Below are 144,179 nucleotides of genomic sequence, written 5' to 3'. Positions count from 1 at the left end.
TTTTACTCCATGTATAAGCATTAATTAATTAACCCTCACCATGTGCTGCAAGGGCAGCTTTAAAATGCTTATTTCCCCACAAAGGCACAGAGAGATTAACTGGCTGCTATCCTAAACTGGTCAGTCTATAAAATAATGGGTCAGGAAATGGGATGATGGGTTATGAGCCTGCTTACTCTCCTTTTAGTGTTATTTGTTTAGAAATGTTGCCTATTGTATCTGTTAGGCGAGTAAGATAGAATTTTTATCCTCTGGACTGCTTGATGTGATTGTTCTTTTAGAGATGCAAAACAGATAGTCAAGGGACTTTATCCATCCATGAATTAAGATTTAGATCACATTTTATTTATACTCATCTAATTCATCCATTCCCATCATAAGGACCTTTATAAACATTGGATTACAACTTTCACTATCTTCAACTAAGGATGGTTAGAAAGATGCCAATTCTAGTGAAGGTGAGCATAAGGAGGGGCCTCTGAACATTCCAGCAAGGATGTGACTGATAAAGATTGATCTGTTAAGAGCCTCTGAAATTATTACTTATCCCATTGCAGGACCAGTGGAAACAATGTGAGAACTTCAGTGCTCATTGTGTGTGTGTGTGCGTGCGTGCGTGCCTTTGAGTCATTGTTGACTCCTGGTGACTGCCTGGACAAGTCCCTGCACTTTTCTTGGCAAGATTTCAGAAGTGGTTTGCCATTGCCTGCTTCCTAGGGCTGAGAGAGAGTGACTGGCTCAAGGCCACTTGGCTGGCTTTGGACCTAAGGCAGGACTAAAACTCAGAGTCTCCCAGTTTCTAAGCTGATGCCTTAACCACTACACCAAATTGGCTCTTCTCAGTGCTCAATTAGGAAATGCTTATTTGTTACCAGACTATCTGGGAAATCCAAAGTAAAACTTCAATTGATGTCATTTAATGCTAGTCAGTGACTATAACAAACATACTTAATATTTAAATTGTTGCTGTTAAAAAATAGTTCATCTTTTGTTATAACTTGTTTGCTGTGTCCTTGAAATGGGGAAATGGTAATGTGTGTTTATGTGCAGATTAAACCATAATGCTGCAAATCTCTGAATTAACTGCATGAACTTAGTTCTGCCATAAAGCATTCCACACCTGGAGGGGGAATTTAAAAAGCTTTCTTTCTCCGAGATATCTTTTGGGACTTCAGATTGAAAGGGGCATTTGAAAAGAGATTTCCACTGATCATCTTATAGCATGGGTAGATTGACAAGAGTAGAGACATACCTTTAGATACCAAGCAGAGTTGGCCTGGCTGTTAGGCAGAATGAAGCCTATTGTGCATCATGGGAAAGCAGCAAAATCTAAGTTATATTCTTATTGCCACTAAGGGGGAAAAAGCGATTCTGGAATTTTTTGCCTGATATATGCAAATAATATGCCTGACTTTGGGAATTAGGTATCTTGATCAGTGGATGGAATGGGGGACCCATTTGCTGCTTTGCTTCAAATAGCAAAATGCCTTGTGCTGACATAGGATGACAGCTCAGAAGCTGGGAAGGGAAAGAAACATAAGCCAAGAATATCTATTGTTCTGAATGCTTTCAGTGAGAGCAAGAGATAAAAGTGGGAATGTTAACCTGACAAGGTGTCCCTCTTCTTCTATAATCTTTGCAAAATTGTGCTTTATCTCTTTTGCAACAGAGTCCTGGAATGACATCAGTTAGATGATCAACTTCTGTACAGTATCTAAAGAGATTATACCATGACGATGTCTGTAGATGCTGCAGTTACCATGAATACAAAATATGTTCATGGGGCACTGACTTGGTGTTCTGAAGATGATTAATTGTAAATGTGCTTTTAACCATACCTGAAAATGAACACTTTCTTGTCACTCTTCTTTTTAAGGACCCTTGTCTTTCAGTGTGTTATTGTGAACATGCTTTTTGGGCTAACCTGAGTGTGCACTGTTTTTATATAAAAAGAGACATATCTTCAAATATGGGCACTTTTGACAAAAGTTGTCCTCAGCTGGTGCCCTGCAGATGCAGTGAGGCTGCAACTGGTAGAATCCTCACCCAGCATTCTCGGAGTAGTAGCTTCAATTGATTTCAAGAGTGCCAAATGCAAGATCACTGGCTTTGAACATTTCTTTGCATATACATGTACACAAACAAGGTGATCAGGAATGTACATTACACTGGATCCAAATGGAAATCATGATGCTAAATGTAACACTAAGTAATTCAATTTTGGATTTTCTGATTTGGTGAGGGATTAGACTAAATGAACTTTGAGGTATCATCTAACTCTATGATTCTAAATATGATGAAATTAATAGAGGAGCAAAAAAGGTACTCAGTGGCAGAAAAACAGTAGTGCCTGGTTAACAAGAAGTATTGATCAGCCTGATTTTTAATTGATTTATATTAAACGAGATGTGTAGTAACATTTATCTTATCTTAAAATGCCATACAAAAGGCTACAGTTCACTAAGAAACTAGCTCCATAAAAATGAATGGAAGTTGCTGCATTCTTGCACGGCACCCATTCATTTCAAAAAGATTGGCTCAACAAAAACTCCCAGTAGATTGTGCCCAAGGTTACCTAAGCACCGAAGCAGAACAAAAACATGCACTTGGAAAAAAAGGAAAGAGATGCTGTGACATGGGCAATGGAATTCACTGTGGCAAATGACAAATACAATAATTTTGATAATACTGTTGGATTCTACTGTTTGTGGTGCTACCTCCTCCCCTTACTCAGCTAGCTGTGTACATATATTTTTGTTGTAGTAGCAAGGGTAGCCTTAGGGCTATCATATCTGGCTGCAAAAATCCAGATGACCACTATTAGAATAGGCTACCCCACAATTTTGGGGGAGGGCATCTTGCTACATTCAATAAAAAGTTTTCTTCAGCATGAAATCTTTTAGATGAGTTGACCTTACACAGTACATGTAATACTGTTTCTAGCTTGTTTAACAACTTTTTAAAACAGTAATGCGCCACTCTTGTGGAAAAAACTGGCAGTTCAGTGTCATGTCCATCATGTCTACAGCACCCTCTCAGAATGAGGTGTAGACTGTGGCAGAGAGATCTTTGAAGGAGTGGCATCAATTCCTTTCCTACACTAAAAGTGATGGTGGATCTCCATGGCAGGCGAGTGGAGATAATAGCAAATCAACAGTTGGGCACATATCTGGAGAGTAAGCAAAGAAGTAATGGCAGAGTGAAGTCTAGGTGTAGTTGATTGGAAGTGTAACCTCTTGCCTAACAGATCTGCAATGGCTCATTATTATTCATGAAGAGTCGGCTCTGCAAATTCTAAATTACCAATGATTACTTTGGAAAACTAGTGAAATTATTGTTATTGAAAATGATCACCTACCTCTCTGCTGTGCAGTAGCTTAAAAATGTTAGGAATCAACTAAGGCAGGGACATAAATCTAGCCATCCAGTAAAGAAACAAAGTCCTGGAAGATCTGTGTCCAAGTTCCAGCTTTGTCAGAGAGAGGCCTTAGGTGGACCTTGAATGTCATGCAGTTTCAGTTCTCTATCCATTAAACAGCAGTATTTGTCACTTTTGTAAAAGTTAGTGTAAAAACAAGTCTATTAAGATTCTGTATAAAAAATATCTCTGAATAAATCTTAACTCCTGGTGATTTCATGGATACATCTATGGGTCCCCCCCCCGCCCCCCCCCGCCCCCCCCCCGCTTTTGGCAACAATATGGAAGTGGTTTGCCATTACTTTTTTCTGCAATTTTTCTTTTTACTTCTCAGTCCAGCCTACAATCCTGGAATTTTCTAGTGATCCTCCATCAGACATACTAACCAGCTCTGCTTTGGCTTTCTGATATCAACTGAAGTTGGCTAGCCCTCTTTGAGAGATAATGAAGGATATACATCTGTACAAGGAAAGACTGAAGGAATTGGGCCTGTTTAACCTTGAGACAAGATGACTGAAGGGTGATATGATAGCACTTTTCAGGTAGCTGAAGTGGTCTTAGACAGAAGAATACCAAGACCTGTTCTCAATTATCTCAGGTAGAATGGTGTTAAGTTACAGGAAGGCAGATTCCCCTAAAATGTAAGGAAAAACTTCCTAGCTGTAGCAGCAGTTTAGCATCAGAACCAAATACCAAGTGAGATGGTGCATTCCCCTTCATTAGTTGTGTATAAGTAGAGGCTGGACAGCCATCCGTAAGGCTTTAGTTTGGATTTCTGCACCGTTTAACTGTACGTTTCTAACATATATGATATAAAAAATATGGAATCTTTGCCCTCATTTGTGTTACTTTTTGGTGATGTCCACATGGACTTTTGTTAAAGTTTCAAATTCTTCTACACTATATTTTATAATATACACAGAATAGCTTTGAGTTTAGTTCCTTTCTTGGCTGTAATAGTATTTTTTATATATAGTTAATTTTTCCTTAAACCTTCTTTTTTCCAGTCCCATAACTGTTTGTCCATTTTATCTGATGGAAAATACCGATGATTATCTACTAGACAAAGCCATTTTCCATGTGGCTTGCATTGTATTTGTTTTTAACTTGTTCTGCAGAATTGTGCCATGTTTCCATTGTGGTTTTTCCTTTCCTCTGAGAATTTTCAGTAGAACAGCTTTCCCCATCATTGTGTCCTTCAGATGTGTTAGGTCTACAACTCTAGAATTCTGAACCAGCAGAGTCAATAGCCACTACCAAAAATTGACTGGCTACGAAGTTTGAAAGTTGCAGGCCCAACATATCTAGAGGGCACCTTGCTGGGCATGGCTGCCTGAAGATATTAGTAGAAGGCTAAGGAAAGGAAGGAACATTTAATCCTTTCTAATCCACTTTACTCTTTTGCTACATTTTGTTATCAAGCAGTACCATCAGACTTGCTTGGCGTGGATTCCAGCTCCTTGTGTGTATTATAACAAATGCAATTTCTGCCAGTCATCCTGTCAGCTCATTGAGAAGTTGGCCATTGTTACAAGATAAAAGTTAAAAAGTAAGAAATTAATCCATTACAAAAGTGCTTAGTCATTAAAACACTGGGCAGGAGAGGTATATAAAGTCAATTTCATGAACTGATACCTGAAAGTACATGACGTACGTGTGTGCGTGTGAAAGAAAGAGAGAGAGAAAGAGAAGGAATGATAAAGATAAAGAATAAAGATTGGATGAAGAAACCCAGTGAGGGTTAGGATTAGCAATATCTGTATAACCGATGCAGATGGATAGCTACTTCTTATCATTGTGATGCAACAGTCTCACAACAGACACTTGTACTGAACTGCCCAAACAAGGAAGAGATACATAAGCTACAGAGCTCCCTCTGCTCCATAATTTTAAGGCTCCTTCAGATCTATTTCCTCTGCCAAAGTTGGCTCATTTCCCTCCTTGCTAAGGCTGGTTTTCATTTTGTTGCTTAGATTCTCCTCTTCAGACTGTTGGCACTGTCTCCTCTGGCCACAGCTCTCTAGTCACAGGCAATAAGCAGCCCTCTCCATCACCCACTTCCTACTTTGCTGAGCTGGAGATGCCAGGGATTCAGCTGGGACCTTATGTTATAAAACATATACTCTGCCATTCAGTTATGCTTTGTCTCCTCCCTCTGCCTTCTTTTGCCAAGGTCAGACCTAGAAGCAGCTAAGGCTGGAGAGCAGCTGCCTAGCCATTATATTAAACTGTTATCTTACCTATGCATCAGCTGGAAATTAGAGCCTTGTGATGACAGGTAATTCAGTCTGGTTGCATATCATGGCACAAGATTGGGGTTTTATGTATTTGGGGGCTTCGTCCCCATTTAGAGAAAGTAGAGAATTTGGTTTGGGGTTTAGAGTTTCACTTTATTTGTCTGGTGAGGTTTTTACTGCAGCTTTGCAAATTTTCTATTATAGGCTGCTGCCTTTTGGGTCCTGTTCAAGTGGTAGGAGCACCTAGCTGACTTTGGCAGATCTCAAAAAAAAGCTAAGCAGGGTTGGACTTGGTGCTCTTGAATGGGAAACCACCAGGAAAGTATAGACTGAACTGGGAAGTTGGGGAAGACAACGGCAAATCACATCCATATTGACCCCCTCTGCTTGCATATTTATTTAGTCATCAGGAGTCAAGCTCAGCTTGAAGGGGTCTTTATATTTTTATGGAGTTTCTGGCACTTTACCAAGACCAGATTCAGGTACTCATCTTGAGATTTGAAAATAGAATTCTTTATTTCACTCACATTATATTCAGTGTCATCCTTCTTGGTGCATTTGTGAGGGCTGCAATTAAGATTGGGAGAATGGGAATCTGTATATGATCCAAGGTTTCCAGTGTCTCCATAGAAATAAATGAAGTATGAGGAACTATCAGGAAGAACAAGGCAGAATGAAATTCATGAGCAGAATGCAACTTATTCAAAAGGAATAGGGCAGACAAAAGTGGAGGAGGAGTGATTTTTATATGATACAAATCCACACATGTATACAGATCCAGATGTATGAGCATGAGGGTCCAATCAAGAGTGTTTGAGTAAAAATACAAGGAAGGGGAAACACTAAGATTTTTTGTGGGGTTGTGCTATAGACCACTGCCTTCCTGGACCAGAGTATACAACTTTCTGGGAGGAGAGATGTAGTTATAATGAGATGTAGTCAACTATCTGGACATCTGTTGGAAATGCAACTCAGCCAACACTTGCAATCTTAAAAAATCCTCAGTGTTCTTGCTGACTACTTCATTTTCCAGAAGGTCAAAGAAGCAAGGGGACAAACTCTCTTAGGGCTGATCCTAATGAATAGGGAAGAGCTGGTTGAAAAGGTAAAAGCAGTGGGAACCTTATGAGAAGGTGACTGTGTCATTTTAGGTTTCAAGGTATTACAAAATGGGAAATTGGAGCATATTTGTACATACACACTAGGTTTCAAGGGAGTCAATTTCAGCTAGCTTATAGAAGTACCAAGCAGGCTGCCATGGATAGAAATCCTGAAGTCAAAAGAAGAGCAGGAAGATTGGAAACTTCTGAAAAGTAAGTTACTGAAAGTATAGTCACACATCAATCCAGTGAAGAACAAAAAAAGAGGGCAACTTAGGAGAACATTGTGGATGCACAGGGAACTTCAACTGAGCTAAGAGTTAAAAGAGACATGGATAGGAAATGGAAGATAAGTGTAACCACAAATGAGCAGTTCATATCTGCAAAATGAAAGTCAGAAAAGCTAAAGTACAAATGGAATTTAGGCTTGTGAGGGAAGTGAAAAGCAACAAAATTAGCTTTTTTGGTCTATGTTGGTAGTAAGTCCCTTTCCTACAAAGGGACAGGCTTGCTGCTTGAAAGTGAGAGTACAAAGTGATGGGCAAAGGCAGAGCTCCTCCACTACTTTGCTTCACTCTTCTCCCCAAAGGGAACTTTGCTCAAGTGGACCTAAGCTGAATGCTTGACACATCTGACCCAGGAGGACTTGTTTTATGAAGATTTCCTACAAGGGAAGAAAGCACAGTGCAGTCTTGGTAGAAAAAGTGAAGCTTCTCTGCTTTTCCTTTCTGTCACTTCATTTATCCTTGTGAGTCTTAGCTGAAACCACCTTCCTCCTTTTCTTCTACTGGTAAGCAATGCAGAAAAAAAGGGATAGGAATTGCTTGCTGGTTTAGATGGGAATCTGATATGTCCATATTTAACATTTTCATAGTCCATTCTGCCTTCTGCTTTCTTGATTCTGGATAGTCAACATCAACTCAGATGAATTCTAGTTATGTGTGTATTAACGAGACAAATCTCAGTTCACTGTTCATGTGCTTTAGAAAGAAAAAGTTGCCCAATCTCCAAAAAGAGCAGAATTTGGTGATAGACAAGAAAATATTGGAGGAGTATCTTTCTTTTATGACAATGAGAAGAAGCGGAAGAATTCTGTATACCTGAAAGCTGTAGCAGATCTTCAGAGCAATCCTATGTAATCATTTTTCCTTTGCGGAGTATAGCATACCAAAAACATTATTGTCATCAACAACAAGATCCTGACAGCATCCAGCATTTGCCAGAAACAGGCTTGAATTTATTTTATTACTGACAGAAGTCTTTTTCTCTAGTTAAGTTAGAAGTGCTATATTTCAGAAATGAAAGTATATCTTTGATCATAATGTACTGCTAGATTCTTTTCTGACAAATGCAATCCACTTCCCACCATCATTCATCTTTCAAGCGAAGTTTGACTCTTGATGACATCATGGACATATCCATCTAGTTTTCTTGGCAACAATACAAGTGGTTTGCCCTTGCCTTCTAGGATGACTTTTGACTTTCCCAGCCACCCTACAGCTGTGGGATTTCTGGTGGTCTCCCATCCAAGTATTAACCATGTTTGACCCTCCTTAGCTTTTCAAGATCATCCAAAGTCAAAGTTAAGAGGATAAGAGAACTAGAGGAAAGCAAGTAAACATTGGTTCAAATTTCATTTTTTTTTCCTTTTATTTTGCTGCTATGGACATGTTTTAATCTTAACAAGTATCACTGCAACTCAGTCCTGGGCCAGCTATATTTTCTTTTGTTCTTCATGATGTTTGAATTTGCATTGTAGAATGAACACATGTGAACCTGCTAAGTTGCATCTGAATCAAAGCAATAAACCATCTCACTTTGTACTTCTTACATTGCTGTATCTCTTAAAATTTGTACCCTTTTCATATTTGGAGATTCTGTGGATAGACCTGGGGAACTGCAGCAACCCTTTCCTTACAGTCTTAAGCAATGACTCATTGCCTGTTGCAAACTGTTAGCAATAACATCTTCTTTTGGTGATTATCTTTACACAAAATCCTTCCTGTTTATATTTATTCAAAACCAAACTGGATTGTTTTAATTCATGCTACAGTTTGCTAGGAAGAAGACCTAAAATAAGTCCTGAGGAAAGTTAGGATTTAACTTAGCATGATCTTCTCGACTTCCTTCTCTCCCTCTCTATGCAACTCACTTTTGATAATTTAATCTGCTAAACCTGATATAAATGTAATGAATAAATTAAACAAACAAACTGGATGAGACAGGAGTTCCTACTAACAGGAAGCCAGTAGCCCTCAAGCTCCTGTGGACAATCAGCAAACTGCATTTGTAGCACTTTCATTTCAGACCCAGCAGGACCAACTATTAATTGGCTGTGCTGCCCAATGAGGACAACAACCTGAACATGTAGATACAGAGCTGATGTTGGATTGGCCCAAATGCTACACATGAATGGGTCATTTCTTAGGAAGGAAGAGATTTCTGTAGCTTCCCTTTGGCACAGCTTGAACTCCTGAAACGCATTACACACCATACACATGATTAAACACTCATTTATAGATACCTCTATAATTAATATTTACTAGGGTTCCATCAAACTACACAAGTCTTATTTTTAGACTTGGGTTGGGAACTTGTGGCCTTCCAGATCTCGTACATCATAACTTTGGCATCCTGTACTGATAGCCATTTTGGTTCAGGTTGCTAGGAATTGTATTTCAGCAACTTCTAGATGGTCAGAGTTTCCCCATCTCCGTGGGGAAATGTCTTAAGGCAGCAAAAAATGTAAATCAAAAGCTGAACAAAACTATGAGTTTGGAGTTTCTGAGCTGATCTTTGGGAAAGGTATCTTGTGATGAGAAGAAAGACTAACTGTTGCAGTGCTACCACAGCTCCAGGCACTATAAGGTGTAAGCACTTTCTGCAAATGGGGCAATATATACCCACAACATTAGATCTGTTGGAGAAAGACCAGGAAATAAAAACAGAAGGGTGTTGGGATGTGCATGAATAGGAATTGGGAACGGCAGTTAGGAGAAAACTCTCTTGAGAACCAAAATAATAGCTGTATGCTATAAGGAAGTGCTTCTTAACTTTGGCAACTTTAAGATGTGTGGACTTCAATTCATGCTGGCTGGGAAATTTTGGGAGTTGAAGTCCAAACATCTTAAAATTGCCAAGGTTGAGAAACACTGCTTTAAGGTAGCTCATCAAGGTACAGCTGATATCTCAGTCTGCCTTTGGTCCCAGAAACATCTCCATGGGATGTATTTCTGCATGTCAAAAAATCAAGATGGTGGCAATCAAAGTTCTGCTGTATTTTAAAGTCAGGAAGGGAATGCAGGGATCCTCAGGTATTGTTGTATGACAAATCTGATCAAGTCCAGCCAGATTAGCCAACTTGCACATAGTCCAACGACTTCAGAAGGGCTACAGATTTTTCATTCCTTAAGAATTCAGATAATTTAAATGACTTCTAACCTGTCTTTCATTATAAATTTAAATAGAATATAATAAAATATAAATATAAATTTTCTAAAATGGGGCCCACTTTGGAAGAGGCTGACTGAATTGGACCTTCAATAAAGATCAGAGAGGAATGATCAAATTGCAGAAATAAGAACTTAGTGTGTAGGCCTTACAATGTACAAATCTGTCACATACAGTTGCTTGTCTTCAGTGTGGGGTTTATACATCTCACCAGGGGCAGAAGAGTGCAACAGCCTCTTGAACACAGCAAGGTGCTGCACGCCTTAATGCAAACGTGATTGCACACTTGACTGGCAGAGCTTCTTCATAAGAGTCTAGAGCTGCTTGGAAAATCTCCCTAAGAGGGGAGAGACAATTCTTGTGAGAGTGGAAAGCTTTTAGCATCCCAGTTTGGGAGGGGGTTAGAGAGCGCCAGGAAGTGTTGGGTGTATTCCCCCCCCCCCGTTTTTTCTTGTGTTGATGCTTGATTGAAATAGGAGCCAGTGGGAGACCTGCCCCTTTATGTGACCTTTCTGCTTCCTTGGGTCTTACTCCCAGGGATCTTGCACTTTGCTGTAGTCCATTCTTGCTGATTGCAAAGTCTGCCTGCCTGACAACCGATACAGGATGAGAGGAAGTGCTATTGGCTGAACTGTTCAACTTTGCTGTGATTTCAAACAGTTCAACTAGCGTGTGTCTTTGACTCATGCTGGGATTTGCTAGAATGAAGTCCAAAAAATCTGTGCTTTCGTTTGTTGGATTTTGACAGTACATATGGCTGAAAACACTGATCAGTTAACTAAGACAGAGATCAAATCAACTTTCTGGACTTCTTCAGCATCTATATTAACACTTGACTTTCTGTGTTTATTTCCTTCACTTGCGGTACTTCCACTTTTTTTTTCTTTTTTAAAGCTGATTTTGTTTAGGAGGCTTGAACTGACAAAAAAGAACCAACCAGCAAGTATGAACTGAGATCTATAGGACTAAATGAAATTACTATGGGTAATTTAATCTGCTAAACTGGAAGAGACAGGAGTTCCTATTAACAGGAAGCAACTTACATTTTAGTTACATTACACTTACATTTCTGCATAATAGGACAGAAATGTGGATGGAAGTTATTGCTGGAAGATGTTTTCTGGAGACAAAGACAGTAGGATGTTATAAAAATATTTAAGAAGTAGGGATGGAGAACCAGCAGTCCTCCAGATATCATTGGACTTCCACCATCAGTCAGGATGGCCAAAATCTTCCTCACCCCTGCTTTAGAGTATTTCCTAATGTGAGAAATTATTAGATGGATCTACTGTACATCTTATGTACTTCGATATCCATGATTTAGCAATGTTCAACTGAAGATGTGAGCTGTGTCCATTTAGTTTTGGGGATGTGATATATAACTCTGTCCCAATGTTTTTGACCTGAAATAGTCATTTCACATATATAAATTGTTTGATAATACAATAATTTGATATTACAACCTGTAATAATCAGGCTGTAAACTTCTAGGTGTGAAGTATATGTAGGCTACTATTTTGTGCCAACTTACCTGAGAACTATATGAAGGAGAAACACTTCTATTTACCTGGAATTGACTTCTGAACAAATGTGTATAGGAGTGTATTAATACAGGTGGACTGACAGTTATTTTTGTCATGATGAAGTTAAAATGTATATATTTTTTCATAAATTAGATAACACTCATTTAGATGATCTTGAGCCAACAGATCTCTATAACTTAGCATGAGCTTACTTTTCACAGAGTCTTTTCCAGCGCCTTCATCATATATGATAATAAAAAGCTAAATCAGGAATATGAGAAATATTCAAGCCCTTGTACTCTAACATGAGTCATTCTTCTCACATATGATTCTTGGGAAATTCATGATGAGAAATGGAGAAGGTTCAGGCTAGTGGCCTCTTTACTTACTCAGAGACTTAAGAAACTACTCCAGAAAAAGGAAAAGTTCCATTTCTCCTTTTACACTTACTATAAAGCAAAATTAATTTTTCTACCAATAATTGTTCTGTCGAGCCCTTTTCTGAAATCCTCTTCTCTTTTTTGCATAGGCATTTCTCTGTCAGCAGGAGTCTATTATCTGAGCACAAACCTTCATTGTATTTCCGTTATCAGTTAATTAGAGCACACGAAATCAGTGCCAGCCAATCAGGTGGTTCACTCTACCAGGCCCTGATAAATTAAAAACTTCTGCTATTGGAAACCAGCACCTGCCTTAAAATTCAGTATTTGCTCTTGGAGGTTCAGCAAAGCACTTAAAGAGCATGTGAACAGTGACACACGTTCACACATGTTCACTTTTCTCCCTACCCATGCAGTTGTTCAAGGGTGATTCTGTTAACAGACTGCCATTCAGATATATTATGGGATCTAAGAGAACTGCAAGGCAACAGTCTTGAAATGGATCATGACAGGAAACATTCCACTGTGGGAGACAAAGAAGAGTTCTTGGGAGTGTATAGCTTTGAGGCTTCTCTGTCTGCCAAGAACCTCTCCATTTAGAGAGGGAAATTGTGTGTGCCTCTTTTGCGTATCCTTAATGGTAATGTTTCACGAACAAATTTCCACACTTGTCAGTTTCAGGTTGTCTCTAGTGTTTCTCATTCTCAGCAACTTTAAGATGTGTGGACTTCACTTCCAGAATTCCCCAGCCAGCATTTGCTGCTGTCATCAGAATAATGAAAGTAGTGTCATGATCCAAGCTCCACCTCTTTCTGATGTTCATGTGACATCATGATACACTTATAAAAGGGAGGGGCTTGCACTGTGACACTGCTGCTTTCATTATTCTGCAGATCTCAGGAACAGGAAGCAGGCCTGCACCTGGTTAGCACTTGGAGGGCAGGACACTGGGAAATCTCAAGGCTGCAGACCAGATTGAAAAGTTAAAATACAGCAGAAAATAAGAAAGTTGCAAACTATTTCTGTATTTTTGCCAAGAAAACCACACAGATAAGTGTGGTTACAGGATTTGCACTTGGCACAAGAGAGAATATACCTTAATAAAAGCTGCCAAGAGTCATGATAGATTGGGGCAGCCTATAAATTTCATATATAAACAAATAACATAGCTTTAGGTTTTATGGAGTTTCTAGTTCACACTGACAATTCAAATGCAACTTTTTAAAAAAAATAAAAGCTAAAAAGTGCATTTTAACTGGCGGAAGACTTTTTTTAAATGCTCAGTGAGATTTTCAAGCTGAACCTATGCAGTAAAAAATAAGCATCACTGAGTTCTATCAAAATTCTCCCAGATAATTATATATAGAATTAGACATTGCATTGGTCGTAACAAATTGGCTATAATGCTGTGTACTATAGCAGTATTTGTTAAAAACTAAAAAACAGATAACAAAACAAAGCAAATATAAAAATCAGTATTGTTTGTGTGTGTATGTGTGTGTGTATAACAATAACAAGACACAAAAACCAATAGGAACATTTTAAAGGCTAAGTTTAAAAAATGTATTTTAACATACTTACAAAAATAAAATTTGAACACAAATTAATTTTGGGGGGCTGTGACTTTGAGTAGAACTGTAGGTTTAGCCCTTTCTCTAATAGCTGTTTTCCACTCAAAATCACTGCACACGGTTTTACCCTCTGCAGAGTTCTGGATGATCTTCAGTCTGATAATGTGTTGCATGTAAGACAATGCTGTCTGAATGATACGATCACACCAGTAATATGAAATATGTTTTCTTCTATATGTGACTATTGTAAGTAAATTGCTCACCATCAGTTTTGCTATTTTTGTACTGTTCATGATTCAAAATGTATCTAATAATTCATGAACACCTAGATATCATAAAATGGAGCCAATGTGGGCACAGTTCTTTTCTCTGTTCATACATTGCATGTATATGTGCTGTGTATCATATCTCTTTCAAATAACAGCCTAATTTCATCTGATCCCAAACCAAAAGTATAAATAATTAAGAGAGAAAGATGCAGTATTTGTTGCAATGTGGCATAAATGGCTATTGAATGGGTCTCATATCCCTTTACAAAATACAGTATCTATTCTCTTTGAAATTATTATTTCCTGTAGCAGTATGTTCCACTGATGAACAGTGTATTGCCATGTACATAATGTCTTTGTTCACACATTCTTATATTTTAACTGAATGACTTCACATGATTTCCATCATGTGAAGTCAACAATAATTGCATTATATGGAACATCAATTAATAAAATTGTGCTTCTTTAAAAGCTCATTACAGTATATAAAGCATCATAACCTTGTATTTTAAAAGTGACTTTATTAATCTGAGCACTGCAGTTTTTAGGTATATCAGTCTTCATTAGCTAAAGTGAAATCTATATGGAATAAACTACTCCTGGATATTTTTGCCTCTCAGTAGTAATCTGGCTATTTTCTGAGTTTGACATCATAGACTATGTTTACATAGTCAAGAATATGCCATGCTCTTAAATCCTTATTTCTGCACTTTTGTTACATGCAAGTTCTACTATAGGTTTGCTGACCCATCTAGTCTTTCAGTGTGAGCTGCAATCTTTATTTTGTGGTTTTTATATTACTGTAAGCTATCTTCAGATTTGTTTTAAGATGGGTCTTACTTAGTTTAATGGAGTATATTCCTAAATAGACATGTTAGAAAGTGTATTTCAGTTTTCAGACCCAGCTTTCACTATGGTGCAACCTTTTTTAAAAAAACCACTCTCCTTTTCCTCCCCCGCAAAGCTTTTTTCCCCCTCAGCTTCCCTCTCTGTGCAGCTTTTCAGCCTGGTCTTTAAGTATATAAAGTTTAAGAAACAATATTTTAGAGTTTCTTCTTGCATTGCATTTGCCTTTTTATTCCTTCTTTTTAATTGACAAAAATAACAGAGAAAGAAATGGTGGCAACTGTATTCACATGATGCGTTTTGCATAATATCATGTGTAATTTATGGTAAGATACCTCACAGCTATACAATCTTATTGACTTCAACCAAGTTGCCTTGAAGGTTTATGATTTTGTCCATTTGCACCTGTTCCTCTCTGTAAAAAGTTGCAGAATGCTTATCCTCTCCTTAATTTGAAGTGAATTTAGCGAACTCAGTAGAACAGCATGGATAAAATTGCACTTGCTCCTCATCCTATACAGTATTAGTTTGCTTGATGTTTTGCAGGAAAATGACATTCCTTTTAAATGCACACATTTGTATGCATTCTTTCTACTTAACACTCATTTCTGTAAGTCTGGTCTTCTATGACTCTGGGCACTGGGCTAGGTACATTTATGAGTAATTCATACTTGTGGGTTTCATAAATATTTTAGATGCATGAGGAAAAGTATATGCTTATCTTGCTTAAGATCACCTCATGAGCCAAAGCTGGATCGACAAACCACTGTTTGTTGCTAGTTCCTAGGATGCTAACAAGCAACTTATTAGACTGACACCTGCTAATGTTGTTCTTATATATGTGATCTGCTTCAGGGGTAATGCCAAAAGGCAAATGTAGTCATTAAACTATAATAAAATTAACTCCACTGCAGCTGTATTCTTATAAGTACTGCATTTGATATCACAGTTCTATGCATTAATTTTTAACAAGAAGGGGCAGAGCACCATCAGAGTACATGCTTTACAAGAAGGTCCAAGGCTCAGTCCCAAGCATTTGCAGCAAAGGTCAGAAAAAGCTTCTACTTAGAGAGCAATGCTATGCACTGCCATTTGGTGCACTAAATGATACCAATGGTCTGATATAGTGCGCAGCAATTTCCCATCTTCCTTTTATGTTCAAACTAAGTGTTCTTGGGAACATGACCCATGTTTATGATCCAGCTAACATTTAGCATGTTTAAAATGCCTGCTGGATCCAGAGTCCTGGCAGATCCAATTTCATGGTCTCTTTATTTCCTCAGAAATATATATGCTTTTGAAACCAAAGCATATCAAAACTATCCACCTAGATATAAGACAGCTGAATAGTAGTGCATCTCTTATTTTTGCATGCTGATATTGAATGAGGGCAACAGTTTCTCCTTAGGTGTTAATCCCCATCCCGCTGGCCTTTCTGGCTTTTGAAAGCTGGAGTTCAACAGCTGGCGGGGGAGCTCAGATGGGGATTTGCATTTTCAGGATGATATACATACCCATAGGAAGTGCTGGACTGGAAGCTGGGAGGCCAAGGTATTCCCTTAAGGAGAGAAGTCAGCTGGGTGAATTTGGGCCACTCACTTTTTCCCAACCCACAATGGACCAATGTGGTAAATTATGTTCCTGCATCCTTCATCCTTCAGGCCTTCATCCTGCAGGCTGATAAAAATAATAATACATGCCAATACAATATGGCACTTCTTTAAGACACACTGCTTTCCACCTTGGAGTGAAAAAGAAAACTTTGCCCTAGTCCTTGCAGAACCCAGCATTTGTATATAATGGAACAAAAGAAAGACTTTTTGTTTTTGTTTTTTAATTAGTGCGTTAAATAAATACTAGATGTTTACACTTGCCGTTCCCGAAAGATAAATAGGTATTTCTAAGACGTCCATTACCGTGACCTGCGACTACGGAAAGAGCATCCTGAGACGCGCTTTTATAAACCCGGGAGGGCTGGTAACGAACCGTCAGCTTTTGAGAGACGCGCACTCCCGCCAGTTCAGATTTACGTGAGGACGGAAACGAATTATTTCTAAAAGTTGCAAATAAGCTGACCTCTTACTTCCTTGCAAGCAACAGCGACCTCCCCCCCACCCCCGCCAACCACTACAGCGTGAGTTTAGAGATCAACGCCTCACTTTTCATCCGTCTGTAACCGCAGGCGGGTCGCTGCCCGTAGCGTAACATCCCCCGCTGCCTAGGCGAGGACGGGCTCCGACGCAGCTCCTCCAGGTTTAAGCCTCCACTTCCCTCTCTCTGCTCCGATCACTTTCTCGCTCGCTGCGGCCAGCTCCCTCCTCCGCTTTCCCAACAGATGCTTCGAAATCGGCGGGATCGCGCTCGGCCCGCCACCCGCAGCCACGAGGATCCGGGCCGGCTCTCGCTCCCCTCGAGCCGCGTCTCCAGCGCAAGGCTCCTCGGGGGCGGGGGGGGGCGGCTGGAGAAGCGGCCGCTGCGCGCGCTTGAAGGCGCTCCGCGTGGCCCCCGTCCAGGCGGCCGGGCCCGGGACTGCCGGGAGCCGGCCTGCGAGCTGCAGTGGCGGCGGCGCCGGCCGCCCGGCCACGTGCAGAAAGGTTAGCAAGTCCCCGCGCCTTGCCCCCTGCAACCTTCCTCCCCCCGCGCGGCCGCCGCTCTGTCACTTCAAGTCCAACCCCCGAGAGGTAGCCAATAGCGGCGGTGCCATATTCATCAATCTCCCCGTCTTAAAGCTACAGTAGGGGTTAGTGGCGTCTAAATCTCTGCTGCCGATGTTTCCGCGCTTGCTGGCTCCCTTCTCCCGGCTTGTCTCAGTGTGATTGGACGAAGAGCGGCGTGTGGATGAGCTTGAATGCTTCTGCCTTTCTCCCTCTCCTGCTCCGTCTTTCCTGCGCTCTCCCCGCTCCCTCTAGTCCGCCTCCCCGACGCCTCCCCGTTCGCTTTCGTTTTTTTCTGCCCCGCTTCTAGTATTTATTTCAATTGCCTCGTCGCACCCTATCTCCCTTCCCCTTTGCTCTCTTTCTCTTCAGTGCGACCTAGTCGTTTTTCTCTGCCAACTGGGAATGCTAAAACAGAACTGATGGACATTTCCGAACTTTGCATCTCAGATCCTCTCAGCTATCACAACCAGTAGGTGCCCTCATTGCTTTCTTCTTTCGCCGGAATGCGTTGCTTTTTGCCTCTGACGGAAATGACAGGAAGGCTTCGTGCTCAGAGGCGTCCTGTGTGGAGTTGGACTTGGAAAGGGGACGAGGGGATGCGTGTGTGTTTGTGCGCGCGTGTGTGTATGTAGGCATGTGTGTGTATGTGTATACACACACACACACACACACACATACGGACACAGGCGCGCGCCCAAACTTTTCCTCTCTTCGGTAACGCGGAGAGGTGGCTCCCCCATCTCCTGAACACGTAGGCGAAACCGCGTGTGTCTGACTTGCTCCGTCCTGAAAAGCCAGAAGGATGCAATTCCCCCATAGAATAGGGGGGACTATAAGTAAGGAGTAGCGCCTACAGGGAGAAATGAAGAAAATAAAGAAAACGAGAGAAAAGGCTTGCAGAGCAGTTGGCTCAGCGTGCGCCACTTTATTTCTGAAGCATGCAAATTGATTAAAACGGGCGCTCCGCGTACTCTGCTTTCAAAAAGCTGAGCTTTTTGCTTTCTCGTAACACTTAGTATAGTTTTAGTTGTTGTTTTTAAGAAAAGGTGTATGTTATTTGCAGTTCTCCAGGAAGGGCGGATCTTCTGTGCTCACGGCACGCTGGGCAAGGGTGCTTTGAGCGAAGCAGGTATTCCAAGCTGGAGCTGATGTCAGGTGGACACATGCTGGTGGCTTTTTCCTTGGTGTGGTGTGCTGAGGAGCGGCAGGGTCCTGCAGGAGATTGTTTAGTCGAGTCTTGAGTCTGATGCTGAACTTTGGAAAGCGGGTTGAATTCACTTGTTATCCCGGTCTGCTCTTGTTGCTGTGGTTCTTTCTCATGTCTGCTTCTTCTCTTTAAACAAATCACTTCCTAAGCCATCCCCCTTTGTGCCTTCATCTGAGAAAACCTGAACGGCAAACAATTTCAAAACACCAGATGTACCAACTAGATGGAATTATATGGCATCATTTCAACAACTACACCTTAATAGAAGTTAAGACAAACCACACTCTTACTAAAAGCAATGAGCATTATTTTCTGTTTCCTTTTGACGCCTCTCTTTTCCTGGAAAAGCCTGAACCCTCCTGGTTCTTTTCCTCTGTTCATTGTATTTTAGTTTCCATTCCATTTGTTTGCCAATAAAAGATGTTGTTTTTGTTTTCATGAATGCTTTGGGTAGTGCCAGGGTAATGCCTTCCTGATTAAAAGTATCTTTTAAAATATTTACATTTTATAGACATTGGATTAATTTAAGAATGTATTTGATACTTTTAATATTTTGTTAAAACTAGGATAAAAAAGTGAAGCATGCCTGCCTTTAAAAAATTTTTTGTTACAGCTACTGACATTATGTTTTCCCTTTAAACATTTTGTCTGTACCCACCTTGTAGAATGAGAGTAGATGCCAGTTCAAGAAAATAATCAAAAGAAGCACTTACCTGATTCTTCTTAATGACTTTCTACACTGATAGGATTACAGTAATATAAAGTAGCCAACAGTGTTGTGTTTTACTATAAGCTTGGTTTGCAGTTAAAAAGGAAAGGAAACAAAAATGGATCTGATACAGAATGGGGAATGCATTATTTCAGTTACTAAATGGACTTTGCATTTTTAAAAGAGAAATAAGTGCTATTAAGTAAGATTCAGAGGTGTTAATCTTTAAGATGGTTTTGAAATGCAAAGTGGTAGCAGAGAGTATAGAATTCTAAAATTCCCTTTCTGGGTCTTATTTCAACTTTAATTTACATGCTTGAATAGCAGACCACAGCTATAACTATAGTTATGTGAATAATAATTCCTCTAGTAAATGTGTAATTTTTTAAATAAATAATTTTGGTACAAGATCATTTTTCTCTCTGCACATATGTATCATCTATCATGAGAAACCCCTGTAATGAATGTGGGCCACTTACATCAGTTACAAAATTATTTTAAAGTTGCTCCTTTAATTTTCTGTAATGGTTGTTATTTTTATACATGAATGCTATATGTTTAATTATAATCTTAACTTGTAAGGTTAAAAAGGAGCTGTATTTTTCTTTTGCTTTATTGTTAAAATGAATGTGGGATAGCTAAAGACTGTCTTTTTGGTTTGTTTAGTATTCCTCTGGTGTTTGTGAGTGTGTGTATGAAAAAATATCAGTCAGAACTCAGTCCATTAAGGTTCTGGAACTGAAAGACAAAATTCTATACACTGCTGAGTTCTGATTCTGTTCTGTCCCTAATCAGGAGCTGGCTTAGTTGAGAAAATCAGGCTTTTGTTTAGACTTAGGTTACTGACCCCTACATTTTACTCTTTTGGGTTAAGGAAGACTTTTTCCCACCTGTTCAAATGTATTGTGATATAGGAACGTTTTAAGAAACTAAAGAAGAATATGCACCTTTACCATTCCAATATAGGTTCACAAAGTGTAGGATCTTACCCCTAAGGAATGTGACATTAAACACATCTATATTCTTTTATTAATTTGATCTTTATAGACACATAGTGGAATATTTTCTGTAATTTTTAAGACAGTATAGAAAAGTTTTCCTGACTTGAGTAAGGAGAATAAGATACAAACTGAAATCTTTGGTTAAAGTAGGATTAATAAGTAAGCATACAAAATAAATGAACCTCCAATTTGTCTTACAGGTCAAGAAAGATGTAGTGCATGAAATTACTTAAATTGTACTGATAGTGCTTGCCTGCAGTAGAGTAATTGTGTAATATATGCATTTCTGCATAGGTGTGTATGTCTGTGTGGGTATGTGTGTGTTATTCAGATGCATCATGAATATGTGATTGAATATTATGCTGTATATAGACATGCACATAATATCCCTTAAAGTGAAATTTCCCAGTTTTTGTTTCCTTTGTCATTAATTCCAGTCCCAGCTGAGATGTAGTTTCTGTAGTTCTAGGATAATTTCTGCAGTCAAACAGAATAGATAAAAATGACTACTTTGGGGTATAAAGATATTACCAAATATGCCAGTTAAAGATGTGATTGATCTGGTTAAAAGAAGTCACATTAATGTTGGCCTCATCAGTGTGTTGTCAGTATGAAAATCAAAACTGGGTTCAGATGTGAAAAATAATAACTGCAACTGTGAACACAGAGATGTATATTCAGAGGGAACTATTTGATCCTGCTTGGTAGAGAAAGGAGATGCATAATTAATTTTTGTTGCTTTTTTTTTTTTTTAATCCTTTGGGGTTTCTGAAGGATTATGGTAGCACCATGCTTCTGTGATAAGAAGAAATCTGAGTCAGAAAGGCTGGATGAAGCTCTTGCTCGTGTTCTAGGCCTTTCTGGAAATCTAGAAGGAGAACTGAAACGTATTTTTTCAGTTCTGTGAGTGGGGAAGAAAATCTAAACAGAGACACTGAATGAAGCTGTAAGTGCTCTGGGCATGCTTGGACCACTGTAGTAGGCAATTGCTGCTCTCTCTCTGTGTTTTCTCAATAAAGCCTGGTTAGCCTAGAACATTCAAAGAAAATGTGAAGCTGAACATGTGAACCTGTTTTTGGTTTCCCTTTTTTCCCATATCAATTACTGAAAATAATAGCTACATCAATGTATTATTAACATTTTAGGCAAAACAATGACCTGACAGGGATTTCTTCATTATATTGATTGAAAAGAATCACTAGTTATCACATTTAGCCTGAGAGGGGGAAGGTTTACATCAAAGAAAGTTGCTGGGACAGAAATTTTACAGCAGATTGGGTTTTTTCCCCTAAGATAATATTTGTTGTTTGAAATTATTTGACTTGAATTTTCTGATCCCTTTTCTTTTCTTTTCTTTTCTCTTTTCTTTTTTCTTTTCTTTTCTTTTCCTTACAAAATAAAAATTCCCCATTCTTAAATACTACAGTGCTAAAGCTTTGGAATATCTCTGTTTTGGAGAGAGTTACTTTTAATGCATGCTGAAAGAGAAATATAGCTTAGATTTGCTTACTGTGTAATCTTCTGTTTTACTTAAAAAGAAGTCCCATTGTTTTAAGGCATTTATTCCCTAAGAGAGTCTTTAGAATTGGAGTCTGAATTCAAGAGTGCAACAATAACTGATCTCTTGTAAATATATCTCCATCTTGCAAAGTTTTTACATAGAGAAAGAAATAGCTGAATCTGAATAAGCCAGATACATTTATGATTCTGCCACTCTGTATTACATCTAATACTCTAGAGGGAAAATAAGTGCATAGGGCAACAGTATTATAAGCGGAGTATTAGGATACTCTAGGGATACTTGGATGCTCCATCAGCTTACTGTAAAGGAGCTGCAGTCCTTTACAAAGGTGCAATCACATAGATTTCATTGGATCATACTGGGTTTCAGATGACACTGAGATTATTTTTCTATGTCAACTGTAAAATAAGTGATTTTTTTTAAACTTTTAAAAATATTCCTATTCTTTATCTTTAGAAAAATAGTCCAGCATTTCTAAAGTAGCAGTTGTATGGTAGTCATTCCTGGTTCTTAAAGTATATAATAGTCATGAATTTCCTGGGTGTTGATTTAGGAGTATCTCAACACAGCAGATGTTGATGATAATTAACTCTCGCAAGTCATCAGCAAAGAAATCCAGATGTATTTCCATTTCTTGGGCAGGTGTATTTGTAAGAGAGAAAAGCACTTCAGCTTTCAGGTTGAAGTAGTAAATACTCCAGCTGACTGATCTGGCATCTTATAAACATTATTAATACAGGATTTGAGGAAAACCTGGTTTCTGGAGAATTGTTGTTGTTGTTGTTATTATGGTTAGTTGCACAGACAGCCAGATGTTTAGACTGGATTTGGCATTTTTATCCACCTATTGAGTCCTTCCCAAGGATCTGGGATAGCCAGATGTCATAGTTTGATGGTGTTAAAGGTATTGTCACAGGATATAAGCTGTTCCAAGTAAAGCTCCCTTTTGCAATTGACTGATGGTGATTTTGTCAATGCCGATGGTCTTCAAGTGGTGCTCAAGTGTTTTGGGATTGCACCTAAGGTGCCTATAACCATTGGAACTATCTTTGTTTTCTTTTGCCATGGTTGTTCTACTTCTGTTTGCAGTTCTTTATATTTTGTGATATGATGATGATGATGATGATGATGATGATGGTTGGTCACACAGTCAGCCAGATGTTTAGACTGGATTTGGCATTTTATCGAGTCTAGTATTAGTATTAGCATTAGTATTTTGGTGCCTTCAAGTCAGTATTGGCTACGGGTGACTGCCTGGACTGGTCTTGCCTTATTTATCCTACCCTGTCCTTTGGTTCTTTAAGCACTTGGGTTGCCCATAAAGTGGCCCTTCTATTTAAGTGCCCATTACTTTGTCAGTGAAGAAGCACTTGGGAGCTCTGTTTCTTGAGGCCACTTTCTGTTAGGAAAGTATGCCTGCTTGAAGTGGAACACATTGTAGAATTGGTATCTTTGCCATGTTTGTAATTGCAAATGTAATTATCAAACAAGCTCTTGTGGATTAAGGGAACTTTCACTGCACATGACTTGGCCTTATGTTAGCCAGAGAAGAGTCGTGTGCGCTCTTTAATCCATGCCAGATACGCATTTTTTCTTGGCTTGCATGCTGCTTGTGGATGTCATTTGAATGGAACTGGTGGTGCTCTTTTTCTCAGCATTCTCTGAGCTTTGGACACTCTTCAGAAAAATATGAAGGAAGGCTGCACTACTGTACATTGGTTTGCTGGTACACATGAGCACTTCAGACAATCAGTCTTGTCATTCATTGTCTTGATTTGTTTCCCAGGGACAGGGTGCAAAAAAACAGTTTCTGTTATCATATAACTTGTGCCAGTTTTGTGCTTCATTTTTCCTCTTACATTCTTCATGCCTACTGTGTTCACTTGGTTTCCTTTTCTCCTGTCCCCTAAAAAGGAGAAATCTCCATGTTTAGGTTTTGAAGTCATCTCCTCCACTATCTCAAGCTTTTGCTAATTTTATTAGTCTGTCCAGAATATTCTTGGATATTTTATTAAGAGTAGACATGTAATTCATAATTGGCAAACTTTGAGTGTATGTACAGGGGGTGTTTGCCTTCTCATGCAAATTTTAGCATGCTAGAGATTCTGTTTTACCCCTTTTGTGTGCAGTAACATGCCATGACCAAGCTGTTCTTGTTTTGTTTTTTAGTGTGGAAGGGAATGGATTGAGAATAGACAGAGGCGGCGTATCTTGTCCGATTCTGCACTGCTGGTGAGGTGCTGATTTTTAGGGTATCTCCATACTATTATATCCTGTTTCTGGGGGAGGAAAGGGAAATATTGTAGGCAGACTACTGAAATTTGGAATGAAGTATGACTTCCATTCCATGTGCTTTTTTGTTTATATTAAATAATAGTTGGAATGATCATTAGATTATCTGGCTAAAAGTGTCTTTTCTAGCCTCTTTCCTGTTTATTACGTGAACAAATTGTTTTATATTGTAACCTATGTGTGATCATTTCACCCCCTGCAAACATGTTTGTGTGTTGTGCATTCCTTCTTATGAAGGCAGGCAGGCAGATGGACAGACAGACAGACACACATATAAACTAGTCCTCCAATATTATATTTTAAAGATCAGTTCTGTGTAACAGCCTTTGTGAACAGCTCCACAGAGCATATTGTTCTACCTACTTGGGAACAGAATTATAAGAATGGTTTTACAAAAAGCTTTAGTTTTCCCATTTGATTTTGAATACTTATCTTTTGAAAAGTTGTAGCTTTCCCCTTTAAAATACAGAGAGAAGAGAATATTATTGTTCTCACTTATGTTGATCTGTAAAATAAATATCTTTAAATTCATGGAGTGTGTCCCATGTACATATCACAGTCATATACAAAACATCCTTCCACTGATATTTGTACCATTTTTTAGATCTGGAAAATTTAAATATTTATGAAAATATCTTGCTGAGAGGATCTTTAGATAAAGTTTTATTTTGTCCGAAATCTTAAAAAGTTAATTTGTGTTTCTGTTTATCATAAAGCTGTGTATAAGACTGTTAAGTACTTGAATTTTTATTGCTGGGCAAAAAGTTCATTCTGAGAAGATCCTTCACATTTTTCTATGATAGGTATTAAATTATTTGGGAGACATAGTCTTGAGAAAATTTGCAAATTTGCCTCCTCTTTTGCCATCTCTTTTTAGAACATCTTTGATTTTGATTTCCATATCTTTGCTATATGTTTGATAGTAGCTCAGATATAGCTTATTTCAAAAGCATCCTATTTCTGCATGTTCTGCTTTTCTAGGCATTTGTATTAGTTCTTCTCCCTTACTATTTCATTCAACATCTCAAGTGCTCCTATTTTTATGCAGTTTGATTTTTTCATTTTAATAAACTTGGTGATACGTGGGAACAATCCAGATTATACAGGTACATGCAGCAATATGTTTTGGAGCATCAATTTCAGCAAAAGTTAAAACCTTAATGTACCTGCCTACCACACATTAGTGGTCAACTGGGCATGTAGGTGTCTGAAGGGAAGAACATGTAATTCCTTGGTTTAGAAAGTGGTGACAATTAAAGCCATATTGCCTGCAATGCAGTCTAGCTTGAGAGCAATAGCCAGACACTATTGGAGATGTTAAAAATTACTTTCAAGCAAAAAAATTTTTTTGATAAGCATTTGTGTGGATGCCCTAATATTTTTTGGAAGATATAGCTGCCCTTTGATCTAATGTATTTATCATCAGGAGAATGTAGAAATAAATGTTTTTGAGAATATTAACAATGGAGTCAGATGTAGTCACATATTCATATATTTCTATAAACAAAAGACTTTTGTAGGTTGGTTTAAAAAATGTTGTAAAAAATAAAATAAATACTTTAGCTTTAGAGTAAATGCATATATGATAGTACCTGCATTCTCATATAAGTATTACATGAATAAAAGCAAAAAATCATTTTGAAGAATCATGATTCTGTTATTTATACTTTATGAGTTTCTGTGCTATGCTTTCATACAAAAGCATATGGGAATCACTGCCTGTTCCCATTATTGGGACCTGTATATATTTTTAATTAATATAAATATCATATCTAGGTATATACCTACATTATGTATTTCTGTACATCTATCATGAACGTACCAATAAATATTTATCTGTGCTGGGTACATGAATTGGTATCTCTAAGTAAATTGAGCTGTGAGGAATAAAACTTTATCTCTCTTTCTGAACCGGTTTTGATACAGTATAAAGCCCCTTGGGTAAAAAATAAATTACAGGAAGTTTAAATATGTAAAGAGAGGACATATTTTTGGGTGGAATTGATTTATTAAAAATAAATATAGCAAGCAAGCAGGTACTATATTATAGAAGAATACAAGAGATTGTTCCTTAGTTAAAAAGTAAGAAAAGGTGAGCAGGCTGTTGTCTATTTAGTAAGCATTAAGAAGTATGATTGGGGATTATAAAGCCAGGAATTTTGTTGCAATATTTTAAGGAGTTGCAATATTTTAATCCCCTTCAAGGGGATTGTTGTGGAGGATGGGTTGTTTATACTGCTCTTCAGTGTGTCAGATAACGTTTATCTTTTTAACTTTTAAAAATACAGTTATAATTTAACAGTGGTTTCTTGCTGAATTCTTGACATCATTCTCAGGCTAGTATTGCAGGAAGAATTATACTGAATAAAGTATACCCGTGACTCTTCTTTTAATGGAAGCTTTCCAAGAGAGACAATATATTGTTTAAGGAAAACACTCTATTGTAGTCCTAACAGTGTTTTGTTCTCAGAATTTTGGTTGAAGAATGAAAACAAAATCAGGTTTTAGCTGTCAGGTTCTTTTCTTAAATTTGTACAAAATGTTACAGTGTCAGTTTCCCTGTTGTTAGCTGAGTTAAAAATTAATTCATCAATAATAAAAACTAATCAGTCTTGCTGATCTTAAAAGGGATTAGAAGGTAGGTTTTTGCACAGAATAAATTATACTGTATATCTCAGTGCTAGTGTTGTTGGACTATTGGATAGTGTATTGGGTCTCACTGGTTTATCTTATAAAAGATTTATAAATACAGTTGTTATTGTCATGATTTAACATGCCTAATATTGGATGGATTGACACATCATACAGCTAATGCTTAATAAGGTCGTCAAGCTAAGATAATTCACTTCATTTGAATACAATTTGAATGGTAAGCATCTTTATACAAGGGATAGGGTTTGTTGCCCTACTTAAAGAATTTCATTGTGGTTTTTATTATTGCTTACCACTGAAATCCAACAGTGTTTTCTGATCCATACTTAACTACACACGTTTATTCACAATGGCTCCCACTTTGGAGGAGTTGTACTTCAGGACATATTGTAAGTACTTAAAAACCAATGTTCTGGAAAGACTTCAGCAGCAATAGTTTTTAAGTTACACTTTTATTTAATCCTATATAAATTGTTGTTGTTGTTATTGCTGAGCCACCTCTTGTACCAATTCAGATCTCTGGAGGGATTCTCTGCAGGGACTGATCACATCACCGTGTGATATGTGTCTGTTCAGCTTTCTTGTATATCAAATATTATTGTAGATTATATTCATTTGCTTGCACTATTACATGGTGCAGGCACTGCAGTTTTCTGCAATCTTCATCCATGTTCAGAGAAAGAGAAAGAGAGAGGGAGCTCAGAAGTGTTTGTGTGCACATGCGTGGGCACACATGTACCCAAAATACTGAAACAGTATCTCCTGAGTTTTGTGTCTTGTTTAACCAAAGTTTAGCAGCATGTGGTTGGATCCTAGAAGGATGTTGTAAGTGTGCAAATGTCGCAAGTGTTTTGTTGATTCTTTTGCTCTGTCTCGGGAAAAAAGTGATGAACTTGTTGCTTTGATTACTTCCTAATGGGAAGGACATAGAACACATTAGAATCAAAGCACGAACACTGAATTTTTACAGAGGTTCTAAAATTGATTTGGAACCTTTGTAGATTTTTGTGAGAGGCCAAGAATAGTAATTTTCTTCTGAAAGATCTAGTGTGAAAGGGCAGGGAAGCAGTCACAGTATTTCTTTGTAAGTAATATTGATATCGGTAGAAGCCACAATATATTACAAGTGAAAATAATGTAAGAATTCTTTTATTTTTTGCTATTGATTTAAGACTGCCACCTCATTAAAGGTGAATCACCTAATTCAGTGATTCACCAATCAACTGATAATGCTTAAACTGCAAAGAATAAAACTGTTTTTCTGACTTTAGGGCATTGTTTTTAGATGGTACATGCATATCATAAAAGAAGAATCTCAGACTTCTTCTGCATGTACATGTCGTAGAGAAGTGCTAGAAAAGAATGTTTTGTTGGTATTTTCCACTCTAATTTTTATAACTACATCCACTAAAAATTATCAAGAAAGAAATTTTTCCATTTGGTGCGGCTATATTAATCAAGTAAAAAGGTTTTGGGTTACTTTGGTTGGTTAGATCATCAGACATTGCAATCCTAATTATTCTGTGGTTATTATATAGCATGCTTTACTGAAAATGGCACGTTTCCACCTGTTCATCTCCTTCATTGCTGTCCTTTTCTTTGTTGTTTAACCTGTGCTGAATTTGACTTTCAGAGGTATTTATGCCAGAGCCTGTCCTCTTTGTTCGGCCTCAGTATGGCACCATACTGTATTTATATAATTTATTGTTTACACTTATGTTATATTTACATTATATTGCCCTATTTATTATGCTTTATCTATCTCTGGAAAAGAACAACCTGGTTTTCTATAGATGCTTTTAAACTTCAGCCATTTTCATAAGTGGCACCCATATTATAAGAATATCTGTTCCTGTGGAACATTATTTGCTTATGTTGCTAGTGTAAAACAGAAGGTGAAGAGAAATCCCATTCAATGGGTAATGCAAAAGAGGGAACCAACAATCATTTCATTCCTGTATATGTCTACATCTTCTGAGATAAGTTCTAGTCCTGCCTTAGGCATGAAAGCCAGCTGGGTGACTTTAGGCCAGCCACTCTCATTCAGCCCAACTCACCTCACAGGGTTGTTATTGTGGGGAAAATAGGAGGAGGAAGGAACATTAGATATGTTCGCTACCTTGAGTTATTTATAAAAATAATAAAGGTGAGATTAAAAAAAATCTCAAAAAAAATAAGGCTGGATGCAAATCCACTGAACATGGACAGATTTCTGGATATACTGTGTGTGTACACACACACACATACACACACACCCCTATTTTGTTCTGCAAATCATATATTCATATGGTCATATAGTCATATGTTTCATAGTGGAAACATTTTGAATAAATCATTTAAGAAGAATGAAAATTCTAAATTCATTCTGAAAGTACAGTAATGTTAAGTTGTTCTCCCCAAAAGCCTAGTTAGAAAGGGTATATCCAAGGATCTGTTTAGTGCAAACTTGTTTCTCCTCTTTTATTAGAGGAGTTGTGACAAAGGCTTTTGTTTTGGCAGATACAAAGTAGTTCAGCTTAACATCTTTACAAACCTCCTCTGAATTGCTCTGATTGCTTTTGGGGTCCCTATACTGTAACAGCCATAGGACGTGAATACAGAAGAACACGGCAGCCCCCTGCAGGATTTAGCTAACACTGTGCAGCACAGTTTTCAGCAGAGCAAAGAGACACCGTTGCTATGAATTGCCCTGGAGGGTCAGTCATGGCATTTTTGTGCAGATGTAATCCTGAGTGGTAATGAAATTACACTGTGGTTTGAAAGGTAAAATACCGCATTCCTCTGACGTATTTCAATTATTGTTTAATTCTTTTCTCTGGCACAGATCTCTGATGTTTGAGAGAAGCTTACCAGGTAGATTCTCGACGTGGCTTTCTTTTAGTCAGGTGGCGATTCTGCCCTGCAGGATATTGGTGCAATCTTGTTTTGCCTGCCATTAACAGACGTTTTAAGCCACAGAACTAATTGTTGCCATCTTTATTGGTGGTGGTCCAAGATAGGCTGTTGTCCTTGGTACGTGGGTCAGGCAGGATAAGTAGAATGCTTCTAAGCTATCTAACTCATTTTAACAGTACTGGTGATTGAATGCACTTCCCCTTTTTGCATTCAAACAGAATGTATTTCTGAGCTGAATATTCTACAAGTAATAACCTGTCTATTTTACTTTCTCAATTTTTTTTTACAATGCTAAATTTTGCTTTCAAAATGTTGTTTATAATTCAATCTTAATGTAATTGATTCAGACTTAATCTTGATGTATGGTCAAGGAAAACAATTCAATAACTTTTAGCAGGCTCAAAGTTTCAAGGGTTTTAGGTTGTTTTCAAGTATGCATTAAACCCTAGTTTCATATGACAACTTTTCTGTATTTACTGCATGATAAAATCCTTCTGGCAGACATTAGATCCAACAATTCAGGATTCCTTTCCTCCCATTGCCTATAAAGTGCGTAAGAGGAGACAGACAGCTGGCTAGGTAAAATGGTTAGAGTTATATCAGAAAAAAAATTAATAATTAGTTTTTTTGCATTGGACATAAGAATACATTTTTGCTCTATGAATGATCCTTACATTTTCAAAAATGATCAGTGATATTCTATTGTAGAATCTGTGGCCTGTACTATTTTTAAACATATTTTTTAAATTCCTAACAACACTAATGAATTCAACAAGGATCAACTCTGATTTTTAAAGCTGTCCTGTTATGTTCTTATTTTTTGGGGGGGGGAAGCTACCAGTAATTTTACTTCTGTATTGTTGCTTATTAAATTAGAATTGGTGGTTATTTTTTAAAGTTACTATTGCTGAAAATTGTGTTTTCTTTGGGAAAAAAATCTTTTAAAACAGGCAGCTGAGATGAAAATACAGAATGCTGATGTTTTAAAAAACACTTTCTGGATATTAAATGCAGACCTGTTTAATGTAGATTATTCTTAAATTTCATTAATGAGTTCTTAGGAGTATCTTCGTTTTCAGATAAAGAGTGGGAACCTTTAAATCTAAATATCTTTTAATTTTTTTATATTTATAATTACTTTTTTTAGAGTCACAAGTAAGGAAAACAGTATAACTGGGCTGGATTTTCTTAAATATGTTTATATTAGGACAAGTCTGAATGATTTTCCACCAATTCACCTATGTATCATAAAGCTACTTCAATGACTACGGGTGATTAAATTATTTGATATATAAAAGAAGGAAAATTAAAGGCCACTGTTTTTATTGGTGCATATAATTTTGCTACTTTTGTTCTTGAAGGTAATATTCCTTTGAGATTATTTGTTTGGCATGGGGGCCAATATCAAAACAGGGTGGGGACACTCATTCTCTTTCTCGCAGCTCCTTTTCATCTTTGTAATACTCTCTTCTCATTCTTCCAAGTAGCAACACGGGAACAAAAAGCTTTTAGCAGACTTTGACTGTTTTCTGGGGCTATGTATTTGTGGGTGTGTGTGTGTGAAATGATGCTAAGGGACACATGAAATAAAGCTGAAGGCTATTTGTGGATTTAGGGCTGAAGATTGTTGCCCTCTCCTGCTCAGTAAAAATACTTGCAATTATAATAGGTTTTCTTGGGAAAACATTCTGAGAAAAAAAGTGATGCCAGGAACTCAAAGACTCAACCACAAATTGGGGTTTGTTACCATTTTCTTTCTCTGGTTCTGTTTCATACCTAAGAATTCAGTGATGGTTGAGGCAATACCGCCAGATTGCAGCTCTGGGTGCCCAACACTGAGTCAAAAAATACTGGTTGCTGTTAATAAGAAACTCAAGAAAAATCTCTTTTGCAAAACTCTTTTGCTGGGTGCATTTATTGACTTAGATCGCCAGCTGCTTTTTAAAAAATTTTTTTTGTCAAGTTCAGTTTTCGTGCTTCCAATGCGTGAAGTAATTCCTTTAGCATTATGGGAGTAATTTGGAATGTGTTAGAGAAAACTCCAGAATAGCAACCAGGGACTTGTTTTTATTGGTAAACTGCTCAGAGGACAGAAGAAACAAATGAGGTATGAGAGGAGATGATGCATGAACTCACTGAAGTTGCAAAAAACATTATAATTGAAATTTAAAACACAAATATGCCTACAACTAAGGGCTCGGATGTAAAATTATGCAACAGGCATAGAGCAAGAGGAAATCCAAATACAAGGTAATTCATTAAAGACTCAGGAGCACATGACACAAAAATGGGAAGCATAGCTAAGATTTCAGAAAATAGGAATCAAGCTCAGAATGATCTTTATATATATATAAGTTTTATTAAAAGTTTTAAAGGCTTAGAACTAATACAAACTAAATTAGAACAAGAAAATGAAAAAGAAGAAATAACAGAAAAAGCTAAAAGTGCAATAAGAAAAGAAAACAGAAGAAAATAAAGAAGATAGATATAAAGAAAGATATAAAGATATAAAGAAGTAGCTTCTGATATTCTTCACAGCAGTTATAGGTACAATTATATTTTAACCCCTCTCTCTAAAGTTACATTATGACTCTCTTCTTTCTATAATCTATCCTGTCTAATCATCAAAACCATAAATCACAAATTCATTTTTTTCATTTTTACGCAAAAAGTCCATAAGGGGTTTCCAGTCACCAATAAATATAGATATTGTCCTTCCTCTAATCAAAGAAGTCAGTTTGTCGATCTCGGCAAGTTCTGCCAATTTCACCAACCATTCTTCCTTGGTGGGTAGTGCTGAATCTTTCCATCTTTAAGCTCAGAATGATCTTGGTAGAATTACTGATAGAAGCTAAAAAAATTTTTTTTTAAAAGAGCAGACACAGAAAGCCAAGATCCTTGTTTTTGCTATTGAGCATATTTGCAATTCTGGGGAAGTGTAAGCATTTCACAAAACTATGGACATGGGGGTGGGGGAAGCATTCCTTTTCCTGAAATGAGCTAAGGAGAATCTGAATTCAAAGCATAACATCAGTCTTTTAAATGCTAATTTTTTGTTTCACCATCAATTTCACAGGATTAAATTGGTGTGATTCAGAGGTAAGTAACTTGGCAATTAAACAAACAATATGTCATGGGTAGAATCTGAGCCCCAATGGCAACAAATATATTTGTCCCCATAAAGTACAATAAGATATCCTTTTTGAGGATTGTGTAAAACATTTTGATTTGTAAAACTTCATGGAACTTTTTATTTTCAGCACAAAATGGGCTGTTTCCAGCATTTGAGAAGCCTTTTGAGCTCAAAACAGGGTTTCATAATGGAAACTGAGCTTTTCTGCACTTAAAATGTTTTTTAAATACTTGAAAGAATTTGTTTCAAGCTTGAAATAGGAAGCTTAGAGAAGTTTCATGAAATTTTGTGCTCAAAATGGTTCAGAGCAAAATATTTTGCACACCCTATTGATTCACCAAATGCAAACTGTTGATGCTGAGAGAAATAAATAGACAAGCCTCGGGCAAAATGCTCATCTATAACACTCTACAACAACTAGTCCCCCCAGTCAAAAAATAGGTACACCATACCGAAAATTCAGATAAAACAGAATGAGGAACAAAACAAAGAAAATCTGATGCCTGTTAAAAGGTCAAATTGGCTGATACATTTAGAAAGGCATCAACTATTTTGGACTAGAGTCTGCATCATAAGATGAATGACATGTTACCGCAAGTTGGCAGGAGTATATATTAGGGCTGTGCAGAGATGCAGATTCAAAGAGCAGAATGTGATTTGGGGCACAAGTTGGCACACATGTAGCACCTGTTGGGAACGCTATAAACAAAGCACATCTTTTCCCTGAATCACACATCAGCTGCAAAGGACAGGTGTGCAAGGTCAGGAAGTGACACTTCTTGTGTATGCCACACTACCTTATACCCTTTGAATCTGGATTTCTGCACAGACCTAAGACTGCACATATCAGAGCAGAGGGAACAAAAAAATAAATTATGAATTCAGAAGGGAAGAAAAGGCAAAAATTATATCATTTAATAAATTACACCAGCTATTTACAAACAGTGTTGAACTTAACTTCAGGTCTACCTACTCCCATCAGTATCAGACCGACCAACTGGATGTACCAGAGAAAAACTGTTGCAAATTCTGTGCTTTCAGGAGAGTCCACCTGGGGGCTGAGGTGAGGCAATTCTCTGTAGCAGTACCAATGTTGTGGAGCAGCCTCCCTGTGGAGGTCAGACCGGCTCCCTCTTGGTTGGTCCAAGACAGAATTGTTTCAGAGAACTTCTCCCCGATGTGAATGTTGCCTTCTTTAATGTAATGTTGTATGTTTCTTTGAATTGTCTTTGTAGTCATTTTAATGCTCCTGTGGGTGTTTTAATCTTATTTGTTCTATGTAGGCCGCCAAGAGTCTCTTTTGATTGTAGTGGCATAAAAATATGTTTAATAAATAAACAATGCAAACATTCTGCATTATTAATTGATTTGCATCAGAGGATGACCATTTTACTTAATATATAGATCTTTGTATGCAACTTTCCTTAACATCTATTTTAGATTTGATAATAAATTTTTAAAGCTCAACTGTCCCTAAATATGCTCTATGTTACCCTATGTAACTTCAAAATGCATATAATACTCTTTTTATTAGCTTCAGCTTTCATAAATGTATTAGTTTTATTTGCATTTTGAGTGGAGGCTGACAGATATTAGCATACTCCATTACCTGCAGCCTGATTGTGCTATGAATGGACTCTATCTTGATGAATCATGCCAAGTTTCTGTCACTGCCACACGTGGCAGGTCTCCTTTATCTTTACTGTTATTTAGGAACTGTAAGTCAATGACTTAGGGCAGGGGTTGGTAAACTTTATACTTTATATATACACACACAACTGAAATAGAAAAGTACAATGCATTGATTGTGCTGTTTATCAAGACTTGAAGGACTAGCCTACCCAAATATTTGGGCAGCCTTCTCTTTCTTTTTACATTTATAAATGCTTAGATTTGCTTGATTTAACACGTAGTAGTAAAACATTGGTGTCCGGCAGTACAGCTAATATCTTTGTGGGACCAAAAAGGGGTGTTGTTTTTTTTCCAAGAACCACCAAATGGCAGCACTCAGTAAAATTAATAACAATGGAAGTACATTATAGAATTCATCAATCTTTTATTTCAGCATAGGAATAAAACAGTGTGGTACGCTCAGCTTCTGTAATAAATAGCATTTTCATTGTTAAGTCCCTTCCTATTCCACTTATTTCTTAGAAACGGCATTTCAACATCAGGATTGAGGTGGCTTCCACTTTGTGAGGTCTATTTTTTTTTTTTTATTAGAACCCCAAGACCCACCAATCTGAGCCTGATAAAAAAGCATTCAAGTAAAATTAAAATATGCTAGCTCCAAGAATTTTTCTTGAGTCTCAAAACTGAAGAGAGCTATGGTTCTTACACACAAACATTAATTCTTGATGACCTAAAGCTTTCCTCCTTTCATCAGTATAATTTGGGGAAATTATTTGTTTTGCTGCTATGATTCAATGTATTTATTGATTTAAAAGATTTATATCACCACCCAACGTAATCATGACTCTGTGCAGCATCCATCAACCCCCAAACAATATTGCAAATAAAAACCATACAATGTCAATAAAAAGCAAATCCATAAACCAACTTATCAACAACATACATACAGCTGGGGGCTAACGGTTACGCACTCAATCTCCTAGAAGATGGAGTTGTCTACCATCTTGGACCATGCCTGGGGGAAAAGTCAAGTTTTAAAGGTTTCCCAAAGGGTAACAGGATTGGGGCCATCCAACATGGGGAGGGGGGCGGGGGGCGGGAGGAGGGAAATTGTTCCAAAGGGCAGGCACCACCACAAAAAAGGCATGCCTCCTAGGTCCCATCAGATGGCATTGTTTCAATCTGGGTCCAGTAAGATGTAGAAGACCTCACTCTTTTTTTAATGTATGGATAGTTGGTGAGTTAGATGCATAGGAATAAATGTATTGCCAATAGTTAAAGTTTAATGCGCAGTGACTTCCAGAAGCTTCTTATAATATTTTTCATTTTAAGAATACATAGAGAAAGGTATTTATGTCATTCACATATTATCTGTGAAAGTTTATTGAAACAAATGGCAATGTAGTCTCCATGGTGAAAATTCGGGTTTTGAAGCTCAGCTCCTACCAGCATTTTAAGAAAAAATAGATTTTGGAAGGAAAGGCAAGAAACAGACCAGTCTGCATGCTGTGCTGGAAATTCAAAGATATTCTGTAAAAGCTACTTTGAAAAAGTCCTGGGCTGTAGAAGACCTTGGCTTTACTCCCTATTAGGCTACTCATTTGTGAAAAATGAGAGCTTTCCTCAGCATTTAGCTGATTTCAGAATGTTTTAGGGCTGATTCAAATACTATACTTCTTGTCCGTAGAAGCTCTTTTACCATCTCTAGATACGCTGTTGCTTAGGCCAATATGCTGGCTACTGGCCAGTGTAATAGCTTTAAGTGCACTTAACTTGGTACTGGATTATGGCCATGGAGTGTGTCATGACAATTGGCCAGCAGTAACTTCCATGATTGCATGGCAGTATTTCTATATACCATGTCACAATTGCCTGTTTTACACGCATCACATTTATATTAAAAGTAAACTTGTAATCTCCCATTACAATGTCTTTTGGGATTCATTTTTTCTCCCTGATGGATGGTTCTTTTTCATTTGACACTAGATAACCCGTGACCCATTGGATCATTGTTTCAGAGATTTTTTGTTATCTAAAGAGAGAAAAATGACCAAGGGCAAAAAAACAATAGGAGTGTGAGTGACTTATGTCTTGCTGCCGGCTTCCCCATCGACTTCGCTTGTGGGAAGCTGGCAGGGAGCATCAGAAATCTTCCTCCCTCCCTCCCTCCCTCCCTCCTATAATATAGGCTTGCACTGTTTGCCCTCCCCTCACAGCCCTCAGGAGAGCCCTGGTAAAACCGCCTCCTCCATGGCTGACCTGTGGAACTGCTTGGCATTTTGCTGGGGGAAGGTGGAACAAAGGGAGCCTCGGACTGCGAGGAAAACTGCACCCCTGCTTCCCATTCTGGCATGTTTCCAAGGGTCCCCTCCCTCAAGGGAGGAAGAGGGCTTACCCGCTGACTGCTGGCACCCCCCAGCCAGCCCTACCTTGCCAGCAGGCATCCAAGCTGCTCCCTTGTCCTTCCCTCAACACTCACCACTGTTAAGAGATTTAAAATTTCAGCCTCGATTCCAAAGCAGCCAATTGCTGCTCACCCATCAGGCCTTGCTGCCAGCTGATTGGGCACAGGGGACAGAGGGAGGCAGGAAAGAGGTTGGGGGCCTCTTGCCTTGCCTTGCCTTGCCTTGCCTTGCCTTGCCTTTCCTCATATAATATAGGCTTGTGCCATTTGCCCTCCCCTCACAGCCCTCAGGGGAGCCCCGGTGAAGCCTCCTCCTCCTTGGCTGACCCACAGAACGGCCTGCCACTTTGCTGGAGAGAGGTGGAACAAAGGGAGTTGCGGACTGTGAAGAAAACTGCACCCCCGCTTCTCATTCTGGCATGTTTCCAAGGGCCCCCTTTCTTGAGGGAGGAAGAAGACTCACCCGTTGACAACCTGTGCCCCCCAGGCAGCTGTACCTTGCTCCCGCATCCTTCTTTTAACACCCACCACTGTTAAGAGATTTCAAATTTCTGCCTTGTTTCCCAAGCAGCCAATTGCTGCTCAAGCATTGGGCCTTGTCACCAGCCAATTGGGCACAGGGGACAGAGGGAGGCAGGAAAGAGGTCAGGGATATGCCCATGACGATCACGTGACCTGGGCTGTCTGTGGTGGCATGGCAGCGCAGCAGTGCCGAAGTGGCCACAAATTTCCCAAATTTCAATCCCATGAGAGTAATGGGCCCCAGATTTTGGACGCGTTCTGTAAGTTAGCCTATTTGAGGTACTTTGGTTCAAACATTGTTGTCCTATGGCACACCATTTTGCCCAGTTGAAAGTTACAGACATGAGAATTTTAGTAGTATATAGATATGATCTCACTCAAAGGAATCCAGAAAACAGGTAATAAATACTGCTAACAGGGTTTCTAATAGAAAAGGGCAAAACTATTATTGAAATATTGTTTCAATAATTTCTATTAATTTTAAAACATTCATAGAATCCCAAACCTAAAGTTACTGGAGAATGTATTCCAGCCTGCATTTTAAATCAAACACACCTGATTCTCACTTCCCGGAATATTACACTAGTTGGAATGCAGTTATACTTCAGATTGTGTACTTTGAATTTTATTGAATTTAATATAAGGTTCTTATATTAAAAATGCACAACAAAATCACATTTTTTTAAAAAAAGCATACAATTATTAGTATGTTAGGAGAAAACACATATACCTTAAAAGTAGATGTTTATGCCCTTTGTTTTGTAAATTGACATCGACTAGAGTCACTTGTATAGTGAAATGGGCAGCATATATAAATTTGAAAAATAAACAAATACATAAATCAGAGATGACAGAACAAAGTGGATTTAGATTGAACACATGCATAATTGCAGCGTCCATCTCCAGTGCAAAGGAGGCAAAATCCAGGGGTGCTGTGATATCATTTGAAAGAATTGTGTGATGCTAAACAGCTATAGTTGAGGAGGGAGCCATGTTGTCTGGAAAGATGCACAATTGGAGTGAGACAATAGAAACTTGGTGACTAAATTTTCCCCATGATTTTAAAGGATTTATGCAGCAATTGCCATTATCCCACTCATTTTGCTGTATGCTGTAGAACTGAGGGAAGGAGAGTTGAATTATGTTAAAGCCCAGAAGTTTCATGTAAGGAAAGGACGTAAATGTAAACATGACCCTCTACCCTGGAAAAAAAGCTATTGGGGAGTAATCTTAAAAAGAATGCAGGTATCTCATGGCCTACACTTACATTGTGCTAATGATCCAAATCTTTTAGTTATAGTAGCCCTGTTTCTCTATACAGAACATGGTGCTTTCCAAAGCCGTGATATAACTACCAAGTTCTGAAGTAGTTAACACTGCACTTTAGACATTGTTGGATCTATAAACAAGAGGCAGGGATTATATCATTTTAGCTTCACATTTTCTTCTCCTATGTAATTTCCCTAAAATTTATAAACAATATACTCTTTCTTCCTTCCACTGGGGGTGCATTCTTGAAAGCCTTTTGTCTGTGACACAACAAGCCAATGAACTTTGACTCAAGTTTTCCCTCTGTCCTTGGATTATTCTAAGCACGAGGATGGGATTGACGGTGTCTACTCCTTTCATACTGATTAGGAGCTGCCCACAAATAAGATGATGTGATTCCTTCTCAGGAACCTGCTGAGCTCAAAGGTCTTACTATCATTGTGGGCAATGAAACCATTATGTTAAACTGAAAAAATTAAATGCATTTAAAGTTAGCATTCTCTTCACTGTATACTTATTGTAAAACTGCACCATAGCAGGAGGTCCGAAAGGATTTTGATTACTCTGAATAGAAGCAAAAGTAAACACCAATAAATAGGTGTTTAAAAATACCTGAAAGAAACAATGTCCTAGCCATCTTTGTTTTCATATATCCTTTCTACTGGGCTTTCTAGCTTTCTAGCCTTATTTTTATTTTATTTCTTAATATTTCATTTATTAAGTATTCCATCCATTTTACTCTTTTTGAAGATATTTTATCAATGGTTGGAAACTAATGCCAACACAAGTGGCTTGGCAAAGAGGCAAACTATATGAGTAATTGCCAGCAACAAATTTCCATCATAGATTAGAAAGAAAATGAAAAAAAAAACCCTACAACTAAAATATCCTTTGGACATCTACAGATGTTAAAATCACTTTGAGGTCTGTAGGGAATTTTCAGGACTGAGAGTTCTACAGTCAGGTAGAAGTCTACAGTATAATTGTAAGTTCTCAGCACTTCAGAAAACTTCTGCACTATGATTTTTTTTTTAAAAAAGACAATATTGACAGATCAACCAGTTTCAGATCAGTTGGAACTGCTGAGTTTTAAACTTGATTGACAAATCCAAGTAATTGCCACAATTCCTCTGAAGGGTCTTTGGGAATTGCATATTTCCAAGAATGTATGGATTTCTGTAGTTTAAGGAAGTTCCAGTTTGCAAGCTCAACCTGCTCACCAGCCAAACCATTTGTCATATAGGACTTTGAGTAAAGGTCTTCTCTCTCTCCCAAAGCCTATGCTATGCTGGTTTGCTCATGTTTCATTTTTCCCCTTGAGGGAGAGTAATAGGATACTGTATATGGGCAAAGCAAAGAAACGCTTTTCTCCATCAAAGAAGAATGTCAGGCTGCACAAAGCTGGTAGGGCCCTTGTCGTGCAGAATCATCACAAGGTTTGGCCCCATTGTACAAATGTCCTGCATTTCCTCACTGCAGTAAGAATGGCAGGATCTGTACAAAGTAGCAAGAGCTGATCCTTCTGGAGAACACTGGAGAGGCTATTAACTTGCTAAAAATCAAAGCTACTTTGATTTTTGCCCTGAAAATTGCAGTGTTTCCAGTTTGTTTATTAGAAAATTGTTTTTTAGGTCAAGTATCAATGCTTCCTTTCTATGATTTCTTTCCACCAAAGCAGAGGTCTTCCTTTTTATGGAAGACATAAATAAACCTATAGCTCAGGCACACTCCTGGTGCATAATTATATTTTTTTTCCTTCAGAAAGTCTTGAACTTTTGCTTCTGTCCATATAATTTTTGAAATTATTTGACAAAAGAGAATAGAAGTACTGTGAGGAGGGCCTGGAATGAGAAGGAGGAGCTAGAACTTCTTTAATTTCTTCACTTAACTGGACGGTATTCATGTTTTTCTGCATTAACTGGCTTGTGACCCCTTGCCTATCTCCTCAGATGTGTGCATGAAAAAACCTTTCCAGATAAACTCCCAAACCAAACATTTCAGATAAGAGCTTTAGGTAATGTGGATTGGTGAAAACTTTTCAGGCGAACATTTTGATAAATGCTCAGGACATTTATCAGTTTGGTGCATATCTTTATTTTGTACATTTTAAGGCACATACATAATATTCTCTCCTCCTGTTTTCCCCACAACAAATCTGTGAGGGGGATTGCGCTAAGAGAGTGACTGGTCCAAAATCACTTAACCAGCTTCAAAGCCTAAAGAAGGATTACAACTCATGGTCTCCCAGTTTCTAATTTTACACCTTACCTTTCAAATTCATATACAAAGCAGGTATGGAGTTTTACTTAACTATAAAACAGGAACATCTGAGAGATGTGAACTTCCCTGCAATTCCCTGCTTCAGCCCTTGCTCTGGATGGTGATGATGCACAAGAACTTTCTGCTGAAGTTTGGAATAGGATATGGTTGGAAAGGTATGATATAATGGTTCCCATCTGGTCTCAGAATTCTCAGGGATCTAAGCCATGATCACAATGACTCTTGACTGTATGACATAGCTATTGGTATGGGTAGATTTGAACATTATCTCTTGAAGAAGAAAACCCAAAGTCAGCTGATATAGCAGAATTAAGCTAGAACTAGGCGGGGTTTTGGATCACTGACTGAAGGTTTTTCACTTACAATAAAGGAAACTGGTTTCAGCAAAGTGCATGTTCTTCTGAGACTTTATAAAGGTTGGATTGACTGGAAATGCTGATGTTGCACCCATGTTGAGAAGCTTTTCAGACTACCATATAAATCATTAGTTCTTGGTTCTCCCATAAGGGATGATGGGAATTGGACCAGGAATGAAATGGTAAGAAGGACCCATTATGAGGAATAAAGACTTCACATCTAGATTATTCTCTGAACTGGGGGAAGGAGTTTGAGATTACTGAACATGACTGATGAGAGTGTGACAGGCTGTTACAATGAGGGGAACTGGGAGAAAGGTTTGTAATTTTCAGTCAGAATCCTTAGATATTTAAATCAACAGTGCAAGTAACTCCTTCCTTGCTATGTCAGTCAAGGACTTAATACACCAGTTTCCTTAAGTATTTATTGTTTGTTTCAGAAGAAAAATCTTGAACATCCATCTTAAATAAACATTGTAGTTTAAATGTAAGGAATTCTGTTTTACTGAACTTGCTGATATTGAAATAATAGTATAAAATGATTTAAAGTCTTTTAAATGAGGGGAAATGTTCTGGAGATGTGGTCGAAGAAGAAAACCCTGTGTTTGTAGCTACATAATGCAGGGAAGTGAGGAGGCTTTGGATGGCATGCTTTGATGTCAGGGGAGGGGTTTGGTGTTTTAAAATGATTTTCCTATGTGTAACGTGAATGGCAATCTCCCTGAAGAAAGGAACAGCAAAGGGCTCTTTCTTTATTACAGTGCCTGTTTTATCTCTGTAGTCTTTCTGAAGACCTAGTTTAAAGATCTCAGCTCAATACCATTAGTGTATCTCTGCTGATGGCCCTTTATAAAATAGATTAGAAACTGGACTTTTGCATGTGTGTGTGTGGGCTCTAATGTGATTTAAGTCCAAGATGGTATCTTTAATTCAGTACATTGTGGCAACTAACTCATGAACTTTACTGAGACTCAGGGCCCCTAATTTGGTTTGAGAATACATTAGCAAAACAACCTCAGAAGGCTCCTTTTAGAGTGAGGCATTCCAGAGAGGTGGGGGTGAGAAAAGAGCTGCTTGGTAGACTAGTGGAGATTTCAGCCCTGGCTATACAAGACATTCCTGCACTGTTGATTATTTGTCACCTTTGCATAAATAACAAATAAAACTTTCAAGTAGTTTTAACCCTCAGCACCTCAGGCCAAATACAGACCCAGCAGTGGGTTCTGAATATAGCATTTTCTTTATTTGTTCTACAGTCTTCCTTTCTCTTCTCCAGACTCCCCTGCAAACCATTACTGAATATCTGTAGTCCCGCAGTTTTAGTAGCTGTGTGGGTTGCTTTGATTTTAGTCATCTTAATGACAGACCTGTCAGTGATGGATAAGCAAAAGGGAACTCCAGCCGTATTACTCATACAGAACACTCATAGGATCATCTGTTTTAGTTGATTGCTGTCATATATTGTTAAATAAAGATATACTTTGTTGGAACTTTGTTTTCCTTTTTAAAATGGATGGAGAGTAAAATCCGCTGATAGAATGGGATTCAGATACTGAACATCAGTGAACCTTCTATGCAGAAAAAGCAACATTATGCAGCCAGTGAACTATTTGCTGCTCTTGGATGGAGGCACAGAGCCAGAAGTTTGGTGTTTCAGCAAAGCTGTGGGTTTGTCGCTCATTTGTGTAAGAGTCCCTGGATGGGAGATTAGGAGAGACAATATTGCTACAGGGGATCGGTCACCTTTAAAAATTATTGGGAAAAGAGGAGCAACATATGTTAAAGACCATTCCCGAGCAGTGTTTTGCAAAAGTGCTAATCTTCGTCATCAAAATTCTTGTCTTGAAATCTATTTCTACTTGTCTTTTCTCAACAGTATATTGTAATAAACTTGCAAAAGTTAGGAGAAGTTGGAAGGAGGGTGGAAGAAAAAAAAAAGTCCTATTCCATGTCCAGCATGGACAGACTATAAGCTACTTAAGCTAATTATTTTTGTTAAAAAATACTTCTGACCTCTGTCCCCTTCTTGCCAGCCCATTACATTTCTGCACTAGTGAGGGAGGGAGGGAGGAAGGGGGAGAAAGAGAGAGAGAGAGACTAGGACAAGAATTATGAGAGCTAATGGAAGAAGAGTAGAACAATTTATTTCTCCTCCATCAACCCATTCATTTTCCTGCATAGAATTCTTAGTTGCCTTTGGCTACCAGATAGCTTCTTTTTAAAAGCTGTATCTTAAACAATAATTTAGAAAAATGTCTAAAACAAACCCAAACATTTAAAGCAATATCTAAGGCTTTGGTATGATTTAGAAAGTTTTATTTGCTTGAGATGTATGTGGTAGCCACTGTGGAATATGTAAGAGAAATCCTGTATGCAGGATTTTTCCCGTACGCACAAATCTTTCAAGTGCAAGGATTATATAAACTCACTTTAGGGTTGAAGCTTTAGTACAGGGTTTCTCAACCTCAGCCCCTTGAAGGGGTGTGGACTTCAACAACCAGAATTCCCCAGCCAGCCATGTGGAGTTGAAGTCCACACCCCTTCAAGGGGCTGAGGTTGAGAAACACTGCTTTAGTATTATAGATTTCTAAAAGCCCTATTTTCCAATCTTTTGATAGCCAATTCCTGGTGGTGATTCGTGTTCCTATACCTAAACCAAGAACTAAGCATTTTCTTTTGTTTGCATTTTTGAAATACAGACAATATTCTTTTTTAGGTAAAGGCAGCCATTTAGACTGGTTGAAGTCTCCAGAGAGGCTTCACCTGCCAGAGCAAATGGACTGTTTGTCTTGTTTTGGGCTGGACCGTAGGTTAGTGGTAGGAGGTATACTTTCCGTGCAAAGGACTAACAACTAGGAATACTGCATGCTTCCTGAGAATCCAAAAACCCTGTCAATAGAGGAAATGCCATAGAATAGTGACACCATTGGTCTGGCTGGTATTCAAGCTGTATAAAGGTATTTTGTGCTTCGCAATGCTGATGGGTCTGCAAAATAGCAGTGAGCACGCATTACAGTGTCTGGCAGATGCTATCACTCTGTGCTTAGTGTGTTTTCTTCTTTCCACCTTCCTCATCAAATTGCAGCAGTCAGCATTTTAACTTCTGTAGATTGCATCAATGAACTTTAGTTCTGCACCTACATCTCTATCCAGTCAGCACTGCATTGCAGAGAAATAATCAAATTTTCTTTGATTATTAATAATTAGTCCCTACTGTTATTTTTGAGTCGATTGATTAAAATAAACAGTGATCTGACAGGTTATTGCACACCTTATAACCTAATACATTCATTATTTCAATCTCTTGAATTTTCAAGGAGCAACTCTGCAGTCCATTAAAAGAGAAATGGAATAGACGCAATGATGAGTAACATTTTGAAGGACATGTATTACTATAGAAAAGGTGGGCAAATCTGAGTAATTTGCAATAGATTAGTAAGATTTTTTGATTCATAGTTGTATAACAATACTAGCGATAAAATACCTTTCTCCACTTTAAATTATTCTGGTTAAACAAAGAGATTGTTGAGTAATCAAGATACAGTACAATTTATCTTCAGGATTTATGTAGAGAATGTTGGGGTCTAGCATTTGTATCAGAACTGAACAGATACAAATGTTGGACTTCAAAATTCTGTTTTGTCTTTTATAAATTACTGAAAATGATAGGTCTCAAGATTCTATTGGAAAGGTTGATCGCAAAAGCCTGATGCCAATAGCAACCAATATCATACAAATCCTGTAACCTCTGGAACAAATTTGTTATGACATGAATTTGTTTGGGCTTTTATGAGACTTGTTTCTATTACAATAGGCTAACATAGTCAACTACTTGGATGTGTGTGTACAGTGTATGGATCTGAATTCTTGCAGAATATATTGTTAAGAAACTAATGAGGAAATAAAGAAGCATCCAATAATGTGTGCTGCTATAAGCTGCTGTGATGACAATCCCTTAACTAGAGTTGAGGTATCTGGGCAGTTTTGAATTTTGGTAAGTGCTGAATTTTAATATATATATTTTTCCTGTTATAGGCCTGAAAACAAGCATTCTGTCTCCAGAACACTGAGCACGGACAAGTACTATTCATTTCCATGACATATGTTTCTGCAGATCACTTTGTGACCTATTCTTACATGGCTCTCCTCATTCTTCCCAGTGGTATAGTCCTTGCAATTTTTTATAGTTCATGGCATTTTTTTTAGTCTTGTAGTTTGAGAGTTTGCTATAGTAATTAGGTTCAGATTTTGTTCAGCATATTTACACACAGGATTGCCCTGAAATCTGGTGTCCTATTCTGTGGTATTATAAGAACAGGGGTTTACAGATTTCTTAGAAGTGTAAACAACTGTGCAAAATTGTAACACAAGTAAAATTGGCATTGACAGAACTAATGGTTCATGTTGAATATAGAAAGCTTAAAGCCAGAGCATTAATCTTGTTGATTCAGTATTGTTACCTGGACTGACAATGGCTTTCCTGGGTATTGGGCAGAGTGTTTTCCCTTAGTCCTCCATGAAGATTTTAGAAGCCTCTGTGTGCAATGGTCTTTCTCTTGTGTTAGTGCTGGGTCAGGAGTATGAAAATCTAAGACTAGATAATCTTCCTTTAAAGATTTTTTATATCATTTCAGCCCTATTTATGCCTTCATAATCTTGAACTAGCTTACTGTGACCTTGATAGGCCTTTGTAAGCTTCAACTGCTTAGAATTCAGTGATTTAAGTTCCAGTGCTCCATTGGCTTCACCAGCAACCTTTTTTGTCTAGTCAAAATTAAAGGGGGTAATTTTGACCTATAAATCCCTAAATGTCTTGGGATTACTCCTGTATATGGCAAATTTGTAAGTAAATGGGCTTATTATGGTAACCATGTCATAACAATGGATCATAGCATAAAATCTGTATATGCCTGTATAATCCTTCTCCCCTGTGTTTGATCATGATCTTTAAGGGAACCCTTTGATTAAACCATTCATAGGCATGTTGTACCACCAGGGCAGCTGATAGTGTAGAATTCTTTTCTCTGAGGCTTATGAAACAGGAGTTTGCCCATCTTCTGGAAGTGCATAAAATATTTTAATTTGGAATATTTTACAATGGCTGCCGAATAGATATTGATGAATTTTAAACTGAATGTTAGTGGCTCTATAAGTCTTTTGTGTATGATTTTTTTTTAAAAAAATGAGTTTGATGTTGGCATATGTGTGTCTGCCCCCTATAAGGCTGGAAATCTAGTTAATTAACAGCTTTCTGTTTTCTCACAGTTACCATTGGTGTCAAACATGGGTGCCTCTTTTAACATTTTCTTTGAAGGGTTTTTAATGAATCAAATGACATTGTAAATCAAATAACTGAAAGTGCTAAATACACTTTCAAGTAAATAAAATAATTTTTACAGTCCCAAATAGTGTGTCCTTAGCATCTGCTTTTCTTTTGTGATTTCTGCAGGAGCTAACAACATGGTTCCTGTCTGTCGTTTCACAGCAAATGGTTTGTTTAAATCAAGCACAGATATTGGCAATGTTGGCAAGTTAGGCTGCAGAACACGAGTGTGTATAAAGTTTCAGTGACATCAGATAATGCACTTGACTTCTCTTCATATGCCCTACTTAAAAATAGGGTAGGCTTCTTTTTGTGATGATATTGTTCCCATTTGGCATACAGACTACAGTAGTGCAAATCATTCAATGAGGCAAGTGCCCTGCTGGTTCTGTTCCTTGAAGCTGCAAAGCAGCCCACATTGCTTGAAAGGTTGGCACGGCTGCTTCGCGGCCCTCCGGAGGTCTTCCACTGAGATTGGTGATTTGCATCCTGTCAATGAAGCAAGGCTATTCAGGTTCAGGAGTGGTGGGTAAATGTAGCTTTGTTACTGTTCCCAGTATGAGTAAACGGCAGGTGAGCCACCTTTTCCCCACATATGGTGACTTTAGTCTTGAAGCATCTTATTTGCATAACCCCATCCCTTAGTTTGCATGCTGAAACTCTTGATTCTTTCTTTGACTTGTTAAAGTATACTAGAATTTTGGAAACTGATATCTAGCAAATACATGTGTGAACCATGATAGAAACAACAAACTTATATTTAATATGCAGGAAAATGTTTTTTGAATGAAAATGAAAATAACATCAGCTCTGTGCTGGGTGGCCAGTGAAGCTGGGTGTCTAATAATCATCAGGATCACATCTGCTATTTCCTGTCTTCCATGCTTGCATGCATGATCATTGCCAGCCTCTCTCCTCTTCCTTTGTTGCTATCATATCTGGGCTGCAAAAGTCCAGACAGCCACTAGATGTCAGCAAAGGGTTAGATTTGTCTATATTTCTTTGCTGCTGTCAAGTGGTCATCCCAAGTTTTGCTGTCCAGATCTGGTAGTCCTACTGGTGATGCAGAATATTTTGCTACACACCCCATTTTGAGAATCATTTAATACTTTTCTCCTTCCTTATTATTTTTGTCTTGATTTAACTTGCAGATTGGGTATCCAATTCCAAAGCAATATCAGAATTTCTTGAAAGGTGTCCAGTCCATTGTAAACACATATTTGAGCTGACAGCCAGCAGAAGAATGGTGCTTCAATGACTTAGAAGTAAGGCTACCATACTAGTCCAAAAAATCTTATTGTGGGGGTAGAATCTAAAGATGGAAGAACTGCATAAACTTCTTCTATGCTTTGGGAATTTCCTCCCCATATCAACTTTCCCCTAATTGATGATAATTAAATGGAAGTGGCCTGAGGAAGCTCCAAGATTTGAGTAATTCTCTTTGCATTTCAAAGTTTTATGAGGCTAGTGATGGTGGTGATGGTGGTGGTATGGCAGAGTTGGGATCCACAGTGTTTCCTGAAATGTGTCCTTTTTGTGCTGTCCACATATTGGAGTGTTACAAGCACTAGCTGGACCTTTCTCTGGACCTTTAAAGGGGTGGAAGGTTGAAAGGATGAATTTTCTCCTCTGAAAGCAGAGCTCTCTTTTCTATCCTTGAAAGTAGTGATCTGAAAAATCCTATGGCTGTTGCAACACCTCCCAGAGATCATTTGGTTACAGCCTAAGTTGATTAATCATAAGAGCTTTAATCAATAAATCACTCAAGGAAATTTGCATCTGGGTATGTACATGATTTTGAAACAAGAAGCAGGATTCCTTTATTTTCAACTGATGAATGCAGATATTCTAACTGGGATCCTTTTGGAAGAAATTCACTTTTATATGAGAGAAGGTAGAATATATCTTCTGGGCTGGTGCTCATTTTATATATGTGTTTATGAAAAAAAATTAAAATTGGTGCACAATTCATCAAAAGCACCTTTTAATTAAATAAGAAGACTTGAAATAAATTAATATAATTGATGAAATCTTGCAGCTCTATTTAAATGTAGGGATGGATGAATTACTCTATTTTTGGTTCATTTCATTTTTGCATGTATAAGTCCTTTCTTTCCCAATTCTGCATGGATTTCCAATGTTTAACAACTGGACAAAATTTGCATTACTTTTTCAAAAAACATACATCACATATGCATTTAATGCTACAATATGCATTTAATACAGTTTAGCCTAACACAAACAGGTCTCTCTCTCTCTGTGTACATGTGCAAGTATATAGCCAAGCCCCCTCTCCCCAATTACTATGAAAATCAAACAATAATGGTGTTTGATCTGTATATTAATTCAAGCAATCAAATCAGGCTGGTTAACTTTAGAAAATGGATCAAATCCTCAAACTTTTCTGTGAATGAGCAATATACTGTATCAATGGAAGGTTTTCTCCCGAAAAATTCCTGATTCCATGTCCCCTTGTCTCTTACTGCTTCTGAAAGCCCAGTTGGTTCTTTTCATCACTCCCAGGCTAGCTTGTCAGGAGAGCTATTTTGCTTCCCCATCCAGTTTATAGTCCGTAGAAGCTGCTTTGACTAAAGACTCCAGCAATGAATTGATTACGTGCCTTGTTCCTACCTTTCTTTCCAACTTTTGATGTTCCAGCATTTAATAGAGAAAAGTACATCAGTTCCTGACTTAATTTTCATTTTTACTCAGCTGATCAGATGCATTTAATATGTTTTATATCACCATTCTTAACATCTGACTATTGCAGTTTACAACATACCTGTAACAGGATCGTAATAAGGTATATAATGTCTGATTAAATCAAGAGCATAAATATCAGGGAAAATAGCTGAATAAAAAACCCAACCCATTGATTAAAATAACAGACTATTAAATAACTAAAAGTATGACATATCACTAAGGAGAGTACAGGCAAATAGCCCAGAACTTTGCAGCCTTGTCACCCACTTCTGCAAAATTTCTCCTGAGACTAGAAGCATTTGGGTGCTTATAAGCAATGAAGACGAGAGACAGGTGAAGTGCTGTTATACATACCAAGGTCTGTTTGTGTGAAGCCACCAACTGACATTAAAGAAGTGATATTTTTCCTCTAATTTTTGCCTCCCCTTCCCCTTGGTGTGTTTTCATTTTTCAATATTTTTCAATATTTGTTAGCAGGAGTGCTGTGAGATAGTTTGGGAGACCATTTCTGAAAAGTATCATCACACAATTGTTATACATGACAGTCAATACAGAAAGCAAATATGGGTCATTATTACCTAAATACATTAGGATACAAAAGAGTAGCCTTCTTGGGCCTAGGGCAGGGATAGGCAGCCTAGACCCCATGCACCGAATTAGGAGGATCATCTTTTGCCTTCCTTTAAGGTAGATTCATCTAGTTCTATACATGCTGATCTTGTAATAGCTGGCTTGTCAGTTATGATGTGTAACTGATATATTAATCATTTGTATTAAGAAAAAAAGGAATGAAGATTGGCAGAGTGGGTGCTTTTCAGATCCCCTGAAATAAATATGTCATCTAGTGGGACCCTGAAAGTGTGCCTTCTTTGTCATGGCACCTGCCTTCTAGAATAGTATACCCCTAGATATCCATATGGCTCCCACCTTAATGACATCCTGAAAGGTGATGAAAACTTGGTTATTCTCCCAGGCCTTGAAGTAGGATGGTGGTGAGCCTCTGTAAGATTTGGTTTTGTTTGGCATGGTTTTTCTTTCTCTGGACGTACTGTACATCTCTTCTTTTATTTTATTAACCTACCTTATAGTGTCAAGTGCCCAGAGTTTCTGGGAGTTGGATTTTTTAAAAAATCTATGTTTAAATAAATAAAAGGTATAAGCCCCATCACTTGTGATATTGAGCTGTTTTTTCAAGAATCTTTATATTCCTGCTTCTATATGATCCACAAGAGACATAGTATATCAGTGTTGTCCTGTGATGTGTGGGCATCAACTCCCAGAATTCCCCAGTCAGCATGGCTGGCTGGGGAATTCTGGGAGTTGAAGTCCACTCATCTTAAAGTGGCCAAGTTTGGACAACACTGTAGTATATGGTGTACCTTGAAACCATCATTCTCAAAACACTCTCTAATTGCAGTACTCTCAGAACTGTCCTTGAGAAAGTACCAATATTCTTCCCTGTAATTTCAAAGTTGTTATTTAGCCAACTTTTCTCCTAAACTCCAGCAACACTTCTTTTTCATGTTTCAGGGAGTGTGAACCCTGTTTGAGGGGATGGCAAAAAGAATAGGATGTATAGGGTTGGGACATGTGCTGTGGGTTGGAAAAATTAACACATTCCAAGACCCGAGCAACCTTAAATACTAGAGCACTTCCACACAGGACTATTTCCATTCCAGTACTCCTCCAAAGGAGTTTTTTAATGGACCTTCTCTTCCCATTTGATGCAAAATAAAATAAAATAAATTTCTAGCACTCTTCCCCATCCATGATTTCAGTACATGTTGTGTATATTTGGTGGTTTGCAAGTAATTTGATGTTTATAATATGTAGGGTGGAACTGCCTGGCTACCAAGAAATCATTTCTCCTTTTTCACTGAGAGCTATGAATGTGACATAATATCATCCCATCAATTTTGCAGCCAGACACTTTTCCTAATGCCTACCTATCTATCATCATCGATCAGATTTCTATCTTGCCTTTCCTTTGGGGGCTTGAAGTGGCATACATAGTGTTCCCTCCTCTTATTTCCCCCCATAACAAAAGCCTTGTGGTATAGATGGTGTTGAGACAAGGTGACTGATGAAGAGCCACCAGTGAGCTTCCCACTTGAGGGAGACTAGAGTCTGAGTTCCCCCACTCTTGGTTCAATACCTTAACCCAGGGTTTCTCAACCTCAGCAACTTTAAGATGTGTGGCCTTCAACTCCCAGAATTCCCTAGCCAGCATGCTGGCTGGGGAATTCTGGGAGTTGAAGGCCACACATCTTAAAGTTGATAAGGTTGAGAAATCCTGCTTAACCACTACATCACACTAGTTCTCTGTATTACACGGTTGTAGAGTGCTGTGGTGGCTAAGTGAGGGTGACTAGTTCTAAAGAAACCTTTTAGATTGCAGAAACTGGAACTCAATATGAGTGAGATAATTTCTCTTAAAAGGTCAGCTGCTTCTCAGGAGCCAGGAGAGGGATTAAACTAAAGTTGTAGTTTGGGTTATAAAGCAGCTGAATCAGAAATAAATTGGCTCAGCTACCAAACCCGGCCAACATTGTGGGATCACAGAGATCCAGAACTGCTTCCAAAGTGGTAGAGTGATTTTGTCCCTAACAAGGGCAAAAGAACAGAACTAAAGCACATTCCTGCTTCCCGAAGCAGTTTCCCTCCCCTGCTGATTGTAAAGAAGCTGTCCCAGGCTTTTAACTTTGTTTAGTCTTCCAGAGGTTTTCAGGTACTTTATTATTGACCTTCTCTTGGTTTGGCTGTTTTTCATAGTGTTTTCTGTTATCGCATTGATTTTTATGATGTGACCTTTAATTGTTTTAAGCCATGTTTACTGTTATAATAATAGATCTTTTTAAAGTGACGAAATCAATAAAACCTAGAGAGGGGAGACAGAGGACATTTGTAGATTGTAGGTGATCCTGCTGGTTTGTAATTCTGGGGGGGGTCTCACTTCCAACAGGTTGGGAAAAGCAAAGTCAAATCATCTAATTGGATAATTGTTTGTGGTTGTTAAAATACTGGACCTTGATGAAGTCTATAGAATATGTCCTTTTTTGGTGCAATATGGCTTTGCTGCCTCATTTTGTTTTCTACTGTATGGCTGATTTTATTGGTTTGTAAATCTTTCTTTAGAGGCTTGTCATTGGAAACCTTCCTTTATATCCTTTCCAGCGATCCTGTCTTGTATTCCCTATCAGATGTACTAAACTAATGTCTCTTTTCAAGCATGGTCCTTCAAAGTCACTCAGATCACAGTGCAAGTAGAGAGCACAGCATCTGCTTACCAGTTCACCTTGCAGCCACTCTCAAGAAGCTGTAGCACTGGCAGTCAACCAAGCCGTAACACAGCCAGTTCCATGGTTCTGGCATTGACAGTGATGGGAGTGGCAAATAAAAGTAGTTAACATTTAAAAGTTGGGTGGAATTCTGTTGCTAAAATGGCAAGATAAAAAAGAAATAGCAGCAACAACTACAACACCCCCTACCCTTTCTGTTTCAATGTTTACACTGCTGGCCCATCACTGTGAATTGATTTCCAGTCCTTGTATCATTGAATTCTTGGATGTTGTAACTAACTGGACTCAATCCAGCTTCAGAACAACCCATCAGAGATCTAATGAACTCTCCAATTAAGTAAAAGCCAGGAATAACTCTGCTTCAGATATGGGTGATCTTTCTCTTGATCCTAACAAGCTCAAGCAGGCTCTGCTTTCTGTCCATTCTGTCCCCTTTCCTTGCAGGACACTCTCTTCTTTCTTTATATTTAATTGGGGAGGAGGTGAGTCCTGTTAGGTGCTTGGAGCAGTCACTGTTGCTGAGTTTCCTCACAGTGCCTATGCCAGGTCGAGTGTCATTGCCAGCAGCGCTCTTGGCAAGATGAAGGTTGCATTAGTGAACAGTAATTGAAATGCAAAATAACATTTTGATCGAGCGAGCAGGCTGTTTATTTATCAGATCAATAGCCCAAATGCCCCATCTGGAGAAGTCAGTGTGATAATAAGTGATAGTATTCCAAGGGCAAGTGGAACACACACAGTAGGGAAGACCAGGGAGGAGGGTAGGATGTGCAATGTAATCATTGTCTCAAAAGCATGCTCCCCTATCGCTTTTTCTTCTCAAAGGTTGCTGTCTTCCTAGCAGCTCACCATGGACAGCAGCATCTCTTTCCACATGTACTGTAGTTACAGGAAAGCCAACACCCCTTAAATAGTCCATCAAATCCAATTCTAGATCCCATGAAGGAGAAGTTTCCTTTCTGGTATGCACAAGAGAGGCAGAGCTCAAGTCTAGGGTCCCATTCAGCTAGGATATCTATAAGGATTTTCTTTGCTATGTATAAAATTGAGCTGGTATAATGGTTTATTTATTATTTATTACACAATTTTATTGACTGTCCTCTTCCCTGGACTCCAAGCAGGTACACTAACCAAGAATACCTCCTTAAAACCTCAAACAAACAAAAGTAAAGAACTATCCATTAGGCAGGCTGCACCCCATTAGCCCCCTAAGGCTCTGAGGAGCAGCCAGGTCTTAGAAGCTTGCAGAAGGCTAGAATGGTTGTGGGGAAGGTCTGTACCTTGGGAGGCAAGATGATACTTTGTCACAATCAATTTATCTGATTACTGCATTTTCCAGATAACGTAGTCATCATGGATAGTCTTAACCCGCTAGTTCTATGGTATGTACATTCTTTTCCTTGTTTTTAATCTCAAAATATTTAAACAACTGGCTGACTTGGATTCCAGGCATACTTAGACTTTGCCAAAAGTAGAAGAACCGATAAAGAATCTGTCTCACTAAATGAAGTGAAGTGGCTGTCCACACACACACAATGACAGCATAGAACAGTATCTGGAACAGCTACACGAGCCTGAAATAAGATGCAGTTGCTTTAATGATTAAAAAAGAGATGCTCTGTGTGTACTTTCTTTGCACAGCCTAATTAGTAAGGCTTTGGAATGCTTTTGTTTTGAAGGGAAGAAGGTGCTTCAGAGGATGGATGGGTATGAACTATTTAAAGCAAATATGTCTTTTCTTGGGATTGTGTAGCAGTGGCTGCATGACAGCCACATGATTCTGGGAAAAGATGTATCTGCTTTAAGGTGTTGCTAATAGTTGAATACACGGCAGAGAGTTATTTTATCTCTAATTTTAATCCTTTGTTTTCTGTGTATTTTGTTACTCCTTATGTGTCAGAGCCATCTCTTCATATTTTTCTTATCCCATTTAAGGTCTCTAACTCACTTTTAGAAATCAAATTTAAAAGGTTATATTGTCACCTGAAAGTCAATGCATCAACCCCAAATTTCTGTTTATTAAGTCCCTTAAGACTTTTTAATTTGGCATTTAATAACCTCTTCTGTTGCCAGGCAAGCAGTTCTGATGTTGTGCCTGTGGGGAGGCATTACATGCATTATGTAATTAATATGCAGGACAGATGCTTTGCTGTCATTGAAATTATCCCTCAGAACTGCTCTTACCTGCCCCCCCCCCATGGCAGGAGATGCAGTCATGTTTCTCTGATGTCATGTCTATGTTTGGCCCTCAGTGACTATAAGTACGTAAGAGGACCTAACAAGTTATAATGGAATTTATCCTTATTGCTTCCACTGACAATATACTGATACTGATTGGATCACAAACTAGCAAATGTTAAGCAGGAGAAGTAATTTTTATGGGTTCAGTAAGACTAACAAAATCCCTCCAGTGCTTTAATTACAAGATAAATCATCTTTGAAGGTCCCTTAACTTTCAAAGCATCTTGCTTGTTGCCTTTGGGAGAAAGGGGGAAAATATGTTGAAAAAGTTTCAGTTTGCCCAGAGCTAGCCACACACTACTCTGGAGCAAAGTCTTGATCTTCTCTCATCTTGATTATCGTGATCATCTTTTCATTCACCTTCCCTCTCTACCTTGACCCTCTTATCCATTTAAAATGTGTATTTTAGAATAAGGTATGCTTGTGGTTTTTTTTAATCATATTCATTGTACATCCAGCATAAACTTCTTGGAATTAGCATGAAGATCTTACCTTCACTTATTTTTCTTCTATTTACTTCCTCTAATTTACTCTGAATGCATTTCTTCTCTGGAGCTGAAAAATGATCTGGTGATTTGATGGACAGCTCAGAAATGAACATTGACCTCAGCATGCATTTAAAAAAAGAGATACTTTTCAGCAGTGTTGACTATAATTTAATTTTTATAAACTAAATTTACTCTTCTTTTGCAGAAGATGAAATAAATGGTAATGTGAATTTGTATCCTTACATTGTAGATCACATCTAGAATGTTGTGTCCAAACAAGGGAGAACAAAGACTGTTAAGATAGCAACAAGGACAAAATGTTTTGAGCACAAGAATGCTAATTTAATTTGGAATAAAGGTGTGCTCAAAAGACCTGACAGTTTTTTATCAATATATCAACATCATACCACAAAAGGTCAAGTTAAAGAAGTAGTAAATAGAAGAAATAGTATCTAAACACTGAATTGATTTAAAGTTAGAAGAAAATGTTAAATTGCTTCTTTAGAATGGTTTGGAATAGTTACTCTTGAAATGGGCTGGAATAAAGGCGCTTTCTTGGCACATGATTCAAAATATACAGTAGATGAATTTATGAAAAATGTAATGTGTTTATATTCCCAACTGTGACCCTTTGAGCAGAGAATGGTTTGTTAGTTTTTTCCTTTTCCCTTCCACCATTATGGGCTGCCACAACTAGAGTATAGATGTTGGAATATAATTTTGCATTGAGATACCTCAGTGCATGTGCTTTGCTCATGTTTAACATTGCACTGATTGTCATTGCATGTTAAAAAAAAAAAGTCCAGTTTCTTTTGCCCTGGGAACTCTTGGCCTTGTGCTTTTCTTGCATGAAGTGAAAGTTTGGCTTCCGTTGCCTGACTTACTGCAATTTCCTGAACTTTCCTGATGTGCACTTATTCTCAGTTTATAGTATGCTATTTTCAACTGCAATTTTACAGGTTAATTTGAAAAAAAAAGTAGTAAGTAGAAGATCATGCTACTTTTTAGGCATGCTTCTGTGTTGTCTTTTTTTCGGGGGGGAGGTTTTGATTAAATACGTAGGTGCTAAAATAGTTATCTGAATGTACCAACGTAATCCTATATATTATCCTAGTACACCTATATAAATAATGAATATAATCCATTAGGAAACTGTCTTTTGCAAGAGTGTGATAATATGTTGAATGAAGTTTGTATTGAATTCTTTGGCAAAAGTTTTCAAACATTTATATAAGCTGTTGCTGTGGTGTACTAAGTTAGCTTCCTTCGTACACTGAAGTACAAATATCTGTATTTCACCATTTCCTCATTACATTCAGGGTGATCAAAGATTTTTTTTTTTAATGAAAAATAAATTCTCCATACCAGAAGTGTCTTGTAGCTAGAATTCAAAACATGCTTTGTTTGTATGTGTTTCAAGCTTCTTTTCAGACACAGCAATAAGTCTCAGTTCTTCAGATACTTCTCCCCATATTCAGGAACTTGCTTACAGCAGAATCTCACAGACACAATTTTGCCTTCATTGCAGGCAACTCAAAACTTAGGTTTATATGTCTGTGCTGCAGGGTTTCAGTTCTTAGCCTTTTGTCTCATCTTTTTGAATCAGCAGAGAGTTGGCCCCTCTCTTTGCAGCCATGACATTGGAAGCACCCATTCATTGTTAACATAAAGCTTCTGTCTGGCCTGAGAACTGCTGGTTTCTGCCTTGCCAATTGCTTCACTTCTTACAGTGGCTGTATTCAATATAGATTGCAAATTCTTTTTCATATTTAGATTTTACAATGAGGGAAAATACGCCAAAATTATGACTTACAGTGAACATTTAAAATTTGCTCCAGAGTAGTTTATAGCATATAGTTAAATGTTTTGAATAAGTAAGTCACAGGGTATGTATATGGACATTATGTATGTGGTGCCCTCATAAATGTCAACAGTGGTTCTTTTTTTGATAATAATTTTTATTGAAGTTTAAAAATACAAAGATAAAAAACTAATACAAACTAAGAAAAATATAAAAAAATATATAAAAAGTGCTGAGAGAGGGAAAAAAGGAAGGGGAAAAATATAAAGAAAAAAGAAATGACTTCCCCTTTCATCAAGACAAGTACAAACAATTTAAGTAACTTACAGCCTTCTCTAACATTTCAACCAAAAATCTCTTAATCCCGTATCTTATCTTTTATCTATTAGCAAATAATAAAGCCGCATCATTCAATCTTAATCAGCAAAAGTCCATTAAGAGTTACCAGAAATAACAATATGTATATTTTAACTTTAAACAAGTAAATCAATTTCATATTCTTTTCCTTTCCTTTACACAGTAACTTATCATTTTCCTAAAAATACAACAAAAAGAATCTGTTCTTCCCATATCTTATCTCATATCTATAAACAAATATTTAAAGCCTCATCATTCAGACTTAATCAAGAAAAAATTCCATTGAGCTACCAAAAACCATATATTTTAACTTTGATCGAATAAACCAACTTTACAACCCTTCTTTTGCTTTCAAAAGTCTTGATATTTATTCCTTTTAAATAGTGTCCCAAAAGCTCATTTCTTTTCATTCTCTCTTTATCTTTTCTTAGGAACTCCTTCATAAGTATAACACATCTCTTTTGTAGATCCAAAATAAGAAAGTTGTCCAAGTCACTCTTCTGAGTTGAAATCTACACATCTAGGTCACTCTTCTGATTTACTCTGTTATTTGTGTGTCCTTTTAAGCTATTAAAACATCAGCCAGTTTCATTTGTAAGTCCTGCATAACATCACAGACAATATCATTCTTGTAGCCTGTCATTTTTAAATCCATATCCAAAACAGATTGATTCTTGGTTGTATCCTCTTCTATCTCTTCTTTTAAACCCATTTTTATAGCAGCAGACAAACTTAAGAGAAAGTTCGGAGTACATTGTTGCCAAATATCCTTGAGTTCTTCCAGAGTTAAAATACTTTTCTCCATTTTGTATTAGTGGGTCTCTTCTCCTTTAATTATAATCTTTAGTTATTTCTGGTTGCCTCTAGTAATTTGCTTAATTCATATATTTGTACAAAATGATGTCATTTTCCATTTGTAGCCCTTCTACTGTTTCTCACACTTTAATAATTTTTCTATCCAGAAAAATAGTCCAGTAAAGTAGAGAGGATGGAATAGTTGCATGTTTCCTTTGATTGGTAATGCTGCAGGCGCCTGTCTTGAACCACTGTAGTTGAAATGAAATTATATCAAGGTAATTTCACTTCTAGAATCCCAGATTCTAACAGTTGGAAGGGGGCCTTTTAGATATCCAAATTAAAGTATCCCTGACAGATGGCTGTTCAATCTCTGCCTTAGCAGAGCCAATGAAAAATACCCCACCATGTCTCTAGGAATTTGTTCCACTGTCAAATTATGCTTGCTGTTATAAATATTTCCCAACATCCATCTAGAATACCTTCTTGTATTTTAAATCCATTATTTGGTGACATACACTCTGGAACAACAGAGGACAAAGCTTGATTTTCTTCAGAGTAATGTCCCTTCAGCTTTTCAAGAGCCCTGTTTCTACTCAGTCTGTTCAAACTTAACCATATCCAGTTCCGTCAGTGTCTTATGACAGGATCTAGTTTCCAGTTTATTGATCATCATTGTTGCTCTTTTCTGAACCTATTCTGGTTACCTGTATCTCCTTTAAAATGAATGATCCCAGAATGGATGCAGTACTTGAGATAATGGAACTATTACTTCCTATGATTTAGAAATCAAGATTTTAAATTTTACATAGCCAGTTTTCTGCAATATTCCTGTTACTTCTATTTCCCCCATTAAAACTTCTTTGTTGGTTAGTTTCTGTCAGTTCCCAGACGGATAAGGATTCTGGAGATAGTTTTATAAATAACCACATGCAAGTTCCTTTGTTATCAGTGAAGACACCCACTGTTTCACAGAACGACAGTAAAAAAGAAAAAGAGGAATTCTAATCTACTTTGGTATACTGTATATAGGATATGCCAAATATATATTTGGTATATATAGTACATATATTGGGAAATAGTTATGTGTATTTATTCTTCTCCTATAACCTCTGCTGTAATGATGTCCAGGAATTTGTTCTGAGTCTGGCTCAGATATAAATGATCTATGTGAATTTTTCTACATTTTCACATCAAGTCATAGATCAGACTCCTAATTGAAAATCCTATTTGCCTATCACTTACAGACCATATCAATGTTATAACAGTTTTTATCTAGGTTTTAGATTACATTGATTGACAGTAGAAGGAATTTGTAGTATGTACAGGAAAGTACTCCATGAGCAGAATCAGCCTACCAATTTATCTTAAAGTAAAGACTTGGCCTACTTAGTTTTCAAAGTTCTAGCAATCAATCATTTCAGGTATCAGAAAACAATAAAATATTAGGAAATTAGTAGCACAAACTTAATGTGTTTACTAAAAGTACATCCCACTGAATTAAATGGGATTTATTCCTAGCTGTGAATAAAAATTTAGCCTTAATGTCATTAATATAATTTATCTGTAAAATCAGCCTAGACATAGTAGAAAATATTCATTTTGCATCTGATTTAATTACTTGATAATGAGATAAATGTATTCATGTTATTTATTTTGTGATTTGATAAGTAGTACATGGATGGAATTAGGCCCTTGAATTATTAGCTCTGTACAGTACATATTTTTAGCTTTCTGTTTTATGTTTATGGCAACTTGATGGTAGATAGTGGCCATCTGCAGGACCTGCCTGGATTAAAAGAATACAGTTTCTCTCTAAAGCAGTTTCTCTGCTGATACTGAATCCAGGTCTCAGTCTCACGTAGAAAGATATGGAAACAAGTCACCCTATCTCCACTATGAGAAACCCCCCAATATGTTCAATTCCTTTGGAATAACTGGGTGTCCACCAGCTTCTCATCAGTAGACTAAATATTACCCAGTTCTTCTCAGGTTGCTAGAAAGACTTGTCCTTGGAGCCGTGTCTTGAGGCTAGGTTCACAGGGTGGGAAGTAGTTAGGCTGACTGGGGAGTTGTTTACAACTGAATTTCTCCTTCTCTTTCAACCATCAGTTTTCAATTTTCCAAAAGTAAAAACCTCATAGTGTAGAAAAAGAACAAACACAAATAGGTGGGATAAGAGATGGATACAGAATAACACTAAATAAGAAAACAAGTTGGGTTCCAAATCTGATGTGTTACATATATCAAATATAGTCTTCTCCAACCAACTTCAGGGGGATTACAGTGGTTGAAATCCAACAGATCTGTAGCTCAATCTGAATAATTCTTTATGCCTTTTACAAGGCTTTCTCATTTTTACCTGCATGCTGGGTTCTACAGCTTTGCCAGCTGCTTTGTGTCTTTTAAACTCAGTTTGAAGTGAATATTGGAAACTGCTTTATGCTACTGAACCTTTTAGCTCTGTTCTGTCCAGCAGAGGTCTTTTCCAATTCTGCCACCAAAGATCCTTTTTGCTGCATTAACCAGCAATTAAAGCTGGAACTTTCTTAATGTGAAGCATATGTCTAATTCTGCACTACTGTTTCTCCTGTTCCTTATACATTTGTTCAGTTGCTGAAATTGTTGCTGGAGAACCTTTAGATATGGACTTGATGGGTGGCAACTGAGCATCAATCCAAGTTGTGGAATATTCTCTCTAGAGAGAATAACCAGACACATATTTTATTACAATTTCTGTACCAAGTGCACTTTTTTAAAAAAAAAAGACACATCCCAGAATCGTATATATGAGTTAAACTTCCATTGTCAACGTGTATGGGTTTACACTGAAGTTCTAAAAATCAAGCATTAACATTATCATTGGTTCTGTTGTGCCCTGTGGAAGCAACCTTGGATTAGTCTCTAAAACATATATTTTTTCATATAATACACAAAATGTATATAGTTATGCATTTTAGTTGAATTAGAATTGGAAAAGTTGTGAAAGTAGAGGAGACGCCTATAGTCAGAATACATAAAGATGGATGAACATTACTGTTTTGAAGATTACTGAAGACAGATTCTGAGTGACATGGGTGGTGACTAAATTTGAAACAAATAAACAAACAAACAAATAAATAAATAAATCCAATCTCAGAGAGATTTTTGTTAATTTTCAAGCAAGCCCAATTAGTAGAACTGGGACTGAAATATACAGAAGGAACCTAATGTGGGACAATATACATGGCCCTATCCGTTAAACACATGACTTCCTAATATTTTCTCTTGAATGTATGAAAAGATGAGTGAGAAGTATTTAAACATTCAAAATGTATAATGTAAATGTTTCTGTCTTCATTTACTTATGAATATAGATAAGTATATTATTCTTTACTAAGAAATTTTCTCAAGGAATTATTGCACTGAAGGTGGCAATTTAAGGAACAGTTTAAGTAGATAAAGGAGCTTCTTCACTCCTAATGACACTAATTAAGCATATATAATTTACCCTATCCATGTCTACTCAATAGTGAGTCCTACACAATTCAATAGCACTTGTTCCCAGTTAAATTTGGGAGGATTGCAACCTAATTTAGTATACTGTATATTTAGATTTATCATCCTTAATTTTTTAAATAGAGGGAAGCTATTTTACAGAATAAAAGGGCATTCTCAAAGCAGTGTAGTTTATCCCTTTTTGCATTCTAGAAATATCACCAATAGGACATTTTTAAGCAAATACTATTACTAAAAACTTTAACAACTATCCCTAACTTACCTGCAGTGAAACAAATTTGATGCAAAGCAATTAAACAATTGCCCATTTTGTCAATTAATGTGTAATCAACTGATTTTTAAGCAAAGATAGGTAACCTCTAAAAGTAGAACGAAAATAATTCACACTTATTTGTTTCATGGAATTTATTTGATACAGCCTTTCCTAATCTATTCCCCCCTTCAATTTATATAAAATTAAATTTTGGGAGAAGTTACAACTCCCAAAATTCACAAGCTATCTCAAGATTTGAGCAGACTGTATAACAGATCGCAATGATCGCACATTTAGAACTGTCCATGGTGCTGTACTCTAAGAACTTTCAGCTTCTTCATATTTTACTTGATTTGGTTGCTGTGGCAAGCATGTGCTGTCCTAACATGTGAGCGGAATACATAGTAGACTTTTTTCTCTTTGGAACGAGAATAATATCTGAAGAATATACAATGTGTAATTGTCAGTTCATTTCTGGTTGAGATTTAAATTAACAGTGACAGTCTCCATGTGGGGGAACTATTAGGATAGCCTGCCACTGGAAGTAAATGGATTGCAAGGGCTTCTTTAAATAACTTATGGAGCAAAATGCTCAGTAGTAAGTAAGGACCACCTGTCATGGCTATTTACTTCTGGCATGCATAGAACAGGTGCCTGGTCCAGATGGAAGTCAATCTGAATAGGACCTGGTGCTGCAATCCTGTTATGCAAATCTGTCACCTATGCTGCTTCCAATTCTTTTCAATTCCAATTCAAGTTACCTTTTAAAACTGTATTACATTGCAAGGCTCTGGATCTCTGATAAAACACTTTCCAATTGCATCTATCCTGATACCAAGTTCATCTACTACAGTATAGCCCCCCTCGCCCAAGTATTTTCTCATTCTGAGATCCAGGGGATGACAAGAGAGGTTCCTGGTGGTTCCTGGTTATGGTAGTTCCTGGCTTTGAAATGTTCCATCTTGTTTGCTTTTGAAAAAAAGGCTTAAAATATTTTTGTATTTAAACATATTTTACACCAGTTGTATCTCTGATCTGGTATTTTAGATCTAAATTTATCTCTCTGTTTTAGGTTTATATTTATATAATGCTATTAATTGTATACTGCGGATTTGTGTTTACTGTAGATTCTATTATCTTTTATCATGTAAATTCTATAGCACCACTATAAACATTTTATAAAATGTTCAGTAGATTAAATTGTCCTTCTTCATCTCTTTAGAAATTGTGCTTATATTGGCATATTTTTCCTGCATGAAATTATGATGGGGAAATACCACACAAGAAATAGCTGCATGTTCCTAAATGAACTCTGTCCCTTCTGTACATGCTTTTGTACTGACACAACATACTTTACATATTTATTTCTAATACACTTAGTGCACAATTTCTTTGTGCCACGTATATTATTTAATGATGTGTTATGTGTTTTAAGTCATATTTCGTTGACACTGGGATTTGATTCTATCTTTGAATGTAGAAACTGCTGATGTTATTGAAATGGATGCCATATAAATTCCCCAAGGGGATTTTCAATCTGATCACACTCTGTATATTTCCTTCTGAGAAATTGTTCTCTGATTTTAAATCTCACATCATTGTTTTAGGTTTTAATATTTTTGGTTTAATCAGTTTATTTTCGGTTTTCTTTCTTTGTACTACAGCAGTTGCTATTATCAGCTTGTATACCATGACATTTATTAACATTCTATACAATTTGTATTTTACATTTTCTGGACTGAAAATGCTAAAATGCATGGTTAAATTTTATTCTTAGTTATGTGATAGAAGTATTATTTTCAGTCTCCCTATTTCCAGTTCTTTTCTCCCATACAGTGTGCTATTGGGCTTAATGGTGAGGAAATATTTTTGTGGCTAAAGGATATACTTAACATTCCTTAACAGACCAAGAACAGCAAAATGTGTGTGGAAGGCACACCGCACATGTACAGAGAGTTTTTTAAAGCAGGATATTCCCATTTGAGGACTTGCACTACAATTTTACGATCTTAGAATGATGAGAAACTGCAGAAATCAAAATAGCTCTTGAGAACCATGTTAAAAGGGCCTAAAGGAATGCCAAAGGGATTTCAAGAGCTCCACATAATGCTGAGGCCACAGGTTTCCCTCCTCAGTTACATGCATGCTCTTCAGGATATGAATTTTCTTTATTTTTTAAAAAAATTAAATACCTGTATTTACCCTGTATTTTCCTTGCTTTTACCAATGCATCTCTGAAGAATACAGGTAGTCCCCATGTTAAGAATGCCCAGTTTAAGGATGATCCATAGTTAAGAACAGAGCCTACTGTAGCAAAATTCAAGTTAAATACACTATGATTCGAGTTAATTACACAATACTAGTTATACAGTATTATACAATAATGCTGTTCTGGTTTACATACAAATTCAACTTAAGGACAGATGTTGGGAACAGAATTCATTCTTAAACTGGAGACTACCTGTACCTGAATGCATATGTTTTATGGTGCAAATACATAATGGAGATTGTATATTAATTTTTTTGATCAACAGTGGAAAGGAGTGTATTTTCATTCATTGCTCAGAATCAAAGGCAGCTTTTAAAAGCAAGAGTGGCCAACCCTTGGTCCATAGATGGCAGGCAGCTGAGATGCTCATGAGCAGCTTGTTATATGGCAACACCTTGAAAATTCCACAGTTGTTTTAAAAAAGGGTTCTAGTCTCAGAAGAGGGAGATTTTTCTAATAAATTGCATTTCTAGTTATGCTACTGGATGGAGATATCCAGTCCAGTACAGCTTTATAAAAACCTGTTGACTTTTAGGACAATCTTAATTTTGGAGCTTTATTAAAAACCTGTTGATTTTTAGGACAATCTTAATTTTGGACCTCCAGAGAGCTTTGCCCTCTGGAAATTATTTTGATGAACATGGCAGATAATCAAAACACAATTAGTAGAAAAGTTTTATATTTTATATAGGATTTTTTTTCAACATCCAATATGTGCTATTAGGTTTTATTCTTGATGAGACCTAAACATAAAACCTGGAAATCAAAATACCTCAAACCAACCAATCTGAGTACCCTTGAACTTACTTTTCTGCTTTAATTCATTAACACTGTCAGCTGCAGCATCAAAAAAGCTACAGCAACTATATTTAGACCAAGAAACTATCAATGTGCATGGCTCAGTTGAGTATACTGCTAATTAATTTGGGATGCAAATTCATTTTTGTTCTCCCTTTGGATTCTAAAACCATAAAACTCATCCCATGAATGAACCTGAGACAGAAAATCCTAATTTATTGATTCCACAATATCACATGCCCAACTATCCAAGACTAAGATTATCCCAGAGATTCAAAATCACTTCATCATCTTCTATGTAGCTCATCCCCAGAGGGAACTAAAATGAGAAGATCTAAAATCACCAGTTTCCCAGTGTTTCATTAGTGAACTCTCCAAGCAAATCCAATTTGCCAATTAATATCATATCCCTTCCCTCTAAACTACTGTATGCATCTCATGATATTTTTGTAAGTACAGAGAGATGCAAATGCTGTCCTCCTGTGAAAGTCTTCTTTCAGTTAATCCTGCCTATTGCTTTTCAGTTACTTTCTCAAAGGAATTCACATATGTCCATTGTTATTCTTGATCTATTTAGGACAAGTCTTTTTAAAACAGAAATCAGATATGGGACTATGTCAAAACATAAACTTAATAATTATAGCACCATTTTCATTTTTTCCATATCTTTTTTTTTTTTTTGGTTAGACCTCTGCCTCTTGTGCATTGAGCTGCTCAGATATTGTCTCAACATTGTCCCATTCAACTCACTACTTTCTGTAGCATCAGAGCAGAGCTGCCTTTTGCATGGAAAGAGTTTAATGCCAAGCTCCAGGAACTTCTTCGTTGAAACTGAAAGCTTTCCTTATAATTTATTCAGGGAGTTATATTTTATTGAAAAAAGAGATCTTTTGTGTGTTTTTTGGGGGGGGGATGGCGGGGGGGTGGTACCTTCAAGTCAGTGTTGACTCTTGGAAACTGCCTTGGACAAGTCCCTGCAGTTTTCTTCGCAAGATTTTCAGAAGTGGTTTGCCATTGCCTTGTTCCTAGGGCTGAGTGAGTGACTGGCCCAAGGTCACCCAGCTGGCTTCAGGCCTAAAACTCAGTCTCCCAGTCTCAGTTTCTAGCCTGGTGCTTTAACCATTATGCCAAATGAGTTCTCTTAAAAAGTTTACTGAAACTTTTTGTTCTTAATAGTGCAATACAATATTACCCTTGTTAGGTATCTCTCTTTGTTCTTATCCCTTGACCCAAACTGAGCAAATACAAAGACAAGGGAAGAGAAAGGCAGCAAGAGAGAGCAAGACTTAAAGAAAAATGAAGTAGGCTACAAAAAATATCCCAAAACGAAGTAGGATAAAATAAAATAAATACAGGATTCAAAGAATTCTAAAAATTGGGATAGGGTACAATTGAATTTGGTAGTAGGATTAGGCTTATCAAAGGTATTTCATTTCTTGACTGCTAGGACCAGTACAAAATGTGTCATTTATGCTGAGATTGAAAGATTTGAAGACTGAATTGGAAACAAATACTTGATAAAAGTTAGTTAAGCAGTTCTACAGCATTTTAATATTTTAAAAATCCAATATTTATTCATTTTAAAAAAAATTCCAGGCTCCATTTGAGTGCAGAACCTTTTTAAAGGGAAAGTCCTTCCTTTTGCTGTCTTTATGTAAGCAAAATCCTACAGGTAGCATTTGCTGCTTTCAAGGGGGGAAAGGTTAGTGACAGAAATATGCAGCTGGGGATGGGGAAGAGAAATTCCTGATTGAGGCAGAATTTTAAAGAGATGCATTTAGAACCCCAAATTTCCCACACACAACTGCTTCTGCATTGGAGTTACATGATTTCTCATTCCGCTAGCAATTCTCTGGGTGTCTCAGGAGCACCTTGTGTTTGTCACACTAGGAAAGGAGAAGTTTATGTCTAAGAAAATCTTAGGAGCGCACAGAAGTTCTGCCAGTAGCCATAAGTCTGAAAGTAGCAGAAAGGATTGCAACAGCTAACAGATTGCAAAGTGGCTAATATGCTGTGCTAGAGAATCTGAGGGGATAGAAATGATATCAGTCTGCAACCTGATATATGGCTTAGTGAACCAGTGGTGGGATAGTTCAGACTTCATATTTAGGAAGCAGACTCTCTGCTCCCCTGAGTAATCCATCTGTATTTCAGGTTCAGTATGCTTGTCTGGGTACGTTGCTATGCCTAAGACAATTTGGAGAGGATCCAGAAAACGGCAATGAAGATATTTAAAGGATTATAAGAAAGAGGATGAAAATAGTGTCATGTTTAGATTCTGTAAGCCTTATTCCATTAGACCAGAAATAGCAATGGAGATGCCTTCATCAGTTCCTAGCAGAGCTGGATCAAATCTCTCTCATATAACATCCTTGCTTAAGTCACCAGACATAAGCAAAATGCCTTTTCTTTGTGGATGTATCCTAGGATAAAAAGACCTGTCATCTTACTGAGTAGTATTGCATTTTATGTGCCTTTCTTATACTTGCATTCATTTTACATTGGTCCAGCAGAAGAGCAAATATGGGATGGTGTTTTACTTTAAAAAAAAAAAAAACTGGCAGGTTTTTTCTAGATTTTTTTTTAATCCCACTTTTATTATTTTTATAAATAACTCAAAGTGATGAACATACCTAATACTCCCTCCTCCTCCAATTTCCCCCACAACAACAACCCTGTGAGGTGCGTTGGGCTGAGAGAGAGTGGCTGGCCCAAAGTCGCCCAGCCAGCTTCCATGCCTAAGGCAGGGTTAAAACTCACCTCTTGCTTTCTAGTCTGGTGCCTTAAACCCTAGACCAAACTGGCTCTTTTTATTTTCATTTTATTAGAATTTTAACAGAATGATGGGTGTATTGAATATGAACTTTGTGGGATGGACGTAGAAGTATAAGAAGAGCCTTACAAGGATTATTTGTCAAGCATCAGGATGCACAGGAAGAAGACAAAGGCTCACCATTGTTGTTGGTCCCTTGCATCCATTTTTACAGTAATACTGCTTCTGAATGTGGAGGTTTTATTTAGCTGTTAAGTATAATAATTCCTGATATATCCTAATTACATAATTTGTCTAAAAAGTTTTTAAAATTCTCTCATCCAGGGACCACCACATTGAAGACAATGAATTCAATAGGTTCATTTTGCATCGGGTACTCCATTTTATTCCTTTATTTCCTTACTTAATGGAGGTTTTATTCCACTCTTCAATGAAAAAGGTTCCTACAGGGGTTTACTGAGCAGTTATTTTTAAAAAGGGGGGGGGGAAGAAAGAAAGAAGTCTCTTTGCACCAGGTTACAGTCTGAAAGACATCATACAAAAGAAAAAATGGATGGGGAAGGAAGAGAGAAAAAAATGAGCAACAGATAAATTACATTCTTATAAAACCAACAGGGTGACAGATGAGGGAGAAGAAGATCTGGTCTGTCAGCAAAGTCGAGGAAATCATCTTCTTTTCCTTCTCTTCTTCTGTATCGATCTCATGGAATTTTGTCTACCTTGAATGTACTGCGATTCTGTGTCACATAGTGAACCAGCTGCATGGATTGTAGTGTTCAACAGAGGGTTACATTTTCCCCTATTAATTCTCTCCACAATAGTTTTTATTTTATAATCTTCTATCATTTCCCCCTTTTTAAAATAAGCCCTAAACACTGTGCTTCCATTGTGGACAAGACCCGTGTGTTTGTTTTGTTTTAATTCTTACTATAATCAGAAGAACTTTAAAAAGTTGGAAAGAGGCTTCTACATTGCCTTTCCAATATGATTTCATGAAAGTTATCTGCATGCAGGACTGATCATGATTCATCACTCTGGCTTTTAAAAATTGCATGAAGCTCTTAAAGCACTAATCATGCCAATTAGCCAGATAATGACTCATATGGAAAAATATTATATGAGAACTTGCAAAGATGGATGCGGCTAGCAGAAATTCTCAAATCTTGTGGCAGTGTGTACCAGTGATTTCAGGGTTGTTGGCTGAGCATGGGCAAAAGTTGTATTCATCCCTATCTAAGTCCCACACATATAGTGGAGCTGGGTAAAGCCATTCCCTAAAGCTACTCATCTGTTACCATTTTTACTCTGCTCTTAGAGATTTAGCAGCTGTTTTTTTCTGACTATATATTATATGTCTTTCTAAAAAGATAGAAGAGAAGAATAGATATCTGAGATCATGGGGTAGTATTATAAGAATATAGAAAATGATTCATTGAGAAGATGTCCTGGTTAGAAACTCATTTGTTTGGTGGTATAGTTAGGAGTGCATAATTTTTTTTTTCCTGGAACTATCTTACATCATTCAGAAAGCCAGGGACAAATGAATCTGGTAATTTCCATTTCTTTTAGTTTTTCCAATATTCTTCTGTCACATTTCCACATCAGTTTGTGATTATTATTATTATTATTATTATTATTATTATTATTATTTTGGTAAAGTCCATATGAATGTTCATGCACATTTTTAGCATGTTTTTATTATTTTGCCCAATTTATTATTTTTTTCAAGCCATTTTTTCCCAGTTCAGTTTTGCATATTGTTTTCTTTAACAAATATAGTTTTTAGAGGAAAACTCTATTTCAAAAGTTGCAATATTGTAAATCTTGAGGGATAACTATATTTTGCTTATATATTGGTTGGGGAACTTTAGGGATGACAAATCCGTCAATTTCAGTGCCTCAGTTTTATTATGTTTAAAATTTATTTATTTATAGATCCAATATATATGGCCGTCCAACTTACAAATGCAACTGAATCAATTTTTCTCCCCCATTCCATAGATTTCAGACAAGTTTTCTGGGCTGGATCACAAAGGTATGGTGAAAGTGATTATATTAATCAGTAGTCACAATGGGATCTACCTGGACTAGGTATGATGTTTCTATCAGCTAATGTTTTTTCTATCCTTGCGACCCACAGGTTACTAGGCAGAATGTCCACAGATGAGCGGCACCTGACCTCCAGTTGTGGATCTTTCATCAAGACTGAGCCATCCAGTCCATCCTCTGGGATTGACGCCATTAGCCACCACAGTCCTAGTGGCTCATCTGATGCCAGTGGTGGTTATGGCATCACTATCGGTGGCCATCCTAATGGCCTGGACTCACCACCCATGTTCAGCAGTGCAGGGATTGGTGGTGGGCCTTGCCGCAAGCGATATGACGACTGTGCCAGTGCTATTATGGAAGACTCACCCACTAAATGCGAGTATATGCTCAACGCCATCCCCAAAAGGCTATGTCTAGTGTGTGGGGACATTGCATCTGGATACCACTATGGAGTGGCCTCTTGTGAAGCATGCAAAGCCTTCTTCAAACGAACAATTCAAGGTAGGGTGTCTGGGAGAGAGAATGCAAGTGAAATAGTTATCTGAAACACTGTTTTTGTTAGCTGACACCCAGAATCCATTGTAGGGTTTTATCCTGGAACTGAAAAGGGCTATGTATGTTGAATATTCAGAGGAGATTAGGGCTGAAGAGCAAGCAACTTGATAATGTGAATTTAGACAGCACAGGGTCACAATAAAGCCTGAACCATCAGTACCATTTTGCTAACATTAGCAACATTTTTCTTGTCTTCTTATAATTTGGCACAAAACCCTGACTGAATTTTCTGAATCCTGGCAGTAAATAACTTGGCTTATTTCAATGTTTTGGAACTCTGTGTAAGTCAGATTATATGATTCCTATACTTGTTAGCTTATTCACATAGTCTAATATGTTTTAGAAATAAAAGTTCTCTTCAGTGATAAAAATAACATAAACCATATTTATAGTTGGAAAAACAATACTGTCAGTTATAAAAGACCAGGTCAAAGAGATCTATTTTACTTCCTTTTCAAAATGTTAAGGGTGAGAATCAGTTATTGAAGAAAAGCACTCCAAAATTCGGAAGTAATACAAGAGTAGCTCTGTTCTGTCAGGCCAGAAGAACTATAGGTTTTTGTGGCTGGAAGATGTATTCAGAGAATGAGATGGTACAGCATTTTACAGAATGGGATCTAGAGACCTCCCTGGCTTTGAGGTATTCTCATTTAAGTAGAAATGGGTTTTCAACCTATTAAGCTCTCAACTGCAAATTTTGAGAATTTAGACATTTGGGGACTTTAATTTCTATAAATCTACTGAATGCCAAAGATGTCACTAAATGTTTCTCCTTCAGAAGCAGATGTTTAATTCCCTTGTTACCAATGTAAAAGTTGAATTAAGATTTCATCCTGCAGATTCAAGCAGGGTTTCATTGAGTTACTGTTGCTTCTTTAAGAAAGAGAGAAACACCCCTAGACTACAAGGGAAAATTTCTGTCCTTGAAAATAAATACATTTTCTGTGGTATTAAGCTACCAACAAGTTTTTTGTGCTATAAAGCTCATGACAAACCAAGAAACTGGTAATATTTTTACAGAGTGATTCAAATTAATAGTTGACATTACAAGAGTAAAATGTAACTTATGGGGCATCCAGGGGGAGGTCTGTGTGTCAAAAAGGTTAAGATGGCAGCCACAAAAGCTGTATCCTCTTTTACATGTGTTGCAGTTCATGCAAAAAAGATCAGGGTTTTGCTCACATGATTGTGGCTGCCAACTTGACTGCTTTTAACTATTCCTGAAAACACCCTAATAAGTTAACTACTGGTCCACTGCCTATGTATTATTGTATACAGTCATTCTTAGATCCAAATAAATAATTAACATTCAAATTCCGCTTCTTTTTCTTAACAGAACATGATGGTGATCATTTTCTAATTATATCACATAACTATTGTACTAAATCTCTTATATGGAAGAATTTACAGTATTTCCTTCATATCCTATTGATGTTAATGAAACTGTCAGCAGTAACTAACCACTAGTGAAAACCATATGTTGAAGAAATATGACATTTTGCTTTACTTTCTAGCTGCTTTTAGTTCTTATGCATGCATCAAACAAGTAAAATATGATCCCACAGATAGAAACTGGATTTGCACCAGTTGAGTTGACTTGGACAGGTCACACTCTGTTTCCCTTCTATAACATAGGAAGAATATTGATCTTATGTCAAAAGAAAAAAATTATAAAAGATTATAAGGGTATGTACCTGAAAAGTGCTAGAAGGTTTAAATCTTCATTTCAGAGAATGGTCATGCTGCAAAAATCACTGCGTTTTACTGACCTTATTATGGTAATATAACGTGGTAAACTGTAATCATTAATCCGCTATTCTGTCAGTTTACCAATCAATACATTTCAAGCTACAAAGCTATTTCTGCTTCATTTTTCAACATGTGTGCATATCAATACTGTAATATAGACTCTTTTTTTTTTTTTTTTTGTTCCTTCGAGTCAGTGTTGATTCCTGATGACTGCTTGGACAAGTCCCTGAAGTTTACTTGGCAAGATTTCAGAAGTGGTTTGCCATTGCCTGCTTCCTAGGGCTGAAAGAGAGTGATTGGCCCAAGGTCACCTGGCTGGCTTTGGGCCTAAGGCAGGACTAGAACTCACAGGCTCCCGGTTTCTAGCCTGGTGCCATCACCACTACACCAAACTGACTCTTATGTAGACTCAATGTATTACAATATACATCCCCTAATCTACAGTTTTGCAAACCGTTAGAGTCTGAAATGGAGAATATTTTGTATTCACCCCGAAAACAATCTTGACTCCTGTAAAGTGAAATGAAATAGACATGTGAAAAGGAAACTGGACTTTGTTTTCACTTAGTTTAGTTCACCTTTTGCTGCTAAAGGTGTTTAAATCTGAACAAACATTGCAGAGGGTAATTCTGTATGGGCTTGAGTAGGGTAGATTGTGATGCTCCTTCATTCAATTGGTTCTTTAGTTACCTTCCTTTATGACATGCAAATCAGCATTTTCTATATTCTGTGTAGAGGAAGCTAGGCAGTGTGGGTACATCTCTGCTCTTTCAGTATATTCTGTTGAAAACATAGAAATAAATATACTTGTGTTGTATAGCTTTCTGAGGGCAGAGCTACATGTCAGATACAATTACCAGGTTAAACAGCGGCATGCAGCTTCAGAATGAATGGAGGATAGGAGAAGATAAAGGCTTTAGCCTGGATTTTCATAATTTACCCAGTCAAATCTGGCTGTTCATTGCTTTTCTTTCTAAAAGCAATTTAGGGAAAGTTCTTCAGTGGCTTCTTGTTCCATACACGATTGAAAGAACACTTGCTATGTGGCTTCCAAAACTTCTCTGTCGCACATTTTGATTGGATCCTGCAAAGGCCTGAGTTTTTTGAACATTCATGCAGACTCAGAAGAATAAGCAATAGCACTGAGTTAAAAAAAAAAAAAAGCAACATGTGATGTTTTTACCATTTCAATCAGTGTTTTTTTTTACATATTTCATTTTCTATGGAGTGATGCTTTATGAGTGTTCAAATACTAATACATTTTGCATTTGAAAGCGTATTCTGATCTCTGTTTTGGAGAGGCCTTACTTGCAAAGAGACAACTTGGGTAGTGTTTCTTCTCTGGAGCAACAGTGGTGATTGCAGTGGATTAATGGAACCCACATCACAGAAAAAGGAAATAAAATAAATTACTAGAATCCCCCCCTCCCCGTACCCTTCCTGTTCATGCTGTGTGTATTTGTCTAGTTATCTGCAAACAAATCTGAACAATTGATCTGAGGAAAAGCTTTCTAGCTGCAGAGCTGCCTTTCCTTCTTCGTTTAAAATCCTTGGAATTCATGAAGGTGAAAAGAGTAGCGTGCCGGCCTTTTTGCAGTCAGTTGCTTTCTCCAGGATTCCATGCAGTTTCAGTGGTTGGAGGAGGGGAAAAGAAGAAGATACATTCTGAGCAATATCTACAAACAAGCCTCAGAAGAATATGCTGGAACTCAAACATGAGGTCTGGTGGGCCAAGAGTTTTCACTCATGGGAAAATAAATTAAAAAGTTCTGCAGAAATGCACTGCTGCAGAAGAAAAGACCAGCTTTGCTTCAGTTTCAGATAAACCAGTACTAGGAAAAAAAAATCACCCTCAGCTCTCAAACAAATATGGAACCCTGAGCAAATATGGAACCCTGAGCAAGCTGGGCCCAAGAAAATATGGCACCCACAGTTCAAGAAAGGCCACGGAAGAACTTGCAGAGGTTAGTGCTGATGGTACGCTGAAGGTTGCCAGATGGTAAAAATCTGCCCTAGAACATTATATTTTAAGAGGAAGATTTCCTCAAAAAGTATGTATCAAGCAGCTGAATCAATTTGATGCTCCCTTTTTAGGTGCTTAGCCAATAAGGCATTAGACCATGAATAAGCCCACCCCATTGCCATTTGGGTGCCTTGCCCCCAACCACATAGTTTTTAGACTTGTTTTTTAGGTCATGCTGACCATCAGAGAGATGATGGGGAAGAGGAAGAGGGAAGAGTCATTGGTGGTCAAGCTGCAATGACAGCAGAGGGAGAGGAAACAGAAGCAGCACTGGCAGCATTGCTGACACTCATCTAAAAGCAGATGTGGGGAAGAGCCTCCCAGAATGTTTTCGCCCAGGCTTCCCTTACACCTCGTGATACCCTTGCTTTTGGCCAACTCTGTATGGTATCTTCAGAAAAATAAAGGCAGAGACAGCAGGTGAATTTCCATACCAGCATAAGGATCCACAGTTAGCCACGATGAGCCAAAATGGCAAAACGTGTATCATGACATGACAATGCAAGCTCTGCCCCTTCATACCTGTGTTGTGAAATTGCACACAAGCCCCTAAGGGTGAAGTTTGCATAGCCATGCAGTGTTTCATCACTTGCCTCCCTACCTTTCTCTTGCACCCCAATGGATGCCTCTCCACATCACTATACAGTGGTACCTCAGGTTACAAACGCCTCTACTAATGAACATTTCGGGTTACGACCAGCTTCGGCAGGAAAAATTTACCTCGGGTTATGAACTCGCCTTGGGTTACGAGCCGGATATGCAGCCATTTTCCCTGCTGCCACGCGGTCGCAGCTTCCTGTGGGCGAGGTCACGATAGCAAGGAGATATTCGGTGAGGGTTGTGGTGTGGAAATTGCCTCAGGTTGCGACCAAATTTGGGCGGAGGGCGGAATGGATTAACCGTATTTACATTGAACCTTATGGGGAAATTTGCCTTGGGTTGCAACCAAATTCGGAGGGCGGAACGGATTAACCGGATTTACATTGAACCCTATGGGAAAATTTGCTTCGGGTTACGACCAACTCGGGATACGCCCAGAGTCACGGAACGGATTAAGTTCGTATCCCGAGGTACCACTGTATCTCCCAACCTTTTGGGTCTGCAAGCCATCCATGCTTGTGGTCATAAAAGTCAAAGACGTGGAAGAGACAATGTAGGCACTAAATCCAAACCCCTGTTCAGTGTAGAAATCATAATAAAGCATCCCTGACAGGAGGATGTCCTGTAAACACATCCGGTGAGGGCACGTCCAGCACCTCTTTTAGTAATTAGTTTTACTCTTGAACTGCTCTTATTGTTAGAAAACTTTTCTTAATATTCAGTCAAAATTTGCCTCTCTGTAGCGAAATCTATTATTCCATGTCCTTCACTATGGAGTAATACTTTTTTCTCTGTGGCATTCTTTCTGGCATTTAGAAAGTGCTATTAGCACTAAAGTCTACTCAGGAGTCTTTTCTCATGGGCAAACATAGCAGTCTCCTTAATCCTCGTAGGATTTGGTTTGTAATCCTCTGATTATCCACATGGCTGTACTTTGTTGTTGTTCCAGTTTGCGTGAATTCTAAAGTGTGGTGCCCAGAACTGAGTACAGTGCTTTGAGGTGAGACTCATCAACGCTCAGTAAAGTAGAACTATTACTTTCTGCAAATAAATAAATAAATAAATAAATAAATAAATAAATAAATAAATTTACATGGAACATATACTTCTGTTGATACAATGTAAAATTGCATTTGCCCTTCTGGCAATCATGTCACATCTACTTGCATATATTAACTTTCAGATCAAGTTCAATCCAAAGATCCCTTTCATGCATACCTTATATTCATGCCTTGTATTCTTAATCCTATACATGTAACATTTGGTTTTTTTCCCTAAGTGAGGAACTTTGCATTTGTCTCTATTAAATTTCACTGTGATATTTTTAGCTCACTTCTGTAATCTAAGAATAGCAGGTTGAATTTTATTTTTGTCTTCAAGGATATAAGGTATCCCACCCAGTTTTGTTCCATCTGAAAATCTGATCAGCATTCTCTCCATCTTTTTTTTCCAATTTATTAATAAAAATGTTGAACGGTGCCAGGCCTAGGACTAATCTTTATGGTTCCCCACTAGCTGCCTATGAAGCACCTGGGGCTTCAAAAATAATCAGTTATAGATGTGACATATTGGAAGGGTGGTGATCGTCCAGATTTTCTCAACTCAAGTCCTTTTCTTTGATAGCTGTTACCCATATTGGAGCAAATCTCATAACTGACCCTCCCATCCTTGGGTGACAGGAATAGGAACATTAATGGGGAAGTTTTAATTGTGCCCTATTACCTAATTTGTAGGGGGCCAAAGCAGACAGTCTTTGGCTTTTCTGACTATTTACTTGATGTGCAGGTGCTTTTGATGCCTTCTTGCTCCATTTCCATGATCTAAATCCTTCCTCTTGAATTTGCTGTTAACCCCCAGGAAAGCAATTACAGCTGCAAAAATGTACTTTTTCCCTGTCTTTCCTGTTGCATAGTGGTGTTTGGAGGGTAGAGGTTTAAACCAGGTTAGTAGTGCAGAAAAGCTTAACTCTTCCCAGTGCAGCGGCTCCAATAACAAATTTTAACCTATGCAGTTTCTTAAAAGTGATGGAAAAGTTCTACTCAAGAATTTTTATTAACCCACCCACTTTTTTCCCATTTAAAATAAGGATGTAATCATGTTTTGTTAAACGCAATTGCGCACAGATGTTTAGAGCCTGTGACACATTTACAATTTAGTCTTGAGTGCTATTGTGCATTGAAGGTTAGCATTTTGTTTGTGAAAGTGATTTTAGACAAAGCAACTTCATTGAAGTTCACTGTGCTTTCCTATGCTTTCAGTTATTACCCTGACAAACCTATAAGATAAGATCACCAGATAATCTGAAGGCTTACACTGAATCTTAGTACCCATTACTTTTTCAAAATTAGATAGGAATGAAATGATAGAAAATGTATTAATCTAGAATTGAAGTAGTAATACCCATCAAATGATGTACACAGCCAGGAAATGCCTCCTGAACTTAGTGGATATTCCCTTCAGAGTAATAGTTTCTGAATTACATTAGCAGTACCTGTACATTTCTGTAACTGCAGCCAAGTACTATTCAGTCCCAACAGAGGAAGGACTTTTGAATCAGAGTCTAGGAAATGGAACAAAATGTTCTTAATTTGTCACTAACCTATTGTGACTGTAGTAAGGACTTCACTGCTGGTGCAGGTGTAGCTTCTAACGTGAGAAGCCCTTTTGCTGATGAATCCCTCCAGGGTTGATACATTTCCTGGCAGATGTATCTATTGGCTACAATATTTTGATCTGTGCTAGGTGGTTGTGAACTATCTGTAATGCCTCCACTGTGCTTTTGCTTCAAGGAATGGAAAGTACTAAAAATAAAAAGGATCCAGATACCTATTATGATGCAGTCCTTATAAATGGCCCCTGGGGTATTTGAGAAGGAATTCTTGGAGTTATTTGGAAGGACATTTCTTCAAGATTCATGGTTATATGGAGTTTGTTTCAGTATAATTTTGAGCAATAATGGAGAGCATACTGTTTCTCATGGAAAACATGGGACTGCTTGTCTCAATCCTATGATTCCTGTGGGCCATCTGGAAGAATAGGATATTACTACAGAGGAATAGAATACCTTGGGAATGAATTTGGGAAATCTGGGAATCCCCCAGGAGTGTAATCCATTTGGAGATTATGCATAAATAAATAGTCAGTAGTCAGCTTCTGAAAACTGATTTGATGAAATTTCCTTGTTTGATGCATTCCAGTTAGTTAAACCATTTGGAAACAGTCTATAAAATAAAGAAGCATGTGGAAGCTGCTCTTTAAACAACCTGTTGGGGTTGTCTCTAAGGATTTCCATGAAGTATTTTGAATTGGAGGTGGTCCTTAAGAACATCTAATGATTTTCTATAATCATTCAGAAGGACCCAATACATTACGATGGCCATTTAGGAGTCTTCTTATAGGTCATCCTTGAGAAATGGTGGGAAATAAAAATGGCGGTCTCCAGTCATGTGTATAAACATTTTGTTTATTTTCAACATTTATATCAAACCTTTTCTAACAAAACAAAATCAATGCCACATAATAAAAGCAACCATTTTCATTATATCTCAGAACAATGTGACAATCCAAAGACATTGTAGCATAAAAATAGTAGAGAGTAGCTTCTAGTCTCAGCTGCCTGACCTGGAGGTGAGATGGGGACAGGAAAAGCAGAAAAGGGTCTGTGGTGAGTCTGGAAGGTACCTGTGGTTATCATATGAGACAGCCTGCCTTATTTACCAAATTTCTGGAGGCTGCAGTGTATCAGGAAACAGTTTTGGCTTTGTTTATCCAACAGGAAAGAAACCTGGGCTTTGGGCACATCTTTTGCAATTCAAGAGCAATGTGTCATTGTACCAACCTAGAAAGGCTGATGTCACACATCCCTATTTCTTCCTGTGTCTGAAAAAGTGTGCAAAGTTCACAGCTGCTTCCTAGACTAGGTTCCACTTTCATTCTGTGGATCTTCAAGCATTGTTGGGAAATGTTCATTTGATTCAGTTAGGTGTGGTGCAGTACAATGGAATAGCTCACTTTCAGAGAGCATATTCTGGTGGACAGGTGTAAGCCTGCAAATATCCATGCATCTTTTCTTGCTGCTCATTGGCATGCATCGCTTCCTCCTCTAGCTGCTGAGGATACCTTGGAGCTCTTTCCATCATTGTCTGCCAGATTGCCCCAAGTCCACAGTGACTGAAGTGACAGCATGACTGCCAGGTAGAGGAAGGCTGCTGGAATCCTGATGAGTTAATCTCATCACTTTATCACAAGGCACTTACAGAAATTGCAAGGTGGTGTGAGTAGCTCTTTTCTCCTGGCAGCCAGCCCAGGACTCATAAAAGAAATTGACAGACTTTGTGATTGGGGGGGGGGGGATAAAATAACAACAGAGCAGAGAACTTTGTTAAATATTTGAAGACAGTAGTTTATCTTGTCCTGGAATTGCTTGCTTGTGGGGGATACATATTCGCTTTTGTGTGCTTTTCCTCAAATAAGAGTAAGGATTGGAGAGAAATTTGTTTTCTTTTAATACAGACTTAATATACAATTTCCAAATACAAATCAGAATGCAATTTGCTTTGACTCACAATTTTTGCATTGTAGTTCTCCATTCATAAAATGCACACATGATTAAATTAGCCTGTAACAAGGCATATATGCAGAACATTTGCTTGCAACAATGCATGTATTGGGGCAATGGGGATATACAAAAATGTGCATACCTTTTGTGCAGACTTAAAATTTATAAAGCAGTAGGAAAAATAAAATTTATAAAGCAGTAGGAAAAAAATGCATTTTTGCCTTGAAACTATGCTAATGCTGTGTATGGGGAGCCTGACAAACAGGTTCATCCACTTTCATTCATAAATGAAATGTCCTTGCCAACCTTGACGTATTACAGCATGTTGCCTTTATAAATACATACAGGGTCACCTAGTGGCATTACAATATTTTGAGAGTGTTTATCTAGATTCTTCCTTTTGAATGAGGTGTATTATAAACGTTACGATCTTCAGACACAATCTGTTTAATTAATATAACTTAAAGCAGTATTTAAACAAAAGAGTTCTAACTCACTAAGTAATGTTACTGGCTGATGAGATCTGGTGTACGTATGTGTGCATGCACACGTGTGTGTGTGTGTGTGTGTAGTCTCCAGTTTAAAAGTGAGTTCCGTTCCCAAGGTCTGCCCATAATTTGTATGTAAGCTGCAACAGTATTATTGTATAATACTATATAACTAGTATTATGTAATTAACTTGAACCATTGTGTATTTATGAACCATTTTGTATTTAACTCAAATTTTGTTACAATAGGCTCTGTTCTTAACTATGGGTCGTCCTTAAACTGGAAGTTCTTAACCTAGGGACTACCTTAATGTGTGTGTGTGTGTGTGTGTGTGTGTACACACACACACACACACATTGTATTTTGGAGTGTATCTAACATACATGAGCAGATTTTAGTTCAGGCCACAGTGTTGTCAGTTTCCTGCCTCCTATCTGCCCAAATCTGCTCCAGAGGATCTCCGAGCTCTGTGAAGCAGATTTCCGATTAGGCAGAGTCTGGAGAAGGCCCATTCCACTAGTGCACTGGTGGAGAAGCTGTAGTACTGTAGAATAGCTTAACTTCAATTTCCAGCAGCCCCAGGCACATGGACCGTGGCAAGATGGGCTGGGAATTGTAGTTCAGCAATATTAGGAGATCCACAGATTTTTTAACCCCTGTAAGTAGTCTAACAATGTCCAGATGTATAATAACCCTACAGGACATAGCTTTTCCTATATGAAATTGATTATGCATTAATTATACTTTGCAGGAATTGCATTCTCAGATTTGTTAAAAAAAAAAAAAAGGAATGAAAGATAAAATGCAGGAATATGGAAGGGGAAAATTTAGTGTTTTTTTAAAAGTTTACCTTCTTTATGTATATGAAAAGATAAAGATTCCTATTTTTTTAAGTTTGCAATTGGGTAGGCGGGTATGCCTTGCCATTGCAGTTCAATTCTTGACTGGAGATCAAGCTTGCATTTCAGTTTCCAGGTTTTAGAGATATTTGATACTGCCCTGACTATTGAAAATACTGTGCAGTGCCTGGTTGTAGACTGAATGGAAGCAGATGCATGTAGCTTACTGAACTTCTGAACAATCTCTATATCCTGAATGTAAATCTGTAGTAGCAGCAAGGCTGTCAGCATAGAGCTCAGCAATGGAGAAAACAGCTGCTCCTGTTGACTCTTAAGTGGGTCCTAACTGGTCATCTTCTTCTCATGTCAATTAACTAAATCATATTTCTTTCAATTGTTGCACTTTTCAGTTCATCTGAGTCTGTCCCTAAAAAAGACAGAGATGTTACATGGTATGCCTTTCCTTTCAACAGAGTTCTCTGCTGCAGTGGAGGACCCTCATTTGATCATTTTGACTCTTGACCTGAATGTGAAGGTGATTTAGGGCAATCCAAATGACCCATTTCTCCCCTCCTCCAACAAAGCTGTTCTTTCATATTAATGCCCATATCATCATCTCTGAGATTTCATCTATCACAATTGTTCTCTAGCAGAATTCAGTCTTGTATGCTTCATTGCTGAAAAAGTAAGAATTATATGCCCTGCAAAATGCTAACTTTCAGATTTGTAAAAAGTAAACATTTTATAGAGTATATAGAAGATGCACCTATCTGTACAGGTATGTGAAAAGGTAATATCAGACCAAGCCTGTATCAAAGCGTTTGCAGAATCTTCATGGCTCTTCCTCTCCAATATAATCTTCCAATTCATCCCCTCTCCTTAGAAATTCATGATCCCCCCTCCCAACAATCACATATTTGTCTTATTCTAGACAGCAGACCTCTGGGCAGGGATTGTGCCATTTCTAGACTTAATTATTTCACCATAAGGATTAATTTATGCTGATGCATCATTTAGTGTGATGCTGTAGTTGTCTTATTATGCCTTTGAATTGTTTTAATGACATTTTATATGGTCTTATTGGCTTGTTTTATTGCATCCTCTTTGGGACTAATTTTAATGAAAAGTAGGCTAAATTTGTTATAAATAAATACAAAAATAAAATGTATCTCAGGCCATTTTATACCACCTGAGGCTTACATTTCCTCTGAGCCTCTTAAGCTATTTCTATGAATGCATGAAAATTACTATTTGCTAATGTGTCAGAGAGGTATTTGTATCTGTGGGCACATATAATTCCCTTCCTCCAATGCCTGTTTTGGAAAGGAAGGCTGAGAGGAGCAGTTTTGATTGCAGAGACAATATTTATGGAGTCAGCTACTCATTGTCTCAGTACCAATCTAAGATCAAATTCATAGTCTAAGTGAGATTCCATTTTTCTAAGCACCCCCACCCCCACCCCAAGATCTCCTGGTACAGCATGTAGTTTGATTTTGGGAGAAGAACTAGAGTCATCTCTGAATCTTGAACGACCTCATATTAATGCTGACTGATTCTTCTTTCCAAATAGACTATTTTTTTCCTTTAGGTCAGAGTGATCTTAATGGGAAAAACCATGTTTGTTCGTTCAATGTCAACACTATTTGCATCTACTAGATATGATAAGTCTAATCCATGTGAGCTAGAAGCCACTATAAACTGTTCTGTTTCCACTACTTTATTCATTTTAGATCCATTGTGTGGCATACTCAGAAAGATACCAAAAATCTAATGACCAAGAAGAGTCTGTTTCTAACGCTTGTCTTGTGCCTCCCTTTAATTATTTTCCAGTGCTCTGTAACAGTGTCAAGTGGTTAGGAGTCATCAGTAAAATGTCCCACAATGCTCTCAGCATATTGATTCTTTAGAAATTGTGGAATTAAAATGTCAGTGATTAAAAAAGGGCACACAGGAGAGCCTTTTGTTGAAGACTCCCTCAAACTTCGAGCTGGCCTTCTACACTTTTGAAGCACTTTTTTCCCTACCAATCCCTCCTCCCTCCCTTCAATGAGAGGTCACACAATTCCATGATAATTCTGGGTGGCTTACAACAATAAAAACAATACGGAATCATAACAAAAAAGAAATGCAGGGCAGGAACATATATGATTTGGAGTGCAGGCACAACAGCAGAGAAGACCTGTTTCCTGGGTCACATCAGATTATACTGTTTGATCAATGGGACCAGGAATATGCCAACTTTGTCCAATCAAACAGAGGGGCAGAAACTACCAGAGACAGATAGTCCCTCAGATAGCCAGGCCCTATGCCATGAAGGGATTTATAAGTGGTAACCAGCACCTTGAATTGCACCTGGAAGCTAATTGGCAACCAGTGCAGCTCACACAGGAGAGGTATGCACATTACTGGCTGTGCCACTGCATTCTGAACCAGCTGAAGTTTCTGAATCGTCTTCAAGGGCAGCCCCTTGGGGGTGATTAGGGCATGAGTGATTGGAGGGCTTCCCAGTCCAGGAACAGGTGCAACTAGCACACAAAATTAACCTGTGTGAAGGCCTTTCTAGCCATAGCTGCCAACTGTTCTCAAGCAGTAGCTGCAACTCCAGGGAAACCCCTGAGACTACGCACCAATCCCAAATGAAGAAGGACCAAAGATGGACATTCTCCAAGATCAGGTTAGCTTTGTTGAGTTGGAAGACAAGTGCCTGTAGTGATGAAATTTGAGGAAAGTAAAGTAGCACTATTTAAAAAGCAAAGCTTTAACTAGTTTCTATGATTAAAGAGGTGAGTGATGGATGAGGAAGAGTAGCATTCCCCTTGCAACAGATCTGTTCCAGTTCAAGAGGTGAAACAGAGTTTCTGCATTTCATTTTCTCAGCGGTAAATGTAATTGTATTTGAGAAAAAGGTCTTAGAACAGTAGATGATTATAAAATGGAATGTGAACAGTGTGATATGGCTTCAAAAACAAAAAAGACAGTTTTGAGACTGAAGGGAATAGGAATGTGTAGCCTTGAAAAGACAAGACAGAGAGGATATGATCACAGTCTTTACATATCAAGGCCTGTTCTCTATCATCCCAGAGTACTGACTGGAAAATAATGATCTTAAGTTACAGCAAGACTAATTCTAGTTGAATGATAGGAAATACTTCTGAACATTAGGAGCAGTTTAATAGTGAATATAATTAGATGTAATCAGAGAGATGGTGGGCTCACTTTCACTGAATGTGTCCAATAAGAGTCTAAACAATTCCTTGTCATGTGTGCTTTAATTTGGATTCTTGCGTGAAGCAAGGGTTGGACACTTTCAGTCTAAATGACTTTTTCCAGTGTTACAATATTACAGTTTGGAACCGTATCCAGAAGATTGATCCTCCTTTCATGCACGGTTTCCATCTGCCTAGAATGACTCTCTTCGAAGGGGAGTGGAGATTTTTTTACTGCCTCTGATGGATTCCGATGTGGTAGTCATAAATTGAGAAAGGAGGCTTATTCCTCCTCTCCCATGCACAGTGATCTTAATCCAGTTCCGGCATTCACAGCTACTTTTGAGTAAAGATGGTACAGGGAACATATTTAGCATAGCATGTATTTCACCCTTGAGAGTTTTATCTGTTTGTGTTTTTGTCTGGCCCTGAATCAGCATATACCATCTTTTGTGAGAAATACACCCAATGTAGGGAATTGAGGCTGGGGTTCCTAATGTAGAAGGGAGTGCAATAAATAGTATTTTGTCATGAGTTCATTCAGCCACAGTGCTTGTTCTCATAACTATACTGTTTTTGAACTCAGCTGTGAGACCATATAATATGCCAGGTGGAAGTGCAGGTCCTCATGAGAAAATCTGAAGTGCAAGGAAAGTAAAAGAGAAGGAAATGGAAATGGATGTGCTTCATTGCTGGAGATTTCACAGAGTGGCAGCCTGGAGGCCTGAAAACTGTTTCACTCTCAGAATTGGCTCTGATGGATCAACTCAGGAGTCACCTTTCTCATTTCATACGTGACCCCAGAATCCCTCCCCCTTGGATGTGTTCTTTAGCAAATTGTTAAGGCAGACTCATAAGAAGGTCTTACAACAATGGCAGGAAAATTCAGAAGTGTGGTTTTAGACCAACAAGGATGGTTTTTAGTGCAGCCCACTAAAAATCTGTTTCAGCTTTTGAATGATTTAATTGTGCTGATTTGTTAGATGTTTCTTGGAATGAATTGGAATGAATATTTAGCAGTGGAAAGTTTGTTCAAAACCACTAACACCACAAAGTAAGAAGCTGAAATGGGGAAATATTTTTCAGTTTTCCCAGCTGTTTCCTTGCTGAGTTTTAGATTGTGCACAGAATGTTTTTATTTTAGTAAGAAGGCAAGAGGAATTAATTCTCAATTGCCCAAGAACCCTGACATTTCTTCCTCCATCAATCTCATCAAATCTCATTCCATGCAAAGAGCTTTTGCAAACTACTGTGAAATAATCTTGATTGCCAGAGTTAATCAGAGTCAAGAAAATTTTAAGATGCGTTTACATAATTGTGCTTGTATGAATGTGTCCAAGAGAAGGAAAAGAAAATTTGCCTCCAGATATATAGTTCAGCTCTAGACTTAATGGTGTTTGGGCAGAGGGATGCTCTTTAGATGAAAACATGCATTACATCACTTCACAGTGTGGTGACCCAGCCAGTTCACGTGTTTTCCATGTCATTCTGAAGAGTGAAGCCAAAGATGGTTTCACTATTTCTATCTGTCTTAAGGATGAACTATTCGCTGAAATTACATATCTCCAAACATCTTTACTAAGAGCCTGTGTGATACAGCCAGTTTCTCACTGGAGATTGAGGAGGAGATTCAAGTGGCAACTCCTGTTGACAAAACTCCCCTTGGCTGGTTACTCTCCCTTGGCTTAATGTACCATAAAGCAGCTTGAGGGGGGGGAATGGAGGCTTCTTGGGAAATGGCCAGGATTCGCATATACCATCTGGGATTATTCTATCCCAAGTCAAATAAATACAGTGTTCTTTTTTGTTCTGTGTTTTGACATATTGAGCCCAGTATGGGAATTCCCAGACAATCTTGTCATTAAGATATTTCTAGGGCAAACAAGTGAATCGGTCCAAGAAACATATGTAGATTGGTGCTGGTAGCCTACTGGTATTTCCTCTGATTCCAGCAGACAGACTTTGGTCACAATAGAGGTGAATACGTGTAGCTCAGAGAACCCCAAGGAATCCACAGACTTTGATCAACATAGTAGTTCCTGTTTGTTTTCAGATAGTTTTTTAAGGGCATGCTTGCACTTGTCCTCACTTTTGTTTTACTTTTTATTTTCAGGGAACATTGAATATAGTTGTCCGGCTACCAACGAATGTGAAATCACAAAACGGAGGCGCAAATCCTGTCAGGCCTGTCGCTTTATGAAATGCCTCAAAGTGGGGATGCTGAAAGAAGGTAAAGTGTGGCTGCAGCATGCTTTCTGTCTGTTTGTGAGCACTTGGGGGGGGGGGGACATTATATTTTGGTGTAGGGAGGAGGAAATGGCATAAGTCGTTAGAATTTGAGGTGATTGGAGAAGGGGCATAACAACATGCCATGTTAAAGTAAAATTCTGTTGTAACCTGGATGAAAAAGCAAAAGCAGATAAAATTTAGTCATTGGTCTTTCTGTCTAGGAACAATGTCTGCAGGGCAGTGGGTTAAAGAAGCCTGATCTACGAAAACACTCTCTTGCCGTTAACAGATATGTGAAAACTGTCTATTGGTATACTTTGAGTAAACCTGCCAATGGACAGTATACTTTCTAGTGATGTGCAAGATTTCTGGTTTTTAGTAGTAATGAGGAAATCTCCCAAAGTGCATTCGTCAAGGGTCATCAGTCCAAAGGACTCTTTCTTACATGCAGTCTCTCAAGCAACATTATCATCACTGAGTTGTCTAAAGGATTTGTTTCCAAACTGCACTGAGGAGAATTGTGTTTCTGCTAAACATGGGCAGTGAATTATTTGGAAAGTTCTGAATGAGCGTGTCCCCATTTAGGCCATCATTTGTTCCCAGCTATGTATACAAAGGATCTTGGTGGGTGATTTTTCATACTCTTATTATTCACCTTTAACTTCAGTGATTCACTATAGACAATGAATTTTGAACCCTTCCTATATTTGCAGATTTCCTTGTCCTCACTGGCTACAGGCTTAATAGATGGAAATAAGAGAGGTGGGAAGCTACTATTTAAAATTTCCCAGAATGCTCTGGAGTGATGCTGTACTGGGTGTTGCTGGATCTTGAGGGAAATTTAATATTGTGGCATCTATGACTGAGGCATTAACTGAGGCTCTCTCAGTTGTCCAAGGATGTAAGGACAAATTGATTCAAAAGTCAAGGAAGTTAATATTTAAAATACTGAATTTTGCCGAACTAGGCGGACACCTAAAAATCCAAAATTGTGCATGTAACTATGATATCATGACTGGTTAATGGTTATGCTCCTACAGCTAGTGTTGTTACTGGTTAAGTGCCTAGACCAGGATACATCTAAGATCACGACAGGACACAATTCTAAGTCTTTCTGGGTGGCTCTGATCCCGTAGCCTGAGAGTTCTTTCAGGTTTGCTTTTCTTATATCTTCTTTGTAGGAAAAATATAGTCACTATTGTATATGAAAAATACTCAAGCTTTTAACTGTAATTAATATTTTGAACCCTGATTTTCAGTTAGACAGCTTCTGAGTCCTCTCTTATCTCTCTCTCTCTCTCTCTCTCGTTTATCTTTGATAATAAATTTCTGAATCAGCTTATTATTAAAGCAGACAAGAATATAAAAGCAAAATAAAACAGGGGAATAGCTGAAAAACAAACAGGCCAGTTACTCTGATCTCACTGTCGCTTGGCTCAGAATGTGGAGGATCCTAGGGAAGGTCTTTAGATAAAGGCACTGTTAGGGGAGGTTAAAAAAAAGTCAAGATGGTAGCAGTAATATTGAAGCACTATTTTGGTTTGCAGGGTTTCTGTCACAGCTGCCATCTTGATTTTTTTTACTCACCCCAGCTTTAAATGATATTTGGCCAGGGCTGTGTGGAAATACGACATCAGCAGATATGTGTTGATGGTGTACTGTCTTACCATCATCAAACACTGTCACTTCTTTTAATCTGATGTGCTGTTTGCATTTATATTTTGGTTATTTAAATTACTGTTTTTTAAACCACCATGGATAGAATAAATAAATAAATAAATACTACATAGAAACTCACCACAGAGAAATTGTTTTCTTGGTTTTGCTATATGAAGATGGGGGAAAAACTTTTCCCATAGATTCTGTTTCTCTGATGAGCAGGCAAGGATCTCATTTGTGAAACAGCCTTCACTTCCTCATTTATTATTAGGGCAATTCCTTTATTAAATCCTCAACAGAATACAGCATGCAAGCTGTTGAATCCTCAGGGTTTCTTCAGCTGCAGCAGCAGGTGTGAAGAGGAAAACAGGTTAAAAGATGGATGATGTTAAAGTGATTGAGTCTCTGTACTTTTAGTCTCAAGATGCAGTGAGTGAAGAGGTAGCAGCCATTCAAATTAGGCTGTACTAGATATGGTGAAAGTTTCAGATTGCATCTAGGACTGCCCCTAAGAATACTAAGATGAAAAACATAATGCAGGATATCCCTTTAAAAAGGGGGGGGGGAGCTACATTCTGTTTGTTTTCTGGATCTGTCTTCATCCTTACTTGAAGTAAATGGGTACTTGGGCAGAAAGGAAAAAAGATCAGAATGAAACTAGACCATTTTTTGTATTTTAAAAGCTGGAGATCTTAAGGTAAATGTAAAAAGCTGCATAAGCTGATGCAAGAGAACCTGAGCTGGGTTGCTTTACCCAGTAGCTAAATATCTCCTCAGAGAAATATCCTCAGGTAATATGTGTCCCAAACACACATGCACAAAATATTTCAGACTGAAGCCTGCAGATCTTTTGGCATATGTAAGGTCAGCCCTGTGATTCTATGTGATCTTTTAGTTTAGAATATTAATGGAAACCTAATAAATCCTTTAAAGGCAGAGGATTGGCATATTAAAGTATTGTCTTCTGCCAATCAAAGCAGAAAGAATGTTTATCCCCATTCTCTGATTTGTTTCATGTGATTTAGTCTAGGTTTTTTTGCCTTTCCCTTATAACGCCAAGCCATCTTTATGCCAGCTTGCCTGAATTCAGGAGTGCACAACTTCCCCTGGCCTGAGGGCTGCATCAGTCTTTGCCAGGCACATCAAGGCATTCCAAAAGAGGGCAAGGCCAGGCCCCCTTTTCAGGGGGGTCTGAAGGTTTTAATGGGTAAAATAGGCAACCTGCAAGGCTTAAGGCACACATTTTGCCCCTGAAAACTTTCCAAGACAGGCCAAAAAAGATGCAAATGTTTGTCCCCACCCAATTAGAATTTAATTCAGGTCAAGTCAGTGGTTGTTTTGTTATTGAGCTTCAGGGTATCAAAATCCAGAATCATTATGTATATTATGCAGCAATATTAATTAATTTATTTATTCTAGAAAATTTAAAAATGGCTGCTCATCTTATACTGTATATGAACTCTGGGCGGTTAACAACAATCAACAAAAACAATGTAATAAAGACTCTATAAATCAAGCAAAAATATAATTAAATTAATTATAATACAATAGGCATTGTATAACAGACTCAACCATACAAACCACAACTTTATTTGGCTCATCTAACATCCCAGCCCAGCATCTGGAGGAAAAGCTAGATCTTCACAGCTATCCAGAAGGTCGCTGTGTGTCTAACTCTTACAGTTGCTTCAGAAGGCAGCAGTCTGACCCATGATTGAATATATGCCTCTTCTGGTTGCTGTTGTTTCTTTTGAGACAGCCTGCCATTCTAGGTTTCCATTTCTGCAATTTGAGCAGCTTACTGCTCAGTGCAGGAATGGGTGACATTTAAGAGGTTTGGAGCCAGAACTTACCTTCCCAGCCCTTCCAGAGGACTACGGCAGGTGGTCCACTGATACTGTTGTGTCATGATGTCATTGGAAGATGGAACCAATTTTTCAGTTTTTCAGTTTTTGCTGGTTTTAGGTGTGGTTTTAGGAATGATAGTGGAAGGCCTCTGGTAGGGAAAGTGGTCCTTCCCTTTCCCCAGACCTCAAAAGTGGCCCAAAATTGCAGTGCGAAATTTTGGCTGAGTGATCTGAGACTGCTGGGGAGGTGAGGCAGGGGGCACTCAAGGCCTGAGACCCAGTGTGCTCATCTCTGAATTAGTAGAATAATGGCAGAACTAGACATACACAGCTACCATTTGTTTCCTCTCACAAAACTGTTCCACTAAGATTCAGCAATACAATACTTGAAATATAACATGATGGTGTTGGGTGTTTCTTTCTCCTCACATAAGACAGTCAGTGAAAAGCTGCAGGAAAAATTTTGAAGTGATGTATTTATAAATGCACAGAAGAAAGTGGAAGAGGAAAGGCAACACCATTGTTTTGGCAACAGCTCTGTGTCTGCCATAACATAGATTCTTACCTGTGATAACTATGAATCTATCTAATTAGCTAGGAATTATTCCCAATATAAAACTATTACAGATGTTGTTGTTTTATTATTTCAGTCTGTAGGGCTGTACAGAAAAAAAAAAAAAGAAATTCATTGAAGGGAAGAAATACAGCTTCATCATCTTTAGTGACCAAAGAGTCAACAATATTCTGTGAAGAACAAAACCACAATTGTTTCACTTGCTACAGAGATATAGCATTGGTTGGGGGTTTGATTCCTAAAGCAGTCATTGGCTTACCTTCCTTCTGATTCCTGTAGCTCTATAAAAGTATCCACTCCACCTCTCAGTGAGTGGAGTGAAGTTCTGCTTTTTCTCATTCTGTATCTAGATCACGCTTAACAGTTACAAGGGAAGGAGCTTCTCTTGAGGACCTGCTCTTACATGTTCACTGTTCAGAAGCTGATCTTAATATTCAAGTTAATACCCCATCTTAGTTAAATAATATTTGCCTTTGTTCTGAAAGACATGCAGCATGCCTATATATTACAGAAGATGAAGTGACCCCAGACTATAGGATGTCTTGTAATTAAAGATAAGTCTTCCACACTGTCTTCTTATTTCCTAGGTTTTTTTTTTAATCTTGCTTCTCTTGTAGCCCGATACTCATCAGTACAATAATGTTCCGATAGACACACTAACAAAAATGCTGATCTCTTAACAGAAGGATTAAAACTTTTCCATATTCAATGTTTATATTTAGGGCTATTTCAAACTGTCCAAATTAGATGAAAATAAAATTATTCTGAGAGTGATATCATTTTAAACGTACAATGGCAAGACCTTAAGAGACTTGCTGCATCAGACCACAGTCCTGTCTAATTCAGCATTCTCTTCTCAGCAGATGTCTGTGGCAAGGCCAGAAAGAAGACATGAATGTAATAGTAGCACATATACCTGTACCTTGTTGAAAGGCATACTGCCTTGTGCCTTCCTCATTGGAGGCAATATATAGCCAGCACAACTAGACCAAACAATAGCTTTATTCTCTGTGAATATGTCTAATCTCCCCATAAACTCATCTAAATTAATAGTCAACACTGCATTATGTGGAATCAAATTCCAGAATATTTGCTATAAATTCTATAACGCATTATTGTCCTGCAAATTCCTCAGTTTAACAATCTATTACATCCCAGTTATATCGCCAGCTATAGACCTTGGCCATGTCTTTTTCACTTGGAAAGGAAGGAGAAAGTTCAAATCTGAAATTCAAATTTCAAATTTCATCAAGCTATTGGTTTTCTTATGCTTTGTTACTGATTTTAAAAAATAGACCCCAATACTTCCCTTGAAGAATCAGTGGAAATCAACATTTTTTCATACTTGACTCCCGCTAACCACCGCTGTAGACTCTTCATAATTTAAGATTTAGACCCCTCTGATAAATTTAATAATACAAGCTAGTCTCACACTACAGCCCTCCACCCCTCCCATGTATCATCTGCATATTATTGCTTACTTACTGAGAAATAATTTTTGGCATCCCCAAAGAGAGAAGACAGAAGATAAGGATTGTCATTGGCAAATAGGGTCGGTGGAAGCTAATATTTCAGGTAAAGGGGAAAAAGTAAGGTTCCAAAGGGATATTTCAAGACTATGAAAGACTACCCGTATGATGTAGATAGCACTGAGGCTTGCTAGACCAATGCAGAAAGTGAATAAGAAACAAAGGCAGGAAGGGAGCAGAGTGAACAATCAATAGGTTTCTCAGATATCGTGGCTGCTTTCTTTAAGAGAGCCCTAATCAATGCAGTATAACTAAAAGAATGTATGTGCATAGGGCCATCTCAATTACTTCCATTATTACACTGCAGAGTAGAGACTCACTGAGATGCCTAAGTAGAAAACTACCTATTTAAATTCTAAGATATAGTCCAGAGCGCATGCATTTAGTATGTTGGTTTTGTTGTATCTACAGTTAATCATCCTTCTCACAAAAATTTGTCAGTTAATACCCCTTCAGGGGCTTTAAATCTGTAGAGATTGTCCATAGTGGCATAATGTGTTTTTGCTGAATATACAGTTTTGTTCTCACAACTCTAAAATATGAAATTCACCCTGGAGGAAAAATTTGGTTCCAGATTTTTGCCAGGAAGATTTGACCTTCAAGCATGCTTGAAATAGGGAAGACATTTGCTTCTTCAAATTCTGCTATTTTAATAAAATCAGGAGAAACACTAATGGGTAACTGAGATCAAATGTCATGTATGCATTTGTTTTTCAGTTCATATTTCTGAACTTATGCTGAGGCCATTCTTTTGTGATCTTGAACTTCTGAAGTACTGGTGCAGAAAAAAGCTACTCTGAACATTTTCTCTGTGAGAGAGAACGTTGCTGCAAAGCTTTGTACAACACCTTAGATAGTTTTGAGCAGTTAGCGTTTTGAGCAGTTAGCTAGCACGGGGAGAGCAATAGTCTCTTGGCAACTGATGCTGAACATGAACAATGCAGCAGAATCCTATAGTCTGGGAAAGCCTTTCTTTGCAAAAGGCTGGATGGAACCCATTTGCAAGGCCCTCTGGGAAACTTCGTGAAAAAGAAGCAGAGGTAGGAAAGAAGAAATCATTATGCCAGAAATTCTTAAAAAATGTTTCCCTCTCCAACCCACCTCCCAGCATCTGATGTGGACCACTTAGTCTTAAGGCTAGCTCTGTAACTTACAGCTCTTGAGTATACTAAAGAAGCATGTCCTTAATTTTCCAAAATGTCCATTTGTATTTGTAATGCTCATATTCTACCATTTGATTCAAAGATCCTCAAGTTGGATAGCAAGCTAAAATTCAGTAAAACCTATTGGATAGTATATAACACAATCAGCCTAATTAATATACTGTCAATAGTTCTGTCTCATGAGTGATGCGAAAGACAAAGTTTGAGAGGCAGAGCAAAGCAGTAGCAGTAGTCAGTTGCTCTAGCCAGTTACTTGCTGTCAGAGATCTCTCTGTTGACAGAACACAGATTATGATGAAATATGAGTTCTAGTGTTGAGGATTTTCACCTGGACAATTATGTAACTTGTAATGGAAGTGCTTCTTTGAGAGGCTTTTGAGAACAACTTGCCATCCAACCCCACTGTTGTAGAACATTTACTTTGAAGCAATGGAGGATATCTGGTTTTAGAATACAACAAACGGAATCCTCTTCCCATCTAGCATGGGGAAAACAGAATGCCTAGTGGTACCTATACTTCTTATTTTTTATTTATTTTTATTGTAACAGGATAAATTATGAGGAGATAGAGTCCACCAAATTCCACAGGAATCAGTACTGGGGGGTTTGAATAACACTAGTTTACAATCTGCATTACTCAAGTGCCCAAAACAATTGTGTTTTCCACAAGAATCAAAAACAACATACAGAAATTCTAGATCATTATGCAGGAGTGAAGCTTGTCAAATGTTGATGGAATCAATGTAGATATTACAGTCCTTTGACCAAAACAAGAGTCCCCAGTAATCTCTGAGCAGTGTAGTTGGACTGAGACCCATTCCCTCAATTTGGGGACATTTTGTCTACTATATTAATATATAAACATACCTATCAACAGGGTCAGTAGGATGAGGGGCAGATTCAACTTACAAGAACAAAGGCAGGAAGAAGACAGAAACAAATAACAATATATATTGGGGATTGTGGAAGGAAGAACTTTCAGGATTCCTATTATCTCCCCATTGGACCAGCTTCCAGGGACTACAGGCTCCTTTTCTCCCTTTAAATGGAAAAATTTGAAAGTGAGGTATGCTTTTCCTCCATTTTGTTGCTGAAGTGCTCAGGTATATCTTAATAGGGTTGCTTGTGGGTCCTGAATTCAGTGTTCCCTTCTCTCAATCAGTGTGTTATGTGAGGAAGCACCAAAAGATCTTATCTGAAAATGTACTATATAGTCTTGGGAGTTTGTCATTATCTTCATCCTGTACCATATGCTGAACTCCCAACCTACCTTTTAGAGGAAGAACTGCCCAAAGGATTTTTGTATCAGAAACAGGATATATTAGACATTTCAATTCTATATCAAGTACTGAGCGGATCATCCTATTCCAGAACAGCTTCATGCTCAAGCAGAGGATAACTCTATTGGAAATCTCACAAGACTGCTATAGATGTGACTTTTGATCTATAGAAACCTTTCCCACCCTGGTGCCTTCCAAATATGTTGTAATACAATCCCCATCATCCTGCCATCCACAAAGACAAGAGAGATCTAAAGGGGCACTACAAAGCACATCTCTGTAAGTAGAAAAAGCACTTTGGGGTCCCACCTTCTACTCTAGTAAGTGAATGAGAACCAGAGCTGTGGTTTTGTTGAATGATGCTCCAGAACTGGAAATAAGTTGGTCAAATACACAGCAGGTTGGCTACATTCTGAACTGAACATAAAGCTGAAAATGGTTTGGGCTTGACTTTAAAGCTGTTCTTCTTTTAACTTGGCATTAACCTTTTTAACCTTGCAAAGGCATTGCACTGTTATTCTATTCTATATATGAGCCTGTTTATTTTATTTTATTTATTTATTTATTTGTCACCTTCAGCACTGAATTTCAGGCCAATTTTTGTAGGGAATGCTTTCCTGTTGGTAGCATTTCCATTGAGAAAAATGCTTCAGCTGCTGAATCTCTACATGCCATGTAGTTCTCAAAGGCAGAGGGAAGATCAAGGCCAGAAAAACCAAAACAGCTGTTATGTCACTGAACAGGGTGCTGCAAGCACCAGAAATCCAAAGTCACTTCTGTTATAGCCACTGCTGTAATCAAGGCACTTGCTTAAAAAATAAATATTAGAATGGTAACAATTACCTCCCCCCTCATTTTCTCCTTAAGTCCCTTTCAAAGGCACACTGCCATTCTAGAACTCTGTCTGTCTGTCAAATGTCCCTGCTGAGTTCCCTTCCCCCATCCCAGCTTCCATTCTATGTGTTTTCTGAAGGATATTTGATTTCAGTGAAAGCTCTGCTGACATCCAGGCAGTATGTTTGTGCTTTCTCTTTGTGCTTCCTGGGAAGGATGAGGACTCCTCCGGGGATTCTGGGTAATTGGGTTAGTGGCCAGCTCATGTCAGGAAATTAAAAGGCAGCCCTGATCAGGTTGCTGCTGCCTCAGGTTTAATGGCTTTGTATTTATAGAGCATTCTACTTCAATCCTGTGCCAGAAATACCATTTTTCTACACAGTTAGGTGAATAAAGCAAGTGATGTAAAAGTTTTCTCAGTGAACAGCACTTGTTTTAAAACAGATTCTTTTAGGGTCTGTAAGTGTATTTGTAAAGACACTGAGCTATTTTAAGAACAACTTTTATTGTAGTATAAAGTAGCTGATCCCAAGTATCTCGGGTACCTCTGTTGTATTATAAATTAACACACAGAAAACCTTGTCAGCATATACATACACACATTCTCAATATACTAGTGCAGAAATACATAGGTTAGGATGTAGATTTCTCTAGGAATCATAGGTCAAGATACCTCTGCTATCATAAGTATATAGCTGAGAAGGATGCTCTCCTGGAAGTTCAACAAGACACCTAATATTAGGCCTAAAGTTCATTTTCCACTGTCTGGGGTGTTTCTTGGACATTTTAATGATATTTTAGTCTCCAGGGGAAAAAAGGAAATGTAATTATATTGCTTGTTCTACCTCTGCACATTTGGCTATTTTTACTTGTAACAAACTGGGCCTGCATCCAATATTTTCGAAAGAAAAGAAAATGGTGGAATTGTTTAACATCCATTAAGGAAAAAAACCTCTCTCCAAAGGCTGATGTTATCAAGTCAGTGAGGGAACATCTGATCTCAAACTTGTTGGACAGATTTCTCCTGGCTGGGCCACACTGTGAATTGTCGCTTGAATGGATCCTCAGAACAGCTCCTTGTAAGGTAGAGGGATTGATACGGGTGCAGAGGTTTTTGAAGGAATTCTGTAACGTGAGTGGCACCAACAGGATGGTTAGAAAATTGTCAGTCTTATTTGAGGCATGAGGTAATGGCATATTGCAGGCAGACTTTTTTTTTTTTTTAATTGCTGGTTCTACGCCATGGCGCTTTATTCAGAAACAAAAATAACACAAAACAGAGCAGGAAGTGAAAGCATAGGAAGTAGAAGAAAAGCCTTAACCTAATATTTCTGAAAACATCAGCAAGCAGGCTGGGAAATTGCATGATTTTACTTTTAAAAAGCTGCCTTACTACTAATTAAAAAGGCAGGAAACTACTTGCTCTTTTGGATAAAGGAAGATTTTTTTCCTACAGTAATACAGTACCAGGAGTTTTAAAACAAGAGTCAAACTCGAGGGTATGAGTTCATTGACTCTGTAGTGCTTGGTGCTTTAGTATTCATATAGACAGTCCATTTGTACACAAGACAAGATGTATTCACCACCACCACACGCCCAAAGGTAGCGTTTAAAGTTTAGAGACTTCCAAGAGTAAGGGGATTGTACCCTGAAGAATAACAACAATTAGCATTTCGTACTTCCCTAAACATTTCCCCAAAGAGATAAAGATAGGGGCAGTGATTTATGAGATGCAAAGACCGTGAAAGAGGGTTGACCTTGATAAATAGGAACAAGTGTAGCATATGAAGTTGATCATTATACAAGTTTCATTTGATGAGAAACTCCCTTCCCCCCAATCCAGTACTCATGTTTAATTATTGGAAATGCAACCCAGCCTTCATCTGAGGAGCTCAGGACAGCTCATATGTGTGAACTGAGCAACCCTAGGAGACCAGGCCTCCTAAGCTTCGGCTATAGGATTGTGACAGGTTTGCTGGAGGCCATTTTCTGGGTTATAATAAGAGCAGTTCATACAATATCAGATGTACCCAGAGAAGTGCCCAGTTTCTTGCATTTGCATTTCAGTCCCTCACCAGAATTGGTCTTTTGTTTTTCATCATATTTTCTATAAATAATGTTTCCTTCTGTAAAATCAATTTAGTTTTTTCTTTTTCTTTCATTACATTAATATGAAGACAGTGACTTCCCAAAAGAAGAGTGACCAGGAAAAGGTTTACCCGAGGGCTATCCTCAAACAGTTGACATTGCATTTAGTGAGGAGCAGGCTTTCATGGAAAAATGTAGCTCAGAGAAGGACTCATTCCAGCATGCAGTGTAGGCTTTATTGGATCAGAAGATAATTTTCTCTAACAGATTTTACAAAAAATTGTGAGTCTTAGGAACTAAGCTAAAATGCTATCCCCATATCTCCATTGTCTTCAGAAGTGATAGAATTAGAGGCAAATTCCCTGAATAATCTCCATTTTTTACTTGTGGGGGGATGGTCATTCTTGCCTTCTTGTCCCTTTCTCCTCCAGGAATTTATGTGGGCTGTCAGAAGTGACAGCATTCACACAGCTGAACTCCTATATTGGCAGATCAGCTGCCATTTTGCATCTCCCATTGTTTTTGGATGTTGTAGAAGAAATTGGAGACCAATGCATGCTCATTTTGAAGATATTCAACAAATGCCCTCTTTTGGTATAGGGCTGAAAAAGAAAATTTTCAGAATTTTTCCTTTGAAAAGTCTCTTCTGAAAATGTTTGGTTAAGCTCTGTATTCCATATCGCTCCATACACTGGTGCATGCACACACACACACATCATTATTATGTTTCCCAGAGGAAAGAAAAGCATTTTGTTATCTTCATATGCTAAGTCATTTAAATGCATGGAGATTTAATGATTCAGATAAATTACAATTGAGAATGAGTTTTTGTTTTCTTTTAATTAGGCAAGTAAACTAATTGGGACTGTTTAAAACAGCTTTGTGTTAGATAGCCTCCCTCTCCCAATGCAAAAGTACTAAATCATGGTTGGGAGCTGCTTCAAAAGGCAGCAGGAGAATTTGTTCTCCTCTTGTTTTGTGTCTAGTGAAGCAACAAACTAGATCAGGTTTATTGTAGGATGACAGCTTGTGCTGCAGAACCTTTTGCTAACAATTCCCAGCTATCCTCAGATAGTGACCATGACTTGGCTCTATTGTTATAAAACTTTAGCTAATGTCAGACTTCTGAATCTCTGCAGTTAGCCTCAAATGCAGAAACTTACTATGATCTCATTTTCAATTGGCATCCTCTTGCTAGCGTCTTGTGCTTAGTATATCTATCCTATTTCTATTCCTATTCCGGCAAGTTGTTCAGTTCTGTCATCTATCTACTTCTCCATTTCTAATTTCTATGGACTGAGAATTAAAACAGAAACAAAAAACAAAAATGGTAAGTTGTTCAAATTATATAATTTCCATAAATCATTCTGTGTACATTTCCAGAATCTATAAATCATGACCATTTTTCAGCAATAGTCTGACAAATCCCATTCGTCCTATCTGGTAAGTTGTCCAGCTCTGCTAAATCCAAACATTTCAGTGCTTGCTTGCCTCTTGAACTTTTTATCCAGTGTCAGTCAGGCCGTGGGGATAGGAAGAACAGGTATACAATTCTGGCATACAATAGATTGGCATTTGAAGAACCGGATACATAAAATGCGGTTAAGATGGACTGATGGTCAGGCAGATCAAGCAGATTGAAACTGAAATGCAAGAGATTATATTTAGATTGTATGAATTTAAGAGTTCACAAATGCAAAAAAAAAAAAAAAAAGTGTCTTCCTCACCCAAGTGCTAGTGCAAGTTAGAAAGAGGCAGATACAAATCTATTCTGTGGTCAGGTAGACAAAGGTGGGGTGCCTTTAGAGATAAAGTAGCTGGTTTATATTTGATACAAAATGAGATAGTGAGATTGCTTGCAGGACAGTCCCACTAACACTAATTTTGAAGTCATTGCACTGGTTACCAGTAGTCTTGCAGGCCCTGTCCAAAGTGCTGGTTTTTACTTTCAAAGCCCTGTACAATGCAGGACCAGGATACATCAGGCAACGCTTTGCCAGAATTGAATCTGCCCACGTGGACTAGTCATTGAGAGAGGCCTTATGGCAGGACAGACTGTGCAGATTCTAAGGCCCAGTGCTGCTTCCTTCCCTTCCCTTCCCTTCTCGGCCCAACCCCATTGTCAGGACAACCCGGCTGCAGATCAAACAGCAGCGTTGGGCAGGTGGGGGAGAAGAGGAGGAGGAAGGACAAGATGTCTGCTTGGGAGCTCTGCAGCCACAGGGCTCACAGTAAATAGGCAGAATAAACAGACTAAAAGCCCAGGAGTAAAAGTAGAAACTTAAGGATAGACAGCTCTGCTGAGAAAGAGACAGGGGAAGGAGGCAGCTGCTGAGAAAACTGGGGTAAAAAAAGTGTGAGTTTTTTTCCTTCTCTCAGACCTGGCATGAGTTGAAAGTTCTTCTAGTTGTTTCCTCAGGTGGAGGAAAGATTTGGAAGAGGAGAGAGTCAATAAGCCCAGCCAGGAACAAACAAGCAGAACAAACAAAGAAAAGTGAAGACTTTGACAGAACAGAAATAGAAATTAAAAAAAGATAAACTGAAAAGGAGTATAGCTCTATAGAGAGTGACAATAGGGATATATAGGGTTTAAGACAAAAGAAATATAGAGGTCAGCTATAAGCAAATATATTAGAGATACAGAATAGACAGATAGGAAGATATAGTGAAATTCAACTTTAAAGAATTTAGTGTAGATAAAGACCCTAGAGAAAATAGTTAAAATAGAATATAGTTTTATTAGTGAGATACTAATTACTGAAACAGTTGAAAGCAATTACAATTTACAATTCCTTTTTTTGTAACCTTCCTTGTTTTTTAACTTGTTATTTGTTATTTATTGTAAAATAAAAGTCTCCCCCAGCCATTGAAGGGAGATCCAAAAAACAACCAATTGTCCAGGTTTCCAGTGTTTTGTTGTCTCTATTGAGTCTGGGTCAGTCTGGTTATTTGTGGTTCAAAAAAGAACCTGTGGCAGACCTGTTGAGGTGCTCCTTCCCACCCATGAGGGACATTGGGTGTGGACCAGGCAAAATACCTTCTCAATGGTGACCTAATTCTATGAAATATACTCTCTACCAGGAAGTTTGAGTCGCCCCAACTGTACTTCTATTTCACAAACAACTTAAAGCAATACTATTCCAACATGCTTTCATACCCGAGTTTGAGTGCTTGATTGGTTATAGGACTGATGGTACAGTATTTATGATTTGTATTAAGTTTACATTTACTGTTTTACATTGTTTCCTATCCAGAGTCTGTTAGGATTGAGACAACCTTCTTAAATTGGGACTTTGGGTAAAAGTCCAGCTTCCATTCAGAAGAACATACTGAGGATCGACACTTGCTGTAGGCCTGGCTCACCATATATTTAAATACATGAAGTCAGGCATGTTGCCATCAAAAGAGCAACATGGCTCTTGGAAGAACATTAAATCTAGGGTAGCTAATTGCGACTATTAATTGCAAGTGTCTTATCTATAATTCTCCCCATCCCCCAAGCAATTCATGTTACTACTTTCTGTTGAACACAAATCAGCCATAAACCATTTGGCTATGCTGCTTTCTTAGTGTAAGGTCCACACCACTTAACTTGTCCCACACCACTTAATTTTTACAGCAGGACTGACTGCTGTAAAATGGGTTCCAAAGAATACTTCAACATGGCTGCAACATTTGGAAGCCTAGCACCTAATCCAAATTCATGGAGATAATCTGTCAAAGTCATAATGCCCTTATATAGTATATAACAACAGTTATACCATTTAACTGCCCATTAAAAAGTATATTGCAAAAATGGAGAGAATGAGAAAGGGCAGTCAAAATAATTAAGGCTGGAGCTATTCCACAATGAGTGGGAAGGTACTACTGCATTATATCCTGCTTGTGAGCTTCCCATAGCTATTTGGTTGGCCATTATGGAAACAAAACACTGGACTGCCTATGTGGGTGCACAGTGTGTAACTCTTCTAAAGTTGCTCCAGTACAGCTTCTAGTAGTCCCTCCATATCAAGAAGGCTGCACAATGTGCATCTATGATATTGCTTTTCTTAAAGATTACAATGTATGAGGGGTTTAAGACCAAAAGGCATAAGGAAGAGGTATGGTAATGATAAGAGATCCCTTAAGTCATGGTGTGTGTGAGTGGAAATGATGGCAAGATGAAGTGACAGCAGTACTTGGTCACCACCATCCAACTTAGTGCCCATGGAGCAAGGTACAGCTGCATGAACTGAAAGTGATCCTTTTCCTAGCACAACTCCATTTTAGTTGTGAGCCATTTCCAAAGTCTCCATTGCCATTCTCCTCTTTTCTGCTTCTTCCCAGAATCCTCTCTGCTACCAACTCAACATCTGGAGCCCCTCCTTCTATTCATGCCATGCTTTAACTTTGTCCCATGTAGAGGTTTCTGTCAGCTTCTGTTCAGTTAAGGAGTCATTGAAAGATTAAATTTAACAGCCTTTTCTAAACTTTTACATGGAACTGTAAAATATTGCAGGAGCCACAAATTAAAATTGTAATTAAACAATAAAGTCAAATTTTGTAAAATTGCGAAACTCCTAGTATTCACAACCCCCTTCCCCCACAAACAGTTTTGTATGGTTTTAGGCAAGAACATTAAAACTATGTGAGATTTTGTAGTATTACAAAATGTTGGCCATTTTTAATTAAAAAAGAGAGAATTCTGCAGGTGCGATGGTGCAGTGCTGCTGGCCCTAGAACTATGGCATATGTGACCCAAAGTTGTGATGTTCACCAACCCTGACAGTTAAAAAAAACAGATTAGGTATGTTTATCCAAGAGAGCCAATTTGGTGTAGTGGTTAAGACACCAGACTAGAAACCAGGAGACCATGAGTTCTAGTTCTGCCTTAGGCACAAAGCCTGCTGGGTGACCTTGGGCCAGTCAGTCTCTCTCAGCCCTAGGAAGGAAGACAGTGGCAAACCACTTCCAAAATCTTGCCAAGAAAACTGCAGAGACTTAGAAGAGAAAAGAAAGAACTGGAGAAAAATCACAAAATATAAAGATTTGCTAATAGAACAACTGTGGCAAAAGAAAGCAAAGATAGTACCAATAGTTATAGGTGCCTTAGGTGCAATCCCAAAACATCTGGAGCACCATTTGAACACCATTGGCATTGGAAGAATCACCATCAATCAATTGCAAAAGGTAGCCTTACTTGGAACAGCTTATATCCTGCGACGTACCTTTAACACCATCAAACAACATCTGCCTATCCCAGGTCCTTGGGAAGGACTTGATATGTGGATAAAAATACCAAATCCAGTCTAAACATCTGGCTGACTGTGCAACCAACTATCATCATCATCATCATCATCATCATCATCATCATCATCATCCCCCACTGAGGCACTACCTTGACATGGTTGTGGGACTTGCATCTTCTGAGGAGGATGAGAGCTATGCCAGAGGTTCAACCATACTGGACAGGTCTCATCAGAGGAGCCAGACGAAGAGTGTCTCTCCCATAAACAATATGGTGAGACTTAACTTACAGAAACCCATACCAGATCAGTCATCGCCTGGGTCAACAAGGACCACACTAGGTGTTCTTGTTCCTGGACATCTGGTGACAAGCGTGCTACAGGACTCAGTACTTTTGGCTGAGCAACTAGGGCCAACAGCTGCACAACTACTGGAAGAAAAGTTGTTTACCCATTGCAAATATACAAAGACTGAAAACAAAGAAATAATGATTTCCTATTACAAATCAAGTCCAACAAAAAAAGGATATCTCAAAAGTATGCACCAGTTCTGGAAAGAACAACATCCAGAATCAGAAATAACAGAACAGAGGCTAGAAGATCAACATTGATTTATAACACAAAATAAAGTATTCACAGAAGTAGAATTGGAAGAACTGCAAAGGCCTACCCCAGGTAAAGAAATTGAAGCCTTGCCAGAAGTAGTTCAGACAGTAGAGCCTTCTCCTCAGAAAGAACAAAGCCCTCTAACTAAAAAACAAGAGGAATTGAAACAAAGAATAACTGAGCATCTAAAACAGCACAAAAACAACAGAATAAGGTTGCCTGCATTGAAGCTTGTTACAAAGAAAAAGCTAGTACAAGTATTAAACAATGCCAATGCTTGTAATATCAAATATAAGCACTAGCTCACTGCAAGAAACAGACCAACTGATCTACAGTACAGCTGCACTTATAACTCAGTGCCTTTGGATGCAAAATCAACAAACAAGAAAAAAAGCCAAACAGTGCACCACCAAAATGGAAGGTCAGGTTGGAAAATAAGGTCAGCATGCTAAGATCAGATGCAAGCAAGCTAGAACAGATGAAAGAAAAGAAGCTGAAGAACAAAAAAACAAAAGCATACCTGATCAAGAAATATCACCTAGAAACAAAGAAGATCAAGGAAGCACTGGAAATAATAAAGCGGCAAATAACAGCTATAGCCAAAAAGATCAGCAGATACGAAGCTCAAATTGCACACTACAGGCAGAATCTCCAATTTCAGTTGAATCAGAAAGGTTTCTACTGACCCATCAATGGAGAGGCTGCAATGAACCAGTCAACACCTAACAAAGAAACAGTGTGGTTCTGGGCACAGCTATGGGACAACCCAAAGAAATACAACAAGAATGCAGCTTGGATAAAGGAGGTAGATAAGAATACAAAAGTAGCTGAAATGAAAGAACTTGTAATAACAGCAGAAATGGTGGAGAAAAGGGCAAGGAAGATCAAGAATTGGTCAGCACCAGGTGAAGATGATCTGCATGGTTTTTGGTTGAAACATCTGACTGCTCTGCACCCACTCATTGCCAAGCAGTTTAACAACATACTGCAAGGTGAAATTGAAGATTGGTTAACATATGGCAAAACCTACCTGATAATGAAAGATCCAGCAAAAGGGGCAGCACCAGGCAACTACAGGCCAATTATCTGCTTGCCAACAACTTTCAAATTGCTAACAAGCTCTTACCATCTGAGCAGAGAGAAAACTGCCCAAACAGCAGAGGGACAAAAGATCAGCTCCTAATTGACAAGATGATTTTGGAAAACTGTAAGAGAAGGAAGACCAACTTGAATGTAGCTTGGATTGATTACAAGAAGGCATTCTACCCCCTGCCACATGACTGGATAATCAAGTGTCTAGAAATAACAGGAGTCAGTAAAACATCAGAAGCTTTGTGCAAAGATCAGTGACACAATGGAAGACACAGTTACTGGTCAATGGTGATAGACTGGGAGAGGTTAACATCAAGAGAGGAATCTTTCAAGGAGACTCACTATCACCACTACTGTTTGTCATTGCATTGATTCCTTTGTCAACAATACTGAACAAGTCATGCCATGGCTATCAAACATCAAAAACATCTGCGAGGTTATCCTACCTCCTTTATATGGATGATCTGAAGCTATATGGAAAAACACCCTCAGAAATGGAATCGCTGCTCAACACTGTCCAAATATACAGCCAAGATATTGGAATGGAGTTTGGACTGGACAAATGTGCCACCCTGACCATCAACGGGAAAAATAGTGAAAACTGAAGGAATCAAGATGCCTGATGGAAATAACATCAAAAGTCTGGATGAAGAAGATCACTACAAATACCTGGGCATCCTTCAAGCTGACAACATCAAGCACACTGAAGTTAAGAAGAAGATTAGTAATGAATACATCAGAAGAGTGAAGATCTTAAAGTCCAAACTCAGTGGCAGAAATACCATCAAGGCAATTAACACCTGGGTAATTCCAGTCATTAGATATATAGCTGGAATAGTGGACTGGACTCAAGCTGAACTAGAAGGCCAGGATAGAAAAAATAATGACAATGAATCATGCCCTTCATCCACACAGTAACATTGACAGACTCTACTTACCAAGGAGCATAGGTGAGTGTGGAATGTTACAAGTACACCAGACAGTTGAAGAAGAAAAAAGGGCATTGGAAGAATATCTGAAGGACAGTGAAGAAGATGCACTGAAGCTAGTACACCATGAAGGTTTATTGAATACCAAAGAAACTAAACTGGCCTAAAAGAAAGACCAAATAAAGAATAGAAAAGAGACATGGCAAGGCAAAGTATTGCATGGCCAGAACACAAAAAAACTAGCGACAAAACCTGGCAATGGCTAAGAGCAGAAAAGTTGAAGAAAGAGACAGAGGGGCTAATTCTGGCTGCATCCGATCAAGCCTTAAGAACAAATGCATACAAAACCAGAATTGAGAAGACAGCACAGAAAGCAAATGCCACCTCTGCAAAGAAGCTGAAGAAACAGTGGACCACCTATTTAGCTGGTGCAAGAAGATTGCTCAGACTGACTACAAACAACGGCATGACAAAGTAGCAACAATGGTGCATTGGAATATCTGCAAGAAATACGATTTGCCTGCACGCAAGAACTGGTGGGACCAAAAACAGACAAAGTAATAGAAAATGAAGAAGTTAAAGTGCTCTGGGACTTTAGAATTCAAACAGACAACCATCTGCAACACAACACCCCAGACTTAACAGTTGTTGATAAGAAAGACAAAAAAGTCTGGATAGTGGACATTGCAATACCTGGAGACAGTAGAAGAGAAGAGAAAGAACTGGAGAAAATTACAAAATATAAAGACCTGCAAATAGAAGTAGAACTACTATGGCAAAAGAAAGCAAAGATAGTACTAATAGTAATAGGTGCCTTAGGTACAATCCCAAAACATCTGGAGCACCACTTGAACACCATTAGCATTGACACCATCAAACAACATCTGCCTATCCCAGGTCCTTGGGGAGGACTCAATAGGTGGATAAAAATGTCAAATCTCATCTAAACATCTGGCTGACTGTGCAACCAACCGTAGTAGTAGTAGTAGTAGTACTATGGTTGGTTGCACAGTAGTAGTAGTAGTAGTAGTAGTAGTAATAATAATAATAATAATAATAATAATAATAATAATAATAATAATAATTGGATAAGACTATCAATGGCAGGAGTCATGATAGATATATGTTTATATTACCAGTATCAGAGGCAGTATGTTTCTTGATACTAGGTATCATTTCCTTAACACTGCCTGTCACTACTGCTTTGGATCAGTGTGAAGCAGCTCATCATAGCTGTCAAGAAAAAGGTGCTTACTGCTATTGCTTCTAGACTTGGAGAACTTGTTTGTTTTGGGGCGGGGGCAGAGAAATACAACTTACCAACATTGCCTCAAAGACGTGAGAAAGGGTAAGCCAACAGTTGGCCACTCCTCTATTGCATCCTTGTTAGCAGAATCTATGGAAAATGGTTTCTTGTCAGCTTTTATCTTTCAGTCTGGTGCCTGTTATCCTGATAATTTTGGATAATTGCTATGTCATCCAACAAGTTTGTATGAATGCACAATTTCCTAATGTACATGCTTCTCTCATTTGTTGGATGATGATGACGACGATGATGATGGAAATAGCTCCTCACCTGTGGAGTTGCATTTCCATAATTTTGAGTGAGATTGCAAACTTGTTAGGGCATGGATGTATCTCTTCAGCATGCTGGTTCAGTAAATAAATAGAAGCTAATTTCTCTGCTGCCCAAATACCTAGAATTTCTCTGAATGGCAATTTTAAGGCTGGACAGGATGTTTATCACATCAGCTAGCCTGCATGCTGTCTCTTTAACACTGTCTGTGATTATGTCTGTGTTGGGATGAAACAACAGTGACCTTATTTAAAGTGTTTGTCTCAAGGAGTGTCAAACAGGATGCAGGAACAGGAGGAGAACAATGTCTTGTTGGAAATTAATGAGGTAAAGTCCTTGAATGAAGAGACATATGCACAACAAGGAAAAGAGATGTGGAGGTTAAATCTTCTTGTACTTCTGTCTCTTATCTCTTCTAATACACTTAAGTTCTTTTGTGCCTCTCTAATCTGATTGAGAATGCCTAATTCCTCTGCAACCTGTGCAGCCATCTTCCCAGCCAAGCACTGAGGACAAAATATTTAATACATATGTACATTTCTTTAGTAAGTTGTGTGAATGTTTCCACTATCTTCTCTTTCCTTTATCCTGTAACTATAGTCTTGGCCCTGCAGCTGCAGTTTGGGTAGTTCAATTTACTAACCAGTCCATGCCCTAAGAAAGATATGGTAAAGTTATCATGACGTTTGACTATAGCCGTGTGCAGATGTTCCCTGTCTCATACACTGAACATAACCGGACTAAGCCTGTTAACCCATGCTGCTAATTCCAGAATGATCCAAATGTATATTCCCAGTCTGTGTGATTTATTTCATTTTGTGTGGTTTATGTTTTTAATTTTTTGTCATGTTGTGTTTTATTTTCAGTATTATTTGGCTGCTATATGTTTATTCTTTTCAAATACCAGAACTTATCCTGAAAGGCTCCACGTTAGATATTAGCATGACCATGGGACATCAAACATCCATTAGACCTCTTTCACTTCAAAAGCAAGTGCCTGGCAGTTGGGACATGGCCAGCAGAAACCATTTTTCCTTCCTATACTTTGGTATATACATTGGCAAATAACATTTGCATATCTCTATGGTCCTCTCCACTACAGATATAAGAGCATATATGTTCTCAGACAGAATGACAAGCTCCATATCCATTGGGTTGGGGCAGTTACTGATGATGATGATGATGATGATGATGATGATGATTATAGCTTCCCTTTAGATACATTAGCTTAGCTGATACTGGCAGAAATCCAGTTTGAAACTGAATGCTATTAAAACCGTAACCATAAACAGATGGTTTTTTGGAAAGTACTATGTGGATTACAGATGTCTTAGTATTTTCAGAAATCTAGGAATAGCCAAAGGTTGCACCAGTTTTATGCTATGCAGATGTATTAACCATGCCATATGTACATTAAACCACTTCTTGGATGAATCTGCACTGATAAGGGGGATTTTACCATTCATCAGTAGAGACCTGTGATGATGTTCATCTGTATGGTCAGTGTAGAACTAAGAAACAAGAAGATGAAAGATAATATCTGTAGGTGTAGGGTTAAGTATCATCAGTTCACTGATGGGATGCAGTTATAAATCTCTTCCCCAGCTAACCAAATGATGCTGCCAAAGTATTTCCTGGTGTTTGGATGGGGATAACTAGGTTTTGTCTCAGCTCAGGTAGGTCCCAGTAGCTGTGGGTTTTAGGCCCCTCCCAGATCTGGAGGCATTTCCATCTTTAGTTCTGTGTGGGATTGCACTCTTTCAGACAGAACTGATACACAATTTGGGTGTTCTCTTGGACTCACAACTCCAGCTTGAGGAAGAGGTAGCAGCTGTGGTCAAGAGGGTCTTTACACAGCTCCTCCCATTCCTGGATCAGGAGGTCCTACTCATGGTCATTCTTGTTTTGGTCACCTCCCACTTGAACTATTGCAATGCATTCTACTGTCCTTGAAGATCATCTGGAATCTATGTTTGGTCCAGTTATGGTTCCACCATGGTATACCAGTGTAACACTAGAGCTGCACTATGGTGGATAGCAACAGAGAGCAAGACTCTCAGGAAGGAGGGGGTGCATTCCAGGAGGGGAAAGGAGACAAAAGACAACAGAGTGTGCAGGGGGAGTGTGGGAAGCGAAAGAGGTTCAGGATAGCCACTCCCTAGAATCTCCCAGGGTATATCCACTAATTGCACTAGTGTAGATTTAATCTGGCAAGATTCTGTCTATAAAGGAATTTAACTCAACTGGACTACTTCACTGTTGTTCTTGGGCTGGGCCTGACATCACTGGCTTCTTATAGGCTTCTAGGTGCAATGCAAGGTGCTGGCTATCACTTATAAAGCCCTTCACAACACAGAGCCAGACCAGGGACTGCTTATCTTTGATTACATCTGCCTGCCTCATGAACGGGCATACATCAGGTTTTGTTATTAAGTAATATCATCTAATGGGACTCAGAAGGCATGCCTTTTCTGTAAGAGCACCTGCCCTTTGGAATAGCATAGCCATGTCTCCCTCCGCTCCCCAAAATTTGGGTGGCCCTGTTGGCCTTAAATAAGGCCTTATAAACTTGGTTTTCATACACTGGATCCACTGGATTAGGATGTTGTGTAACCCTATCTAGTTAATGGTTGTGTTGTTGAAGATGTTGGGCTTGATCTCAGTTTGTGCTGTTTTATGTTTTGCTTTTGGGGGTTTTGTGGGGTTTGTGGGGGTTGGGGTTTTAATCTTACATTAGCCACCCAGAGTTGCAGATTGGACAGCCATATACATTGCATAAACAAACAAACAAAAAAACCCATGAATGTTCTGATTTGGACCTCTGATGAATCCAGATTTAAGTTCAGAAAATACATTATAAAGTTACATTAATGTTACTGTAAACTATCCTATAAACAATTCTGTCAACTATTATGCTAGCCTCAGCTTAGGACTGTCTAAAAAAAGTAGCTACATACCTTTTCTAATGGCTATGCAAACATGACAAAATAACTGTCTTCAATTGGACCACACTTTAAAAGAACAATTGCATGTCTAAGGCTTCAGTCCTTCACTCTGATCTGGAAGTCCCATTAAACTCAGTGCAGCTTACATCTCAATAAACATGTGAGAATATTGGCCTGTAATTCCTGCTTGATTGTGACCGTGATGCTCAAACCTGAATATACTTTGGTACATCTGATACAGTGTCCTTACTAACAAAAAACTGTAGCATTTTAACTCCTACATAAGTTCCTAAAATAAAATAGGTAAAGTTTTCCGATCATTGAACAATATTTTAGTCTATGTCTATGAGCCTGAATGAAGGTTCAGCATGACTTTGTTTAAGAAACAGATAAAAAGAATGCGCATTCACCAGTGAAGTGAAATAGAAAGCCCTTATTCAGTTAAAAAAATAGGGTGATTTTGGCAAGAAGAATTCATTGTGATTTGAAAGTTGCAATTATTCAGTAATACTTACAAAGGCTGACTGCTTCTCCTCTTTGCAAACTATAGATTACCTGAGAGTCAGACTGGAGTTCTGGGAATTGGGTCGATATCTGTTGGTGTCTTCTTCAGCCTGCCCAAATACTTTTTCTGCTTAAGGCAAAAGCCAAGATGGCACCATTCACAACCAGCTCCGTTTCCAAATCAATGCCATTGTCTGCCTTTCTGTATCTGCTGCTTGAGATGGTTGCTTCATTATGCCTAATGGTTGGGCCAGGGTGCCATGGATATGAATGAACAACTGATACAAAAGAAAAACAATTTTATTGATTTAGAGAGACGGGAAGGGATAATGTTTAAAGTATGTTATATATTTTTATCTCTAATTTGGAAGGGGAGTGGAAAAATAAAATATATATTCATTAATATCCAGTGAAAGAAATCTTAAACAGTGTTATCCATTTTAGGGTTAAGTAATAATGCAATGTTAAGCCTTTTTTCTTATTGGGGCTGATTCTTTGAAAAGTATATTTAGATTATAGTTGAAATAGGTCCAGAAATCAATGGGAATAAAACAATATTACTGAGTGGGAAAAACACATTTTTTTTTGATTATCACAACTGTATTACATTACAATAGATAACATTCCATACTGGGCATTTTCTGTACAAAGCACAGGTGAAATCTCTTACAATGTCTGCCCTCAGAGATCCTCATTTTAGAAATGAGGCTAATTTATTGAGGAGGTTATTTGATCAAAAGGAATTTAATGAGTTACTCCAGGAATGACAACTGAGTTTTGCCTCTGTTTTATATACCAAGCCCCATAATCCTCAGCAGCACACCCAACCAGTGGTGATTATGGGAGCTGTAATTTAAAACATGTGGTGGATACTATGTTTTCTACCATTGATTTACACAATCACAGCTTCCCCTAAGAGGTAGCATTAGTTGGCTGGGTAATCATGGGAATTAAAGCGCAGTAAATCTGGAGGATAGCAGCTTGGAAGAAGCTGTTTTTTCTGTCCAATTAATTGACAAAGAATTGCAGATATTGTATGCTTTTCTCTAAGCTCTTCTTAAGCTTAGAAGCCATTTTATGTGTATTTGACAGTTAAACTACTAGGAATGCATGTTTTTCCCCCCCTGTTCTTTGTAGCATCAGTCTCTATCCATCTACTATTGCTATAGATGGTAAAAAGATACTCCTCCCCCCCCCCCTTTTCAGGATCTGATATAAGATCCTTAGAATCTCCTTCTTTTGCTTGCAGGAGTGCGTTTGGATCGAGTGCGTGGAGGTCGCCAGAAGTACAAAAGAAGACTGGACTCCGAAAGCAGTACTTATCTGAGCTTACAGATTTCTCCTCCAGCCAAAAAACCATGTAGGTGCCAGCATCACATTCTTCTTTATGGACTAAACTTTCAATTTGCATTGATCTCCTTGAGTTTTCATTGAAAGAAACAAATTCTCAATAATTTTAATTATGCAGCCATTAAATAGCATGACCTAAAGAAAGTCATCTGAGGCTATAGTCTTCAAGTGTAAAGCTAAATTGTATGTTATATAAAAAGCATTTCCATTGACACAACCAACATTTTCTTCCAACTTCTCCTTGTGGGTCCCACAATTCTGTTTTTCACAGGATTCCAGAATAAATTTGGGAGACATATCAGAATGGGAGGAGGGGTTGATCAAGCAGTGGAGGCCATTCTGACAGTAAAAGGATTATATTTTCACAATCACAATTATCAGAAAGGGAGGATATTAGTATAAATATAAGAAAGACTCTGTTGTTTCCCAATTCATGTAGCCCTCTAGTCATCAACTTCCACACAGATCTACCATCTGTGGATGGAATTGGCCTACCATCACCAATTCTTTTCTCCAGTTTTTTTTTAACTTGCTAATTTATCAGCTTGTCCATTGCTGATACTCTTTCTCTCAGTCAGTTGATAAGAACCTTTTCAAGTATTTCATGATAGGAAGGTTGGGGTGGTAATGATCATTTAATTCTAGAGGCATTGAAAAGCACAAAAGCAGTTCTAATCCTGACACCAAATGGACATTTAGCTTGATGCTTTCCCCTGTATGAGGCATACACTTTAATTATAGTCCTTCTTTGTCAATACATTTCTTTTATTGCTTGTGAATCAGTTATCTAGTACCATAGATTAACAGAGCTCTCCTCCTAAAATATCTAGTGCAGGATTTGGCAAATTATCCCCTGCAGCCACATCCCCTCCAAATTAATGCTGTTCCTGATCACCAAATGTTGCCCATTCCTAACTTAATGGGTCCTTTTAACAGCTGCTTGGCTTGGTGTGAAACTACATGAGTGCAGAAAATATCCCTGAAAAAGATAAAGACCCCATTCCAATAGGGGCACCCTCCTTTTTAGAGAACTGGGTGGACCATACAATCTGCATTGGTTCTGCAGTGTCTGTAATTAATAGATCAAGCAAGATTAGAAGAGGTCTGTTCTGTGCATGTGTATTAATAGAATCCAATGGACTTCATGTAAAAATTGCTCATATAAATAATTAGAAAAATATATGAAGCAGAAGTGAGAAATGAATCATAGTTCATTTGCATTTTCTCCCAGGCATTGGATTAAAGGGTTTTTGTTTTTTTTGCATCCTCACTTTTTTTTCAGGAGAGTTCTGTTTCCTTTGTAGAAAATACGTGCTGATATGGGTACCCTAACAAAATTAATTACAATTTTGTTACAGTATTCATTATTTTTAGAAATGAAACTTAATTTCTTTATACAGGAATCTTAAATATACAGGCATAACTCATTTTATTGCACTTCGCTTTATTGAGCTTCGCAGATACTGCTTTTTTTTACAAATTGAAGGTTTGTGGCAACCCTGCGTCAAGCAAGTCTATCGGTGCCATTTTTCCAACAGATTAGCATTTTTTAGCAATAAAGTATTTTTTAAATTAAGGTATGTACAGTACATTGTTTTTTTGGACATAATGCTACTGCACACTTAATAGACTATAGTATAGTATAAACATAACTTATATGCACTGGGAAACCAAAAAACTTGTGTGACTCGCTTTATTGTGCTGGCCTGGAACCAAACCCGCAATATCTCTGAGGTATGCCTGTATCAGTAATTAAGACATGTAAAGATCTGTGGGGATCAGGGAGGGATCATAACTTGGTGGTAGGGCATACACTTCGCATGCTAAAAGTTACAGGTTCAGTCCATGGTGTTTCCATTTAAAAAGGGACCAATATCAGGTGAAGGATTGTGTGAGCTGCTGGTGAGCTACTGGATCAAGTTGGACAAATAGTATATTCCTAGGAATCCCAAACAGAGGAACAAAAATAGTCTTACCTTCTCTTTTTTTCAAGGTTTTTTATTTTTCAGTTGCAGGAGTTTACCACAAGTGTATTCTAATTTTTGCTTTGGGATTTGCAGTGACTAAGATAGTCTCCCACTTGCTGGTGGCAGAGCCAGAGAAGATTTATGCTATGCCTGACCCTACCATGCCAGAAAGTGACATAAAAGCACTGACGACACTCTGTGACTTGGCAGACAGAGAACTTGTTGTTATCATTGGCTGGGCAAAGCACATCCCAGGTAAGAAGGGGGAGCTAAGATGGATACAAAGTGGGGACTAAAATTATTCTTGCAGGGAGATGTTTATTATTTGGGGCTAAACTGTAACATATCTTTGCCCACTGAGTGGCATGGGAACAATCCACTCTTCTTTTGCATATCATGAATAACAAAGCTTGATTGGCAACACCTTTCTGTTGCTGCCTTCAATACTTGGGAGGGGAAACATGCATTTCTGACTAATAAAGAAATCTATGAGTTCCACTTTCTAATGTCACCAGGATGAACAGGAAGTGGAAACTGTACAAAGATATCTGGTTTGTTGTTATTGTGTTTTTGCTTCTTGAGCTAATGCACACGGGACACAAGGAGAATCTGCATTCTTGAGCTTGAGGTTCTTGAGGTTACAGGAGGACAGTTCATAGTTTCAGTACCCTTTGTGCTTGTAGTCTGAATTCCAGTGCAATTACTGATTTATTTATATAAATTAATGTATCCATAGCTCCTGATGATTAAGTTATAGCTTTAGCTTTGACCTGAAAAACTCAAGTAGATAGAGATTTGGAGAAAGAGGTCAGTCTTTGGATACTGCTTCTCAGCAAATCTTAATCCTGGCAGTGTCCTTCTTGAAGGAGGCCTGTTGTATTAGGGATTACACCACTCACTAGTTGCACAATCTGACAGGACCTGATTCAGCACAAACCGAGTTAGGCTACTGATTAAGGCAACTCAGCCTGAAGACCCAAGAGCTGAAGAGAATTAACAGGGAGGATAATCACAGGCCAAAGCAGACAGTGGCTTCTGTAAAGCTCAGGCCAATTATTTCATTTTGATATGGTTCTTCATGCCTGAGAATTCTGAGATCAGTTTGTAGTTAACCAGCCCGATACTTTGCTACCCAGACGGAGTTTTGGTTGCAGCAATATCACATTTTTTAGCAGGTGGGACATATAATATATGTATCCACCTAAAGTATATGAAGCATTTCCCAGATAATACATTCATTGTTTCTCTGGATACAATGTGAACTGCTGTTGCCTTTTGTTGGTCCACAGTTGACTGCATCCTACCTTATTATTTATTAAAGCAAAGTGTGGCATTTTGTAGAACAGAGTCCATTGGAATTGAGCATATTACTTAAATGACTAACTCCTTGAGTAATTGAATCAATTCTGTGTTTCGTTCTGCATTTGGGAATAAAAATCCTGAACATATAATCCACTTGCTAGTTCTCTGTTATTGTGGGATAGTCAAAAGAATGAAGATGACAGTGAAATGAATAAAATTGAATTGGGGAACATGTGGGTGGTCAAGAGAGGCCTACACACTCTATTGGTGTGTCTGTCTAGTCCAAGTCTTTAAGCAAACATCTACCAACCCAATGCAGCACAATTCCTTTCCCTTACATCTATAGCATCTGAAGGGGCTAGCAAAGTGGGGTGGGGGTGGGAGGATGGAAGTGAGGAAACATGCATCACAATATCATGATGCAAAACTGTGAGTGACATACTTGTGTCAGATGTCAGAACTCAAGTACATAATGATGAATTTTTTCTTGTGAATTCACTGCATGTGTGCCATCATTTTGATGTAATTCCAGTTTGCTGTAGGCACTTATATCTCTATTGTATCACTTCTAACATTAGATCATAAAGAACTTTTTGCAAAATTTACCTAAATTGTATTTTTGCTAGCAAAACATAGCGAGCTGACCTGATTTTTCAATTCAGTTATTGGATTCCCTGTTAATAAAGAATTATATATCCATCAATAATATTTAATGCTCTTTTAACCATATGAAAGCAAATAGCCATAATAAGCTGATGGCATAGTAGAAAGGGAAGACTTAGCCAAGTGTAAGGCAAGTGAAAGGGAAGACTTAGCCAAGCCTGTATTGAGGATATTTTTTAAACTTGGCATAGTGAAATCCTCCATTTGTTTGCCAGAACACTGAGAGCTGTGTGTGTGTACAATGCACATGTTTTACGTCTGTATTAATTCCAAAATTTGCCTCTACAAGTTCCTTATTCTAGTGCAAAGTCCCTGTCTGTTGTATCAAGCAATGAGAGCAAAAAACGTAAAGCCCCTTTTCTGCCACTGAATATAAAAATATGTTTTAATAGAGTTTATCTAATATTATTCCCCTTTCCCTGGCAACCCATTTCCTCCAGCTTTGCAGCTACCCCTTGCATTAATGGCCAGTATGTTGCTTCCACTTCCACCATACATCTCTGCAGGAAGAAGAAACTTCTGTTGAGAAGTTCTGATGAGAGGGGTGCTCCCAGGGTGGCTGTTTTGCTGTTTCCCTGGCTGGGAAGACGAAAGCCACACACAGGATGAAATACGGCTAGTGGAATGACAGCAGCTGTGTCTAGAGTGGCCTCAGATCCTGTAATTACATCTCTTTTTATTACAGTTGCTAATGGCCCTCCAGGATGACAGAAATGATAATAAATTAACAGATTATGAACTCTACTTGCTACAAATTATACATTTTCTCTCTCTGAAAACTCCACCTTTCAAATGCTGAAAAGGAATGTAAGGTTATGACTTCCATGAATTTAGTTTTTTTTTTCTTCCTAGTGTTTTTTCCGCCTGTGCAGGGTCTGCTTTTTTTGGATCAACTGAATGTTGATCCATTGGTTGTGACAGGAATTGACCGACCAGCTTGTTGCCCGAGCCTGACGTCAGGGGCTGAGAGAGAGTGACTGGCCCAAAGTCACCCAGCCGTTTTTCATGCCTAAGGCAGGACTAGAATCCACAGTCTCCTGGTTTCTAGCCTGGAGCTCTCTTTCATGAACTTAAATACTACAGCTTTTATAGGAGTGTTTGAAAGTCATCTGGGGGTCCTTCCAAGAGAAGGCAATGCAGCTTTTTCTGCAGGAGGGAATGGACATAATGTTCTTTAGATGCCATGTCAGGGTTTAACGCAATGGTTTCTAATATGACAGATTCCAGAAGGATTTTTTTCCCTGTTTGCTTTTACTAACTGAATACAAAAAACTAACAGAAATAAAAAATAAATAATACAGACAGTTATAAAGAGGAGGGAGGGAGGGAGGGAGGGAGGGAGGAAGGAAGGAAGGAAGGAAGGAAGGAAGGAAGGAAGGAAGGAAGGAAGGAAGGAAGGAAGGAAGGAAGGAAGGAAGGAAGTGGGAGAGAGACAGACAGACAGATAGATGTACAGGGCATATATTTGCAGATACTTATAAAAGTTCTGCATAAGCATTTTAATGGATGGCAGCCATATTTCAATTTAATCATCCATAGTTAATCTACATCAATAAGTGATTCATTCATAAGTTGCTAATATCATTAACTTTGCATATCATTAAGTAGTGTGAGTCATACATTTACCTTTCCAATGCTGAGGAATAAGTCTTTTAGCAATAAGTAGGACATTGGAGAATCCATTTTTTTTGTCCAGATGTTATTTTCCATGCAAAGGAATGTAATTCAAAAGAATATAAACCACTGAGAATATTAAAACAGAGTTAATTCGAGTAATAACTTCTTCCCAAAATAAAACAATTATAGGATACTGTATAAACATATGTTTACATGAAGCATCAATGTCATTGTGACTCCAATAACATGACAATTTACTTAGACCTTTTCTATATAAATACAGTTAAGTCCAATAAGCCCAAAATATTTTGTTGTTGAATAAGTTGCAATCTGTTAGTTTTTGGTAGTGATGTTAACATCTCTTCCCACTCTCTACACAAAATAGGAATCTCTAGTTCCATATTGCATTCAGCCATTAAATTTTAAATATCAAATTGATTCATCACCAACATAATTTTTTAAAAAAGTAATTGTAGATTTTTTTCAGTCATATGGTAACTCAATCAGTTGCAAAATATTCAATGTATCTGAAGCTGAAAATGCCACAGGTCCAAATTGGGATGTCGAAATATGTTATTGTGAATACTGCCACTGAGCAGTGTACTCTGGTTTCTATTCTATTTCTGGTAGTGAAAGTTGGGTACTCTTGTTTACTCTTGCCTTCTTTGGAAAAGCTATTTCTGGGCTGTGGAGAAGCTGCTTAGAACCGTTTTCAGTATGCACTTCCTAATTGCATAAACAGCAACAACAGTCTTGAACTCTGTATGTGATTCTGGTCTCTCAACTCCAATAGTTGCATGAGATGCCTCTATGATTTTCACAAACCACTCATGAAATACATAGATATCTATTGTTTGCTCCTGTCTTTCACCTTATTGGTGGCATTCTGTCACTGAATATGAAAGCTCTACTTTAGGTGCTTGCCTACGAGCTACTAATAGATCTAATGTGTGCAATCATTTTTAAATGATATCCAATTTGCTGCCATCTTCATAAATTTGATTATTCATGCATGAAATCTTTCTCATCACCGTTTCTTTTACATGTCCTGAACTTTAAGCTAATGATTTACCTACAATGATCTTCTTTTTAAAACATAATAAATTAGCCAACTAAATCTTTCTTCATAGTAAAAAATGTTCTAACTTAGAACACTAACCTTTGAAAAAGTAAATGCACCCTGAAGCCAAACTTAACTCTTGATGACTATATACATGCAGTTTTCTTGGCAACAGTATGGAAGTGGTTGGCCATTACTCATTACCTTTTCCCAATTTCTTTCTTCCTTCTTTTAACTTTCCAGTCCAATCTATAAGCCTGGAATTTCCAGGCAGTTCCCACACTTAAGTATTAACCAGGGCCAATGTTGTTTAGCTTTTAATCTGCAAAAAAAAAAAAATTTTTTTTCAATGAGCTGATCCAAAGCATCAAATGAGGTACTTCTAAATGGATTCGAAAAGATTTAGACACGGTTTGGAGATTTGAAAGACTTTTGCTTATGGGTAAATACACACTTTTTATGGATCAGTTTGAAAGTCCAAATCAATTTCCAAATCAGTTCAAAAATTCAAATAAAAGTAGATTCATTTTTCAAATTCAAAAGTCCAGATCACATTGGTTCAATTTTGCAAATCAGTTTAGGAATTTGAATCAGATCAAAGCTGATTTGCATCCCTTTACTGAACATGAGTTTCAGTAAAGATTCATATACAGTAAACTCTTGATTCTCCAGACCTCCATTAAGCAGAATCTTGATGCAACAGAAAAAAATTACTCCAGACTTCACTGCCAAACAATGACAACATCTTTTGTTTCTGAAGCACTGGACAAATGAGATAATATAAGTCATTTGTGTCAATTTATGACATTTGTATAATTATGAAATTTACATCTTTACTTCATTTAAATCACACTTCCTGACACAAATATGCAAATGTCAATTGCATAAATGCAGATGGCATAAATTATGTCAATTATATAAGTTTGGATTTAACAGACATTTGGATTTAATGGACACCCCTTGCCTCTTAAATAGTCTATTAAGATTTTATAATACAATATAATTATACATTGGACATTTGCTTTCAGTTTCTTTTCTTATGTCTAATTATAGTTTTGTCTTTTTTTTTTCTTATGGGGACTAAACAAACTCTTTGGTCTTTCCTCTTCAAATTCTGCATTGCAACAGTGGGAAATGAAATCACTACAGTGGAGTCTCAGAAGAGATGCAGTGCATTCACACATTTATTCTTTATTCAATGTATCTCTATCCTGCTTCCCAAGAACCACATCACAAAATAGTTTACAATTAAAAATACTAAAATGCAGCAATAAAAATAAAACAATGTCAAAAGAACGTTCATTAAAAACACGGAGAAGGGAAGGTAGACTGAACAAAATAGAACCATTCCTCCATAACAAACATTCAGTGAAGGCCTGGATGAAGGAGTAAGATTTCAACAGAAGCCTAAAAGGTACAATAATAGGCACCCCACACATTTCAGGATGGGGAGAGCATTCCAGAATGCAGTGATCTCAATACTAAGAGTTGCTTGGAGTGCAGTGGTTAGATCAATCGATCGATCAATAGATGGATAGATACAGTGATTACAAGAAAACATTCTGTCAGACTCAACGTATGTAGCAAGACATCATATGATGATCTTAGTGACTGACTAGGTATGTAACTGTGAAGGCAGTCTGTCAAATATCCTGGCCCCAGAATATTCAAGGCACTATATGTGAAAGGGGAGCACTAAATCTGACTTGGGAGCTAATTGACAGGCCAAGCAGCAATCTGCCCTCTGCATTTTGCATTAGCTGATTTTGAATGATATGCAGTGGAAGCCCTATATACATTTCATTACAGTAATTTAAGTATAAGGTTATCAGTGCATGGATATATTTAACTAGGTTGTGCTGTCCAGGAATACGTATAATTGGTATACCAACCAAAACTGGTGATTGGCACTCCTAACCTCAGGATCACTTGGCTCTCTAATGACAATAATTGTAAGAACCCCCCCCACACACACTACATACCTGTTCTTTCTGGGAGTATAGTCTTACAGGCAGACTCCCCAGTTCTTGCATCTTGTAAGCATCTCTCCACAAAGTCTCTGTCTTTTCAGAATTCAACCTAAGTTGCCTCAGCGTCCACTTTTAACATTGCACTATAATTATTTTATTGCCTGCTCTCCTAATGAACCACCAGGAGTATTTGCTTAAGCAACTATGTGGGAATGCTGTCTTTCCTCATACTGTTATGTTACCAATCTGGTTGGGCATACAACGGTATAACATTTTACTGTCTGTGTGATCCCTGTGTTTATGCACAGCTGTGGAAAAATGAAAAACAATATATATTTGGAGCTTGGAGGCATTCTGTACCTTCCTGCTATTTCAGATTAGGGGAAATAGTGAAAAACAAGATTTAATCTCTAAACACGGTAGGGATCAGTGAGGAATAATCAGTGCTTATTTCTTTGTATTGGTAACTAAGGAAAGAAGAGTGACATTCTCATATAGAACACTTAACAATATTAGTTGAGATGTCAAGACCATGCAAGCATAAATGATAGCTGACAGAACTGAATCTGAAAAAGAGGTTTTTACCATCCTGTCCACTCAGAGCTGGAGAATGCTATAGCCAAGATCTGGAGTTGTATGTACTATGTTAAATATAGTAATGTTGGCAATTCACCAAGGGACTGCTTCACAAATTACCAAAAAACAAGGACAGTCTGATGAATATCTTAATGCAAGATCTAAGCACAAAGTGTATAGTTAAAATGTTTAGCTGTACTTGTGAAAATGAGAAGAGGATCTGAATTAAAAATTAGATTTCTGTATGGTTGGCATGAATTATGTCACATTAGATTTCATTTTCAGATTATTAGTTCTTGGCTGAGTAGATTTAATTTCTTTAATGTGTTAAATTGGTGGGCAGTCTTTGTGTCTTGGTCATTTTCACTGCGGGAATTAGAAACTTCTGAAGAATGGGCATCAAAATAATCTGTGTACTTTGTACATTGTAATTCTCCAATAAATCCAAAGCTTTATGAACACATTTTTGTTGCTAAGTAAATGTAGTGTAACAGTAAAAAAGCTCCCTTGCTCTGCTGTGACTGAGTATAGATGGTTGTTGCTCAGACATACAGGACAGAGCAAAAGTTTGTTGTCACCAATGCATTGTAGCCCAGTTGGCCAAGTCAAGCTCCTTTCCATTTCCAGATTTGCCAAACAGGGATCAGATTTGTAATTCATCTCCAGAGTGCCCCAGATTCCTCTTTAACTGTCCTCTAATTTCTTCCTGCCCTCCTCTCCAGTGCTTTATCGATCCCTACCTCTTACCCATCAGACTTCATACACACACATACAACATGTGACAACTGATTGGTATCTGTTAATTAACGTGGCTTGCGGCCTCTTTTCTATTCAGTGGCCTGATAAGGGAAATTGGATGTCTAAGGACTGCTGTGCCATTATCACCCTTACCTCCTCTGGCAACACAAATACAAAACATGGTATAGTGATAAATAAATGCCACTGACCCATCCCTCTGCCCTCTCTTCCTTTAGCTGAGATAGCTGATATAGAAAAATAGAACTCCCGACCAGTCAATATAGCAATCACTGGCTCTTTTGTTAATTGCCAGGTTGATAGCAAGAAGAATCAAATCATCCTGACTCCCTTGGCCCAAGTGCAGGAAGGCACACACAACTGCATGAGCTGAGGTTTCTGGGAATAAAGGCTTCTGGATGAGGATATATCACAGTTAGTGAGACATGCACATTGGTAAGTCATAAGAAAGAACTGTAGGCTAACAGTGAAAGCAGTTAGACTAAAAGAAGGAAAGAGGAGAGTAATCTCATAAGACATATGGAAAAAATTTAGCCATTGCTATCCCAACATGCTTATACTGCTGTATCCATTTGCTACCAAGTAATGAAAATGAAGTACCCTCTACAGAAGAAACGTGTGCTTTTTTGTTTTATAAATCTTCACACAATACATCAAAACTTTGATTTTTTAGTAGAGCCTTCCCCAAACTGGTACCTCCAGAAGTGTTAAGAGACACAGTTCTAATCATTTGGAATGGCACCAGAGGGAGATGATATTTGAAAATGTTGTGAGGTATCTGGGGCATGGCTGCAATATTGGGGCAAGGTTGCAGTTGCCAATAATGCCTTTATCTTCTGTTTGCCTACCACTAGCAAGGGGGGGAAATCCTTATTTCTTTTACACGAGGACTCTTGTCTGGTTCTTGATCATTTTGAAAGAGTATCCCACGAGCAAACATCAACATATTCATATTGCAAGAATGAAAATAGTATGATACTCTCTTGAGTATCATTGTAATTGTAAAGGCATTTTATCTCGGAGTGGAATCATTACTGACGCTGGTGTAAATTTCTTAGCACTAAGGATTTTAAATTGGAATATTGGGACATAAGCCTATTTTTATTCTTCCTTGTGTTATACTACAACAAAATCAGTCTCCCTGCTTCCTCTCCCACATTTGCTAGAATGCCCAATTTATGTTTTTATTGACAGGGAATAGTTCCTTTTCCATCTTCCTTTTGACTTTTCACAGATCTGCAGTTGGAAAGCAGATGAGAGTTTTCTTTTATTTGCGATTACATTTGTTCTCAGCCATTAGACTTTATTGGTTCTGATGGACTTAGTTCCAGGTTGTGATTTTTTTGTTGTTGTTTTTTATCTTTTTACTTTGACAGATAAATCAGTGTACATGTCTGTATGGGAGTTCTTTTTCCACTTGGCCTGAAGATATAGTAATGGTATTTGGGATTCCATAGTGATTTAATGTTTGACTTCTTAAAGTTAGATACTGCTGCTTTGACTGAAGTGGCTTACAAAGGTATTTTACCCAGATAAGGTGATAGCTTATATATTCCTATAAGCACCACTGTCCTTCTATGAGTGAAATTTCAACCCTTTATTAAGAAGAGAAGAAATACGTGATTTAGTGGTGGCTAATATTAAGTCCATATTTCTTTTAGTCAGGGTCAAACCCCTGCCCCTTTGTACATACTGTACAACAGTGTTGCACACATGTACAAAAGATCAGGTTTTGATCATGCTGCTACAACCACCCCTCCCCCTTCCCACCCACCCCTACCCAAGGTTGCCGCTGGAACACAAGTGCATTTAAGTAGTGGTTTCTATGATAATATAACTATGTGATTGGTTTCACATGGGATGGCTGATTTTAAGTGCATCCTCTTTCTCTCCTTTTTGGGTTAACATGGCAATAACTAGGCCTGTACAAAACATCCAAAAAGGGCATATTACAAGGTATGCTAGCAAGGTTGAAGCACTAGTTCTTGCAGTATTAAAGCAGTTACATTCCCCACAGGGATCGGTGCAATTGCTTTGAAGTCTTTCCCATTGTCTCTGCTTGCACAGCTCCACCTTTTCACTTTGCTGGTCATTCCAGTGGAAGTCTGGTCTTTGTATGCACGTACATCGAGTCAACCGGGAGAGCCTTTTGTAAAGACAGCTGATTCAACACTTAAAGGAGGGTATTTGGTGAAGCATCTCTTGGGTATGCTTTGCACAGCCCTAGGAATAAATATTCAGATGAATAGGAAGTACCTCCATATGTGAAGCTGCTTTCGCTTTTGAAAATCTGAATAGGCCTCTGTCGTACTGAAGTATGTCTATATGGCTGGCTCAAAGTCAAAGCCATTTCACTGGGCAGCTTATCTACGGACACTTTTCCTGTAACAGCCAGAGAATTCTGCAAGTTCAGTCACAATGCGGCAAAGGGCAGCCAACTTGGAATGGTTAGTCTAAGATACACTTTTGCATTTATTTTGGGGTTAATTTCTTATGTCAAAAAAGATGTAAGTTGAATTGCCTCTGCCAGCTTTCTAGGAAGCAGCAACCCAGTGCCTTCTACTTGGTCAGTGTACCTAACCTGCTGTTCCCTTGCCTTGCCAGGCTTTTCTAACCTTTCTTTGGGAGACCAGATGAGCTTACTGCAAAGTGCCTGGATGGAAATCCTCATCCTGGGTATTGTGTATCGCTCATTACCTTATGAGGATAAACTGGTCTATGCTGAAGATTACATCATGGATGAGGAACATTCACGCTTGACGGGGCTCCTGGAGCTCTATTTGGCCATCCTGCAGCTGGTGCGAAGATACAAAAAGTTGAAGGTGGAGAAGGAAGAGTTTGTCACTCTGAAAGCCCTGGCTCTCGCCAATTCAGGTAAAGTCATGGACACAAGGGTCAGCAGCTGGGAATCGGGGGAGATTCTTTGTGAGTATCAAAAATGCTAGCTGTGCTTTGAAAGGAAGAATGAGCCCATTGTTACAACTTGAGAAGAAATTACCCTACATCTGAATTCAGGCTCAGAGTTCCCCGTCTTCTGACAGCTGTAGGGGAAAAAAATCATAGCTATTGATTTTGTAATTAACAGTTCATCAGAGCTATATTGATAACAATTCAGCATTGGCTTGCTGGAAATAAATCCCATAATGTTGGCTTATTTTTACAATCACTTATCAAAGTTAGGTCCCCTGTGCACTTAAGAGAACAAGGATAGGTAGTTTGGTGAGTGCACAACTGCCTCTTTGAGTCTGTTTTGATCAGGGCATGTGTTACTATGCAGCTGTTATATATATTTTCTTTGCATAGCCTTTCATTAAATGTAGAAGGCAGTATAGAATGTGCACTGACTTGTCCCCTGTGACTTTCATATATACTTAAATGGATGCACACATACCCTCTCACATACCAGCACATGCAGAGGGCTCTTCCACCAGCCTATTGTCTAGCAGTTGTTGTTTTTTTAACAATTTAGATGCACCTGAAAATGATCTGGGTGGTCTGACTATTTTTAGATCTTTTGGCTAGTAGGATGCTATGAGCATAGAATGTTTACATGTTTGTGACTCTAGAGTTACAGAGACCCACCAGCCAATCAGTGATTTTACTTTCTGGCCAAAAGCTGAGCATGGTGAACTATCAGCCAATTACTTACTGGCTTGCTTACGATCCAGTAACCAAGTGCCATCTCTCTACAACCTGTTCCTCAGATCCATATCTAAACACAAAGCCCTTTTCCCCTCTATTCAAAAATAAAAGAGAGTAAGTTATTAGTGTTCTCCCATATTTCTCTGGTCACCATGTTGGTAAAATTCCGGTACCTTCCAAACTTCTAATTCTGGCTTGTTGGAAAACTACATTTTGGACTCTTTTGTCTACTCATACCAACATACTATTAGGAAGAATTCCCAGAATTGAGGGGCAGAGGGAGAAGAGAGAACCAACAAAACCTTCCATAAAATCACAGAATTGGAAGAGGCTACTTATACCATTAAGCCCTACTCACTGCAGGAATCCAAATTAAAGCATCCCATGTGAATGGCTATCTAGCTTCCATTTGATCATGTCTAATGGAGGGAAGTCCACCACCACTCAAGGCAATTCGTTCTATTGTTAAACTGCTGTTATTATTGGGAAGAGGGTTTTTTCCCTTAACATTCAGTTGAAATCTGTCTTCCTGTAACCTAAATCCATTATTTCATGTCCTGCACTCTGGAACAAAACAAGGGAGGCTGTGGGCTTCTTTTATATAACATCCTTTCAGGTATTTGAAAAGTGCCATCAAATCCTCTTTCAGCTGTCTTTTCTTGGGGCTAAACACACCCAGCTCCTTGCAGGAGTTGTAGGAGTAGTGCAATAGTAGTATTGCACTACTGTACTCAAAGGTGGGTTGATAAAAGCAGAATAAAGTGAAAAATGAGTTCCTGTGATTTAGAAACTATTTTTCTATTGATGCAACTAAAAATTACATTCTGAGTTTGCAGTCAACTATTTTTCCAAGATCTTTTTCACAAGTATGAAGCCATGTATTCCCCATTTCATTTCATTCCATTTCTTTCCTTTTTTTCTTTATTTCCTAAGTGAAGCAAACATTTCATTCTATTATTTTCAGCTCATTTTTCTAAGTTACCAAACTTGGTTTGAAAATTATTTCTGCCTTCTAGAGTGTTGGCATCCCATCCAAATTTGTGTCATCTGCAAATTTGATAAGCATTCCCTCCACCTCTTTATCCAGGTCATATGGAAAAGTAGAAGACAAGGTCTGAACTGTAGAATACTCTCCTCAATATACCTCACCAATTTGTTGAGGAACCATACTCAAAGCATTGTGCTATGGGTCCACTTAATAGTCATGCCATCCAGCCAATATTTAACTAGCTTGCTAATTATGTCATGTGGTACATCATCAAATGCTTTGTTAAAGTCAAGATATGGCAACAGCATTCCCACAATCCTTTAAGGAAGTTACCCAATCAAATTAAAGTATAGGCTGACCCTTTAAGCACAAGAAAATAATACATAGTTGTTTTTGAAGTGGTATTTGCTGCCCTGAAACAGCCTTTTCGTAGGTAATTTTTTTGAAGAAGCCTTTATTAGAATCCTCCAGTTCTTTCACTGGTATCTATTTAACAGAATGTGTGTGACTAAAATCAAGTCTATTAAAGTAGCTACAGACAGATATTTAAGATCCAAAATGTTAATTAAATTTTATTAAGGACAAAAAATGCTCCAATAAGACCACCTGCATTTCTGAGCTTTTTATATTCATGATGGGGAAAAGGAGAAGGAAGAACTTTACTCTTCCTATAGAAAGCTGGCTGAAGATTAGAGCCTAAGTATTCCAGTCTTCTAATCAGGCGAAAGCAGAACAGAGACCAAGAGAGGAACAGAAAAGGAGTATTTTGCTTGCTATATTGACACCAAATAAAAGCTGCAAACAGTCATTTCTTCTGGAACTGCATCTCCAACACTTTCCTTATCCACAGGTACAACAATGTCACTGATAACAGCAGTATACTACATCTCAGTTGCTTGCAATTGCAAGCCCTCCGTTGCAACAGTGGGGTTGGGGGGGGGGAGGTATAGGTGGGCTTATTTCACCCCACCAGCAGACCTGCATCTTCATCTGAATATGAAGTCTGGGATTTTATAAATGCCCAGGTACAGGCTAATGTTTGAACATTTGGGGTTGGCATTGGGTAGGGTTACTTCATGCTGTGCCTAAGACAATTTTGTTGTCCCACAAGTTCTTTGGCACCTTGGTACACCCATGGGACACTTTTATCCTTGTAAGCTGCACTGATTTCCAGCAGGTTTCTAAGTGCAGAAAACTCTATATAAGTATATATAAAGCTCTACATTGCTCAGGGCCTGGTTACTTATGGGACCACCTTTCTCCTGGTTACTTATGGGACCACCTTTCTCCAATTGTCTCTACCCGTCCCATAAGATCTGATAAAGTGGGCATGCTCAGCATCCCTTCAGTTAAACAGTGCTGTTTTCTGGGACTCTGAAGGTTTCCAAGGCTTTGGAAAGGACCTGGAAACCCGGCTTTTTTGTGATCCTGCCAAGTGATGACTAATGAGGGATGGCTAAAACTGTTTTATGTTTTTATTTATAGTATTATTTATTTTTTTGCACCTCTTGCATTTAATAGTTTGATTTTTTAAATTTTTAAAGTAAGCTATCTTGAGTCTCCTTGATTTGGTGGTCATATAAGTTTAATATATTATTATTGTTTTTGTTGCTATTGTTCCTAATTGCCTTTCTTTTCTTTTGTTATATGCTACCAGTCCATATAATTGCAGCAGGAGCTCTGAAAATAATTCAATGAGGACTCTTCAAATCCATGTATTGCTGTACAAATTAGAAAGCAGAAATATGGACAAACAAACTGATAGCTGATTGGCAAAAAGCAAGGAAACCCATCCAGTTTTTCAAGGTTTCTTAAATTAGTTTTCAGTATTTTCAAGCTGATCTAGAAGGAGAAATCTCTTGAGAGTGTAGAATGTTAGTATGGCACATTAATTAAGTCAGGCTTTGAGCTCATGATATAAAGCTCCAAGTGCTGAATTTGTTGTTCATTGTGAAATCAAAAATATTAAGTCTAACAAGAGAGGAATGTATGTTTCAGGTATATCAAAAATCATATTCTAATAACTTTGCTACATAATTTAATGCAAAAATTGATTGGCCTGGTAGTATGTCTGTTTCTTCCAACAGACCTTTTGGATAGATTCTCAGGTAGGACATACCTCCCAGAAGCTCTCGCTCTTGGTTCTTCAGGTAGCACCTCTCTACCATGAAGCTCTGTGTTCTAAGATTAAATATGTTCCCTGCCCATTTAGCTAGATTGATTCCCTCACTGGTTTTGCTTTTCCCTCTAAAGATTCGATGCACATAGAGGACATGGAGGCAGTGCAGAAACTGCAAGATCTTCTCCATGAAGCCCTTCAGGACTACGAGCTGAGTCAACGTCATGAGGAGCCACGACGTGCAGGAAAGCTGCTGCTGACCCTGCCCCTCCTACGGCAAACAGCTGCCAAAGCTGTGCAGCACTTCTACAGCATCAAACTGCAAGGCAAGGTCCCCATGCACAAACTCTTCCTAGAGATGCTCGAGGCCAAGGTCTGACATGCCCAGCCCCACCTAGAGGGCCAGGAAACAAACTGGAAACAGAAGCAACCATGAAGCAAACCAAACCAAGATGGCAGCTGGCTTCTATCTTCAATCATTTACTGTGGAGGAATTATTTAACATTAATCTGGCAGCCTGCCATCTGAAGAGTATCATGTACAGAGAGGGAAACTCTTTTAATCAACATCTTTTTTTTTTTTTATTTGTGGGAAATTCGCAACTAAGCTCTTGCACTTGCAGAGGGAACCAAGGAAAATTTGGAGCCCCTGAGCAGTGATGCTCTTTGCACTATCTAGGGCAGCTGATTCCTAGCTTTTTCCACCTTCTAATGAAAGGATGTGGAGACCGGAAGCAGGAAATAGTGGGGTACAGAAGTATAGCATTTATAGCATGGTGGTATGAGAGGATTTTTTAAAAAATGTGGGCATTAGTGGACCTGGCACTTGATACCATTTTTCAAGGCACAGGCCCATGTGCCAGTTGCTTCTTTGGAAAGGAGCACCTTCCATCTGAATTCAAGTTATTTGTAATGTGTACATAGAGGCCTATTTCCTACTGGGAAAAGCAGGTGTGACTGTATAAGATATTCTGCGATCTTGAGCAGTATCTTTGCATCTGGCTTTTCCTATTCCTGTGCAATCAGAACATTCCCAGTGGTAGTTGCTACGCAAGCTGGAGATACATCCTGGGGAGAGGAAGGTCTTATTGTTTCAGAGCATGCAGAGAGAACAAGCCCAGCCCTGGTCTTATTCCAAAGTTTTTTCCATCACAGTTCCTTTCTTCTCCTATGTGTGGTATTATTTAAAAACCCTCTACCTTCCCTCTTTCTTTTCCACCAGACATGAATCCCAAGACCCAGGCTGTCCACAATAATCAAGCCAAAATAAAAAGGTGTCCTGAACTAGGGCTTTTATTCAACTCTTTCAGAAAATCCTGATATTAAATAGATCCCTTGATGGATTAGGAAAAAATATCTCAAGAAGGCTGCTGGACTCATGTTTCATATGAAGGAATTATATCAAATTTCTTAAAGGAGATATTTAATACTTATTCTCTGAATACCTTCTTTTTATTTTTCAGCCATTTGTTTGAATTCAACCTCAATAGCTGCATGTAGGGAAATAAATTATCTTTCATGCTGGGCAAAAGCCAGCAGCACATAGGGATGGCCTCTATCTCTCCATCACTAGCCCACTTCCTAGAAGACTGCCAGTGGGAGGACAGATAGCTCTTGCCAGAGATCTGGTCACTTACATAGGATTTATTTAATTAGGTGGAAAGGCAAAAGTTGTCCAGCCCTTGCTTTAAGTTAGTTGCAGACCTCCCTCTCAGCTCTTTTGAATGCCAAGTTCATATCTACTGGTATGTCTTCCTTCATCAGGAGGAAGATGGTAGGAGGTAGAGCCTTGAGTTCATGAAAAATTGTCTTCCAAGTTAACTGGGTCCTGATTATCCCTTTGGGAGATTAGTTGAATTTCATCAAATTACCCCATGGAGCCAAAAGCACAGTTAAATCTTGACTGCCTGATTTGTAACATTTCAACAGAAGAGGATGGTATTTGTGTTTGTGTTTTCAGACTTCTTGAGATCCAGCAATAAATTAAAGGGTTAATTACACTGAAAGAGCTAAGGTAACCAAGCAGATGTTGATTTAGAAAAGGATTTGTCAAAAAAAAAAAAACAAACCCACACACACAGTCCAAAAACCCAAAGTGAAATGAAACTAACCCCAGCAATAAAAGACATAAATGGCCAAAAAAAGTCTATTGCCAAGTGGATGCTATGCATTCTCTTCCCATCTCCTTTCCATAGATAATGAGTATAGAGGCTTTGATCTTTTTGTTTTGAACTGATCTCTGTTGCCTTGAGATTCTAGACTTTTTAAATATAAGATAGAGAGGGGAAAACAAGAGGAGAGCACCCACTTGTGCAAAATATTCTTCTGTGGCTCTGACCAGAGAAAATAAACAAGGTACTGCTGTGCTTCCCATTGGCAACTATTTGTGGCCAAACTCCACTAAAATAGTAGAGTCTTGTAACACTGTCCTGGCAGTTTTGTTTTGGGAAGTACAAACCTAACCTCCAGAGGAATGGCAGAGGATGCACAGATTCATCCTTACTCTTCCAAGTTTGGATTTTCCCCCTCTCTTCACATGGGGTAGGGGGAGTGAGAAGATCTTTCCACATCATTTTAGCAGGTTCTCTTACTACTACTACTATTGTCCTAATAACAATTGTTCTCCAAGACGGCAAATGCTGGTAGAAGAAAGAACAGACTACATGCTCTGCATATAGAAGTTCCCAGGTATATTCTTTGGTGTCTCTGCAGATGTGAAAAACCTTTGCAGGACATCCTAGAGAACCACTGCCAAAGATTATAGATGCTGGACCAGTTGGACCAATAGTCTGATTTCATAAGACAGCTTCTTTGTTCATGGCCTGATGTTACAGACATGGCTTAGATTTCATTTGGGAGGCACATTCCAAAGGCATTTCCAGAAAGGGCTCCTCCTTATCACTTAGGGATAATAAAAAGAGTAACTATATCAAACAAGGAGGAGGAAGATCAATGCAGGAACTATTATTTCTTGAGATTATGACTTGCTTCATAAATTGTTCTAAGCCACAATTTCCTCCATCATTCTATGTTGAATAAGTCTCTGAGTTTGAATAACTTTGCTGATCATTCGGCATTGTTAACGCAAAACCAAACAAGTCATGTTATGATTTAGTATAATGTGTGAACCCATTTTTTGACTGTACATAATCTACAGTCATTTATAGGATAAAGTAAAATCTCTTCAAATTAAGTTTGGCTCCTAGTGACTTAATGGATGCATTTCCCATAGTTTTCTTAGAAGCAATACGGAAGTGGCTTTTTTTTTTTTTTTTTTTGAGTTCCAAGTCTAGCCTACAATTCTGGGATTTGCTGGTTATCTGCTATCCAGATACTTATCAAACTTGATCTTAAATAGTTTTTGAGATCAGTTAAGGTTGACTAAGCCCTGCAATTTATTTGGACCATTCTTAACCTGTCCAGACCCATACCCAGCATTCAGTTGTCAGCATCTCTGGCTCTGACATGGAAGTAAACTGGACCCACATCTTTGAGCTATCTAGAATATATTCTGCTAATGTACAATCTATTTTGGAAGTCAGAAGAAATTTAGATCCTGTTTCTCTACTACTCACTGGGCCCTTTTAGGATCATTAAAGCCCACAGCTGCAGTACTCTGAACCAAATAGACCATATAATATTCAGTGAATGTAAAAAGGATGAGAAAAAGAAAAGCATTTTCCTTCTTATTTGCAAGTGATACAGTCTGCCCTATATGGAATAGGGGGGCTTTTGCAGCACATGTTTTGGTTTAGCATGATCAGACATGTCCCAAAGAAAGACTACAGTAATATACCATAGCAGCAATTTATGGGGGAGAGAATGCCCTTAACCAGCAATAGATTTTAACAAAAACAGGCAATCCCATACAGAAATGTATTTGTGAATGTGCAAAGATATATTTTGTTCTTTACGGCAGTTGAAACAATCTTGGCTATACAGTGGTTAAATGTAAGGAACAGGCTCCTAAGTACAAGAATGTTTTGTTATCTGCAAGTACAATTATAGCTTCCATGGAGTAGGCAATATTGAAATCTTATCCAAGTGCTAATCTGGGATTAGTTTAGGACAAGGCATGCAGGTAAGTGCCCTCATTAGGAGATAGTGATGACGCTAGTGAAACCCTGCACCTTCCCAGAGAGGTGTATCATTCTTCTTCTGAACCTACACCCAAATCCTGTGATGTACTCTCTCCCTTCCAAAGCTTTGCGTATTTATACACTGACAGTAGTTGTCTTCTGCTGTGAAACATAACCCTTTCTGTGAGCCCTGAAGGCAACAGATGCTGCTCTTATTTTACATTCCTCTCTGGGAACAGAGATCTCTGGCCTTGACTGGAAAAATCACCCCCTCAGTTTGATGGGGATCAGTTCAGATCAACGGAAGGATACTCATTCCACTTGTATCTGAGAAATAATGGGCATTACTTTGCATGGAAATGTAAAGGAACTTCAAACCCCCAGCCAAACAATATTGTTTATGCCAAATAGGGGTTATCATCTTTTTCTTCATAACTAGACTCCCATTGAAACTGTTAAATGCATATTTTGAAACCAAGCTAAAACAGCTGTAAAAGAAAAGGAGAAAGGGGTGGGGGCAAAGTCCAGAAGAAAGATCGAAAAATGTAAGTGGTTGAGCTTTTTATAAGTTAGAACTGAGTTTCCAACTTGTGGCCATTCTATAATGAATGCGGTCCAAACCAGGCTCAGCTTCTGTGGGTTGATGATTAAGAGACACGCCCCCCTCAAAAAAATGGGAAGCTGTGCAAATTAGGCAGGATGTCATAGTTCAGGAGCAAAATCAATATCTACTCAATTATTATCCTCTTTGGGGGGAAAAGGCCCTGTTGAATAAATAAATAAATTTGTATTCTTGTGCTACAGATCATTTCAAACAATCTGAGAAATAAAACAATGTACAAATAAATCTTGTTGAAATGGCATTTACTGAGTATTCTGAAGCATTTAACATCATCACACACATGGGATTGGTACACTTGCCTTACCCTGTGTTGTCTCTTTTATTATACACTAAACACCTAAATTAATGGCATAAACATTCATGCAAATTAGATCAGCTAACAGCGGTTTGGATATACGTATTTCAGCTCCCATTTGTATAGTCCATGTTTGCTTCCACCCTAGTTATTTTCTTTGCAGACTCCTTTTCAAGGAGCATCTGGATTTTGACCGTAGCCATCCCACACTTTGTTCCATTTGCAAATCAGTCCCAAAGATAAATGCAACCCTCTTTCCTCCCATGGTTTTTTTTTTTCTTTTTCCCAATATCTACACCTGAAGATGTGGAGTGAAGTTTGTAGGAAGCTTGAATGATCAGTTCACTGCTCCCCTTAATCCTTAAAAGTTTCTAGGTTTCTCCTCCCATGGCTTTTCTCCAGGTATAACAGTGGCCTCTATCACAGAGCTTCTTCCCAAATTCGGGAATGATACACTATTTTGGGACTCAGAGGATATGGACAGCAGGCTGAGATAAATGCAGATAATCATATTCCACCTGGTCTTGTGGTGGAGGAAGGAAAAAAAGCCTGCTTCTCCATTTCTTTTTTTAATACATACTTTTTATAGTACACCAATGTTGCTTGCTGCTGACACTGAGAGATGGCAGCTAGCAGCTATGGCCAAGAGAGCCTTTGCACAACTTTGTCTTGGGCACCAATTGCACCCATTCCTGGATTGGGAGGCCTTACTCACTGTCACTCCTGCCTTAGTCACCTCCTGGTTGGCTTATTGCAATGTGATCTATATGGGCTGCCCTTGAAGACACCCCCCACCCCAGAAGCTACAATCGATCCAGAATGCAGTGGCAGGATAGCTATGGGCCATCTATATGTAACCCCATTACTTTGCAAGCTGCACTGGGTCCCTATAGGCTTCTGGGTGCAATTCAAGGTCCTGGTTATCACCTATGAAGCCCTATGTGGCACAGGACTGGGGGATCACTTCTCCCCAATGGTATCTACCTGTTCCACATGCTCTAACAGAATGGGCATGCTCCAGGTCTCTTCCCTAAAACAATGCCATCTGCTGGGATGTAGGAGGTGTGCCTTTTCTGTTGCAGCACCTACCTTCTGGAACAGTCTTCACTGTGACACATGGTTGGTCCCAACTCCAGTGGCCTTTAGAAAGGCACTAAAAATCTATTCCTCAGGTGTTAGGGCCAGGATGACTGGAGTTCTCATCTGGAGGAGGACAATAATTGTCAATTCCTGATCACAGCTAACGCAGCCAGGGTGTTCCATAGCTTAGAGGCACATGTGAGGGGGTTATCTCCTATCCTGAGGATTCAGGAAATGTATTACTTCAGAATCTCTTAAAGCAGAAGTGGCCAATTGTGCTAGCTATGGGAAAACTCATAACTTCATTTAGCTTGGCAATCTCAAGAGAAGCTTTTTCCAGGTCAGACCACCCTGGGATCAAATTTTGGAAGGGGTGTTCTGATTTTTCTTCCAAGTACAATTAGAATGGACTATTCGGTAGCTATAGAACAACAATCCTCAGTAGAAAATTAAAGTGGGGGAGGGGGAATCTTTGGTTGTGGTAAAAAAAAAAATGCCTGGAAAATCAGTGAAAGTAATAAAAAAGCTCCACGCATTTTCTGAATCAATTGCACCCTCTGGGCTGAATCCCAGCCTCGGTCATAAATCAATGAGCCTTAAGTTAGTTATGATGTAAGTGCTATTATTTCAATGAGTGTACTCTAGAAGTCTCTAAATATAGAATTAGACTTCTGTCTATGATAATGGCTGTCCACACTGATCACTGTCAGCGTCTACTACCTCAGATGTCTTGATTGGAAGGACATTGGAGTAGCCCCCTCTCTTATGCCACTATGCTGTGGGCCACCATGTCTCAGGTAACCTTTCTTTAATGAACCTTATTTCAGAGATCAATTTTTATTTTAATTCCCGCATCCAGTATCTGGCATCTTGGGGCACTTTCAGTGATCCTGGTGTTATAGCAGAGCCCACAGCTGTTGTCTGGTCTGCCTTCCATATTTAAAAAATCTGCTCTGAGTAGCCCCAGGCAATTGGGTTAGTTACCATTTACATTTCCTGCATTATCTCTGATGGCACATTGGAAAATTAAAATTGTGGCTGATCCAAGTCCATGGTATAATTTGGAGCATTGCTGACCACCACGATATAAGCATGCCATGTCCACCATAGAGGAGAGAGAGGACTACCAAAGCAGCATAGCCTCCTAAATTTGAGAATGAGCAACATTGATCATATGTAGGCATGATCTGACTTCTACTCTTGCTGTTAAATTTTATATAGTTAATTAGCTGCTGTGTTCTTTATTGTTTTAACTCATGTATGATTATTCTTAAGGTAGTCTTCTCCAACTAGGAATACTTCAGATGTGTCCAGACCACAATTCCCACAATGTCCAGGCAGCAGAAGAAAAACCGAGGAAGACTGATGTATGTCAATTTGAGTTGGACAGCCAGAATGTAAATCTTTAATAAGAGAAGTATTTTTGCATCATAGTATTCCCTCATGATAATGTGGCTAAATTATCAAAATAAAACTACAGCCCACAATTTTTCATCAGTGATAAATCAATATTAAAGCAGGCTCATCATCAAAGAAGGATTTTTATTCAAATCAGTGAGAATCCAATATGCATTCTTAAAATTAGGAGAACAGTTTGTTTTTGTCTGTATGTCTGTATCTGTGTATATATGTATGTATATGTGTGTATACGACAGAGCTTTGATCACACCGTTGTGGCTGCCATCTTGACTTTTGTGACCATACCCATTAGCATTTGTTCTTTCATAAGTCAGTTCTGTCCCATTTCCATATAATAAAGATATAATTTAAAATGCATATTCCTACACATATTACCTAAATTATTTTGTATGTATTTTCATCTTTTTTTAGCTTACAACTATATTACAAAATTCCAAGAAGTGCAAAACCCAGAGAATAATTTTGATTTTCGTATCTGATCAGTTTGCTTAGAAATTTGGACCAACCCTCCCATTTCACCACCTCTTATATGAAAGGCTCTTGGTTTTAGCTCCAAAGAGAAAATAAGAAATTGTATCACCAATATGATCAGTTTCAGGTGAAGCTATGAAATTGTCATATCACCTTGCTGTAACTTTTAGCAAAAACAATGGAGAAATGTTTTAAATATGTCAGCATATGCCATAATTAAGTTTCCTTTCAGTCTACTCATTCCAGAAACACCACATAAACAACATAATTTTAATAAAAATAACTCCTGTCTAAAATTGTTCAGTTCAATAACATGATTCACTACTTGCACTATTTTCAGTAAATATCAAACATATTTTTCAATATATTCAATACAGAGTACTAAAGGGACAATTTCGATCAGATGAGAAGGAGGCAATCTAGAAGAAGAAAAAATAGCTTAAGCTGAGATGGGGGGTAGGGGTGGGATTGATACAAACCCAACCCTCAATTTAATAATAAAGTTTTTTTAAAAAAATCACATCAATGTTGTTTTCATGGGGCAATGAGGGGGGAATTTGCATAGCCTGTAGCCTGTCAATTAAACTGAGTGCAGTAAGCCAGTTATGAATAATCATACTGGAGTGAAGAATGCTATTTTTGGGCAGAAAATGATCTAAAGCTAGATTAAATCACTTCAAACCATTCCATTTCCAGAGTTGTAAATTGACTTCAATTTTAATATTGAAGCCACTAAATGTTGCAAGTAATGTATATTACCATTTACACTATTAAAACTTTTCATAATCATTTCATAATCATTAAAACCAAATATTATTGGAATTGGGAAGTCCTTACCACTGTGATCCATGCCTCCATGAGCCTGTGTGTAGACTACTGCAGCATGCTTTACATTGGGCTGCCCTGGAATGCAACTCAGAAGCTGCAATTGTCTAAAATACGGCGGCTTGGCTCCTAACAGGGAGGAGCAGGTTTAGTAGCATTACACCTGTTCTTCAGTCACTGTGTTGGTTTGCAATAAGATGCTAGCTCCAATTCAAGGTGCTAGTTATTATTTACAAAGCCCTACATAGCTTGGCACTTCAGCCTAGCCTACAAATGCATTCCGAGAAGGACTACTTCGAGTCCTTATTCCTGAAGAAGTGGAGAGTATGAGGGCCCAAAGGTGGGCCTTCTTGGTTGTGGCCCCCATATTATGGGACCCTTTGCTTTCTGAGGTTGGGGGCGGGACTCCCATTCTGCTTGCATTTCATGAGACATATTTTTGTTCTTAAGATAGTTGAACTGGGTTACTTGGTAGAGAGATGATTGTTAGTTTGGGCTTTATGTTTATTCTTTGTGGTTGTATTGTGCATGTTTGTCAACTGCCCTGAGTCTTTGGAAGTTTGTGCTATACAAGTAACTGACTGATAAACAAACAATAAATAAAAGCACATGCATGGAAACAAGTTGAGAGCTTAGCCATCTTAGTACCAGGAAACAACCCTTCAGAAATCATTTTGAAATTACAATGCAACTGCATAATCCCTGAACAATGCACTGTGAGTGAACTGGGTCTCTTACATGCACACATATGCACACACAATGGTTAGTCCTATGTATTTAGAACTCTTAAATCTTTATCCTCCTAATTTCTCAAGGAACTGGAAGAAATACACACCACTTATATAAAGAATGTCCTACTAGCATTTGTGGTTTAGGCTGATTCACAATGAATACACCTTACTTAAAAATAATTCTACATTTCTACCACATACCAATCCAGCAAGCCACATAGGTTCTCTCTTGGGCTATTTTAATGAATGGTAGTACTCTTTAAATGAGCCCTTCCATTTGATTCACGAAACATACCAGTAGAGCGAGAGTGAGGAAATCTTTAATTCTTCAAGTATTTCTGAATTAGAACTCCCAATAGCTCCAAGCAGCATGGCTAACAGTGAGAGATGCTGGGAATTAAAGTTCAGCAACATCTGAAAGACACAGGTCACCCTCCCTCCCTCCCTCGTCCCCTATAATGAACCCAGTACCCATGAAGGGTTCTAGACAAGGTTTCCTCAGCTTGTTCTCAGGTCCATTGTATATCAACCTCTCCTGATATTTCACCCTTCCCTGAGAAATGCCACTTCTCACCTATAAGAGAGAAGTTTGAGCACAGAGTCAAAAAGTACCTTGTAAAAATCACCTCTTTTTTAGATTCTCTTGCTTTATTCATTATCAATCTTATGGTAGCTAACTGATCTTATGTCCTTCTACCTTTTCTGTAACCTGCTTATTCATTTGGCATTTCTTGTTCCCTGTACAGTTCTAATAGGTTTTTTTTTTAATAAGGCCTAATGCAAAACTGAGCTTGCATAAAAAATAGTGCAATGATATGATAAGTCTCTTGCATCTTCTTCACTGGCATAGGTATATGTACTGAACTTTTCTGATCTGGCCACATTTTGTTTTATATTTGTTGACAGAGAACTGTGAACATTTTAAAACTGCAGGAGAATAGGCAATTAAGCAGTTGAGTAGTTATTTCATCTGTGTCTGGTACTTTCCTATTAAACAGCAGGCACAATGCCTCTCGTACTTAACTTTTTAGTGGAGTTGGTTCCAGATATACTCTGTCTCTACAAATGTTTCTGTTATTCTATAATCCCATTTATGCTGTAAACAGTTTCTATGGTTTTTCTAGCTTCTTTTAACCTCATTTGCCTCCATCAGATCTCTTCAGCGATTATATTTAAGTAGCCAGTGATTAAACATGTATTTAATAATGTTCTCCTTATCTCACACTTTGAAATAATGTGGATGGGTTTGGGAGCCTGCTTTGCACTCCTAATATATGACTAGAAATTACTTACTTGGGAGGCTTCAAAGGTGCTGCAGGAGTTATTTGAACAATTACACAGAATGTAGTTCATCCCAGATGTTTCTAAAGGCTGGGAAGCTGACTGCTATGATGTTAGGAGATGGAATTGCTGTGTGCATGATGTATGCTATTGGAACCATCACAATCACAGGAAACATACATGAGCAGATTGAAAAATATGCTCAGCTTTTTCACATGTTGATAATTTCCTCTTAAGTCTTTGCTTACATCTAAGAATGGACCACCTGCTGGCAAAAGATGAATAGAAAAGATTTCAGAAGGCACCTAACACAGATGAGGAGAAGAAATTAGAGATGGGTGCTACTTTTGAAAGTATATAAACTACTCACAGCACTTGAGTCGCAGATCTCCCAGCAAGAGAGAGTGTTTCAGGAGCTTATCCTCTGCTTGATGACCTTTGATGATTTGGAACCAGTTATGACTATCTATATTACCATGATAAAGCATTCCAAGAATATGGACAAATAGAAAAATGTTTACATGCATTAATTCATGTGATAAGTCATGAATGGAGGACTCTATAGTTTCTGCCTGCATTTCCCAATATAATCAAACACTTTCAGTGGTTTTGTGAACCATCATGAGATTATGAAAAGCAGCATGTCCCACTATGATGAAGAGAATTCTGGAAAGGGCTTAACATGAAGGGCACTTTGGCAAGGCTAAGGCACAAGGGCTAAAAGTCTCACTTCTCAGTCCTGGTATTGATTTAATGGCAATCTGATATGAAATCTACTAAAAGGAAGCTTGGATTTGCTTTCTTTTTGAGGGCATCTCCCATTAAACGTAGAAGCCAGGACAACTGTCTTTTAGGGAAGCATGTTTTGTTTTCTTCTGAAAGCAGAGCCAAACCACACTACATATGATGATGCTACACAAAAGCCTTCACCTGGCTGTCAAAACTAGCAAGATGTTCAATGAGGGTATTTGTGGTTCAAACATAGATTCTTTCATGTGTTTTCAGATCTCTCTCACTTTCTCTGCATGAAGAGGGTTAGGAGGCTATATATTTATGTGTACACACACACACACACACACACACACAAAATTAAAAGTCTTCTATCTCTCTTTAAGAAGTTTACTCACATGGCTAAACATGCTTTGAATTATGGATGATGTGGATCTAATTAAGAGCATGTTAATAATTTGATATTTTTGTTAAATCCAAGCATTTGGAAGACTATTCACAACAGGAGGATTGTTTAGGGATTTTTGAGTTGCACACTAAAAAGTTTCACCAAGGCGTGTGTGAAGAAGAAAGAAAGAAAGAAAGAAAGAAAGAAAGAAAGAAAGAAAGAAAGAAAGAAAGAAAGAAAGAAAGAAAGAAAGAAAGAAAGAAAGAAAGAAAGAAAGATCAGAAGCAACCATGGCATCTCCTGCTAACCACCGTTAGATGACATTTTGACTTGCTGCATCCATGGTGTCTTTGGTGGCAAAAAATTAACTGCTATATTTATAATTTTCTTTTCAAAGATGACAAAGAAGTGGAACAGAAATAGCATCAACAATTTGTATGGATCAAAGAGATTCTGACAAGATATGAGGAGGCAGATCCAGACCAGATGGGCCCCATTTAGAAAGTAGCAGTGCAGGATGAAAAGTTGCCATTCAGGAAGAAGCCCTGCTTATCACTCAGCAATGACTGAGCTCAGATAGCAAATTACAAAGCTTGAGTATAAGCAAATGGGGATGGGGGTGGGGTAGTGCATTTACCCTAGAAAGTTGACCCTAAATTTATGAAGACCCTCCCCAGGACAAATACAGAAAAAGAAACATATAAACAGACAAAAAACTGTAACATGTCCAACTTCCTCACCTTAGAGTTGTCAACTCCAGTTTCAATCAATCGCCTCCCAAATATGTGCATATGAGACCATTGTTTGTATATATATGTATATGTGTATATAAACCTGACCGAGGCCATGCTCCAATGAAGGCCAGGGGCAGGCTTATAAATTAATATTAATTGAATTAATAACTACTGTTGAAAATTAATTGCTTGTAAAAACAACTTACCCAATTTAGCCAATTAATTTATTCCTTATATGTTTCTATTGAGTCAGGAATGCATAAATCCAGACAACCTCCAGATGGTAGCAAACGGTAAAAGTTATATATGTTTCTTTGCTGTGCCTGTCTGGATTTTTGCAGCCCTAATGGATCAACTATTCCCTCTCCTACACACAGCTGACTCATACATTGTGAAAGACATCAATACATGCACCAATTCCTCTTCCTTCTTTCAGCAGAAACTTTGGAAAAAAGGGTAGAGGAAGAAAAAGAGGTAACTGAACAGGGAAGGAAAGTGGGGGAGTCCCATTTAGGTGTTACAAAAAGGGGTAACATTCACTGTGCACTCAACTCATCCCAAGGGGTGGCTGATCTTCAAAGGCATCCATATTTCTTAGGAGGCATGGGCGATCATCTGTACCTCCCATCCATTCCTTTGCTTCATTCTTCCCAGGAAATGTCAGATGATCCCCTCCCCAATTCACAGGTAATTGGGGGAAAAAAGACATCTCTTCCTACTTGGTGAATACAGTCTGATTTAATGCCTAGATCTCCAACGTTACACCTTGAGGGAATAATCTCATCTTGTTGCCTTTTTTTAAATGGGTGGTTTGTGACTGGCCACACTCTTCATAGTTACCCTCTCAGGGTTAGAAAACATACTTCTATGTTTTGCTGCTCTATCTCTATTCCTAAAATACATGGTGCAAAATAGCTAAGGACATAGTCAAAAGGGTGCCTGCAGCATTACATCTACAAACTACAGCACATTCCAATATAATATGAGATGCAGCTCTTGAATAAAGCTCCTTTTTATTACTGCAGCTTGTTCCTGTCCAGCCTATGTTTTGCTTTTCAGCTATGTTGGGACTGCATCTCCAGAATTTTATTTATTTATTTATTCATTCATTTATTTAGAAACTTAGATGGCTGCCTATCTTATGCAAGATAACCCTAGGTGGCTCACAGTAATAGTCATTAAAAGCAAAATAAAACCAACCAAGCCCCATAACAAGACCATATATCTCAACCACAGTGCTGCAATATCCCGTAAAGTCTGTATACTCTTACATTTGCTGGGCTCACTTTTATCCTAGCCCCAAGCCTGGGTGAAGAGCCAGGTTGGCAGCCATGGAGAAGTAACATCTCTGAGGTCCCACCAGATGGCAATATTTCAGAGAAGATAGCTAAAGGATGGGAATACTGAGGTTCACAGCTCCACTGCATCTGCTGGGCATCAAGTTTTAAGGAGCTATTTTATCCTTTAATTTGTTCTTTAAACAGGTTAGAGAAAGCTGACTTGCTTTCTTCTGTTATTTCACAGACAACTATTCTTAGCTTTCTGTTCAGGCCTCATGAAATGATCCCACTTGCCTGACCAGAAATGGAGCAATTGCTTTCCATTCTATAGACTAAGCCAGTCATGAAGGGTTCCCCCTGGGATTCTTGGATATTTTCCTTAGTTCCTGTCCTGAGGTTCTCATAAGCTTTCTTGAGCAATATGTCTGGTAAGTTCTGTTCTGGTAAGGATTAACAGTAGAACTAGAATGATCATTTTACTCACTGCTAAAAAAAATAGGGCAAAAGATAACACTGATTAACATAGAATATGCGCATGCTGATTTATATGCAGATGTAAATTTAAAAAGTCATACTGTCATTTGAAGAGGTATAGGATATATCCCACCATAACAGGAAAGGCTATGACCAGGAGACCTGGATGCCTGTCTGCTGGATTTTGCTGTCCAGATTACTGTAAATGACATTTTCAAGATCCCAGATCTTCCTTCTTCTAATTCTTTATATTTAAACATAACTTAGGACTGAAACTAGCAGAGGTTCAATGTGGGAGGAATTGATTTGGGGGAATTTTCTCCCTGCACTGTTGTTCCTTTTGTCTCCTGATAATATGTTCCTGGAGACCTCCTGTCTATCATGCCCCGCAGGCTCACTCGCTGCTGTGTGATCCTCTTTACCCTATTTAAAGCCCCAATACAACCAAAAATGACAAAAACATGCAGATTTTCCACAATTTTTCTTAGAAATCCACTTACAAACTCACATACTAGAAGAGGACTAACACAGACAGCAACTGGATATCCCTAAAGATAGGCCAGCAACATGAGTACCACCTTCAGTACTTGTTGGAGTAGAAGGTGGGGTAGAAACTGAATAAATGAATATCTTTACTTATTTATGAATAAACAAAGAATGGAAGAAAGGAGGAGTAAAGTTTGCAGATTCTTCCAGGGAACTGTGTCCAGCTTCCTCAATTTGCTTCCTCAAATTTGGCCTCAGCTCACTCAAGTTGGGGGGGGGGGGGCAATAAGCTCTAGCTTCATGACAAAAAAAAAGTGTGAAGAGAATGCCCATTAGGGACAAATGATGAATGTCACTTGCCATGACACATTCTTTATTGCAGCTTTGTCACTGGGCTGCTTTGTGGATAATGCACTACAAATTACGATTACCATTACTTACCCCTGTCAGCTGCCTCCAAGCTTTAGCAACAGAGGCCTTTCTACAGACCTCATCTTTATCTCAGAGATTTTTTTTTTTTTTTAGATTTTTATCATCTTACAACTGCCCCACTTGGTTGATCGGTTTTCCTTTTCCTTCTTTCATAGTTAATCTGTTGAGGTCCAGAGGTGGGAATCCAGTGGCACATAGACCAAATGAGAAAGAAGAGATAAAGAAAAGGAGAGTGAGAGAAGGGTGTGTTCCAAAAAGAAGAGAGAGAAAGGGACAGATAGAGGAAAATAAATAGGTCATCATCAGCTCTAGTCCCACTCATTTAAACACATAATTGGGAGAAACCTCTCTCAGATGTTGATAAATAATGTCTCAGCTCAATGTTCTGTTCCATGGAGCTAAAGGGGGCAAGCAAGAGTTGGGTAGGGTGAGAAAGAAGACGGACAGCAGACAGGCATTCTCTGTGGAGCTGCCCCTTTGGAACAGCTTGTCCCCTGATACAAGAGCCTGATATGAGAGTAGTCCCTACTTTTACACTTTCTGAAGAATAGTGAAGACTTAGCCCTTCCAAAGAGCCTTTGAAGATTGATTGTATACAGCTATCAGTCCCAGGATGTCAGTTACTTTTGTATTATTATTACATTGTATTACTGGTATTACTTTGTTATTATATTTTGTGTTTTATAAACTACCCAGAGTCTTTTGGGATGGGGGCAATTAATAAATCTAATAAATAAATAAATACCGGCCCCACTTTTTCCCATGTCATCGAG

At 38.2% G+C, this 144,179-nt stretch overlaps 1 protein-coding gene across 1 annotated transcript; it reads left to right on the top strand.

Annotated features, from left to right (window-relative positions):
- Positions 1-70,063: 70,063 nt before the first annotated feature.
- ESRRB (estrogen related receptor beta) lies at positions 70,064-132,949 on the top strand. The gene is made up of 6 exons (XM_007424819.3): positions 70,064-70,473; positions 86,105-86,221; positions 111,321-111,431; positions 113,482-113,643; positions 123,937-124,206; positions 128,216-132,949. Exons 1-6 carry the CDS (start codon positions 70,077-70,079, stop codon positions 128,458-128,460), a joined length of 1,302 nt encoding a protein of 433 aa, XP_007424881.1. The 5' UTR covers positions 70,064-70,076; the 3' UTR covers positions 128,461-132,949.
- Positions 132,950-144,179: the final 11,230 nt, after the last annotated feature.

The sequence above is a fragment of the Python bivittatus genome, unplaced genomic scaffold (assembly GCF_059951505.1).
Source record: "Python bivittatus isolate LINGU-HERP-01145 unplaced genomic scaffold, Pbiv_v1 ctg000480_np1212, whole genome shotgun sequence".
In the NCBI taxonomy this organism is placed as follows: Eukaryota; Metazoa; Chordata; class Lepidosauria; order Squamata; family Pythonidae; genus Python; species Python bivittatus.
The sequence above is the reverse complement of the archived record's forward strand: the minus strand, read 5'-3'. Positions and strand labels throughout refer to the sequence as shown.

What these genes read in the sequence shown, in the direction of transcription:
- ESRRB (XM_007424819.3), top strand. Translation starts at nt 70,077, where the DNA reads ATGTCCACAGATGAGCGGCACCTGACCTCCAGTTGTGGATCTTTCATC. An exon ending in AGTGGGGATGCTGAAAGAAG is followed by an intron (nt 86,222 to 111,320) that starts GTAAAGTGTGGC and finishes TTTTGCTTGCAG; the next exon opens with GAGTGCGTTTGGATCGAGTG. An exon ending in CCTGGCTCTCGCCAATTCAG is followed by an intron (nt 124,207 to 128,215) that starts GTAAAGTCATGG and finishes TTCCCTCTAAAG; the next exon opens with ATTCGATGCACATAGAGGAC.